The sequence below is a fragment of the Schistocerca nitens genome, chromosome 4 (genome assembly GCF_023898315.1).
Source record: "Schistocerca nitens isolate TAMUIC-IGC-003100 chromosome 4, iqSchNite1.1, whole genome shotgun sequence".
NCBI lineage: Eukaryota > Metazoa > Arthropoda > Insecta > Orthoptera > Acrididae > Schistocerca > Schistocerca nitens.
Window position 1 is genome coordinate 549,970,986 of NC_064617.1, and position 121,896 is coordinate 550,092,881.

At 41.0% G+C, this 121,896-nt stretch overlaps 1 protein-coding gene across 1 annotated transcript; it reads left to right on the forward strand.

Moving 5' to 3' along the window:
* Positions 1-38,588: 38,588 nt before the first annotated feature.
* Positions 38,589-115,682, forward strand: LOC126253588 (aspartate aminotransferase, cytoplasmic-like). Its single transcript, XM_049955021.1, has 8 exons — positions 38,589-39,160; positions 65,912-66,093; positions 79,111-79,219; positions 79,726-79,943; positions 87,001-87,151; positions 101,565-101,730; positions 107,761-107,903; positions 115,197-115,682. The coding sequence occupies exons 1-8, from the start codon at positions 38,779-38,781 to the stop codon at positions 115,361-115,363; spliced, it is 1,518 nt and encodes a 505-aa protein (XP_049810978.1). The 5' UTR covers positions 38,589-38,778; the 3' UTR covers positions 115,364-115,682.
* Positions 115,683-121,896: the final 6,214 nt, after the last annotated feature.

Genomic DNA, 121,896 nt, shown 5'->3' on the forward strand with positions numbered 1-121,896 from the left:
ATTATTTAGGATTGTGAAAATGTGAGTTTGTAATCTTACGGAACACATTAAATATGGAGCCAAGATTGGGAGACTGCATACAACACTGCATTCATAAAATAACACACGAAGAACGTCGAAACATATGCAAGAGGAAATTAACCACAACCAACCGATTCAATTTTCACCCAAAGAAATTACGTTCTTAGCGCAATCCTGTCCGTCATGAAATTACCACACACTGGTATACTAAATTCATACTAACTCTCTGTGAAATCTTCCCGAAAAGAATTGCTGAGGGCTACTTTGATGCTTGCACCACATGCTTCACGTGGTCAACTTGGTTTACACAAAGAGTGTAACTCCACAGTAATTTTGATAATTAAAATAAATTGCATCGAAACGCAATTTACAAAAGATAAACTTCGAACTGGTTACTATCGTCTTACTATTAACCTGATGGGTCAAACAATTGTATAAGCACATGGTACTAGTCTCACAAAGTACATCCCATGTAGGTTGAACATAAAGAAAAGTTGCTATATTGAAAAACATTGTCAAGACGAGACGTTATCATCTCCCGCAATTCGCATTTAAGATTGTTGATCTTAGTTAGAGTTACAGGTCATCAACATGTGGTTCCACTTTACTCACAAAGTAGTGACAAAGCAACTACTGGAAGATATTCTGAACTTCACACTCGAATTACACTGCGTTACAATTTGAGATAACATGAGATATTTTAGATCTAAACCTGAAATAAAGGTGATTAAATTTTCAGTTAGGCTGATCTTAAGAAATCCATTGTCCTACGGACTTACCAGAGACGCGCTTAGCCGGAGATCTTACCACTTCAGACGCTCGCTGCGGACAGGGTCCGTGGGCCCCTACCGAGGTTGCTTCACAGATAAAAAACGGAAGTGACCAGAGAGGCAGCTTCCTATACCAACATGACAAGGGACGGACAGGACCATACCAAGAATAGAAGCCTCTTTGCTTTTAGAAAGCGTATCTACCTGTTCTGACGTTGGTCCTACTGTTCTCTAGCAGACCGGCTTGTCTGCTACCATCGAGCATGCAACTAGAAATACATTTGCTCATTCATCCTTTCACACAGAAGGGAAGGGGGATGACAGTATGTTATCATATACAGTATATAAAAGAAAGCGGATGTAGGTTCCGTATGAGACTGTGTGACATGAATTACATATAAACTGTATTTTAAAGTGTAGTAGTGTGACAGATCGTTCTTGTTTATGTGTAAAAGTAACACGTTCCACTGCTCAGTCTCCTCCCAGATAGAGTCAGAAACACCACAGTAAATTTAGAAGAGGAATTTATGCCGTAAATGACAACAGATTTAAGAAATTAACATGAAAGGAATCCAACAGAGACCGTTCAATGTGTCGTATCATCATACTAACTTTCCAATACCCTCGTCATACGGCAGCTCCTGTGCTTTCCGACAATTTTCTACACCGGACTGCAGCTCGTTGTGGGCACCAAAATGTTTTCTTCATAGCCATGGTTAAGCTCACTAGAGATGAAAATCAGAGAGCCAAGTCCGGGCTGTATGGTGGGTGATCAAACACTTCCCAACGAAAACGCTACAGGAGCGTCCTCATTGCCCCTGCAGTATGCGGCTGAGATTTGCCATGAAGAATAACATGCATGACAGATACATTATGTGGGGTTGCACGAAATCAAGCGGAACCTCTCGACAGGCACCCACACCTGGCGGGAGACACTAATTTCTAAGCATCTTTACTCGCTCCCTGGGGGCTCAGAACTGAGACGAGCGACGTGGCGCTATCTACGGGCATACTAGAGACACTGTCCAACACATCCGTGCAAAGCTTCGTCGGATTTTTCACTATGGTTTCCACTTAGCGACAAATCGTTCCTTACTTTCCGAACAGCCCTCGTACGAGGGTTGATATTAACAACCATTAACACGTGCTGTCAAGATGTGGAGACCAGTAGGGATTTCAAGCAGTACATGTCGCGATCTTACCACATAAAGTGAGGGCCAAGTGTTTTGGATAGTCCTTGGCATAGAGCCCTTTTTTATACCCAAGAGACGGATTGTCTTAGTGTCAATGTACTACAGTACATCTACATCTACATCATACTCCACAAAGCACCTAATGGTGTGTGGCAGAGGGTACCTTCGGTACCACCATCTGACCTCCCCAACTCTGTTCCGCTCTCGAATAGTGCGTGGGAAGAATGATTGTCGGTAAGCCTCTGTATTGGCTCTAATTTCTCAAATTTTCTCCTCGTGTTCAATATGCGAGATGCATGTGGGTCAGAGTATGAATATTTTACTATTCCTCCTGCCAAGGCAAAAGGAACAAATCGATTGGTCCTCTTTGCATTTGATGTGGTCTTTTGCGGACTTGATGAGACTTGTGCAGGGACTATTAGTTCATGCGCGGTTCCTTGGGAAACCCCAAAAAAGATTTTTATACTATATTTTCACAGGCAGCAGCAGACCAAAATTCAGCCGAGACTACGAAGACGACTACGAACAACAAATGGATGAAATTTTTGCGATTTATATCTAACATCCAGATCTCCAGCTTCCTTGAAAACTTTCTTTGTATCTTTATTCCTTTCTAAGATACGAAGGTTCAGAGTTACACTACCTGTATAAGTGAAATACAAACATAAAATTATTAAAGAAACTGATTGATGGTCAATATTCGTGATATTCCCTTCTTTAAATTGACGGGAATACACATGGTGAATGAATGAAAGATACATTTGCGTAAATTTTCCGGGTTCAGTAAGTCAAAATTGTATTACCTCTAGGCCTATAAAATGGTTGAAAACATGATTTTTTGGTACCAAACATGAGGTGCGGACTCCAAGATGACTATACGCAGAAAATGGCTGAACTTTTTACTCTATAGTCTTAAGATCCTGATCTCGAACGACCTTGAAAATTTTCTTGATATCCTTATCCCTTTCCCAGATATAGAAGTTAAAAGTTACCCTATTCCTAAACTTAAAATATGCACGTAAAAATTAAACAAATTGACTGATGACGGATATATCTGTGATAAAACTATGATTTAATTAAACTGTCGAGTATATCTACGACTGAATGATACATGAGTGATTGATGAATTTTTGTAAATTCGTGCTCGGTTCCTGAGGAAACACCCAAAAAAGCGTTTTTCACCATTTTTTTTCGCCGTCAGCAGCGGACCAAATTTCAGTTGCGCGAATGCAAAGACGGCTATGCACAACAAATGGGTATAATTTTTATGGTGTACGAGGTACAATCAAAAGGTATCGGGAATAATTGAATTTCGCTGGCTTTATACATCCATTAAAAAAAGAAAAAAAAAGGTATCTTGTTGGTACACGTGTTACTGGTGTATGTCTGCATTTTCAGCTGTTATGAATATTTAGTTCACTGTTGACAGTTGAAAAGTTTAGACGTGTTTTCAAGTGTTCGTCGAATTTTTACTTTCGAAAAAGAAAGGTCAAATAGTTTGGATAAAATTTTGCTTGAAAAATGGCATAAAAGTGCAGCACCACGTTCGAAATGTTGACTGCGGCTGTTGGTGAGTCTACTATGGGTAATACAACAGTTTACGAGTGGTATAAACGTTTCAAAGAGTGTCGAGAAGACACTGAAGACGATGAGCGCGCTGGACGCCCAAGAAAATCTGTTACTGACCAAAATGTGGAAAAAGTAATTGGTTCTCGAATATCGTGGATTGAACATTAAGAGATTGCTGACAATGTTGGAATATCCCTTGCTGACGCCAAGCAATTTTTTCGGATGCTTTAAGCATAAACATGTACTGTAGCAGAAATGTTCGTTCCGAAATTGTTGAATTTTAGGCAAAAATTGACGTCGCGTAGCCATCGCTCAGGAATTGCTGAATGAAGTCGACAACGATCCAGAACTTCCTGAAGAAGGTTATAACAGGTTACGAAACATGTGTGAAAGGGTGTGACGACAAAACCAAGGACCAATCGTCTCAGTAGAAACTGAAGAACCAAGCCCGAGAAAAATGCAACAAGTTCGATCACATTTGAAGATTCTGTTCACTGTTTTCTTCGATTACAATGGAGCAGTGTATCATGATTTCCTGCCTTACGGTCGTGCGCTCAAAAATGAATACTACGTGGAAGTTACGCGCCGTTTCCGTGAAGGAATACGAATAAAACGACCAGAACTATGGCAAAGCCATTCGTGGAAACTGAATCGCGAGAATGCTCCCGTTCACACCTCAAAGCCTGTTCATGAATTTTTGGCAAAAAACAAAACCGTTACGTTGCCTCAGCGACAGTATTCACCTGGCCCCCTGCGACTTCTTTCTATTCCCGAGACTGAAGAGAACCATGAAAGGCGTCGTTTTGCCACCACTGATGAGATAAAAACAGACCTGCTCAAGGAGCTGAACACTATAATGAAACGGGAGAAACAGAAGTGAATTCAAGATCGTAAAAAGCGCTGGCACATATGTGTTATATCTGAGGGGGATTAATTTGAAGAAGACGAAGTTGATGTTGATGAATAAATAAACATTCTTTAAGAAAATCAAGAGTACCCGTTAATTTGTGACCACATCTCATATTCTCAAGATCCCAGTCTCGAACAACCTTGAAAATTTTCTAGATATCATTATAAAAAAAAAATGGCTCTGAGCAATATGGGACTTAACATCTATGGTCATCAGTCCACAAGAACTTAGAACTACTTAACCCTAACTAACCTAAGGACATCACACAACACCCAGCCATCACGAGGCAGAGAAAATCCCTGACCCCGCCGGGAATCGAACCCGGGAACCCGGGCGTGGGAAGCGAGAACGCTACCGCACCGCCACGAGATGCGGGCTATCATTATCCATTTCCGAGGTACAGAGGTTCGAATTTACCGTACTTTCGCACGCATGTAAAATTCAGTGCGAGGAGGAAAAGCAGTTTATTCACATGCAAAATTGTTGTGCACGTAAAAGCCGGTTGTTGTTGTTGTTGTCTTCAGTCCTGAGACTGGTTTGATGCAGCTCTCCATGCTACTCTATCCTGTGCAAGCTTCTTCATCTCCCAGTACTTACTGCAACCTACATCCTTCTGAATCTGCTTAGTGTATTCATCTCTTGGTCTCCCTCTACGATTTTTAGCTTCCACGCTGCCCTCCAATGCTAAATTTGTGATCCCTTGATGCCTCAGAACATGTCCTACCAACCGGTCCCTCCTTCTTGTCAAGTTGTGCCACAAACTCCTCCTCTCCCCTATTCTATTCAATACCTCCTCATTAGTTATGTGATCTACCCATCTAATCTTCAGCATTCTTCTGTAGCACCACATTTCGAAAGCTTCTATTCTCTTCTTGTCCAAACTATTTATCGTCCATGTTCCACTTCCATACATGGCTACACTCCATACAAATACTTTCAGAAATGACTTCCTGACACTTAAATCTACACTAGATGTTAACAAATTTCTCTTCTTCAGAAACGTTTTCCTTGCCATTGCCAGTCTGCATTTTATATACTCTCTACTTCGACCATCATCAGTTATTTTGCTCCCCAAATAGCGAAACTCCTTTACTACTTTAAGTGTCTCATTTCCTAATCTGATTCCCTCAGCATCACCCGACTCAATTCGCCTACATTCCATTATCCTCGTTTTACTTTTGTTGATGTTCATCTTATATCCTCCTTTCAAGACACTGTCCATTCCGTTCAACTGCTCTTCCAGGTCCTATGCTGTCTCTGACAGAATTACAATGTCATCGGCGAACATCAACGTTTTAATTTCTTCTCCATGGACTTTAATACCTACTCCGAATTTTTCTTTTGTTTCCTTCACTGCTTGCTCAATATACAGATTGAATAACATCGGGGACAGGCTACAACCCTGTCTCACTCCCTTCCCAACCGCTGCTTCCCTTTCATGCCCATCGACTCTTATAACTGCCATCTGGTTTCTGTACAAATTGTAAATAGCCTTTCGCTCCCTGTATTTTACCCCTGCCACCTTTAGAATTTGAAAGAGAGTATTCCAGTCAACATTGTCAAAAGCTTTCTCTAAGTCTACAAATGCTAGAAATGTAGGTTTGCCTTTCCGTAATCTATTTTCTAAGATAAGTCGTTGGGTCAGTATTGGCTCACGTGTTCCAACATTTCTGCGGAATCCAAACTGATCTTCGCCGAGGTTGGCTTCTACCAATTTTTCCATTCGTCTGTAAAGAACTCGCGCTAGTATTTTGCAGCTGTGACTTATTAAACTGATAGTTCGGTAATTTTCACATGTGTCAACACCTGCTTTCTTTGGGATTGGAATTATTATATTCTTCTTAAAGTCTGAGGGAATTTCGCCTGTCTCATACATCTTGCTCACCAGATGGTAGAATTTTGTCAGGACCGGTTCTCCCAAGGCCGTCAGTAGTTCCAATGGAATGTTGTCTATTCCCGGGGCCTTGTTTCGACTCAGGTCTTTCAGTGCTCTGTCAAACTCTTCACGCAGTATCGTATCTCCCATTTCATCTTCATCTACTTCCTCTTCCATTTCCATAATATTGTCCTCAAGTACATCGCCCTTGTATAGACCCTCTATATACTCCTTCCACCTTTCTGCTTTCCCTTCTTTGCTTAGAACTGGGTTTCCATCTGAGCTCTTGATATTCACACAAGATGCTCTCTGTTCTCCAAAGGTCTCTTTAATTTTCCTGTAGGCAGTATCTATCTTACCCCTAGTGAGATAAGCCTCTACATCCTTACATTTGTCCTCTAGCCATCCATGCTTAGCCATTTTGCACTTGCTGTCGATTTCATTTTTGAGACGTTTGTATTCCCTTTTTGCCTGCTTCATTTAATGCGTTTTATATTTTTTTCCTTTCATCAATTAAATTCAATATTTCTTCTGTTACCCAAGGATTTCTACTAGTCCTCGTCTTTTTACCTATTTGATCCTCTGATGCCTTCACTACTTCATCCCTCAAAGCTACCCATTCTTCTTCTACTATATTTCTTTCCCCCATTCCTGTCAATTGTTCCCTTATGCTCTCCCTGAAACTCTGTACAACCTCTGGTTTAGTCAGTTTATCCATGTCCCATCTCCTTAAATTTCCACCCTTTTGCAGTTTCTACAGTTCATAACCAATAGATTGTGGTCAGAGTCCATATCTGCCCCTTGAAATGTCTTACAATTTAAAACCTGGTTCCTAAATCTCTGTCTTACCATTATATAATCTATCTGATACCTTTTAGTATCTCCAGGATTCTTCCATGTATACATCCTTCTTTTATGATTCTTGAACCAAGTGTTAGCTATGATTAAGTTATGCTCTGTGAAAAATTCTACCAGACGGCTTTCTCTTTTATTTCTCTCCCCCAATCCATATTCACCCACTATGTTTCCTTCTCTCCCCTTTCCTACTCTCGAATTCCAGTCAGCCATGACTATTAAATTTTCGTCTCCCTTCACTACCTGAATAATTTCTTTTATCTCACATACATTTCATCAATTTGTTCATCATCTGCAGAGCTAGGTCCATGGTTCATGGGGGTATGAGGCTTAAAATTAGTTTTGCAATATTTCAATTCCACATAAGTAACCTATCAAAATTTTACTGTTGTATATACGAGGGTAATCCCAAAAGTAAGGTCTCCTATTTTTTTATAAGTACATAGACCTGTTTATTTCTACAATGGTTTACGTCACTTTACCGCTTAACATTTAACTATTTTTCGACATTATCACCATTTCTGTCTATGCGTTTTTGTAGACGCTGTGGCAGTTTTTGTATGTTTATGTCATACCAGCTCGCCGCCATGCTGTTTAGGAAGTTATAAACCTCTTCTTTCACCTCGTCGTCGGAGATGAATCGCTGGGACCACAATTAACGCTGACAGGTACTGTAAGACTCTGAAAAAAACTCAAACGGGCAACTCAGAACCGTAGAAGAGGAATGTTGAGCAAGGACGTTCACATTCTCCATGACAACGATCGCCCACACATTGCTCGGCAAACCGTTGCTCTCCTGCAGCAGTTGCAGTGGAACATAATCACCCACCCACCCAATAGTCTTCACTTGGCGCCCAGTGACTATCACCTGATCCCTAGGTTAAAAGAACATTTGGCCGGAAAGCGATTCAGCTCCGACGACGAGGTGAAAGAAGAGGTTCATAACTTCCTAAATAGCATGGCGGCGAGCTGGTGTGACATGGGCATACAAAAACTGCCGCAGCGTCTACAAAAATGCATCGACAGGAATGGTCATTATGTCGAAAAATAGCTAAATGTTCAAGCTGTAGACTGATGTAAACCATTGTAGAAATAAACAGGTCTATGTACTTATAAATAAATAGGAGACTTTACTTTTAGGATTACCCTCGTAGTTCTTTTCACATGAGTGACATGCCGTGCTGTGGCAGGGAAAGAACCAGTAAAAAATGCCCCTTTTGGAGCACAAAAAAAGGCGAATATGCTCCTCCTTCTTTAAATGATACTGATTGAAAAGTGGGGTACCAGCTGCCTCATTCTACCTTCCTCGGTGCCTTTAAAAATTTTTCAGATATATTGGAATGCGAACATATCCGCGATATTTGATGATAAGAGAGGAGAGAGTGGCAGCGGGAAAAGACGGAGAAGTAATAAATACTGGAAGATAGGAGACAGCGGTTGTGCTACAGAAAGAGCAAAGGAGGCAATATGGCAATGTAAGAGAAAGAGAAGGAAACAGTTACTGTGGAACATAGTAGACAGTGAGATAACAGAGCTAGGAAAAGAGTGAAGGAGACAGTACCAGTGGTGGCGGAATAAAGAGGAGGAGAAAGTGGAAGTGGATGAGAGACAGAGTCTATGACAATAATAACTATGAAAAGAGAGGTAGTGACAGTGAGAAGAAACAGCAGCAGTGGGAAGGAATGAATGAGACAGTAGCAGTAAGAGAACAAGTGAGTGACACTGAGAGGAGACAATAGCAGTAGGAGAGAACGAAGCTGTGAGACAGGAGACAGTGAGTTGGGCCGAATGAGTGAGTGAGAATGGGCGATTGGGAGTGGATGAGCATGAGAAACTTACGGTTATGGACTAGTGGGAGCGAGCGAGTTACAGTTAGGACGGCTTGTGGGAGTGAGAGGTTAGTTGCATGCTAAAAAGAGGGCTAATATGTTCGTATGCCAATATTTTTGAGACAGTTTTTAAAGGTGTTGAGGTACGTAGAATGAGGCAGCTAGTGCCTCACTTTTCAGTCAGAGTCTTTTAATAAAGTGGAGCATATTCGCCTTTTTTGTACTGCGATAGTAGCATTTTTCCACTGGTTTTACGACTTGGACGGAACGACAATTCTGGAGGCCGCCATTTTCAGCAGAACGAATGAGTCGTTACGCCTATCTGTCAAGGGCATGCTGCTGCCGCAATGTATTCTTTTTACTCATACTGAGTATCAAGAGGCGATCAATATTTACTTTCTTAGAAGAAGAAAAGCTTCTTAGCCAAGATCGCAATTTGTGTACATAGTAATTTTAACTTTCACTTTCGACGTGCCAACACATTATTCATGTCACGTGTTGTGCATCTGGAGATTTAATGGAAAGATTTTGTGTGCATCTGGCATAAGATGTTTATAATAACCTGTACGAAGATATGATGATGAAACGTAGTTGCCGGCCGGTGTGGCCGTGCGGTTATAGGCGCGTCAGTCTGAAACCGCGTGACCGCTACGGTCGCAGGTTCGAATCCTGCCTCAGGCATGGATGTGTGTGATGTCCTTAGGTTAGTTAGGTTTAAGTAGTTCTAAGTTCTAGGGGACTGATGACCACAGATGTTAAGTCCCATAGTGCTCAGAGCCATTTGAACCATTTGATTGTAACATAGTTTTACCGAAACCGGTCATCGATACAGTGTTTCATTGCGATCTTAGCTAAGAAGCTTTTCTTCTCCTGAGAAAATGAAATCACTCTGTAATGAGCCACCGGAGACCGTACGTCCCTTATAACAAGATGCTCATAAAATATCGCTGAACTACCTGAGGTTTTCGCGAAGAGTAATAAGAGTGATTTGTTCATTGAAATACGGAACCGTCTGCTTCCAGGCACTTGCTCCTATGTATAATGTTATCCACTGAAGGAGCCTGCACGCGTTCAATAATTAGTGACAGTAGTAGTTAATCAAATCTTCAGTACCATCAAGCGACATCACTCCGTCAATAATGTTGCCAAAAACTGTGCTGATAAAGCGATTTCACAGTGTTAAGATGTCGAACATTCAAAAGAAAGTGTGTACCACAGTTGTATTAGCTATAGCTTTCAAGCGACAAAGAAACAACAAAAAACAGGATATTGGCTCGAGAGTGTTTGAAAAACAAAAGAGTATCTGGCCACATAACAATTTACTGACTGAAACAAAAACCACGGACCCGAAAGATTTCATAAACTATTTCCCAATTAGTCCTGCATAATACGACCTATGAGATTTCTGGCGATAGACAGGTCATCCGAATGCTCGAAGTTTATTTTGTAATATCATCACATACACAATTAATAGCGGGCCGGAGTGGCCGTTCGGTTCTAGGCGCTACAGTCTGGAACCGAGCGACCGCTACGGTCGCAGGTTCGAATCCTGCCTCGGGCATGCATGTGTGTGATGTCCTTAGGTTAGTTAGGTTTAAGTAGTTCTAAGCTCTAGGGGACTGATGACCACAGCAGTTGAGTCCCATAGTGCTCAGAGCCATTTGAACCATTTTTTTGATATGAAATTCGCCAGTCTATGTTATATTTTCAAATTAATGCAGTAAGCAGTGTCATAGAAAATTCTCCGTTGCCCATCCCAAAAGTGGTATCTACACTGAAGCGCCAAAGAAAGTGGTCTAGGCATGCGTATTCAAATACAAATGTATGTAAACAAGCAGAATACGGCGCTTCGGTCGGCAACGCCTGTATTGGACAACAAGTGTCTGGCGCAGTTGTTATATCGGTTACTGCTGCTACAATGGCAGTTTATCAAGATTTAAGTGAGTTTGAACGTGGTGTCATAGTCGGTGCTCTAGTGATGAGACACAGCGTCTGCGAAGTAGCGATGAAGTGGGGATTTTCCCGTACAACCATTTCACGAGTGTACCGTGAACATCAGGAATCCGGTAAAACATCAAATCTCCGACATCACTGCGGCTGCGTTAGATTAGATTAGATTAGATTTGTTTTTCGTTCCATAGATCCGTACGGAGGAGATCCTCGTGGATGTGGAACATGTCAATTTTTTTTTGTTTAAGCTGAAATAACAATACTAATAGTATGATTATACACAATACATCATTTTTTAAGCTGAAATAACAGTACTAATGGTATGAGTATATACAATACCTCATTTGTTTCTACTAAAAAATTCGTCAATGGAGTAGAAGGAGTTGGCCACTAGTAAGTCTTTCAGACTCCTTTTAAACTGATCTTTATTTGTAACCAAATGTTTTATGTGTGCTGGCAAATTATTGAAAATGAGTGTTCCTGAGTAGTGGATCCCTTGTTGAACTAAAGTAAGTGCTTTTAAGTCCTTGTGCCGATCATTTTTGGTCATTGTATCGTATGTATGAACTGAGCTGTTTGTTGGAAAAAGAGATATATTATTTAAGACAAATTTCATTAAGGAGTAAATATACTGAGAGGTAGTAGTTAGTATACCCAGTTCTTTGAAGAGGTTTCTACAGGACGTCCGTGAATTTACTCCACAAATAATACGTATTACACGCTTCTGGACTCTGAAAACTTTTGTTTGACTTGTAGAGTTACCCCAAAATATTATACCATATGACATTATGGAATGAGAGTAGGCAAAGTATGCAAGCTTTTTCATTTTTATGTCGCCTATGTCTGCTAACACTCGAATTGCAAATACAGATTTTTCAAGGCGTTTCTGCAGTTCTGTGGTGTGTTCCTCCCAACTGAATTTAGTATCAAGTTGTAATCCCAGGAATTTAAGACAGTCAACCTCTCCTATCTGCTCTTCTTCATACTTTATGCAAATGCTGGGTGGAAACCTCTTACAGGTTCTGAAGTGCATATAGTGAGTCTTTTCGAAGTTTAACGTCAGTGAGTTGGTTTTAAACCATTTATTAATATCCATGAAAATATCATAAGCAGATCTTTCTAGAACTACATTCGACATACTATTTTGCAATACTTGTGTCATCTGCAAACAGAACGAACTCTGCTTCTGGCAGTGTAGCTGATGAGAGATCATTAATGAATACAAGAAAAAGCAATGGCCCTAAGATGGATCCTTGTGGGACACCACATGTAATTTCTTCCCATTCTGATGATGACTGATGACTTAATTCACTAGTCCCTTGCACTGACACCCTTTGTTTCCTGTTAGTGAGGTATGACTAGAACCATTTTGTGGTTCACACAATCAAATGCCTTTGACAAATCACAGAAAATACCTGCTGCTTGTAATTTGTTATTTAATCAATTAAGTGCATTTTCATTGTAGGTGTAAATAGCCTTCTCGTCATCAGAACCCTTCATAAATCCAAACTGTGTTCTTGATAATATGTTATTTGTGGTCAGATGGTTGAGAAGCTGCCTGTACATTACTTTTTCCAAAATTTTTGAGAATGCTGGCAAAAGTGAAATTGGTCTGTATTTTGATGGTATCTCTTTATCCCCTTTCTTGAATAGAGGCTTAACATCCGTATATTTTAGCCAGTCAGGAAATGTCCCAGTTATAAATGACTGGTTACACAAGTAACTTAGAATTGTACTAAACTCTCAAGAGCATGCCTTAATTAACTTTGTTGATATTTCATCATAACCACTAGAATGCCTTTTTTTAAAGATTTTATTGTAGAAGTTATTTCTTTTCGTGAAATGAGTGACATATTCATGTACCTGAAGCTATTTGTAAAGGCTAGTTTCAGATATTCAAGGGCATTATTAACTGATCCTGACAAGCCCATTCTATCAATAACGGATTTGCCACACTATGCCCATCGGTTACTAATGTGTCATCTACCCTTAATGCTTTTTGCTCCTTTTCCTTTCTGGTTCTACTAGTCTCCTCCTTCACTATATCCCATATTGTTTTTATTTTGTTCCCTGACATTGCTATCTTCTTCTCGTAGTGCATTTGTTTAGATGTCTGAATTACGTTTTTTAATATTTTACAGTATTCCTTGTATTTAGCTAAATCATCAACATTGGAACTATTCTTGGTTGACAGATACATTTTCCTTTTTGTCTTACAGGAAATCATTATTCCTTGTGTAATCCATGGTTTTATTATAGACTTCTGTTTAATTTGAGTAACTTTTAGAGGAAAGAAGTTTTCAAACATGGTAGTGACATTGTTCATGAATGTGTTATATTTTTCATTCATGTTATGAGCACTATAAACATCTTTCCAGTTCATATCTTTGAGCAGTTTTCTAAAACTCTCAAATTTGGTTGAATGACTACTCTCCTGTACTCGGATTTAGCAGTCTTGATAATTTGCTTCGAGTTTACATCTAAAACAAGGAGCTGCATGTCATGATCTGATAGTCCATTTATTACAGGTTTTTTTGATATGATTTTGTTCCTTTGACTTGTCTATAAAAATGTTATCAATGGCTGTCCTTGAGGATTTAGTGATCCTAGTTGGAATGTTTACAGTGTGAGTTAGATTGAAAGACAACATTACTAACTGCAGTAAATATTTACTGGAAGATTGCATTAGAAAATATCTACTAAAGTCACCAGCAATTAAAATTTCTTTGTTTCTTCCTGTTAAATAGCCCAAAAGATCTTCTAGATGATTTATGAATACATTATAATTTCCTGCAAGTGCTCAGTAAATAGTTACTATTACATAGGATCTGTTATGGAACTCTACTTCTGTTGCACATGCTTCTAGATGCTGCTCCAAACAAAATTTATTAATGTCAATGTTTTTGAATTTATGCTAGTTTTTAATAAATGTGGCAACTCCTCCTCCATCCATATCTACTCTGCAGAAGTAGGAAGCTAGCTTAAATCCTGAAATGTCTAACATATCTATACCAGTGATCACTTGATGTTCAGAGAGGCAGATTATGTCAATTTGGTGAGATGAATTCATTTCATCAATACAAATGAGTAGTTCATCAACTTTATTTCTGAGTCCCAGAATGTTCTGGTGTAATAAAGGTAACTGATACTGCATACTAATGGGATTATAACTGCTTTGGTGAAGATGAACTGACAGTTTCTGATTACTTTCTGTTAAACATTGTTTAAATGGAGGCTGTATGCTAAAATCTGACTCCTATTCGTTTGTTTTCTCAAACTGAGTGTGTCTGCCAATCTCTCTTAAAACTCGTTTTCTTTCCCCCTTCACTATCCTAAAAAAGGCATCCCTCTGACGCCTGTGACCACTGGTATTTTACCATTTGTGACAGTGTCCCCCCTTAAGTTTTCTGCAATCAACCCAGACAGTTTTCCCTTCCCTTCCCTATTGAGGTGAAGGCCATGCCTAGTGTAGTCCCACCTATCGATAGCATCCACAGGAATCCAACCAATGTGGGACCCTATATCCGTCCTTAGCAGCCACTCCAACTCCAAGTTCACCCTCCCGACGGAAGAGTTCAAATGAGGCCGGTCATGGCGTCTGAACACAGAGACAAATACCACACTCGTATGCTTCGTTGCTGGTGCTATCTTCACCAGATCACTCTCTATGGAATATTCAGAGTCTCTGTCAATGCTATTTCCCGGACCACGCACTATAACAACGGCATCCTCCTTTGTGAAATCCTTGCATAAAGAACCTACATCCTCTGTTACCTGACCTGGAAAAAGATAGTTCAAGAATGGGACCAACGACGACTGAAGAGAATCGTTCAAAGTGACAGAAGTGTAACCCTTCCGTAAATTACTGCAGATTTCAATGCTGGTCCATCAACAAGTGTCAGCTTGTGAACCTTTCAACGAAACATCGCCAATGTGGGCTTTAGGAGCCGAGGGCCCACTCGTCTACCCTTGATGACTGCACGAATCAAAGCTTTACGCCTCGCCTGGGCTGACTGGAAACATGTAGCCTGGTCGGACGATGTCGGAATTGTATCGAGCGGATGAACGTGGACGTGTATGAATACAACCTCATAAATCAATGGACCCAGAATGTCAGTAGGGGACTGTTCAAGCAAGTGGACGCTCTGTAATGGCGTGGGGAGTGCAGTTGGAGTGATGTGGGACCTCTGATACGTCTGGTGATGACTCTGACAGGTGACACGTACGTAAGCATCCTGTTTATCATCTACATCAATTCATGTCACTGTGCATTCCGACGGACTTGGACAATTCAAGCAGGACAATGCGACACCGCACACGTCCAGAACTTCTACAGAGTGGTTCCAGAACACTCTTCTGAGTTTAAAAACTTCTACTAGGCACCAAACTCCCCAGACATGAACATTATTGAGCATATCTGGGATGCCTTGCAACGTGCTGTTCAGAAGAGTTCTCTAACCCCTCGTGCCCTTAAGGATTTATGGACAACCCTGCAGGATTCATGGTGTCAGTTGCCTCTAGCACTACTTCAGACATTAGTCGAGTATATGCTACGTTGTGTTGCGGCACTTCTGCATGCTCGCGGACGCTCTACACGATTTTAGGGAGCTGTACAAGTTTCTTTGGCTCTTCAGTGTATAATGTTTACCTTTGCACAGGCCTTGTAAAATTGTTTCGTGTTAAAGGCTATGTGAAAAATTGAATCTGATGTAATATATGCAGAAAGGCGAAAGGAAAACATCAACGTGCACACTACGCTGTGTGACTAGTTCAAGAAACTCTGTTAAGATCTGCATGTAAATATTGTCAAACTGTCAGTCTCACACAATTACAATACTGAGAATAATTCTGAGGGCCATCGATACTGCTCCTCAATATTTCCTGTACTGACAGTGTATCAATATGTGTCTCCAGACGGTCAATATACTGATGTGAGGGCTCCTTAAGTGTCCTCTGCAATCTCTACAAGTGTGGGACAGGAATTGCGGAACACCCAGTGGATGCCTCAGGAGCTGCCACGTGATTGGGGGTCTATTACACCTGAGCGTGCGATGCTAGCCACGGCTCCCAAACAGCTTACCTTCTCAACAAAGGGATCCTTCTCCACCAGCAAACGACAACAATCCCAGGGATATGTACAGCTGACGCACAGAGGCTTGCAGTTTGGTGCCCTGAGCAGCCAGGCAAGGAACTTCAGTTAAAACTTCTGGTCTGAGAGGCCGTGAGCGACACGTTAAACCAGTCCTGCCCCAACAGCGCTGTGTGAGCACGCGTGCTCTGGCCGCGCTCCTGCCCAGCGCCCCGAGCGCAGCGCACAGAGAGGTTGAGGGGTGAGGGGAGGAGGAAAACCCAGGCTGCGGCCAGACGCCGCCAGAGCAAAGTATTCGCCTCGTCAGGTGTCAAGCAGTTCGCTGACGATACTACTCGCGTTAAATTAGATTTTCGTTCTAAATACTATGGCATCTATGCCCTTGTCAAGAAAAGACAAATCGTTAAACGCTGAATCAAAATTACCCCGTTTTTCTTATCTAAAGACCATTTAAAAGTGCTTAATAAGCCGTCGCACTATCATGAACTAGAAAAATACTCACTGGAACGTCATGACAATAATAACCAGAAAGATGGTACGATGCACTTGTCTTCTGACGAACGACAGTTAATGGTAGATGAACTGAAGGCGGCCGTTAGGGAAAAAGATGAGTTATGGTGAACAGAGCGATGACAAAAGCTTTTATGGCCATCACCAATTATTTGAATTCATTAAGAGACTAAATGCAAGGGAAGAATGGTTTACTAACAGATATGGCGAACAAAACTAATGCTATCAAATAAAACAGTAATCCTCTGGAACTATCAGCTTCAAGTTCACGGCGTGAAACATTTCCTGTATCTGAAGGCAGTCAAGACAGACATGACCGACTACGTTTTAGTTATTGAAACATTACTTCATGAGTTCTCACAGAGATTTCACGACATCGCACAAATGAAGACGGATTTCTATTTATCTGTCAGACCGTTGTCATTTTTGGCTGCTAATGTAGCTCATTACTTCCAATCTGAGGTAACAGACGTGGTGTCGTGTATTCTCCGCCCTGTAAATTTTCCGCCCAGAAAATTTGGAGAAAGGGCCCACTAATCGCGTGGGGACAGGAGCTAGCATGCTCAAGCCGTACGGTACTAGCCATAATGTGTGTTGCATGTAACAATCTCAATGTTTTTTGTTCTGATATGTATTATATTTTTACGTACAGAGTGCTTACTGATAAAAAGTAAAAAAAAAATGATTCTATTAATTCACGCAGAAATTTGGTTTAGAACACATACACAGCGACGTTGCCCAAGTGGAGCAGAAAATAAGTAAATAAATAAACACGTAAATTGCGTTCACGTTTTTGAAGGGCCATTTGTTGGCTGGTTCAATGCTGAAATTTGTTATACACTACTGGCCATTAAAATTGCTACACCTAGAAGAAAACGGGTATTAAAAGCAATGTCTGCGAAATCCTATGGGACTTCACTGCTAAGATCATCAGTCCCTAAGCTCACACACTACTTAACCTAAATCATCCTAAGGACAAACACACACACCCATGCCCGAGGGAGGACTCGAATCTCGACCAGCCGTAAACGGGTATTCATTGGACAAATATATTATACTAGAACTGGCATGTGATCACATTTTCACGCAGTTTGAGTGCATAGACCCTGAGAAATCAATACCCAGAACAACCAACTCTGCCCGTAATAATGGCCTTGATACGCCTGGGCATTGAGTCAAACAGAGCTTGGATGGCGTGTACAGATACAGCTGCCCATGCAGCTTCAACACGATACCACAGTTCATCAAGAGTAGTGACTGGCGTATTGTGACGAGCCAGTTGCTCGGCCACCATTGACCAGACGTTTTCAATTGGTGAGAGATCTGGAGAATGTGCTGGCCAGGGCAGCAGTCGAAAATTTTCTGTATCCAGAAAGACCCGTACAGGACCTGCAACATGCGGTCGTGTATTATCCTCCTGAAATGTGGGGTTCCACAGAGATCGAATGAAGGGTAGAGCCACAGGTCGTAACACATCTGAAATGTAACGTCCACTGTTCAAAGTGCCGTCAATGCGAACAAGAGGTGACCGAGACGTGTAACCAATGGCACCCCATACCATCACGCCGGGTGATACGCCAGTATGGCGATGACGAATACACGCATCCAATATGCATTCACCGCGATGTCCTCAAACACGGATGCGACCATCATGATGCTGTAAACGGAACCTGGATTCATCCGAAAAAATGACGTTTTGCCATTCGTGCACCCAGGTTCGTCGTTGAGTACACTTTCGCATGCGCTCTTGTCTGTGATGCAGCGTCAAGGATAACCGCAGCCATGGTCTCCGAGCTGATAGTCCATGCTGCTGCAAACGTCGTAGAACTGTTGGTGCAGATGGTTGTTTTCTTGCAAACGTCCCTATCTGTTGACCCAGGGATCGAGACGGGGCTGCACGATCCGTTACAGCCATGCGGATAAGATGCTTGTCATCTCGACGGCATCACAACAACGTTTCACCAGGCAACGCTGGTCAACTGCTGTTTGTGTATGAGAAATCGTTTGGAAACTTCCCTCGTGTCAGCACGTTGTAGGTGTCGCCACCGGCGCCAACCTTGTGTGAATGCCCTGAAAAGCTATTCATTTGCATATCACAGCATCCTCTTCCTGTCGGTTAAATTTCGCGTCTGTAGCACGTCATCTTCGTGGTGTAGCAATTTTAATGGCCAGTAGTGTATATTTATACAGGGTGACCCATTGATCGAGACAGTGTAAACTTATCACATTATCCAAGGAAAGCATTTTTAACGTTTTAGTACCGGCAAACATTCTTTTCTCTGTCGTTATTGTACATGTCACTTCATTCAAGATGTACATTTGCGCACACATATTTATAAACACTTCACAGATGTTTTTGTACATGGTGTTGTCAAAGATGAATTTATACGTAGTGCTTAAGATATAACTAGTAAACAATTCACATATGCAAGAAATAACTTTAGAATAGGTCTTTAAAATTACTGAAATAACTATGGCTTGCGAAATCATAGATTCTGTTTATTTGATTTTGTAGAGGTATATCTGCAGTTGTTCTAAAAGAAACCATTGGCTTCGTTATGTAGTATTACCAAATTGTTTTCTAGACTGTTGATGACATGTTTCGTTTCCAACACATGTTGTGCAATGACTGATTTTTCGAAATTCTTGAGCCTGAAAGCATTTACATGTTCTTGAAAACGGGTCTTGAAGTTTCTGCCTGTTTTCCCTACATAGTAGGCAGGACAACTAGGGCATGATACTTTGTAGACTCCGCTGTTGTTGTATGTTGGTGTATTTGATTTTGCGTTGTGGATGACTGGGTTTCCTAACTTATTATTGGTTGAGAATGCAACTGTTACATTTGTTTTTCTGAAAAGGTTGGCGATTTTTTGTACTATCCATTTCACCTCATTCAGGAGAAGAAATAAAACATGTATTAAGACGAATTACACCTGACGATGGACCCACAGGGTCCGAAATGCATCGTGTAGTTAATAAAACACGAAAAAGTTGTGACTGAAGGTGTTGTTTAATTCATACCTACAATATATTTTTTACTTATATACATATTCTGATACATTATTTAGTCTAGTTTTTGAAGGTAGAAGATAGCCTTCAAGCAAGCCCTTATCTCGCAATCCTCGTACTTTTTCAGTGTTTTCTCCAGCCTTTCATCCCGTTTCATGTACACTGTTTTTTTTTTTCATTTACATTCCATACTCAGCTCTGTTCTCACTAACGCGCACGCAGAATTTTCTGCTTCTGTTTTCATGCAAGCAATTACATCACTAAATTTAGGATTTGGTTTGGAAATCATATTATTAATTTTGTTATGCCAGCCCTCTATGGAGTTAGTTGTTCGATGGAGCCGTTTGTAGCAGCTCCAAAGGCTGATAGGGTTTTCTTGATTTTCCAATCATCTCTATACAAAGTAGCCGAAAAAGTCAGAAAGCCTTGGAACATCCGGTGCCTGTGAATGTCTCTCCAGCCAGCCATCACATACATCTTCAGGCCGTAGAAACGCCATCGCAGCACACATACGAATTTGTTGTCTCACTTCTTCATTTTCTTTATATTCGCGAGTGAGTCCAAGATCCTGTACTTCGCTCCAGAGAGACTTTTTCATATGGAAATAGCATTCATGCACTGAGAAAGTTGGTAACATATGTATAATTACAGAAATCGCTGCTGACTCAAAATCTACAGTCACTCTTGCAGGGTTCCATTCTGGAATATTTTCCAGCACATTTCTGAAAAGTCTGATGTATGTCTCGTTTCTTTTATTTGGTAATAACGCAAATACAACTGGGTGGATGTTAATCTCATTTTTATTATTTTCAAAATCTGCATGAATTGTATATATCTGTGAAAACTGTTTGCTACAGCACTTGAACGTACCATACATACAAAAGTCTGTTTACTTCTTAGTGCCGCTCTCCCTGCTCTTCCACAAAAAACTGTTATCCTGTCTCCTGATCTATCGTCACTTAACAGGAAACTGCTGCCATCATTCATAGTTAATAGCTCTGCCTTAAGTTCAATCTCTTCTCTTGTCTCTGGATCCCTCTCACTTCCCTGCGACTTTGCCCTTTGCTTGTATAACGGCCTCTTCGTTGTTTTCTGCTCTGGCATTTCTGTCACAAAGTCGTACCCTCGATTATGCAAGCTACCTAGCTCCTCTGAATAGATTTTGGAAATAAACGTATTTTCCTCTCGTGCCCTCTTCTTTGCCTGGTTCAGAGTCCTCTGTACTTCCAACCTTGCGTCATCCGGAGCTCCACATTGATGCTCGTGCGAAAAGAGCACTGTAGAATCCTTGGTTTTAAGCTTTCCTCGGCAATGCTTTTCTTTCTGTTTTGAACAGCGCCAAATCACAGTCCCATATTCCTTCGTTTTCTTCACTGTGTAAGAATAACCTTCATGGTGGCAACTAGGCTTACCACGAATTGTCGTTGAAACTTCCATATCAGAACTACTAAGATGGTAATATCCAAGTGGCACGATGTGAAGTCTACGAAAAGTAGAGCGATACTAACAGGCAGACGGTACTGTGTGGACGGAGTTCGGCCGAGTCCAGGGAGCAGGTAGCGCAAGGTGATTAGGACCGTCCGGCTGCAGGTAGGACGGGACACAATGGACGCAGGTACGAGGCAGAGAGTTCGCAGATTTCTAGTGGGGCGGAAAGTTCGAAGGGCGGAGAATTCATACCTTCAACAGACGAATATACCTAGCTCAAGGACCTATTTGTCCAATCCAGGGACTCACAACACTTTTATAAAGTGTTACCCCAGGAGCAATATCCTTGACTGCACAGAGAAGCCGCTAATTTCAGTACGTGTATCAACGCCTGTTTGGATGTTTCTTTTCTTCTGCTATGAAATTCACAAAGTTCCAGTGATGTTGGGAGTTTAATAGATTTTAATCTGCATAATTGTTTGATAGTATCACAGACGACAGGACCGTACATACTGCATATTCTAAAATCGAAATGCCTAAAATGTATAAACATGACAACTTAATGTTGAATGTCTGTATGTAAAACTTTTTGTAGTTCTGGTAGCCCTATATTATGTATTTATTTACTAAAGTAATAAAAGTAATTGCTCTGGCAAAAAAATTAATATTAAACACCGGTGATGAAATCCTGTTTATAAAAGTATGCTCCAGTTATCATCCCTCCGAAGTAGTTGCACTGTGTTGCAAACACGCCTTCTTAAGTTTCTCACGCGTGTAGCGTTTGGCATGCAGCCGTCCTACTCACACACCTCTTCGAGATAGCAGATTGGTGGGGGAAGCCGGAGTGGTGAGTATGCCGACACGGTAGCTCAGCGTGTTTTCGGTCCGAGAGCTGGTTGGCCTCTGTGATAAAAAACTGAGTGGCAGGATCAACAAACGAACTTGAACGGGTGTCATGTGCATGTGACGTCCGCAACGAGCAAACACAACGATTTAAATTAAAAAAAAGAAAGGTAGAGTCGGCAGCGCTCCGGGAGCGCAAAGCTTGTACAGACCTGTGTTAAACTGTTCCCTGACGTTTCAACTCCAGTTGTGGGACACATCTTCGGAGGTAAAACAAACGGCAACTGCATTCAAGAGTTCAAAGGACCCCTGAATTTACAAAGCTGTATAGAGGACACCACCATTTGTTTGTGATACTAAACGCTTGATTATCTCTGGCTGGCATCATCATTCTCGAATAAAAGTAACCGATCATCATTCTGTTGGCACCAAACTGACGTACATATTTTATTTATATTAACTCTCAACTCTTTTCTATTGAATTATTATGGTGTTCGTGAATCTCTGTCACCTCTTTATACATCAAGCGTGACCTCTCACTCCGGACGTATTAATTTGGAAGTCTACATTGTCTCAGGCCGAGAACTATTTGGATATATACCTACATATATAATCTGCAAAACAATTTCAAGTGAATGGCAGAGAGTACTTCTCAGTATACCACTTATTAGGGCAGTGATTCCCCATGAGTGTAATAAGGGATTACCTAATACCAAATCCCCAACCACTATCATTATCATCTAACAAAACTTTGCTATGAAAAAGAATTTTCTCTGAAGATTTTCTTTTTTAAAGTAACAGAAGATAACTTTGCATGGCGAGTGCTATTTACAACTCCTGCTCAGAAAAGAAATCTAACTATTCACATTGAAGGTGGACACTTACAAAACATGCTTCCTCTGTCCCTAGCGCATGATTTCCAAAATACTATTCAACGGGAAATGAACGAGTGCTCCGCAAAAACTAGTAATAATGTGCGGTTTTTTTCGACATTTTGACGATACCAATGTTTTAAAAATTTTATGATTTATGTGTTTTTAGTTATGACTTAAATCCGAAGTGATCACTGATTAAAACAAGTTTTTAAATAACCTTTATTAACATTCAAAAGAAACAAGGCGTTCCATCAAAATATCAGGATTCTCAAAGCCTTCCGTCGGAGTAAAAGTTTGGGAACCGCTGCCCTAACGATAACTGCTTCGCTCACACCCTGCACCGCAATTTAAAATCAAACATATTTTAAATGTGTGCACTATACTTCTGCTTGTTATTTGTAAATTTCTAGATTGCTGGACACTTTGCTTCTGCACTGGCAGAAACTGGAAGGCTTCAGGTTGCCCGTACTTTGTGTTTGACCGCTGTCACTAATAATAATAATAATAATAATACGGTATAAGCCCTACAAGAGAATAGTAGCTATTACATAGTTACTGTCATGTTGTGCTGTCAATTAGTTCGTTTACAGTTGCGAAAATGATTCATTATTTTCTAGTCTGTTGTGGAAACTACTTGCAACTCGAAGATAGCATTTTCGTGAGATAGTTAAGCATATGTGATGTATATGCCTCAGTTTTAATATCGCTGATGCGTGGTAAAAAAACACAAAGTATGTGTGTAATGGGCGGACTGTGTGAAGAACACGATCATACATTTGTTTCACAAACGATAACCTCATGCGCAATGTGTTATGCATTAATGTTGGTATCTTAAAGAAAATGTAATTATTAGTAAGTTACGTAATCAGCACTACAATCTTACGAAACAGTGACAATACGACGTTAGACTGAAGTTTCCGACCTCAACGTGAAGATAGGAACACTTGTCAACGAAAGTTGGTGAATTTGTTTTCAAATGACTAGTAAGACACGGATTAAAATTTCAGCTATTTTAGATGCGCAGTTGTTGTTTGACAGTCGGTCTAGTGAGTCGATGCGAACGTTCTTGTGAAAACGGACAAAATCGAATATTGAGCTATCATTACATTTTTGTTTTTGAAAGGCAATACGCGTATGCAAATTAAACACAAGTTGGACGCTGTTTACGGGGACTCTGCACCATCACTCACACCGTGAAACTTTTGACAACTGAGCTTAAACGTGGCTGTAAATGCTCGGGTGACAATGTACAGGTACGTATGGGACGGCCAAAAACGGCAACCACTGGCGATAACATTGCTCAAGTCCACCAAATGTGAGAGAGATAGCCGGGGCTATCATCATATTTAAAGAACGTTTTTGTCACATATTTATTGAGAACTAGGGACGAGGCAGCTCGCCGCTCGCTGGATGCCACGGTTGCTCACTCTGTGCCGTCGTCTCACACCTCAGCAGTTCCCATGGCGAAAATTCTTTTGTATGTATGAATTAGGGTTGCGATATTTACTTTTATTCTTTCCTGTGTTTTTCGTTGCCTTCCACACCGCAAACACTCCGACATTCGAGCCACCGTATCAGCGGTTTCATCCTCGCACAACACACGACTACGTGATCTCTATGGTTGTTGATGCAGCTTCTCATGCCCTGAAGTCCTCCCGCTGATAATTATAAACCGTTCACGTTTAGTCACGCATTAAAAAAGATTCTGGCTAGAACAACATAAGATAATTACCATGTGTGTCTGAGCAGCCGGAGACTATTGCCATGTGTGTATGAGTTTTATTTGTATGATTGTATGAATGTGTGTGTGTGTGCTTTGCTTCCATTCTGAAGAAGGCTTTAGGAAAAAGTTACTTGACCACTTTTTTCCTCGTGCCTGCCTGTTGCTCGGCAAGTGAGTAGCAATCAATCGCTTCGCGTTGTAGTTATTCCCTCGTGAAGTTTACTGTAAACAATCCAATGCACTTCAGCACGAACAGTGATGTACATAATTACAATACGTAAAAATGACAATCATTACGCCACATTAAGGCTGTCTGTAGCACAAACAGGTGTTCAGAATGCTGCAACCAAAAATATTGATCACATACCCAGTAACATAGAATGCCCGACAGACAGCAAAGTAAAATTTGAAATTAAACTGAAAAAGTTTCTCTTTGACAACTTCACCTATTCCACAGAAGACTACCTATTATTGTAATGTGTAATTGGTGATGATTAGTAACTACCGACTAACAGCTGTCTGTCTTTGATTAAAAAACATAAAAACTAACAAATGATCAGCATGGAGGCATAGCGACAAAAAAAATGATGTTAATATAAAATGAATCGTGGAACATGAAACTATCTATTGCTAGAGACTTCTATACTTTGACAATCTCAAAATGAAATTCAAAAGTAAAGCGAAGCAGACGATCAAAGTAGATGTACATTACACCTGTGTGATATGCTTGGTTATTCCTAAAAATTGTAGAAGTTACTTTCGAGAAATGTTCCGGGAAAAAAAGAAAACAGCCTGCAATTGTAAAGGTAGGCCTACGTGTTACACAGGTTAGCCTATTATCTTTTTTTTTTGCCCTGTCTATTACTATTATTGGTCACATACTGAATGACGCATCATAGATAAGATTTCAGAGTGAAAAGATGTGTAAGCTACAGTGAAACTAATGCAATGACAACCTAATAAAGCGAGAACTCTATTCTGGATGGGTTTACACCTCTATGCAGTTCTGTTTCTGTGACATTTTAATAATCGTTCACTTCGTTAACACGCACAAGATATGATGCATACCTTACGTCTTCCCTCGTTGCGCACGTTTATGGGCTAGCAAAAAACGAGTAGGTAATTCTTTTGCAAACGTGAACATTAAAAATGTTGTGCATAGAAGTTGAAAGCTGAAAATGTAACGAACAACAAGGAGTACCTGTAACCAGACAAGCACTGTTTTAGGAGTTTCAGTTTCATTTTCCATCGATACAAATACAGTAAAAGTGGAATTAAATGGATTACGAAAACATGATTTTCACATTAATTCCTTCTCTTCTTGGTAATTCGAAATATATCAACGAAAAACAGACTACATTAAATTGGCCAAATGTGTCGTATTACTACAGCAAAGATGCATTTAAGAACAGAAAAACGTTTGAGATTCCCTTCCTGACAATATGTTATCCATGTAACCACTATAATTTTGGGCATTTAAAACAGTTGTTGCGTGACACAACAGAACTAATGAACAAGAAGCAATCGTAAATAGTGGTGTGGTAATGTTTTGGGCTATTTAAGATGGCGGCAGGCTCCACCCACCCTGGCTTCAAAACGACGGGCAGCGTAAGTCTATAGTGTCCTCTCTCTCCTTTTTTTTACTTCCAAGACAAAAACGTCTACGCTGTGAAGCAAATAATATATATAACCTACGTTTCAATGAGTTGACGATAGTTATTTAAATGCGAACATTTTAGGTTAGGCTTAACCGTGACTGTTACTGATACGGAGCCAAACAACAAGTTTACTGTTACCAGTCAAAAACGTCTACGATATGGAGTCCTGTACAAGTCTCCTTATTCTTCGACGATTTTGCAGTTTTCTGCTCCCCTGCCAGTTCTACAACAGCAACACGTCAGCTGCAATTTACAGTAAAGAGGCTGGAAGACTGGACTGTAAAGTAGATCTCTTGTGTTTTTTACTTACCTGAACTACGTATGTAAAGATTAGGACGTGCTATGAAAACGCGAAATCCTGATAAAAACAGCAAATATAAAAATTAAATAGTGACTCATACAGTGGAATATACAATGCGTAACAAAATTGCAGGATCACTTTTTCGAAATTTCCTAACTGCCTTCCGTTACGACGCATAAGTTTCAAATTTGGCTAAAAAGTGTGAACAATCTTCCTCTACAATGATGCAAAAGCGTGGCGCCCTGAAGTCACATTCGTGGTCGATGACACTTCAGACAGCAAGGTGTCAACGCATAAGAAAGAAAGGTCACAGCTCAGAAGTTCACGTGAGATGTAAAGTTGGTTACTGATGTCACGTTCACACCAGATTTCACCACACTTCTTCCCAACCCCACCGTAGTCGTGTCACACGCTGGGAAGGTCGTCACAGCCCCTCTTACCTACATTTCACTCCTCCTTTTGACGAATCAGCGATGGAACTCGGAACTGCGCCACCCGTTATTGAAATCACGCAGTTCTCTTATGAGCTGCAGAGGAAAACATTCCAGACATACTGCCGCTTAAAAACAGCACGGGAAGGCCTCAGGGGGTGACTTATAGGGAACCAATGAAATCATCCTTTTCCTTGGGGCATTGATTCTTACACATTTCGCGAGCGAAAACGACAGTTCGCAGTGCGAAAAAATGGTTCAAATGGCTCTGAGCAACAGGAAGATGCTCTTAACGATCTTTGCCGCTGATACCCTCGGGCGTTTCAACTCCCCTCTAGAGACATGGTGGAGAAGCATTCCCATTAAACGTGATCGCATCCGTAGAAACATTCAACGAAATTTGAACGTGATCCGGCATAGCAAAGGGCGCTTTGCTTTTCCAGCCCTCCGGTTTTGCGTACTCCTGTGGAGTGATCACGGCGGGGTGCAGCATTCACACATGCGTGAATAAAAGGGTAAAGGGTCCTTCAAAGAGCCCCCAGTTCAGCAGAAGGCCTCGGTGGCACCCGCTCATCGTCATTGAGAATTTTAAAAATGAATTTGTACAGAGACAGCCTGTAAAGTTGCGTTTACAGGCAGGCAATTGGAACGGCAGGGGTGTCAAGAGTGTACCTATCGGCGAGCACCTCGGACTATTTTGCGAGGTGCCGGGGCTAGCAGTGTCTTTAGCACTAAATTCAGCTACAATTTGCATACGGAAATGATGCTCTAAGCCTCCCCCCTTCCTAACTCCGAATTTTACTGTTGTACATGGATTAAAAAGAAACGCAAACTGATTGCAATCGACCCTGCAAGTGGAGCAGAGAAGAGTTTGGCACCTGCAATAATTTAATTTGATAAAAATTAATTTGACAGTGGAAAGTTTAATTAATGTCGTGACAGTTGAAAGGGTTGCTCTACCTAACTACAGAATGAAAGTTCTGTTCAAGATAACAACTGGATTTATTCTGACTAAATTCAAAATGAAAAACACATGAAACATTTACAATACGTCAGTTTGATGCACAGATAATTGCTGTAAAGGTGGAGTTGTCCATAAACTAGCTCGTGACATTTATGACCAAGTGGTATGTGGAGCCAATTACTTGCAACTCAGATCTTAAGAAAAACACCCAGCAAATCCGACATTAGTTGCGCTGCAACAGTAGTGAGAACTCAGACTATGAAAAGGCAGAACCAAGGCAGAAAGAACGGAAACAGGCGTGCTCTGCTGATTATCACGTAGGAAAATTCACTAATCTGCCGGTGCTGCGGACATAAATGACCAGGCTTTCTTCTTCACTGCAAGAACACGATCTAGCGTACTGGAGACGATGGCTGGTTGCTTCTACGTCCCGTCGTGGCGATGATAGTGTCCCGAGTATAGCTCGGTACTAATTATCCTGGCCTGGTTGTTCCAGACTAAAAACTCCCTAGCAGGTCAAATGTGCCTCTGAGGGAGACGAAGAAAGCTCGGCACACAGTCACTGACGGTACAGTGATTGATTTTAACTTGTAGTGCAACGACGTAAGTTTTGTATAAATGATTTTCTTTTGACATATGACCATGTGCAGACTTCGTCACCAACGTCAGTTCCAAAACACTTCAAAATTATTTAAACTCTTTTTAAAGTTGTCTCTGAATGGTTCTTGAACGAAACTGTAATCAATACATCATCCTTTGAGTCGTATGCGCAGAATTACGTCACTCAGTCCAATTGGTTTGTGCAAACTTTTTTCAATTTAGATGTCGTCTGTTTCTTCTCAGAAATTATATTAATGCAAGTTATCTGCTTTAATAATTATTAAAGCCACATGGAATAAACTTTTAAGACTCAAACTCGCGATGAATGTTGTCAAAAATTAATAATCTTGTCAAATAAATCAGTAATCCTTCTTCCTTAATATAATTCTTCATAAATAAATTCTCGGAACACGTATTTAAACTTTTGTAGTATACACTAGTTTATTATTTTCATATATACTACATATAGACGTGAATCTGTGCCTTGACAAGATAGGACTGAACATTTACAACATGATTAAACTTTCTATGACGTCATTGTTGTAGAAACATTACAAATTTTTATTTTTTCAGTTTTTAGAAGCACGACGCAACAACTCGGATTCAGCATCTTCTGTTGCTCTTTGGTTATCGACCCGCGACGTATAGTGGCCAGCAATTTTCTCTCTGGTCCCGGCAGTGAAGATGCTGTCTCCGTTCGTTGCGCCGCCCTCTCCGTACATGAAACATAAAAATAAATACAAAACTTTAGATAATTCACAAACATTACAAATATTACAAAATACATAACCAAAACACTAAATTAAACTTATATTCACCTGCAAACTGGGCTGACACTGGTGGATGGGTGACGCTTCAATTTCGCGTCCCACTACAAACTCCGATACAATCTACTTTAGAGATAACTGCTCAAAACGGACAACATAGGCCGTTTGTACGTAGAACGCTCAATTGCCAACTGTACTCGGAAAGTTACGTTGAAGCCGAAAGCCGGCCGGGGTGGCCGAGCGGTTCCAGGCACTACAGTCTGGAACCGCAAGACCGCTACGGTCGCAGGTTCGAATCCTGCCTAGGGCATGGATATGTGAGATGTCCTTAGGTTAGTTAAGTTTAAGTAGTTCTATGTTCTAGGGGACTGATGACCTGAGAAATTAAGTCCGACAGTGCTCAGAGCCATTTGAATCATTTTTTTGAAGCCGAAACTTCAGCAACTTCGTCAAACAGGTACTATTAAACAAAAGTATATTAGACAGCCAACGGAAGCCAGACTGTCAAGAGCAGCGAGTGCTCAGTCTTGTAACCTACTCGGACTGAAAGGCGACACTAGACTGCCTCACAGAGCACCCATGTAGGCCGAATCCATCACATTACCACCCACACAGTGGCCGTGGTTAAACGTGCCAATCAGCAACTTGATAACAAGTGGAAAATTTCACTCATTTGTCGAAGCACTTCTACTACGCCAATGGAGATACTTGTGCCAATTTCTGCGCCGATTTTGCTACGTCATGAAGCTTTTCCCTGAGTAAGCCATAGGTAATCTTTTACAGAAAACGCGGGAATTTGCTCGTGAAAACTGCCTGGGAACTCATGCCGTTCCCACACCTCGCTAGTAGCTCGCCAGAAGGTGTGTTTACCGAATTTCCGCTTAGAAACGGAATATCCCACCCCAGGCGCTCCCACACAACCCACCGTGGGCGTGTCGTCCCGCTCTTTTGACAATGTCGGCGTCGGGGCAGCATCCAACCCATTCAGCCAGTCCCTCACACCAGCCGGTATAGTCCTTTGTTGACCAACAGAACCCTCCTGCCTTTCCGGGCCACCCAGTCGACGACAGACGCCGCGTGGGAAGGAATAGACACATGCAATTAGAGAGGAAAACATTCATATCTTCCGAGTTCTCAATACTAGCATTGTAATGAGCATTCTCGGCTGCACCTACCCAAATCGAAATACTAAGAGTAAGATGATTGCTGTAAACATGAGAGGGGGCAGGCCACTGTGTGCATCGGAAAGGCATGCCACCTCTCAACTTTACAGTCTGTCTCGGTACATATTCATTTTTAAAATTCTCGGTAAAGGTCTGCGGGTGTCAGCGAGGATTTTGCGGAGCTGAAGGGTTTTAGAGGGATTCTATGCCATTTTATTCATGAATGTGTCTATGCAGTATCCCTCCGTGGTCACACCACAAGAGGACGCTAAACAGGAGGGCTGGAAAATCATAACCATCCTTTGCTGCATTGTATCACGTTCAAATTTCGTCGAATGGTTTTAATAGTCCCTAGTGGTTCCATCATGTACACTGAGAGCAAAAACCGAGGTCGCGCTACACTCCAAACGGGTGCGATAGCGTTTAATGAGTATGCAGCCACACAATGCTCTTAGAGAATGTTGAAACTTCCGAGAGTGTCAGAGTGTAATCGTATTGTCATATCGCTGGCTTAGTTGCGGAGTATCTCTGCGGGCAGCACGTTTGCAGAGTCGAGCAATGGACACGCAACAGTTGTGTTGTGGATAGCTCTGCATGTGAGAGGCATAGTTATTATGGAAGTTCAAGAGTTACTATAAGTGATATTACAGTAAGGTGATGAAATATGGTAGTGATTCAGAGGAAAGTAGGTATTGATGTAATTAAAAATGAGGAGTGCCGCTGATAACGTATTTGTGATCTTCTCGTTGCGTGTCGCACAGCATCAATCATCCGCGCCGTGTTTGGTATCTGAAAATGAACTAACGTGAATCAGTAAAAATTAGTTACCATAAAAGAGTCCAATTAAGTATCAGTGTCTTGTAGCGAGAACGTGCGTTCGGTCATCGCGTTTCCGCATCATCAACAATCAGTCACACCGCGACGGTTACGCGCACACTCGTACAAGTGAGAACTGAAAACTGAAAAACTAACTTTATGAACAGTGTTATATTATTACTAGTGTCAAGGAGGACTGGTGCCAGATATCGGTCTATGCATGACGAGCGTAAGAACTTTCGTTTGATCATTCGGCTTCCGCATCATCAACTCCTGCGTCGTGTCGGTTACGCGTACGCTCGTCAAAGTGATACTGTGGACAGATAATCATCAATAAGTTAATTGGCATGGTCACATATGACTCATAGAGTGTAAACACTGCAACCTGTAATTTTCATATCGTCTCAGAATAAAGATATTCATGCCAGACGTAGGACAGTGTTATGCTTAACGTTGAGAGGATCCCCTAAACCCACTTGCATATTTAAATACATAATTTCAGGCAAGCCAGCAGCAGTGTGGAGCAGAACAATACCACCGCCGCAGGATTATCAGGTATGTGGTGTGGACAGGGCGCACGGTCACGAAACGAGAAGCGAGAACCAATTAGAGAGCGCCCCCCCCCCACCCCCTCCCCACCATTTGCACCCGCATGCGGGTTACAAGCGGTGTCAAAGGTTGCTAAGAAAATGTTCCTGCTGCTCGACCCACAGTGAACTGTTGTTTTCGATCGCGAAGTGTGTGCGAATCAAAGACCCAGGAAAAGGGGTGGTTTCATTGCCCTCTATAAGTCACCTCCTGAGACCTTTTCGTGCCGTTTATGAGCGACAATGTGTCTGAAATGTTTTCCTCGACAACACATAAGAAAATGGTGTGGATTCGACGCTGGGTGTCGCTATTCTGATCTTCACCGCAGAGCGTTTAAAAGAAGTTGTGAAATGCGGGTAACAGGGGCTGTGACTACCTTCCCAGCACGTGACACGTCCACGTTGGCGTTGAGCTGAAGTGCGGTGAAGTTTGGTGTAAACGTGACATCATTAACCCACCTTACACGGCACGTGACAACATAGTCCAGTGCCTGTGCTTCGAATTGTTCCATGAAGAAGTTGGCCGCCACTGGACTGAGAGGACTACCCATGGCCACGCCTTCCAGCTGTTCGTAGAAATCTTCATTCTCGTAACGGGAGCAGGACGAATATGTGAGCCGCAACACCTCAAACGAGAAATGCAACACCTGGAAACTGTCCTGAGGAGTAATGGGCACTCCAAGAATTATATTAGAAGTGTAACAGAGCCAAACACTCGGCGAAGTAAGGAACCAGAAAAAGAAATGTCGGGTACGGCCTTTCTGCCATACATTCCCAGAGTGACGGACAGAATCGGCCGTATATTGCGCAAACATGGCGTAAAGACGATTTTCAAACCGACAAGGAAGATCAAAGAGTGTCTTAGATCGGCGAAGGAGAAAAGAGACCCACTTGCAATGTTGGGAATATACCGTATACCATGCACATGCGGAAAAGTTTATGTCGGAATGACTGGACGATCCATCAACACCAGGATCAACGAGCATAAGCAACATTGTAGGTTGGGGCAGGTGGAGAAATCGGCCGTGGCAGAGCACGCACTCAATGAGACCGACCACGTAATAAAATTCGCCGACACGGAAGTTCTGGCTGTAGAGAAGCACTATCACACGCGCTTGTTCAGAGAAGCTGTAGAAATACAAAAACACGCGAACAGTTTGAACAAGAAAGAGGAAAGCCTTAAGGTCAACGGATCCTGGCTTCCCGTACTGCAGCGAACGACCGTCGCAGGTAGCAAGAGGAGAACCGCACCGGAAATGACCGCGGAGAAGCCCTCGGACGTTGGCGCGCCAGGTACATATAGTCTGCGCCCGCGAGCGACATACAAACGCACAAACTGGGAGCAATTTCAAGATAACGTCGCATCAGAAATTGCTCGCGCCCCGCCTCCAACTGCAAATACGGCAGAACAGGCGCTACAAGACCTCACAAACACGATCCTGCAGGCTGCTGAGGAGGCCACACCCCGACAGCGGGAAGGCCCGCCTCCCCAAATACGACTCCCGGAGCACCTGCTTGCGCAAATTCGGTACAAAAACAGGATCGCAAAGGAGTGGAAAATAACAAGAAACCCAAACACTAGGAGGCTGCTCAACAGACTACAGAGAGAGTTGAAAGCCGCACTCACTGAGCACCGCAACCAGCAATGGTCTGCACGCCTCTCAGCCCTCAAAGTAGACGACAACAGCCTATGGCAAGCGACGAAACAATTTACGAAAAGACGCGCTAGAATGCCGCCGCTGCACGGCCAGCGTGGCATGGTCTACAGCGCAGCTGACAAGGCCAACGCGCTCGCCGACGCATTTGAACAGCAGTTCAAACCAGCGGAAGCACAGGATAGAGACCATGAAAACACAGTCCGTCGACAGCTTGCAGTTTTCCTTGCAGCTGAAGACGACGAAAATGAAGACCCACCACTTTTCGCCCCAGAGGACGTGGCAAAAGTAATCAAGTCTCTCCCCAGCAAAAAGGCCCCAGGCCACGACCGGCTCACGAACCAACTAATAAAACATCTCCCGCCACTGGCAATTACACACATCGCGGACGTCTTCAACGAGGTATCTCGTGCCCGCGAGTTTCCAGCGTGCTGGAAACACGCGGAAGTGGTCGCGATAGCAAAACCAGGTAAAGACCCAGTATTCCCACAGCACCACAGGCCGATAAGCCTCCTACCCACTCTCAGTAAAATTTACGAGCGCCTCCTGCTCATACCCATCGAGCAACATATTTCAAGAGAGCAAATTCTACCAAATTTCCAGGTCGGTTTCAGGCAGAAACACTCAGCCCCGCAACAAATCATGAGAGTGGTCGAAGCAGCAACCGAAGCTTTCAATCGAAGAGGCTACTGTGGGATAGTGCTACTTGACGTAGCCAAAGCCTTCGACACCGTATGGCACACTGGGTTACTATACAAACTATACACACAGGGCTTCCCCGGGACGATAGTCAAACTACTGAAAAGCTATCTCTCGAACAGAACTTTCTCCGTTAGGGTTGACTCTTCACTCTCGACAAGAAGACGCGTGCGCGCTGGAGTGCCCCAGGGCTCGGTGCTAGGGCCCGTCCTGTATAGTCTATACACTGCAGACACGCCCACCGCACCCCTGGTGCACACAGCGCAGTACGCGGACGATACAGCGTTCTTCACACGCAACGCCAACAGGGATCTGGTCACCAGACGACTACAGACAGTCCTAAACGACACGGAACAATGGGCAAAGAAATGGCGCATCACCATCAATAGTGAGAAAACACAGGCGATGCTCATAACCCGCCGACTAGGCAAGCGCGGACCACAAAGAAGACCACCACTACACCTTAGGCTAAATGGCCAGGAGCTACCGTGGAGGCAAACGGCAAAATACCTAGGAGTGACACTTGACAAACGCCTCACATGGAAACCACACATTGAGGACCTAAGACTTAAATCTAGCGCCAGAATGAGCCTCTTGTATCCTGTTCTCAATACAGGAAGCTCGCTGGCTGCAAATATAGGTGTAAGAGTTTACTGTTCACTTATCCGCCCCATCATGGAGTATGCAAGCCCCATCTGGGGTTATGCTGCTAAAACACATATTGCAAAACTCCAGCGTGTACAAAACAGGGCGCTGAGACGAGCGCTACACGTCCCCTCGCAGTTCCCAACGGCCGATCTACACGAAGCGGCAGAAGTCATGCCACTAATAGAAAGATTCCAAGAACTCGCAGAAACCTTCTATGACACAGCATCCAGGTCCACAAACAACCTGATCAACAGGATGGGACAATACGACCCAACAAGAGACAGGCATAAAAGACCGAAATCGATCTTTTATGACTAGCAAACAAACCATCCATTAAATCATCCATCAACCACATCACATCACCATCATCCAAGCCAGCCCCTAATTAGGGCCGTCAAGTAATCCACAAATAAATGCACACCAGAAATAAGACCTACCACAAAGAAAAGCACAAATTAATAAAAAAAAAATCACCCAAACCCAGTTGGAGTAAATGTCTCTAGGACAACAAACTCCATACGCAGCCACCCTCAAGCAGAGGAAGCATTAAAGTGCAGTAGGAGAGAGCTCGGCTCCAGTTCACCACCGGCAATGGAGGGTGAAGCTTTGACAATGCCAGCCACTCGTGCTGGCGAAACGTCAGAAAAATCATTAGATGAACGTCGGCCGAAGAACCCGAGACAGAAGCCAATAGGCACTATGGTCTATGATCAAATATTCAGAAAATTTCTTTGACAATGATCTTTAACGAGGCCATTCGGAGCCCTGTCGTCTTGTGACTGTGCATTCTCGTGACCACCGCTGCCAGCAATCATGAGCTCTGTTACACGAGCTCGTTCAAAGTCAGTGAGGTGATGATAATGGCGTCCTCGTCGTCTTGAAGACATTCTTGACTAACATCAACTCACCACGGCCAATCTCAAAGGTAACTAACGGTCAGGACCGTTAAAACTAGTATTTAAAGCCGTAGAGCCACTCTTATGAGATTGATGCGAAATTTAAATAGACGTCATGTTTCAAACGTAGAAACATTCCTACCAACTTTCGTGTACGTCGCACAACTCATTCTTGGTGTCGCGATTTTCCTCCGTCAATCTGTTATCTTTGCAGTTGAATCACATGTATTATCTTGAAGAGTCGATCTGTGTATCTTTTGGTTTTCTTATTTCCACACTTTGTTTTTCGTTTGCTAAATTATGTTAAACACTTCAATGCTAATCTGGCAACAGTGTCAACAAACGTCAACCTGGTTGTCGTACTGTATCTGTGAAGTTAATACCTATTAACTATGAAGTGTTTCAAATCATTTAGTTAAAGAAAAAACGAAATATGAAAACCAAAATACGACAATATCTCGACGCGGATATGTGTCGAACGTCCATAAGCGTATTGGAAGCGCATCGCCTAAGGCCGGTATTCAACTATCTTATTTCTTTGACAAAGATCTTTGACGTGGCGCAGAAAAGGGGTATTACACTGCCATTATATTTTTCATCAAAGTTCAAGATGTCGGTCAACAAATTTTTACTATGCGCTGCAGGTCCTTGTGCCACACACAACTACATTGTTTGTGCACTTGGAAGAGAAGAGGCTGAAAAAAAGGGGATCATATTTGGGCGAAGCCGTGGGTTTTACGTTGAGATAATAAAAGCATTCAGCAAAATTCGTTACGAGAGCTACAAGTGGAGGACGTCAAGCCTTATACAAATTACTTACGAATGGATGACAGTGAGTTTCAGTGTTTGCTCAGTAAAGTGGTTCCTCACATTAAAAAGCCGAACACTGACTTAAGAAAAGCTATAAGTGCAGACGTGAAGCTCACCATAACACTGCGATTTCTTGCTACAGGAGAGAGCTACTCTAGCCAACAATATAGTACTCGAATGCCACAGTGCACATTAACGAAAATAATTCTATTAGCGTGTGAAGCGATTTAAAAAGCACTGAAAGGGAAATATCTGAAGGTAAATAAATGTATAGCACACTATAAGGTCGTTAAGAACTATTTTTATATTTGAATAAATTAATTATTAGGATGCAACAACCACAAAATTAATAAAAAGTGCGAAACAGACGAGGCACTTTTTAACTAGTGATGCCAAGAAATCAAAATTAGAGATTCGTTTTTTACTTTAGAATGTGCCCTTCTCCTCTATTCTGGCTTGCTGAAAAGCTGCCTGGATATTTGTAGGTGTAGAGGTGGATGACTGTAGCTGTGATTAAGGATCTCAAGTTGCTTGCAACATATCCCACCTGCCTATCAGTGCACGTTACTCAGCTCCCCCCCCCCCCCCCCCCAGGTCGAAACAAGATTATTAAAAAGAGTAGTAGAAGGAATGTAACAACTGAACTATTAAGCCATGTTTACAAACACACTACAGGCGTCAAATAACTGTAGCGACGCCAGTGCTCCAAGCGGTTACATTTCACATTTCAAGGAACAGAAGACGAATGACTTTCATAATCACATTTACAGTAGGGTCCTGGATTTCTTTGACGAAAGGCGAGATTTGACAATGTGCCCTGTTACACTATCAAATTTCTTTGACATATATAGTTGAGATATTACCTTTGACAAATAAATATGATAGTGCAATACCGGCCTAACGTATGACAGATGAGACAAAACGTAAATTTTAACAGAAAAGAAAAATGACTGAAAAATCCACTGAAGATACTTACCATATAAAAGGCAAAACGCATTTGGAAAGCCACAATAAAATGTTTCAATTTCTAAAACGAATATTGAAATATTCATGCTCGACTGCTCGTTTACTGTCTGAAGCTATTCAGTTAAGAATAGTCTACTGTCTGCGTATTTTTGATCTCAAAGGTTTATAGTACCCTATACTTCTATACCCTGAGTCAATGTGGCTGTACTATAATGGCTCAAATGGCTCTGAGCACTATGGGACTCAACTGCTGAGGTCATTAGTCCCCTAGAACTTAGAACTAGTTAAACCTAACTAACCTAAGGACATCACAAATTTCCATGCCCGAGGCAGGATTCGAACCTGCGACCGTAGCGGTCTTGCGGTTCCAGACTGCAGCGCCTTTAACCGCACGGCCACTTCGGCCGGCCGGCTGTACTATAATTTTGAGTTACCCTGTGTACGATCTCCTCTATACTTTAGGAGAGTGGTGGCGATCGCTTAAACAGGAAACGACATAGAAAAAGTTCTGAGGAAGGCGAACCGTAACTGCGTTTTGTTAGATGCAACAAATCTGCGACAGAAATTGCCTTTGTCCTTGCTCTTCTGGAGTACTAGCGCCGTATGGGATCCTTAACCGGGGGACTTCGAAAAAGTTCAGAGAAGATCAGCTCTTTTCAGCATTCACTAAAACAAAGGCGTTTCTCGTTGCGGCGAGATCTTTTCTCGATATTTCAATCATCAACTTCTTCCTTCTAATTCGAAAATATTTTATTGACTCCCACCTACATAGGGAGGAATGGCTATCATAATAAAATAAGAGAAACCAGAGCTCGCACGGAAAGATTAAAATGTTCTTTTTTTTCCACATGCTATCCGAGAGTGGTGCGGTAGATAAATAGGCTGAAAGTGGTGAGATGCCAAGTACTTAAAGTGTGAGTTGCATAATAGATGCAGATCACATGCTGGCAGTACTGCCTCACCGGAAGGATCAGTGTTTCCTTTTAGACACTGGCAGTTGTCTTCCAGGAAGCTTCGCGCCGCTGAAGACAGCTGCAGATCACAACTTCGTCATCGACTCGCGCGTTCTCTCCCTCTGCGCCCGCGGCTGTACCGTCACGAAGTAAGCCGGAAACCCCCGAGCAGCACCGAACGTTGCATGCGGCGCGCGTATAAAGCACCCGTCGTTGGCCGCGAGCGTCGTTTCGCAGCGAGGGAGCGTTTGGAGTGACGTCGGCTACGCATTGTTCCAGTTCCTTATTACAAGGGCCCAGTGAAGATATTTGTCCCACCTGCGACTGCAACACTGTACGACGAAGAAGACAATACATTCACTTCGCAAGGGACTTTTATATCTGACGCTGTACCTGCTACGCCAAGACAGCGCGATGCTGGGCAACACGTTGCGCCAACTGAACCACGAGGTTTTGTTGTCACTGCAGAAACCGCTGCCGCGGGCGTTGACTGTCGATAGTGGCGCCAGGAACGCTCTTGTCGATCGAAGATCAGCGAGAAAGAAGGCAGATGGCTCACCAGTGAGGAGCGCTGGGCAGGCGCAGTGGCGCCAACATTCCTCCGTGGTTCCCTCTGGGGGCCCTAGGAAGCAGCTGGCGCACAACTTCGCTCTCCAGCCGGAACTCTATCCGTCTTCTGCGAGTCCTGTATCCAGGTTTGAAGACGTAGAGTTCGGCACGCCAATCGAAGTACACATCGTGCGAGCCAGCTACAACGCCGACCCTTTCGAGAAGAAGGTCGATCTCGGAGTTGGAGGTTAGTATGTGTGTGTGTGTGTGTGTGTGAGAGAGAGAGAGAGAGAGAGAGAGAGAGAGAGAGAGAGAGAGAGAGAGAGAGGGAGGGGGGGGAGGGAGGGAGAGGGGGCGGGAAATACTACCGTTAGCTGTCTGAATTTTCAGCCAGAACCAGTTTCATCGTTGCTGATCCAACAGCCGCCGCCTTGCTTCTAAAATTAGAATCGCATTTTTCTCCATCTTGGTTACCTTGACAGTGTTTTTGCAACGGTACCGGTCGAATAGCGAGCCGGTAGCAGCAGAAACTTTCAGCGTCAGCAGGCGAATATGATACGCTTTTCCAACTGTCAAATAACGTATTAAGCTTATCCATTATGGATATAGTAGAACCTTGGGCGGTCATACATTTGGTCGTTTACTGGTTTTCGAGCCCTTTTCATGTTCATTTTCAGAACAGACCTGCAGAAGTATCATAAATATGTTTGTAGCGTGATGTTGGGAACTGGAGATTGCTTCTTGCGGTAGTATAGTCGGTATCCACCTGACAGCTTCCATTTTTATTGTCTGTCGGCAACAGATTAACGCATTACTCGTAAGAACATTGAGTGGCACTTGAAATTTATAGCGGAAGTGTTTAATTCTGTTGCCGATAGGCGATGAACTGGATCCAGCGACCGGGTTCCCGGGTTCGATTCCCGGCGGGGTCAGGGATTTTCTCTGCCTCGTGATGACTGGGTGTTGTGTGATGTCCTTAGGTTAGTTAGGTTTAAGTAGTTCTGAGTTCTAGGGGACTGATGACCATAGATGTTAAGTCCCATAGTGCTCAGAGCCATTTGAACCATTTGATCGATGAACTGGAAGCTATCACGTGGATATTAACATCAAGACCTTCCATAACGCCATAAGAAGCAATATCCAGCACCCAGCATCAAGCTACAAACATATTTATGTATTTTCTGCAGGTCTCATCTGAAGGTGAGCACGAAAAGGCTCAAAAACGAGTTAACGAAAAATAAAAAATTGATATTTCGTAAGTGACTGGTGCAGTTATCCGTCTTTAAATTGAGTGAGATGTTTTGTCTTGTCAGGAATGCTAACAGAAAATAGAAAACACTTGTATTAAAAACGCTGTGATTTTATTGCGAACATTTGCATGTCTGCTCGGTTTAACTCCATAACAAAAATTCCGTGGATTTTACGGAATTTGATGTTCGCGCTCATACGTCTAACAAAACGCTTTCATAGGGCGAAGTGGATGACACAATGGCAACAGAAATCGTAGAGGTGTATGCCAGGTACTTCTGTTGAATCACAGTAGAAATACATACGTATACCATTAGTCGCTCTTCCCACTCAGGAAAAACGGATAAATAACTGAACATTTTTACTATTAGGACGAGGGGCTGCAAAAGCAAAAATGCAACCAGGAGAAAGCATGGATGATAGACGTTTAACGCCTGATCGACGACGAGATCATAAGGAACGAAGTCCAAGCTCGGATCGGGGAAGAATAAGGAATCGTACGTGCCCTCCTTCAAATAAACGGTACCCGCATATTACGCCTTAAGCGATTTAGGTAAACCACACAACCGTGAGGGATGTAACGGCAACTGTAACTCTTATATGCCCTTCGGTTGCATTGCCCTTCGTTCAGAGAACTTAAGAACAGTTTAATGCTGATATTCTTGTTAGTGTAGATGTACAATCACTTCAGCTCTTACGAAGTGTGCGAATACTAAGCAAACTAACTGGAGGCCATGGTTTTCGAATTATTCAAGTAAAGCGCGTTTGAAGATCACCTTTGAACGTTCTTCTAGAATAATTCGGGAAGTATGGCCTCTAGTGAAAATATATCTCAGTCAAAATTTAACTGCATTAAATTCCCTACAAAAAGATCCTGTTCGTTTTTGCCGTAGGAATAATAGTCAGCGTTCGCGCGTCATATTTGAAGACGTTACGGCATTACGGGTTGCATGAAACCTATATATGTATATACTTCATTCACTACGCATTTCGGCGGTTACTTAATCACCAAGTACAAAGTATCATTCATACAGCTGTTTTTAGTGACAAGGTCGGCTATTTCTTGTCCCAGTACAATGTGTCATTTGGTTTCAGTGGGAAGTATATGCAATCTTCTGCTTCAGGAGGCAGCTCTCATACTGTTGTTGCCCCTTTTTCAAATCTAAGCTAAGCTCAGCTCTTGGTCACCTCATATATAAGAAATGGTCGATGCTTGCCACTGAGAACAGCCATTTGAAAGAAGTATTCCTCCTAAAGATAACGGTGCAACCGTCGAAATACGTACTGAATGACATAAGGATTTTGTGACACAGAATTATACATATTTTAATAACCGAATAACTATTAACAAATTGCACAGAGAAGTTTCTTTAACATTCAGTCGATTTCATGGTCATTACAGGAAGAACACTCGCTCAGATGGAAAATCATGGGCGCCGAAATCGTGTTGATCCTGACAAGGGAATCATTCTGTCATTCGCCACACGAAGTCACGAATTGGTTTAGGGAAAGCTGGCTAGACGGAGATTTTGACTTTTTTTAAACCCATTGTGTTACCATGTTAGTTTCCATCCTTGGCAAAAGAATGAGGAACAGTATAACTTCTTTTAATTTTAGTGGAGTATACGCTGCCTTGATTTGTGAATAATGAGTGTGCCTGTGCGTGAGCAGCTAAAGTGCGTATATACAGGTTTCATAACTCATCAGCCCCTCACACAGGGAACATATAGATACACCCTTGGAACTAATTGCGGGATACTCATTACAGTGCAGTCCCCTAAAGAAAAGTTCTCAGTAACTTGAGCAGTTGCGTGAAAACAACTTTGTTATACAGACTGTGTTCCTGTGGAAGACGGTAGAGCTGTTCCATCCTTTGACCTAAGCAGTAGCTCATTTATTCGGTCGTCAGAAAACTTACACCTTAACGTGGATTTCGATTCAGTATCATATTTGATGCTAATCACACGCGCTAACGAAGGTGTTCCAGAAGTGGACCATTTCGGGGTTCTAAGAAAAATTTTTGCCGCTTTTTCAGAATCAGCTGCCCAGCTTCCGTTAACCGTCGAGTGGCGAAAGTATACAGGGACTCGAGAGGAACGATCATTCTAACCCATTCGAACAAAATAAATAAATAAATTCAGCAAACGTGGGCTCTGAAATGCATACCTTAACAGCTATGAGCACTTGTTCAGTAGAGGATATGTGTTTCACAGTAGCGAAGATGAAAAAGTGCTCATAGCTTTTAAAGTATTCATTTTAGAACCCATGTTTGCTGGATTTGTTTATTTTGTTCGAATGAGTTCCACTTTAGAGCCCATGTTTACTAGACTTTTGTATTTCAAATGATCGTGCCTGTCATATTGCAGAATACTGAGCGTTCGTTCTGGGACACGGGTGTAACATCTGATAAGCTCTCGCGTAGGATGACTGCGTTGCGGAGGAAGCTTCTTTATATGGGCTTGACGTTCTTGAATGTACTGAATACCTGCGGTCTAAGGAGATGTGTATGTGTTATCTAGTTTCTCTGGTTTTCTTCTTTGAAGAAAATGTTACGTATAAGCTATCTTGTGCGTTATTTTCCTATTTTAACCGACAGTTTTAAGGCTTGAACTTAGATATTGCTACCTCAGCAGATAGTAGAAACTGATTAAAATTATCCAAGACAAGCTTTAGTAGTCGGTACATATTAATACCTTAAACGGGCTCGAAGGTTTGTCAGGGTTTTTCCTATACGAGGCGCAGGTCACGAGTGGCCGAGGGACGTGTGTGTAAAATTTCATCTCGAATCAGGGACCTTCCGACACCACGGGAATACTGTTTGTCGACTAACTACGCTCCTCCAAGTCTACAGAAATCGCATAGTTAAACCCAGCACATCTCAAACTTTGTAACACTCGCAAGTGATGGTAATAAGAGGAAGTTCTGTTACGTGTGGGTTTTCCTGTACAGTAAAAATTCATTGTTAGGACTGCGGGAGAAAATTTAGCTGCAAGAGAAATGTGATGGAGCTACCGAAGGTCGCTACTGAACGGGAAACCATAATTCCCAGGAAGCGTGCCCCAATCTGCGCTAGTCTGGAGTGAAACTAAGGAGTGAGTGATAAAATCTTCTCCAGTCACCAGCCGAGTGGTGGCGACGTCTTGTCGCAACGTTTCGTATCCATCATCTTCAGTCGAAGTCAAGCCACTTCGCTCGAAGATTTTATCATTTCAATACGCCGGAAAAGCCTGCAATTACATATACGGGCAGTGTCGTGTTTAGGGTAATAGCTGCACATAGCCTGTCGTGCAGTTCATTTAAGATTTATGTTTCCTCTCTCTGCCCTTAAATTTGTTACGCAAACAATTCGTGACCAAACAGTTTGGGTTGTTTGAGTACTGGATAGGATTAATAGACCTGAGTGTTGTGAAAACGTGATTAAAAAATATTATTTGATACTTCCAGGAAGATCAAATCTATGTGACGCATAAGGATTCGAACCCAGAACATTGCCTTTAACGGACGATGTTCTTATCGACTGAAGTGCAGTCACTAATCACGACCCGCTCTCACTTTACTTACCGACACATCTTTCCTAAACAGCATACACTATGCTCCAGAGTGAACGATACATTCTCGAATATTATTTGAGATATCTTTGTCTTTAAACTGGGTTCCACAGCCGATGAGAAACAGACAAAATGTTTACAGCCTCGATGGAACCATGGCTTTAACCTTATACGCATGACTGACTCCCATCCGTCAAAAGTTTCTTGTACGGTTACATGGATCGAATGCTTCTTGTGTCACAACCCAAAAACTAATCTTAAGCGGTTTCTAAACCATCAGTAATATTGGGCAATAATATTGTACAATATATTGACGATGATCTGTAGAAGGTGAAGTTATAAAGCGCAACCTTCATGCCAAACCTCGGAGGGGAAAGCATGGCGGATGTGGACGCTAGCTACAATTTGTTCTTCAGGCTGGCTAGAGAAAGAGGAGACAAATGATTGTGGGAATTTACTGAGGATGGACTGTCGCTCATTTAATGTATTTTAGCGGATGGTTGCCCCTATGCTTAAGGAAAAAGGAACACTTATTTGCGAGACACTATCCCAGCAAATTAGTGCCTTCTTGTAATTTGTTCGCGACGAATTTAACTTCTTTATTGATTGAAGTTCATCTACTTACGAATACATTTCTCTGTATTTGGACAACAGCTGATCGCATTGCTCGGTTTTCTTCTAGTGTTTACTATACTCGTTTGATTTTACACAGCGTTTTGAACGTGCGTTTCGTTGATTTCGAAGCCATTTTCACAATTCAGTTTACGCAAGAAAACAAATCGCGCATAGTAAGAAGTCTAGCAAAGATATATAAGTCTAACCAGCTTGCGTAACAGCAATCTAATTTCAATAGGTCCATTAGTGTATTGTACGGTGTGTTGCACAACGTTGAACCTTATCCACAGATGGTCAATAGTATTGCACAACACAAAACATTACACAATATTATTGACAGCCTATAGGCCGCTTTAAGATCGCAGAGGGATGTTTCACTTTGCTGCGGTATGTTGGTTGTTGTCAAAGTTCCTGCCAGATTAAAACTGTGCGCTGGACCGTAAATCGAATACAAAACTTTGCATTTCGCAATCGAAATAGCGTCTCTGAGCTGTGAGGCAGACGGAAGGTTCTGGAAGGCGTGGAGCGTGCATGCTGGCGGCCTTGGAGCCGGCTGCTAGTGCGTTGAACTCCGCATTCGCCGCCAGCCAGACACTTTGCCAGTAGGGGCGGTCGCGGTAAACACTTGCCTGCTGAAGCCTTTGCCTACGCGTTAACTGGAGCCGTAACTCCGAGAGCGGTTTTCAAGGCGCTTTCTCGGGCATACACATTAGCTTAGCATGAGGTACTTTAGTATTTGTGTCTAGTGGATAACTGTAACTGGTGCTTGTATTATTGCGCAGGACTGCTGGAGTCAACCTAGGGCAAAGTGACTTGATATCATTATACAGCCTTGGGGCGCCTTGCCATGGCTCGCACGACTCTACCCGTCGGAGATTCGAGTCCTCACTCGGGCATGGGTGTGTTTGTGTTATCCTTATCATAAGTTAGTTTAAGTTAGGTTAAGTAGTGTGTAAGCCTAGGGGCCGAAGACCTCAGCAGTTTGGTCCCATAGGAAATTACCACAAATTTCCAAAATCGTTATACAATTGACAGATTACTGTAAACATTTACGTATTATGGAAAAACACTTAGTTGACTAATTATTTATTTTTGCAATCTAGGTTTTGTTAGCCCCACTGTCTAGCCCCACTAGCTTTGGGCTGATAACCGGGAACACAGGTCATAAAAAAATGAAACATGTGCCAAATAAGTGTTTCTTTTTTTTTTTTTTTTTCAAATGATAATATCTCAGCAAGAGTCCACAGTGAAATCAATCAAATTTGTATAATGTTTCCAGACAAACATCTACCATCCACTTTTATAATTGTTTCCAGGCGCATTTAAAATGATCTCTCCATCTTCAGCAACGATTGTCTGATGCTTTACATTTCTTGGGACACGATATTGCTAAGTGTGAAGTCCTTTATTTAGGAGATTGCATTTAATGAAAGAAGACGAAATCAAAAGCGAGCGTGTTACAACAAATGATCGTGCATCTGCAACTGCAAATTTCGTATAAATGCACAATAGAAATACACCCAGAACGAATTTTCACTCTGCAGTGGAATGGGCCCCGATACGAAACTTCCTAGCAGTTTAAAACTGTGTGGGGGACCGAGACTCGAACTCGGAATCTTTGCCTTTCGCGGGCAAGTGTTCTGCCAGCTGAGCTACCAAAGCACGATTCACCAGCCCTCCTGACAGCTTTACTTCCACCAGTATCTCATCTTCTAAACTTCACAGAAATGCTGCTGTGAAACTTGCGGAACTAACACTCCTGGACTAGCATTTGCCTGCGAAGGGCGAAGGTCCCGAGTTCGAGTCTCGGTGCGGCACATAGTCTTCATCTGCCAGGAAGTTTCCTGTCAGCACACGTTCAGCTGAAATATCGTAAGTTCTGTTTTATATGCCCCACTGATCGCTTATAATTTTCTACGGAGAAAGTCTGACGTTGCCTTATGATAATAAACCCTCGTCATTTTTTTGTGTAATTATGTTTCAGTTTACCCTCTTTGTTACACAGCAAATAGGTCGATACCGAAGGAAAATATTAGACAAATTTCACTGAAGATAGTGGTAGAGACATAGATCTACGAAATGAGTGTCGAAACAATCAGAAAACTGGTAACGTGTTTGTTACGAAAATAATAAGTAACTATCGACAATCACAGGATTTTAAAATATATTACAGAAACAGGAACCGGAGAGGCTATAAAAATGTCATTTGACTGCACTTCATAACAAACCAGACAGGATTTGAGTCTTAATACATCGGGGCAGAGTTTGATCGTCGGAAGCAGTAGGTCACTAATTCTATCAACACGAACTGCCTCCTATTACCTCGCCGTTGAAATGGAAGTAATTTGTCAAAAGGACTGAGTAGCAGATCGTGAAAAATGAAAGACTACGGCAGTTTACGTAGAGATTTTTATCATGGCAAACGTCTTGCGTTTCACTTAGCCGGCCGCATGGTCTCGCGGTTCTAGACGCTCAGTTCGGAACGGCGCGACTGCTACGGTCGCAGGTTCGAATCCTGCCTCGGGCATGGATGTGTGTGATGTCTTTAGGTTAGATAGGTTTAAGTAGTTCTAAGTTCTAGGGGACTGATGACCACAGATGTTAAGTCCCATAGTGCTCAGAGCCATTTGAACCATTTTTGCGTTTCACTTATACAGGGTGGTCAGAAACAGTCTGAAAAGCCTATACGTGTGTTGTAGTGTAGGTTGCGCTGAGAAATAATTTTTAAGAAAAACATTCTACACTTTGCGGCCTTTAAGAGGTATTTAGCATTGAACTTAACCATTCAAGCCGTAGCGTGCCCAAATTAAAGCGGTACACCAGAAGACGGCGTCGCCAAACATGTTTTCATTTGATTTCCTGACAGAGAACAAGCGAACGATGCAAAAATTGGACATGGGATGGTAGTAAGGATCCAACCCGAGGTAAAGGCTGAGGAATTTCATGCGTTATCACCTACGCTATGAGAACAACTGACTCTAATTGTAACTGGCGGGCCGCTTGAATTTGCGCGGGCAACTGTCTGATTGGCTAACTTCAGTGCTAAGCAACTCGGAAATGGCGCAATGTATCGAAGTTTTTTCCTTACAGTTATTTTTTTAGTACAGCGTACCTCCTAATGCCCTTACAAGCATTCCAAACTCTTTGTGACCAGCCTGTATACGAAGAAAAAATCGTTTTACAACGATTATAGATAAAATGTTATTTTCTGACACAAGACAGCTTCTTCCAGCAGGAGGACGTACAATGTGCTGTGCTTGTGGACTGCCAGTTGCTATGTGCCATGTTTCAACTCAGTGCACTTTATGTTTTAATAAGGTAATATCATTTGGAGAGGCGACAGATTTTACCTTCCTTTCATATTATGAAGAGGTGAGCGTGTAAATGATTTTTGTGTCATGTGGCCTGCAACTGTGCAACTTTTTTCATTGGCAAGCGAGGTGCACTCAGCCCTTGTGAGGCCAGTTGAGGAGCTACCTGATAGAAAAGTAGACGCTCCGGTTGCGAAAACTGACGAGGGCCGGGAAAGCGATGTGCTTTCCAAATGTCTCTCCACATCTGGGCCCAGTGACGCCTATCGGCTGAGGATGACACGATGGCCGGTGGGTACAGCTGGGTCTTCCTAGGCATGTTCGGACGGAGAGGCAGAGGGAGGGAAAGAAAGAGAGTTACTAATGAAACTGTTCTTCTGCTTCCAGTAGAGTAAACATTTGTCTCTAGAGAACACGAATGTTTCTGCACTATCCCGACTACTTGTTATCAAAGTATCGAGATTATAACGGTGATTTTGGAATTATTTTTACGTTAAGTTTACTGAAATACCTATGTGATAACATTTTACCCACCAAGATTCGAGCCGGATGTTTCAGAGGCGAAAGCCCTGAGAAGTACCAAGAAATTCCAGCACTTAGTTTAAGAAATCTGGTAACAACTTCGCTTAAATCTCAGAGTAGATTTTCAGTTCTTATTGATTTTTCATGGCACTTAAGTCACTTTCATCCACGGTAATGCTTCATGTATATGACAAATTCGACCTCGCACAGTCATTTGAGTTAGACATCAAACGGTAGGTGCCCCTCATCTGCCGGAGGGTAGCAATGGCATAAAAAATGGCTCTGAGCACTATGGGACTTAACATCTGTGGTCATCAGTCCCCTAGAACTTAGAACTACTTAAACCTAACTAACCTAAGCACATCACACACATCCATGCCCGAGGCAGGATTCGAACCTGCGACCGTAGCAGTCGCGCGGTTCCGGACTGCGCGCCTAGAACCGCTAGACCAGAGAAATGGCATACTTTGTCGACAGGACCACACCTAGTAAGACACCGTAGTGACGAGTCTATTTAGACACGTTATTTTAAGCACCTTGTGCACGTGGGTCACGACATCCAAAATGTCACCCACTGTCCGTTTTCTTGAGTATCCTATCCAGTAGAATGAGGAGGATTTGTGTGGAGTTAGAAATCGAAAACGGGGCTAAGCGATTGTCGGATTCAGTACATGTAGTTAGGCAAATGCTAAATGCAGGTCTGGAGCATATCAGACTAATCACATTATGTTCGTATTCGCCTCTGTGTGGCATCGCCATCTTGTTGCGTGAAGGAAAGGTGAACGCTTGGAGACAGGTCACTATGCACCACGTTTTCTGACCCGTCTTCTGTTTTAGATACCACCAGCTAAATTCAGATTTTTTTTACTTGAGTTTTCTAAGTACCTGCGTAATGTGAGTGGCAATCCATTCTTCGAGGCAGCTCCGCTGTAAACAGAGAACCTTGCCGTCCTTGAACGGTTTCCTTGAGGCGCATTAGCGAGATCCAACGGCAGCAGAAGAGAGTCACTGCACCTAAAGATTCAACGACGGAACACTGTTTGACGGTCCATTTCAGGTCCATCTTTTCTGGTTTTTTAGTCGAAGAATATCTTGAATTTCCCTAACGGATGTAAACTATATTGGCGTCCTGTTTTATCAGATGACGCTCATAAGTCATTGATCGTGCACTAAGAAACATTATAGATTTTTTCAGCCCATGACGAAGAAAGAAACGAAATCCTAGAAATCTGGGCGGTTAAGTAATCTATCTGTTACGTATTTTGCCTGAGCTGTCGCAACTACATTTTTCTACTCTACCTGCTACATACAGGGTGGTCAGAAATAGTCTGAAAAGCTTATAAGGGAGTTGGATGGCATGTTGTGCTGAGAAATAATTGTCAAGAAAGAAAATTCGATACATTGCGCCCTTTCCGTGTTAATTAGCATTGAAGTCAGCCATACGTCTGTTGCGTGCAAATTCAGGCGGCCTGCCAGAGACGGTGTCGCTAATTGTGTTCTTTGTTTAGTTTCCTAAAACCGAACAACAGAGCGATACAAAAATTGGATATAGGACGATGCTAAGGCTATAACCCAATCTAAATGCTGAGCAGTCTCATGAGCTATCATCTACTCTGTGAGAACAGCCTGGCACTAATTGTACAGTATGTGGTGGGCCTTTTGATTTTGCACGCACAAATGTCTGACTGTCTAACTTGAAAACTAATTAACTCATAAACGGCTCAAGGTACTGATTTTTTTCCTAACAGTATTATTTCTGAGCACAACCAACCCAGCAAGACTATTACCAGCTTTTATGACTGTTTCTGGCCATTCGGTATTTTTTTCCGCTCGGAGTTTTCGTATTTTAGATTTCTATTTGTTAAAAAAGCCACTGGAGCCTACGATATGACACAAGTACACTGCGTGGTTTTCTCTGCAATTTACAAGATTTTAGAGGACCAGGCAATTTCAAGGCAACTGTGCGTAGGCTTCTAAACAGCGCTGGTGGTCAAGTTCTCCAGCTGAATTAGCAAGCCGTTTTCCGCACACAGCTATCGCTATGTGCAATTTATGAAGATTGGCGAATAAATGGATATAATACAATGTCGCTGAGAATTTGCCACTGTAGCGTTTGTTTCGGTGGCGCGATTAAACGAATTAGTTGCGGTCGGAAGCTTGTAGAGGAATATGGCGAAGTCTGCCTAAAATTTCCATCGGTGTCAACGAACACTTGCAACATCATCAAAAAATGGTTCAAATGGCTCTGAGCACTATGCGACTTAACTTCTGAGGTCATTAGTCGCCTAGAACTAATTAAACCTAACTAACCTAAGGACATCACACACATCCATGCCCGAGGCAGGATTCGAACCTGCGACCGTAGCGGTCACGCGGTTCCAGACTGAAGCGCCTTTAACCGCACGGCCACACCGGCCGGCCTGCAACATCATCACGATGTCGAAAGCAGTTTGCTGACGCTAAACGAGACGAATCATGTTCGATCAGAGAGTAATTTAGTTTCCTTCATTTCCTAACGGAGCGTGCTCACTGTTAGCACCATGTCTTTGACGACAGACGAACACAGTGGACTAACTGCATAATTTGAGTCGAATGTAAAAATGTTCTACTTCCAGAGATGTAGGAGCAAGCAGATTAAACGTGCACCAAGAACGTATCTAAGAAACTCTCTACAGTACGAGACAGAAAAGAGTTGTCGCGTCCGATGTTAGTATTGCTGCAAGAGATAACAGCCTGTCGTTCTTCAATTCGGCCATCGGGTCTAAACTGGCTCCCGCGACGTTCTGGAGCGGCGCGGGGTTCGGTGTCCCTGACGTTGCGTTTCTCCATGAGCGGCGTTGCGTAACGATGCCGTGCGTGGTGTGAGTAAACAGGAGGGCGCGGCCCCTCTGCCGTGGCCGCCGGCCAATGGCGTTGCTGCCCTGCCCTGACGTCATGTGGCGTGGTTCGGCCACTCAATGGTCGTGGTCTGCTGCTGCCGCTCACCGGCTCCCAGCGTTGCGCAACTTGTTTTGTCGTTTACCGACAGCGACGAGGCTCAGCCACTTAGGAAAGCGCGTAAAGTTATGCAGTTCTTGTTCGCTGTGATGACAATTGTCCAGGAGCGGAAATATTGCGCATGTTTGCGTGAGATAATCGGGCATATCTATAGTTGCGTGTTCTTGTCTCAGTCGATTTCTTGAAGTAAGAGGGCCTATCGCAGCGCCCCTGGCGTTTTATTCTTGGACTGAGCCTTGTTGCAACGAGTGGTTCTTTTCGTTACATGTCTGCGTCAAAATTGCATGTGTCGTGAGAGCTGGTTGCTGTGCAATTTGGCACTTGAATGGCGAAAATTAATTTATGAGGGACCATCCGTTTTACCAGAAAATCTCAGTATAGTAGTAGAATGATAATAGAACAAGCAACAACAACAGAGTTTATTAATGACCAAAGGAAAATTCGTAGTGCATGTTCTTGACAAAGGTCGTATGGTAAATTCTCCACACATGTGTCGGCCAAACAAAACATCTATATTTATCTGACCAAGAAAAATGTACTCTTACAAACATAACAAACGATATTTAGATGGCTCTAAACAATGGATTTTCACTTTATCTTTTGTTCAAAAATGGTTCAAATGGCTCTGAGTGGTATGGGACTTAACATCTGAGGTCATCAGTTCCCTAGAACTTAGACCTAACTAAGGACATCACACACATCCATGCCCGAGGCAGGATTCGAACTTGCGACCGTAGCGGTCGCGCGGTTCCAGACTGAAGCACTTAGAACCACTCGGCCACAACGGCCGGCCTTTATCTTTTGTGTCTGGATTTCTTTCTAAGTGCCAAAAACAACGAAAATTATTTTTCTCGTGAAATAGATTTGACTTTTTCGCTGTTGAAACAATTTTCATTAAAATGACGTTCATCTATATTCTTATTCATTCTCTGTGCAGGCTTTTTTGTCAGGGCATTTCAAAACATAAATATCTTTCTGTTTTCCGGTATTTCGTCTGTTTTGTGGACGAGAGTAGGAAGAACACCAGGCCCTTTTGCAACCTTTGCAATGCGTCACGGAAGCAAAGTAAACAACAAAAAGAAGGTTAAGAAGATACGTAAACATAGAATCAGTTACTGTAACAAGAGCGAAATCGGCCAAAGTAGGTGAACCTCGATGTTAGGAGACAATGCCACAGTCCGTTGTTTCTGCGCATGCGCAGCCTGCAGCATTCTCAACAGCTCCACGCACAGCACAGGCAATTGATCAATGACGTCAGTCTCCACCACGCGACATACTTGGCGGCTTATTTACATGCTGGCACCCGACGTGCATCCACAACGAGGAGTCGATTTCGTCCAAAAAGTCGCTTGTATAAAACGGGCTTACGGCGCTCAATTGTGCGATCATTAGCGTGCGTCACTGGGTGAACACTATACGAATGGTAAGTGACTTCGTTAAGTGAACATCGAAAAAGCACGTCAAAGTAGGCAACGTTTACAGCTGAACGCATTAGAAATCCCACGACAATTAATTAATATACTGTCCTAAGAACAAGCATTCTAAAAATCGTTTGTAACGATTAGAGTGAAACATATATTACATGGTGTACTGAAAAACGCGCCCAGTGAAAAACGCGCCCAGAAAGGGTCGAGGACGGGTCCGCTAATCCCCTTGCCCGGCAGACAAAAGAGTTGAGGGACGCTACCTGGAGGTTTCCGAGCTGGAGTTTTCAGCCGTCAGACACACACACACACACACACACACACACAGAGAGAGAGAGAGAGAGAGAGAGAGAGAGAGAATTAAGTTTCTACCATACACCACTTTAAACCGCAGTAAATACAAGAGATTACTTTCTTTTGCTTCACTTGCTGTACCATTCAGCTATCATTATCAATATCATTTTCATTATAACAACTGCACTTCTTGAATACTCAGAAATATCAAGTGACTCTATACTTGGCGATTAGTATTGTCACTTAATTTTAACTCTTAATTTATAAAAACTAGCGACCAATTGGGGTGGTGACTCTTGAATGAGAAGTATAATTGTGAAGGGTTGACTCAGAAAAGGGTTCGCTTTTGTTTTGGTGTATTGTAAAACACATATACAGTATTTTAAAAATAATCTGATTTCCATCACACTTTATCCATGCTTTGGACTGGCTAAAGAGCAAAAGTCATTTAGGCGTGTTTAAAATCAGCTTATAAGCATCGTCAATATTTTTAAAAAAATTTTTATTATTTTTTATATAAGTTGCTATTTACATTTGAACACTATTGTATCTATATACACTCCTGGAAATGGAAAAAAGAACACATTGACACCGGTGTGTCAGACCCACCATACTTGCTCCGGACACTGCGAGAGGGCTGTACAAGCAATGATCACACGCACGGCACAGCGGACACACCAGGAACCGCGGTGTTGGCCGTCGAATGGCGCTAGCTGCGCAGCATTTGTTCACCGCCGCCGTCAGTGTCAGCCAGTTTGCCGTGGCATACGGAGCTCCATCGCAGTCTTTAACACTGGTAGCATGCCGCGACAGCGTGGACGTGAACCGTATGTGCAGTTGACGGACTTTGAGCGAGGGCGTATAGTGGGCATGCGGGAGGCCGGGTGGACGTACCGCCGAATTGCTCAACACGTGGGGCGTGAGGTCTCCACAGTACATCGATGTTGTCGCCAGTGGTCGGCGGAAGGTGCACGTGCCCGTCGACCTGGGACCGGACCGCAGCGACGCACGGATGCACGCCAAGACCGTAGGATCCTACGCAGTGCCGTAGGGGACCGCACCGCCACTTCCCAGCAAATTAGGGACACTGTTGCTCTTGGGGTATCGGCGAGGACCATTCGCAACCGTCTCCATGAAGCTGGGCTACGGTCCCGCACACCGCTAGGCCGTCTTCCGCTCACGCCCCAACATCGTGCAGCCCGCCTCCAGTGGTGTCGCGACAGGCGTGAATGGAGGGACGAATGGAGACGTGTCGTCTTCAGCGATGCGAGTCGCTTCTGCCTTGGTGCCAATGATGGTCGTATGCGTGTTTGGCGCCGTGCAGGTGAGCGCCACAATCAGGACTGCATACGACCGAGGCACACAGGGCCAACACCCGGCATCATGGTGTGGGGAGCGATCTCCTACACTGGCCGTACACCACTGGTGATCGTCGAGGGGACACTGAATAGTGCACGGTACATCCAAACCGTCATCGAACCCATCGTTCTACCATTCCTAGACCGGCAAGGGAACTTGCTGTTCCAACAGGACAATGCACGTCCGCATGTATCCCGTGCCACCCAACGTGCTCTAGAAGGTGTAAGTCAACTACCCTGGCCAGCAAGATCTCCGGATCTGTCCCCCATTGAGCATGTTTGGGACTGGATGAAGCGTCGTCTCACGCGGTCTGCACGTCCAGCACGAACGCTGGTCCAACTGAGGCGCCAGGTGGAAATGGCATGGAAAGCCGTTCCACAGGACTACATCCAGCATCTCTACGATCGTCTCCATGGGAGAATAGCAGCCTGCATTGCTGCGAAAGGTGGATATACACTGTACTAGTGCCGACATTGTGCATGCTCTGTTGCCTGTGTCTATGTGCCTGTGGTTCTGTCAGTGTGATCATGTGATGTATCTGACCCCAGGAATGTGTCAATAAAGTTTCCCCTTCCTGGGACAATGAATTCACGGTGTTCTTATTTCAATTTCCAGGAGTGTACATCTTCTGATAAATTCAGTCAAGTTTTTGTAGGTAGGATATGGCTTTCAAGCAATCCTTGATCTCACCATCCTCTTCGTATTCTTTACTATTTTTCCCAACCTTTCATCACGTTTCATGTAAACTGTTTTTTTTCGTTTACCTTCCATGCTCAGTTCTGCCCTCAGTAAGGCCCACGCTGAATTTGCTGCTTCTCTTTTCCAACACTTAATAACGTCATTAATTTTCGGAATTGGTTTAGCAAGCATGTTATTAATTTTGTGGTGCCAAGCTTCTACTGCGTTGATTGTTCGGTGGCGCTGTTTGTAGCAGCTCCAAAGGTTGACAGGGGTTTCTTCATTTTACAACCATCTATCTGCGAAGTAGTCAAAAAGCTCAGAAAGTTTGATGATATCCGGTGCATGTGAATGTATCTCCAGCCAACCATCACATACATCTTCAGGCCGTAGAAATGCCAGCGCAGCACACATGCGAACATGTTGTCTCACTTCTTCGTTTTCTTTATAACCATAGTAAGTCCTAGCTCTTGAACTTTTCTCCAGAGACACTTTTTCATATGGAAATAACATCATTGCACTTCAGCTGTCGGAAATACAACTTTAATTGCTGAAATCGCAGCTGATTCGAAGTCTATGGTCACGTTTGATGGTTTCCATTCTGGAATTTTTGCATCATATTTCGGAAAAGACGGACGTACGTCTCTTTTCTTTGGCAGTAGTGCAAAGGTAACTGGATGGATGTTTTTGTCTCATTATTTGTACTCCCAAAGTCGGCGTGAATGGTGTATATTTGTGAAAACTGTCTGCTGCAGCACTTGAAAGTACCGTCCATAAAAAAAAGTTTTGTTTACTCCTATGAGCCTTTCTTCCTGCCTTTCCGCTAAAAACTATTATCCTCTCTCCTAGTTTGTCGTTGCTTAACAGAAAATTGCTGCCATCGTTCATAGCTAGTAAATCTGCCTTTAGGTCAATTTTTTCTCTTGTCGGTGGATCTCTCTCATTTCCCTGTGATTTTGCCCGCTGGTAGTACAAAGCTCTCTTCGTTGTTTTCTGCTTTGGCATTTCAGTGACAAAATCATAGCCTTGATTATGCAGGCAACCCATCTCCTCTGAATACATTTTTGAAATAGACGTCTCTTGTCCTCTTCTTTGCGTGGTTCAAAGTCTTCCTTACTTCCAACCGAGCAACATCCGGAGGTCCACATTGATGCTCGAATGAAAAAAGCACCGTAGAATCCTTCGTTTTCAGCATTTCTCGGCAGTGGTTTGCTCTCTGTCTTGAACAGTGCCACGTTACTGTTCCATCTTCTTTAGTTCTCTTCACTATGTAAGAATAACCTTCGTAGTAGCAACATGGCTTACCGTGATTAGTGGTTGAAAATTCCATATCTGAACTACTGTGTCAAGAATACACGAATCGCGCGATGTGAACTCTTCCGACGGTGTCCGGACAGTTGCCACGCGGGACATTTGCCACGATTTTACCTGCTCCGAGGGGTTGGGTCCCTTGTCTCCCCTCCTCCTCCTCCTCCTCCTCACTCGCCCGCCCAGTTTGCTTTCGAAGTTCCTAACGTGACCATCAGTATGGAAGTTATTACAACGAACAAGGGCAGGCCTCCTGCTCATTACAAAGGTTACGCGTATCTTAAACAGAGGGAATCTAAAGAAGGTGGTGTTACATGGTTGTGCTTACGCCGAAAAACGGATCATTGCAAGGGAAAGTGGTTTCGAGGAACGGAGAAGTGTTGAACGTATTAGAACATCTCTGTGGACCACCTGACGATGCGGCTCCGAAAGTGAGAAAGCAAGTGGAAAGGGCGAAGAGAAAGTCTCGAGAAGAAACTAAACAGTTATCGGTGATATACGCGGATGAAATGGCAAATCTACATAATAAAGTTTATGACTTTATTACAGTGATGCCTAATTCAGAATCTATGAAGAGAACCATGCGTAGTCGATGGAGTCAAGCGCGGGGGAACCAACAAAAGCCTAATAACTCTTATGAAATTGATCTTCATGAAGACCTATTAAAAATGGGAGATGGCAGTAGCTTTCTTCTGGAAAACGATAGATAAGAGGAGAGAATAATGATTTTCAGTGGAAGCAAAGGAAAAGAAAGTTTAAAAACACGTTCCCATTTTTTAGTGGATGGAACATTTAAGAGCTGATGCAAGCAGTTTGTACAAATCTACACCATACACGTAGAATTAGGAGGCCCGATTAAAGAAACAAACATTCTTCCTATTGTATTTGCAGTGCTCCCTTATAAGAAGAAAGATACATATGTTCGTCTGATAAAATAGGCAGTCCCTGAGTGGTGTCCTAAACAAGTAAAGGTCGACTTTGAGGCAACTGCGATATCGGCCATTCGTCAAGGTTTTCCCACAATTGAAAAAATGTATTCTCCGTTCCTCGAAAGCAGCTTTCCCTTGCAATGATCCGCTTTTTGGCGTAAGCACATCCATGTAACACCACCTTCTTCATATTCCCTCTGTTTAAGCCAGAGGGGCACTAAGGCTTTGTGTATCAGACAGTCGGTGGCTGTGCCTAGTACCGGGGGGAGGGGCGGGGGGCAGGTCCCTGTGTCCGAGGAGTAGGTAGTTTACGGTGATTAGGACGGCCCGGGCGCGGGTAAGCCCGACACAGAGGGAGCAGGTATTGGGCGCGAACCTCACTGGGCGCGATTTTCATAGAGTCATATTACATCAGGTGTCACCCTGAGCACTAATTAATAATATTACATTCAGAAGTGTTAAAACACATGAAAATTTTAAGATAAGTCCAATTGTGACAAGTTCCACGTAGAAATATGAAAACTTATCTACAGGGTGGAGAAAAGGGACCCGATAAGAGGCCACAGAGCAGGGTAGGAGAGTCGAATCGAGCAATATTTTTCTAGTAACCACAGGTCAGAAGTGCACCCTTGCGGCTAAACGGACATAAAACAAGAGTCAATAATACACTCCTGGAAATTGAAATAAGAACACCGTGAATTCATTGTCCCAGGAAGGGGAAACTTTATTGACACATTCCTGGGGTCAGATACATCACATGATCACACTGACAGAACCACAGGCACATAGACACAGGCAACAGAGCATGCACAATGTCGGCACTAGTACAGTGTATATCCACCTTTCGCAGCAATGCAGGCTGCTATTCTCCCATGGAGACGATCGTAGAGATGCTGGATGTAGTCCTGTGGAACGGCTTGCCATGCCATTTCCACCTGGCGCCTCAGTTGGACCAGCGTTCGTGCTGGACGTGCAGACCGCGTGAGACGACGCTTCATCCAGTCCCAAACATGCTCAATGGGGGACAGATCCGGAGATCTTGCTGGCCAGGGTAGCAACAGTGTCCCTAATTTGCTGGGAAGTGGCGGTGCGGTCCCCTACGGCACTGCGTAGGATCCTACGGTCTTGGCGTGCATCCGTGCGTCGCTGCGGTCTGGTCCCAGGTCGACGGGCACGTGCACCTTCCGCCGACCACTGGCGACAACATCGATGTACTGTGGAGACCTCACGCCCCACGTGTTGAGCAATTCGGCGGTACGTCCACCCGGCCTCCCGCATGCCCACTATACGCCCTCGCTCAAAGTCCGTCAACTGCACATACGGTTCACGTCCACGCTGTCGCGGCATGCTACCAGTGTTAAAGACTGCGATGGAGCTCCGTATGCCACGGCAAACTGGCTGACACTGACGGCGGCGGTGCACAAATGCTGCGCAGCTAGCGCCATTCGACGGCCAACACCGCGGTTCCTGGTGTGTCCGCTGTGCCGTGCGTGTGATCATTGCTTGTACAGCCCTCTCGCAGTGTCCGGAGCAAGTATGGTGGGTCTGACACACCGGTGTCAATGTGTTCTTTTTTCCATTTCCAGGAGTGTATAATTACTTGCTCCAGCTAATAACTATTACGCTAAACAGCTCAGCTGTTAATTATATCAGCCGAAGACATTCGTTTCAGTTGAGCAGTCAGACCTGGGAACACTCTGAATTCTAATCCTTGGCTGGTTATGTTGGACACGAAGTTTCTGTGTTAACTGGGTTAAGATTGACTATTAAATCAACTACGCTAAAAGTACGGTAATACTATAATCAAAATATAACACAGCAGCAGCAAAACCACACCGATACTCCCACCTGTACACCTTAGATCGCGAATGGTACCCGGGAAGAATGATTTCTGGTGAGCCTTCGTGTGTGCACGAATGTCTGTGATTTTATCTTCACGGTCTTCTCTGGAGCTGTATGCGAGAGGAAGCAATATACTGGCTGACTCTTCAAGGAATGTACGCTCTTGAAATTTTGATAGGAAGTCTCATCGCAATGTACAACGCCTCTCTTTTACTGTACGTCACGGTAGCTGAATAAGCATTTCTGTGATGCTTTTGTGTTTACTAAATGAATCCTTCAAAAAACGCGCTGCTCCTCTTTGGATCTTCTTTATTTCCTGTATCAGTCTTGCTTGGTTAGGGTCCCAGACTGAGAAAAAATACTCAAGGTTAGGTCTGACGAGGATTTTGCAAGTCCCTCCTCCATGCGTGATACACACTTCCTAAGGTTTCTCCTAAGGAATGCCTGCCATCTGTCTTTCCTATGATTAGTTTTATGTGATCGTTGCACTTTCAGTCGCTCGACAGGCTTGCTCTCAGATATTTAATGAATGTGATCGTTTTCAACGATCCTTCGGAAACGATGTAACATAAAAAATACAAAATAATGAAATGGCGCTTGTCTGGAACAAAGATTTAGCTTTGTTCTGTATTTTATGGTCTCGGTTTTAGCAATAAATAGTTAATAAATTAAAAAAATAGCGTACTACTCCATGCGGAAATGCCCGAAGAGTGATTTCAGAAAGATATCTTTATTGGTGTGCCTGCAGTCCATTCCGTCAGCTTGACGCACGCGGTATTTGTGACTGCGCAGAACTGGAATTGGCTATTGCTTACGGCGAGCCCCAATTGAAGCTGTTTTGTTGAGTGGTGGACTGCGCAGTAAGCTATGTGCGTAGGCGCCAGACGTAGACGAGCCGGAATGCGCGCAGGTCAACAAGTGTCTCTCAATGACGTGGGGTCACCGCTAGCTTGTGGGCCTGCTTGCTTCGTCAAAAACATGCGCCCTCGCACTCTATGTGACGCTTGTTTCGCTCACACAGATCTCGCTCCTTAACGAATCGTTTGCGTCAGTATTTATACGCCTGTACATGTACGCAGCCAGCAACGCTTTGGTGCTGATAGTATAGCAAGTGTACCAGGGAGAAGACACCCTCCAGCTGTCTAGCAGCAACAGCAAGTAGTCTGTACAACTTAAGAACGAGGTAGATAAAGTAACATAATACGCTCTAAGACAAAAAAAGGACACACCACGAAGGAGTTGTGCAAGTTGGTCACAAATTGATAGTCATTAGAAGATCGACGGAAAATGCAAAACTGTAAACTTTGGCTGCCTATGGATGAATGTTTGATGCGCAGCTGGCAAAAGTAGTAAACAGGGGAGATATCCACACGAGGGCATAAAATCTTTGACAGTTTCATTCCGTGTTCTCAGTAGGACAATAACTATGCCTCGCACACAGGCGCGTGAAAAATATACGCAGATGCCAGTATTTGAGACAGGACGTGTAGTTGGGCTCAGAGAAGCCGGTCTGGCTAATCGGTGGACCGCTCGACATTTTAGTAGGAGAGATGCCACTATTCGTTGGAAAGAATGGGTGAACCACGGCCGAACACAAGGGCCGAATGCGGTGTCAAGAAGGAAGCGGTCGACCTAGGGAGACGACGGAACGTGTGGGACGGAGCAATCGTCAAAGAGATACTCAGAGACCCGAAGTCATCATTGTCATCGATCCGACGTGCAACTGGTACGTCATTGACTACAAGGGCTATTAACACGATGCTCACAGAAAGGGCTCCTTGGGCCGACTACCAATGACCTCTGTACACTAAATAGTTCGTCTGCAATGGTGCCGGGCAAATTCGGCCTAGGATCTCACTGACCGAAGTAGAACTGTGTTCAATGATGAGTTCCGCTTTGGACTGAGCCCCGATGACAAGGGATGACCCAGACTGCGGAGGGATACCAACCTCAATGTCGCCCGCCATACTGTCCGACAGTCAGAAGTGATCGTCTCGGGTGCAATTTCATTTCGTATCAGGACCGCTTTGGTTTTCATCCGCTGCACCTTACAGCACAGCGGTACCTCGACGATATTCTACGCCCCATTTTCTTGCGCTTCATTGCAAACCATCCTAGACTTATCTTTCAACAAGATAATGCCCGCCCGCACACGGCGAGAGTATCTACTGCTTAGGATAAGCCAAACTCTAGCATGACCAACAAGTTCGTCGGATCTCTGCCCAGTTGAGAACGTTTGGAGCTTTGTGGTTTGGAGCACTGTGGAGAGGGCCCTCTAACCAGTTCCGGATTTCGACGGACTCACTTGCCAATTGGACAGGATTTACCACGATGTACCTCAGGAGAACATCCAACAACTTTATCAGTCAGTGCCAAGCCGAAGAACTCCTTGTATAATGTACAGAGGTGGACCAATGTGTTACTGATTTGCTCGATTTGTAAAGTCTTTCCTCTTGAATAAATCATCCAATTTTTCCGAAAATGGACTAATGTGTCAGTCTGTACATGTTTATCACCTCTATAGATTTCCGTGTCATTCACTTAATTCCTTCGTAGCGTGGCTTCTTTTCTTTTTTAGATACTATTTAAATAACGTTATTGTGCACGGAAATGAAATAATATTGTCAGAATAAAGCAATTGATTTGGAAATTCTCTCTACATTCCGTTAGGCAATAAGATGAAAAGCATTCTGATCCATCTACATTTACACTCCTGGAAATGGAAAAAAGAACACATTGACACCGGTGTGTCAGACCCACCATACTTGCTCCGGACACTGCGAGAGGGCTGTACAAGCAATGATCACACGCACGGCACAGCGGACACACCAGGAACCGCGGTGTTGGCCGTCGAATGGCGCTAGCTGCGCAGCATTTGTGCACCGCCGCCGTCAGTGTCAGCCAGTTTGCCGTGGCATACGGAGCTCCATCGCAGTCTTTAACACTGGTAGCATGCCGCGACAGCGTGGACGTGAACCGTATGTGCAGTTGACGGACTTTGAGCGAGGGCGTATAGTGGGCATGCGGGAGGCCGGGTGGACGTACCGCCGAATTGCTCAACACGTGGGGCGTGAGGTCTCCACAGTACATCGATGTTGTCGCCAGTGGTCGGCGGAAGGTGCACGTGCCCGTCAACCTGGGACCGGACCGCAGCGACGCACGGATGCACGCAAAGACCGTAGGATCCTACGCAGTGCCGTAGGGGACCGCACCGCCACTTCCCAGCAAATTAGGGACACTGTTGCTCCTGGGGTATCGGCGAGGACCATTCGCAACCGTCTCCATGAAGCTGGGCTACGGTCCCGCACACCGTTAGGCCGTCTTCCGCTCACGCCCCAACATCGTGCAGCCCGCCTCCAGTGGTGTCGCGACAGGCGTGAATGGAGGGACGAATGGAGACGTGTCGTCTTCAGCGATGAGAGTCGCTTCTGCCTTGGTGTCAATGATGGTCGTATGCGTGTTTGGCGCCGTGCAGGTGAGCGCCACAATCAGGACTGCATACGACCGAGGCACACAGGGCCAACACCCGGCATCATGGTGTGGGGAGCGATCTCCTACACTGGCCGTACACCACTGGTGATCGTCGAGGGGACACTGAATAGTGCACGGTACATCCAAACCGTCATCGAACCCATCGTTCTACCATTCCTAGACCGGCAAGGGAACTTGCTGTTCCAACAGGACAATGCACGTCCGCATGTATCCCGTGCCACCCAACGTGCTCTAGAAGGTGTAAGTCAACTACCCTGGCCAGCAGGATCTCCGGATCTGTCCCCCATTGAGCATGTTTGGGACTGGATGAAGCGTCGTCTCACGCGGTCTGCACGTCCAGCACGAACGCTGGTCCAACTGAGGCGCCAGGTGGAAATGGCATGGCAAGCCGTTCCACAGGACTACATCCAGCATCTCTACGATCGTCTCCATGGGAGAATAGCAGCCTGCATTGCTGCGAAAGGTAGATATACACTGTACTAGTGCCGACATTGTGCATGCTCTGTTGCCTGTGTCTATGTGCCTGTGGTTCTGTCAGTGTGATCATGTGATGTATCTGACCCCAGGAATGTGTCAATAAAGTTTCCCCTTCCTGGGACAATGAATTCACGGTGTTCTTATTTCAATTTCCAGGAGTGTATATTCTGCAAACCGCTGTGAATTATATAGCGGAGGATACTTCCACACCATTTGAGAATGGAGCTAGGAAGTTTTTATTGCTTAAACACCTTTGCGTGTTGTAATTAATATCGGCTTCACTGAATCTACGGGAGCGATTCGTAGCGGGTTGTAGTATATCCATAGGTCCCTCACTTAATAATGGTTCTCAGAACTTTGCAGGTAGGCCTTCTCGGGTTAGTTGGCACCAGTTCGGATCTTTCAGCATCTTCGCGACGCTCTACCGGTGGTCAGGCGATCCTACAACGATTCGTCCTGCCCTTCACTGTATAAGGTCAAAATCCCCTGTTAGCAGTACCTGATGTGGATCGCACACTCTTAAGCAGTATTATAGTATGGATCGATGAGTGTTTTGTTAGCAATCTCCTGGGTACTTTCTCGGTATTCTACTACTGAACCAAAGTCAACCACGTGCTTTATCTGCGACTAAGTCTCTTCGGTCATTCCATTTTATTTCCCTACGAGTTGACTCCAGTGGGTCCAATTTTGACTCCTTCATATTGTAGTCAGAAGGTGTTACTGTACATTTTCGCCTCTTCTGCGCAATTTTACATTTCTGAACATTTAACACAACTTGCCAGTATATGCAGCACTTCGAAATCTTATCAAAATCTTACAAATAATTTCTTTAATTTTTAAGATAGTGCTTTATTATAGACAACTACAGAATTAGCAAAAAGTGTCAGGTTACTTTTGATACTGTCTGCCAGATCATTAACATATAACACAAAGAGCAACCGTCTACGAATGAAAGCTTCGCCTCCGTTTGGTTAAACGGAATAACAGCAATTTATTGTTCCGTGGTTAAATCCGGGTCATATGTCATTTCCTCCTGAGTTTGGAGATGATGCGGGCTTTGGGTACGGAAAGGAATGCACTTGTGTCCGGAAAGCCAATTTTTTTGTAGTTTTCCCAGTAGTAAGTTAGGTGACATCAGGTTTTTATAAAATCACCTAGAGGGAGATACTAAGGGTTTTGAGTTGAAATTTGGGTTGGCCGCTAATTGACCTCTTTATTTAAAAATAGAGTTTTAAATATAAATCTGATGATAAAATCTTAAATTTTCTCGTTCTGAAAAAAGGCAATGTTTAAGAATTGAAATCTGGCTTGCAACATTCATTTCATATGAGTGATAGAATGTTAAAGGTCACAAAAAATTATGAAGTTTGGAGTTCATCTGATAAGGCGTTAATTTGTTTGACAAACGAGCAGAATTAAAAAAAAAACCATGACATTCGCCCCAGGGGGAGCCGTAGTGGAGATGAGGTCGCGTCCTTTGCTTATGCAAGACCTGCTCGCGCGTTTGACTCGTTCCGACACAACTGGTTCACCTCTTGTTGTGCAACCCGTACGCAATAGGTTGTCGTGCAGTTGTCGCCCTGTCGTTAGGTGTTCTAGTGAACATAGCTGTTATGGCGTTCATTGTCGCTACCTGAACGTTTGGTCGTTTCCGATATTAACAAGTGTGATATTTTTAATGCAAGATTAATTGTTTGTACTTCTGTGGATAAATAAAGACGGGATACAAAACTAATCATACGAATATTCTAGTCGGTTAATAATTATGTATATATTCCGTGATGTTCCGGAACGGCAGCTGGTTGTCGTTCACTATCACACACGATATTTCATCCGAGAATGTGCAAGTCATCTTCATGTGAGCCGCCAGATGCTGACACGGACTCTGTTTTGTTTTTGTTACTTCAGTTCCCCATTAGTGGGCGGGATGGCAGCAGATAAAACCGATGAAGATCTGCTGAAATCCATCGGAATGTGTGACACTAGGCTTTACTTCATTTCAAATACAAGAAACTACAAAAGAGACATCAATATTACAGCAAAAGTTTTTAAAAATTAATGATTTTACTCTAAACAGAGAATCTGTTATAATGATTATGTGACAAGTTCAGTTTGTGTACTAGACTGGGATTCGATTCTAGATCCTTGCTTTTCGCAGGCAGTGTGCTATGAACTATGCTGTCCCAGTACACCTGAGGATCTGAAACCTACAGCTGTATTTAAAGGTCTCACTTTATCTACTATCGATTTCAGCGCTACAATCCACCATCTTCAGGCCTCTCTATAAGTGTTTAGTCACCATAATATATTTCAATAGAAGCCACAATCAATTCGATGCCTGCAATGATGAATTCCTCCCTTCTTGCTTATGGAACTGACAGTCCAAGTATATCAACAAGCATTATGTTTATGATGGCAGTTGTCTGTGTCCAATTCATCATGGAGGGGCCTAAAGATGGTGCATTACAGTGCCAAAATAGTTAGCAAAAAAGCAATATCTTTAAATACAGGGTAAATTCATGTTCGACGGATCACTTTGCACGATAAGTCGTAATCTTATGGATCGAGCATTTTTGCATTCCCCTTCTGTGAACATGGTTACATGCTGAATATATACTGAGTTAGTGGAGGATTCATTCATACTAAAATAATAGTGGCAGCTGGTGTACCCCATCCTATCTGTAGATGGATGTGCGAAGAACAACTTCAACATGTCCATGAATGAATCTATCTGATGCACAGATTTGCTTCGACAACTTTGTTTTACTTGATACAAGAAAACAACATTTCTGGAACTTATTGTACAAATTACCCTCAGACCCTTTAAAAGTGTGTAATCATACAACACTCTGCTGAGCCGGTAACGCTAACTTGTGATATTTCTACTTTACTGTGGCAGAGCAAGGCACTGGCACTGTTAGCATTAGTTAAGCAGTGTTCTCCCATATTTGCAGCGTACCGGACAGAGGAGGGCCGGCCGTGGGTGATGCCATGGGTGTACACGGTGAGGCAGCAGTTGGCTCACGACCCGACTCTCAACCACGAGTACCTCCCCTTCCTGGGCTGCGAGCGCTTCACCAGGTGTGCCAATGAACTGCTGCTGGGCGACAACAGCCCAGCCATACACCAGGGCAAGGTGCGTATGCATGCAGGATCTACTAGATCTACTAGTGTGACAGTGTAGGCTTTCTTGGGGTAGTAAGTCTTGAAAGTCTCCTCGGGTTCGCTGTCGGATCTTAAAATTAACATGATTCAGTATTTCGGCAATCCGTCTGTCCTCAAAAATGGTTCAAATGGCTCTGAGCACTATGGGACTCAACTGCTGTGGTCATAAGTCCCCTAGAACTTAGAACTACTTAAACCTAACTAACCTAAGGACAGCACACAACACCCAGCCATCACGAGGCAGAGAAAATCCCTGACCCCGCCGGGAATCGAACCCGGGAACACGGGCGTGGGAAGCGAGAACGCTACCGCACGACCACGAGATGCGGGCCGTCTGTCCTCCATCTTCAGGACAACGCTGCTGTTGACTCCCGCTGAAAGCTGATGCCAAGGTTAAAAATCGTTGTCCTGTATAGTCGTCCGCACTGTACGTGTTGCATGCGCCGCCCATCACAGTTGCCACACTCCAAGACTGGACAGGTGGCGCCGACCTTAGTAGAACACTGTAACAGGACTTCAGGTTTCCAATTAAGGTGCTTCAAGAGATAATTACATAATACATTTTCCGTCTGGCCTCATGGACGTGACGCTCTCAACAGGTTTTTGGACCACTCCAGCTGTTCTCATCCTACTATTAAATTTACCGTGGAGAGTGAAAACGATAAGAAGCTTCCATTTTTGGATGTTTTGGTTTATAAAAAACAATATGATACTCTGGGACACAGTGTATATCGAAAGCCGTCACACACCAATCGGTATGTGCATGCTAAGGTTGCCCTCCACCATACCAACGCAGTGGTGTCCTTAGGACTCTCGTATGCAGAGCATTATGCCATTTCCAAAGCGGACAATTTTATCCAAGAACTTGCACATTTGATGGCTGTTTTTAAGGAAAGTGGATACTCTGATAAGCAGATACGTCGGCGTATGGAGCTTGGACCACCTCCAGAAGTGTACGAAGAGGAGCATAGATCTGTGGCCTTTATCCCTTAAGGTGGGGGTATATCGTTTAAAATTGGAAGAATTTAAAAATGTTTTAAGATTGTGTGTGTTCCGTCTACCTTCCAACATTAGGGGTCTGTGAAAAATGATTTCTGGCTTAGGAAGCCTGTCATAAAAAAAATTCCGAGTCTGTGTGGGAAAGCTTACATCGGTCGTTCGATGCGCTCAGTTCAGGACAGATGCGTGGAACATCGCCAACCTACAAGGCTACAACAACCGGAAAAATCGGCAGTAGCAGAGCATTGCCTGACCGTGGGACACAGGATGCAATTTGGTGAGACTGAATTGAAGTCAACGCTTCCGATTTTTGGACAAGTGTTTATAAAGAGGCAATTAAAAATAGTCTGGCAGACATTTTGATCAATAGATATTTTCCTCTTAGCAGGACGTGGAACCTTTTACTGTCCCGCACTAAAACAGAACATTATTCGATGCGGCGAGCTTTGAAAACAGTCTCTCAGTGCGATATATCGTTGCCGTCGGTGTTCGACTAAGGGAGGCACTACAGTTCCAGTCTTGGAGGGCAGCAAAGACCGATGACCTCAGCAGTTTATGGTTCAAATGGCTCTGAGCACTATGGGACTTAACTGCTGAGGTCATCAGTCCCCTAGAACTTAGAACTACTTAAACCTAACTAACCTAAGGACATCACATACATCCATGCCCGAGGCGGGATTCGAACCTGCGACCGTAGCGGTCGCGCGGTTCCAGACTGTAGCGCCTAGAACCGCTCGCTCAGCAGTTTAGCCCCTTGGGAATTCACACACGCAGCAACTGTGATGGGAGGCGCACGAGTAGTGTACGGTACAGAGGCCCATACAGGGTGAGGATTTGCGACCTTGGTAGGAGTTTTCAGCGGGAGACAGCAGCAGCACCGTGCTCCTGAAGATGGTAGACAAATGGATCGCCGAAGTAGTGAATCATGTTGATTTTAGGATCCGGAAGAAAACCCGGGGAGACTTTCAGGATCTACTAGTGATTGCCACACCGATGTTTTTATAACAATGCAGCTAATTTTTCTTGTTCAGTGTTAATAACACTTCTACCAAAGACCACTGACATAAATAAAATGTTTTTGTAAAACACGTACGGTGTGGAAACCGAACAAACAATACAATTCCCTAGTTCTATGTATCAACTGCAAGGTGTTCTTCTCTGTTCCAGCTGTACCTGTGTACACATCAGTGCTTATTAGTTGTGAGGGGGTGGAGCATTTGGTAGAAAGTTCTGTTTAGAAAAAAAAGCTTATGATCACTTTTATTATTACAACTCGCTGGATGATAAAAGAGGGATGCTGTTCAATAGATAAAATAACTTGTAGACAGTGCCTTATGATGATAGTGGGTAAATGTGACAACTTCAAAGACCTGGGACGTCATGCAAATTTCCCTGTGACTACTCTGCTTCAACTTCCATTCATAAATACCAATACCCATTACTTAGACAAACTTCTCAAAGTCCATCCCATATTCTTCCGTTTACTGCCTTTTCTCATAATGTACAACAGTGTGCTCAAGTAAAAAACAGGTATGACCGAGCCTCCTGTCACTAAAATGACTGTGAACTGGCCGAGGTGACTGTGTTAGTCTGATAATGGAAGACGATGCTACCTACTGCCATTGTTCATCTGCGGCCTTGACAAATTTAATACCATGAGCATGTAGCAATTGAAACTTCTATTGACCCCAAACTGAAGTCTGGCAATGACTTCAGATCATCGAAAATAACCAGCTGCTTTTGTTGCTCCACAAAGATTGCCTAAAAGGATTTTAATATGAACCTTTATAACCCAATTTCTTACGGTACTTTATATCTGGGGGTTATAAACAACATAAATTTGGATGCGCAAATAGATTAGTGGATTTGGGATAGGAGTTCTATTACCTTAAATAGGATATTCTATGTTTATCTGAAATGTGTCAACAAAGTGAAATCATTGAAGGTAAAATCTTATAGGTTTCCAGGCTATATCATCTTTCTTCTACATGATCGACCTTTCGACCCATCTGCGGGGTCCATTCGAGGATACTGCAGTGTACACGGTTAGCTGAACACTGTCGTAGTGTTTCTTTCTCTTTTACAAGGGATTTACCAGTGCTTATGCTGAAGAAGTGGCGTTACTGGATACAATTCGAACGGCTACCTATGTGAGCAATTCGTCACTGGATAGGAAAGTTTTCCCGCGCTTATGCTGAACAAGATTTACTGTGTAAAGTTCCTCCGGCGGCTAATGGTGGGCTATGATCATTGAATAGAAGCGAAATGGGCAGAGCTGGACGTTGTCTGCACTGCTCTCGCATCGCGACTGTGTGTTCACTTCCCTGATGGCGGGAAGCTACGATGCCGCAAGCCCGTAGCCGTCTCCTATATCAAAGTTACATTCGCTCTGTGAAATCACTATTACTTCTCGGACTTTTCTTCCATAAATGTTGGTTTGCTTTACCAGTACACGTATGTTGTTGAAATCAATGTCGCGGTTGCAGTTCTGGTGTTCCGCTACTGCATATTTCACACTTTCCTTTAATCGTGTGTGGCATTTCTGTCCTTTAACACATTCTTTTATAGTCCCATCCGTTTTGCCTATGTACACTCTGGCACAGCCACACGTCATTTCATAGATTCAAGCAGAGTGGAGGTAGTTGGGGGCGTGCGTTTTGCGACAGAAAAGGTCTCGTGTTTTATTCCGACTGACAAAAGTGTTCTGTAAACCTTATTTCGCAGAATTCTGCGGATGCGCTCAGTAACCCCAGAAAACAATGAAAAGACGGGCCCGCGTCCTTCTTATTTCGTTCGGAAGCCCTGTCTATGGACAAACCATCGTAGGCGTTGGCCTTCATGTCTTCTTTAAGATGACCAACGCCGATTCTAGGCTGTTATTGTCACTGATACGGAAGGCACGTGAAGACTGTGTATTGACCCCCTATTTGCTTCTATACTGCGTGGGGGTGTGAATTCGTATTTAAATACCTATTTGTGTTAATAGGCTTCTATACATGCTGTGTCCTGGAGTGTTGACAGATCATCTATATATGAACACGTCTAGGCACGGAGACTGATCTCACTCTCTACCTCAAAGGCAAAGTTAACATTGGATTACACCTCAGTTAAGAAATTGTGGAATCCGTGAAGTTCTTCTTTGCTGCGTGCTTTTTAATAAACGTGTCATCCACAAAGCGAACCCAACAAGAAGACTTTAGTGGCGCATCACTTAGCGCCTGTTGTTCAGAACGTTCCGTAAAAATGTCACACGCTATTGGTGACGAGGGTGAACCTGTAGCAACACTACCACATTGCTCATAACATCCTGCTTCATCGGTCACGACAGTGCACGGTACCAGCAAGTTCCAGAAAGCCGCGCGTGAAAATGCGATTTTTCAGGGGATCATATCTTGGTGTCTATTGATCACAGAGGTAAGAAGTGCAATAGATAGCCCTTGGCCAAATGACCACTTGTACACCTGTCAGAAGAACGGGAATGCTGTAGTTATGCTCATAATTCAAACATTACACTTCCTCTATCCCAGGCAACTTGACCAATCGGCTGCTTATTTTGCATTAGGTGTATCTAGGGAGGACATTCAGAGGCTTATAAAAGCACCATGGGTGGTTCCTGAGGAAACCCCGAAAAACCATGATTTTTTGGGTACGAAAAGTACCACTTATGGAGACGACAACTTCTATAAGTTCTATTCATAGCAAATCACCTAAATTTTTACAGTATGTTTTTAAGATGATATTCTCGGAGAATATCATTACCCGTTACCGAGATCCAGAGGTTCAAAGTTGCCGTACTTATGTAGAAAACCGCAAAATCAGTTTTTCCCGCTTTTTCACAGTGGGCTTCAATTAGCTAAATAACTAATGATACCAAATGGCTCAAAATGTAACTGCACATTCTTTAAACATTCACCTACAAAGGCCATTTTCCTGTTTTCGAAAATGTGTATTCGTTATCTAGATAACCCGAAAAACCATGATTTTCATGTACCAGAAGTACCAACTGTGGGGATGGCCACTTCTGTAATCGAATCGCTCATTGTTGAAAGGCACTAAGTCCAACCTTTACAGTTTTGAGAAACGTAAAAAAATCTCTTTCTAATCTTGTAATGTAGTATGAGACACAATTGTTTGTACGTCTAAAGTACGCGCACACACACAAACACAAACACACACTCTCACACACACACACACACACACACACACACACACCATTATAATACAGCCAAAATTGTTCTGCTAAGGATGTTACTAACGATTTTATTGACAAAATACGTAACTGGACTTGGTTCCTTTCAACACGGAACGAACAGAACCTGTAACGGAGCAGTAACATTCATAATCTTTGTTTATCCCTTTATTTCCAAATGAATATCTGCATATGAAGTATGAAATTAAAAGGTAACATAAATGCAATAATTATTATTTTTTCATACAACACACGGAATTGTTTATAATTTTCTTCGGTCGAATACAACCCTATTATTGATAAAACAGCTGCTGCATAGTCATAGGTAGTCAAAACAAAACTGATAGGATAACAAGTCATACTGTTAGGAAAAGTAGGTAATGCATTTTCACTGACAAGGCCATTCTAGTATTTCATCAAAGAATGCTTTACTCGCCTCGGAAGTCGTGACATAACGATGAACCTTCTCGAGACTGAATGTTTCGTTGATTTGACTGGAACTCTTCATTCTTCGTGGGCCCTTCTCAAGTGGTTCATAAGCGGTGCATTTCTTGGTCCAGCCTGAGGCAAATAGAATTTGTGATGGACAACGCTCCCAATGAAGGGACAAGCAACAACTCTCCCAGGATGATCTGCAGAGCAGTGGAACTCGGAGAATGATGCTGGAGCAAACTGCACTTTGGCTCTTCTAGGAATGTTCTTCCCTACTGATTCATCAGTGTTGTTTTTCTGTAATGCTTAGGCCACCAAGTGTCCACATCAATGATATTAGCTCCTTCCACCATTTGTACAATAACATCTCTTTTTGCTTTAGCAATGATTGTACAATAGTATTTTGGAGTGTACATTCTGTCGCAGCACTTAATTTTTTTCTTGAAAACACCAAGACCTCTATAGCAAGGCAGGAAGGAATAACCTCTTATAGGGAAGCGGTGAATAATTTCCTCGAATCGTTTATCTTCGACCAAACCCATGCAGAAACGAATAACTGAATGATTCATATTTTGGCCTGGACACGCATCAGGACACATGTGTGGTTTCTTCGTGCTTGCTTCAATCTCGTTGATGAGGTAGTACAATATGAATGTACACAACTCATTGGCCCCGTTCTTGGCCTGACCCTCATTGATACATGTATACTACGGAACTGTTGTCCTTGAGGTTGTGTATAGTAAATACGTGCACCCATAGCTGTCTTAGGTAGAATATTTCCTGAACAGGTATATGAGGCAGAGGTAAATTTTGCATGAACTCCAAGGCAACACAGACTGTATCACTGGGCTGACATGATTCTGAACATGCTTTCATACAGGAAGAAAATTTGCGACTTTTGCGCATGTCAATATTTAGTTCACTTCCCGCTGCTAATTTAATATTTTGCGATAAGTGCAGAGACTTCTCGTTGACTTGAAGTTCTTCACAGGTGCTGAACATATCTATTTGGGGTCTACTGAATCTGTAGTCAAAGTTATTGTTGAAATAATTAACATAAAATGCATATTTTAATTTAAGATTAGGGTGATCCTCACAAAATAATTCATGCATTTTTTAAAGTTCAGCTTTGCATCCATGTACTTTACTTCTTTTCTCCCATAATTAGATGTTTTAACAAGAAACCTGAAAATATGGTCCCGAATTTCGGGCCAGATTTCATGTAATATAGTAGTTGAAAGTCAACAAAAAAGGCAATTTTTGGACATATTAAAGAGTTTCAACATGTCACCACATATAAACAATTCAACTAGAATAACAAACACCTCCAATAGCCTCATAGATAACATTTTCTCAAATATGTCAGAAACTGACATAGAGGTAACAAACATAGATTTAGGATTGTCTGACCACAATGCTCTCACCATTGAAATCCCTTTAAGGTCAAAGGAAGGTAAAGGTGTAAATAATATTTACAAAAGAAACTTCTCTGTGGACAGCTGTAATCAGTTCATAAGTATCTTAGAAAATGAAAATTGGTTAGATGTTATGAAACAGTCAAGTACAGATGAGGCATATAGTGTATTTGCATCGATTTATATGATGAACTTTGAGATGTGTTTTCCAAAGAAACAGACCAGAATCAAGTCTACTGGATACGTAAAATCAAGTTCTTGGATGACTCTTGGAATTAAGGAATCATGTGAAAACATGAAAAAACTGAATTCAGAGTTGAGGGAGTGTACAAATATTGATTTTATAGAATATGTAAAGAGGTATAGGAAAATATACCACAGAGTAATTGCAAATGCAAAGTTATTAAGTAATAATATGGAAATTAAACAGTCCAGAAATAAAACTAAAATAGCATGGGAAATTGTGAGAAAAGAAACCAGGGTACCTACCAAAGACAAGGAAATTATTCTAAAAGATGAGGAGAATAAAATGGTAGATAAATATGCCATGCCTAATTATATAAATAATTACTTTTTAAATGTACCGCAGACTTTAAGCAGGAATCTTGGGGAGCAGAATAAGATGGAAGCACCCAAGGCAGCCAGCAGTATGATGGCAGTTCCAACAAACGAAAAGGAAGTTTTAAAAGTGATTAAAAGTCTGAAGTCCAAGATGTCAGCTGGAGTAGATGAGGTGCCAATAATATTAGTAAAGAAAACAGCTAATCAGATAGCGAAACCATTAGCGCACATAGCAAACTTGTCAATGGCTGAGGGCGTGTTTCCACAAAAACTGAAAATTTCTAAAGTCATTCCCCTGTTAAAAAAGGGGGATAAACTTAAAATAGAAAACTACAGACCTGTCTCACTCCTCTCAACTTTCTCTAAAGTTTTAGAAATACTAATGAAATATAGAGTCACACATTATCTTAACATGCACAACCTGATAAACAGTAATCAGCATGGATTTCAAGCTGGGAGAAGTACCGAAACAGCTGTACTAGAAAGAAATAATCACTAAATTGGAAGAGGGAAATAGTGTAGTTGGGATAAATCTAGATTTGTCAAAAGCCTTTGACACTGTTGACCACAGCATACTTTTGAAAAAGCTTGAAGCTATAGGTATCAGAGGACCGGTAAAAAAGTGGTTTGAGTCCTATCTGGAAAAGAGGATGCAGGTGGTTGAAATTACAGCACTAAATATTAATCAAAAAATTAAACTAAGATCAGATCCGAGGGAGGTCACAGTAGGAGTACCCCAAGGAAGTGTATTAGGCCCCTTGCTGTTCCTCATTTACATTAATGATATTCAGGTGTCACAGAGAAAAGCTAGAATCATGTTATTTGCTGATGATACTAGTTTAATAGTTAGTGATACGAAGCAGTCATTGCACAGTACTGTGAACCATGCCCTACAAGATATACAAAAATGGTTTAGTGCTAACAAGCTAACACTGAATGCAAAAAAAACTAATTACGTGCAATATGGAAAAATAAGTGAACAGGACGACCTAAATCCCACCATGGAGGGCAAACAACTTGAAAGAGTACAGTGTGCAAAATTCCTGGGTATGCACATTGATGAGAAGATTAATTGGAAGGACCATGTGGTGAACTTAGCACTAAAACTAAATTCAGCATGTTTTGTGCTTAGAATAATTTCAAGAGTTTGTAGTAATGACTGTACCAGATTAGTATATTTTGGCTATTTTCAGTCCATTGCATCCTATGGGATAGTATTCTGGGGAAAAACAAATTGTCATCTAAATGAGATTTTCAAATTACAAAAACGTGCTATTCGGATAATGACCCACAGCCCACCTCAAACACATTGTAGGCCCCTTTTTAAAGCATTGAAAATTTTAACAATTCCATCATTATACATTCTGAAATGTCTGTTGGTGATCAAAAGAAATCAGGACAAAATGAAAACCAATACAGACTTCCATAATTACGATACACGGCAATGTAAAGATCTCCACATACAAGCTGTAACAAGGACCCGAAGCCAGAAACATGTATGTAATCAAGGCATCAAACTTTTTAATGCACTACCAAAACATATCAAAGAGCTGGAAAATGAGGATAAATTTAAAACTGTTCTAAAGAACCACATGCTTGACAAATGCTATTACAGCATAAGCGAATATCTCTGCGCAACTGTATAAAATATATGTTTAAGTTAATGTGACAAATGAAATTACATCAGTGCATAATAAATTATGTTATAAAAACACTTATTAGTTGTATATTGTATTAAACATAAGATAGATTAATATGAATTCAGCACAGATACAAATTTTGTAAAGATATTATATAGTTGTTAAAATGTACCCTGACAAATCCTATATCACAAATGTGATCATTGGGATGATAATAAATAAATAAATAAATGCGCCTTCTTATTAAATCCTCTCTTGTCTACTGGGTCAGCTTAGCAATCCTGAGTACACGCTTCTGCGTTATACTATATAAGCTAATGAATGCATTCCTACATACCTGCAGACGCTCTTGGTGTCTAATTACGTAATATGTTGTGGAAAAATTTCCGCTCCCAGTTTCAATAAAAGATTATTTATTCGTCACATGGCCGATTTCGGGATTGTGCCCACCCTCAGGTGTTTATACATTCATGTAAATGTTTATATTGCTGGAGATCACTGTATAAATACAAACAATTATTTGCTAGTGACTAAATAGATACATGTGGAACAATTGTAAATGACAATGTAGCATTTGTCTAAAATTGTAATAGTGAAATTTGCAGCTAAACTTTATACAACTGAAATATGGACGTGAGAATGATAACAAATGTGCAACTAAGTGGAAAGACTATCACCACAGCATAATTATAATAATGAAGCATCATCTTTATGTAAGTACAGATATATTTTCGACAAATGCTGCTTTCCACTTGTATCTGTTCAGCCACCAGCAAATATTTTTTTTGTATTTATACAGTGATCTTCAGCAATATATGGTAAACATGTACATGAATGTATAAATACCGGAGGATGGGCACAAGCCCGAAATCGGTCATATGACGAATAAATAATCTTTTATTGTGACTGGTAATGGAAATTTTTCTACACCCTAAAAAGGAACAGTCACGGAGTTCAACAGCATCCACTATGGATAAAATTCACTTTACGTAATATGTATATGCAGAGTTACGTACTACTTTCTCTTATTCTCCTTTTTGATTAACGGCCCTCGGTCTTTGCCGTTTAATGGGATGCCATTCAATAAGTCTCTGTAGGTGGATATCTTGTTCATTTTTGGTTTCGTAACCGTAAAAAGTACTAATATCTCCAGCTTCTCTTCTTTTTGCAATTTATTGAAGCATTGCCGGCCGCCGTGGACGAGTGGTTCTAGGCGTTTCAGTCCGGAAGCACGCGGCTGCTACGGTCGCAGGTTCGAATCCTGCCTCGGGCATGGATGTGTGTGATGTCCTTAGGTTAGTTAGGTTTAAGTAGTTCTAAGTCTAGGGGACTGATGATCTCAGATGTTAAGTCCCAAGGTGCTTAGAGCCATTTTTGAAGCATTGTCGTTTGCACCTAACACAAACACATAATTTACCTAGGTAAAATCGTTTCAGACATCAATTAAGTAATCATAACTTCAGCATTAGTAATCACTCGAATCCCTTTTATGGAAGTGGCTCTGAGCACTATGGGACTTAACATCTGTGCTCATCAGTCCCCTAGAACTTAGAACTACTTAAACCTAACTAACCTAAGGACATCACGCACATCCATGCCCGAGGCAGGATTCGAACCTGCGACCGTAGCAGTCGCGCGGTTCCGGACTGCGCGCCTAGAACAGCTAGACCACCGAGGCCGGCTTTTATGGAAGTGATATGGTTGGACAGATAATATTTAGGTGAAAATGATAATTTCTGTCATACCAGCATGGAGATCTGATACTTTTCAGAGGAACTCCATTTCTTGCATAGCCCGTATATGCAGTACCCTTAAACCTTGATCGCTTTACTTTCTTCCAGACATAATTTTCTTCTTTGCGTTGACGTTTCTTTCCTGCCATAACTTCCTTATCCATAATGAAAATACGTTTGTGAACTCAGCAGGAAAACGATATGCACAGCACAACAACGACATACGATATATCATCAACAATACTCAATATCCACGCAAACAAAACAAAAAAGCACGCCAATCTTGACATCTGAAAAATACCAGCTTTTCTGGCGCTGATAGACGTTCCGTGTTGAAACGCACTAACTGCAGGACTAAGCTCCTTTCAACATGGAATGACTAATCTGACGACTGTGTTAAAGGCACTTGCGATGGCAGAACAAGGTTCCTTTCAACACCAGAACATGCATCTTTCTTATTAGAACGCAATATCACGCTAAAATGAATTTGTCAAAAATGTGGACTTAGTGCCTTTCAACAACGAGCGATTCAGTTTCTGTTCATGGAAAATCTTCAAAATTTTTAGCACATGTTCCTTAGATTGTAATGGAAGATTTAACTGAAAAAGTAGGGCAAAAACCAAAGGGCGATCCTTCAGTGTGTATTTTGGGATGTGGCGCCACAAATGGCAGAGGTCATGCTTTTGTAAAGTTTGCCAAGTCCAGCAACGTGTCTGACCCTTCACACAGAAAGAAACATACAGAGAATGGAATACATAAATATCAAACAAATCAAAAAAGTGGCCTCTACTGTATTTTACCAGAGAATAAAGACATTGCACAAGATATGGCAGCCCTAAACCACTTCTGAATTCATCATAGACTTGTAAGAGTCACAATTAAAAACAAATAAATAAAAACATAAAATCCTATTTTGAATGACCTTCTAGAGGTTCTTTGGGACAAACTTCAGTTTGCCAGCTTGCTCTTCTGACATAACTCAATGTGATGGCACCTACCATTCCCACCACTCCGATTACAACTAAGAGCAATAGTCTATGTAAATCACACTCAAACTATAGAGTAATGACATAAGGCGCTAATGTGCTATGATAACCACTTGAATGCTATTGTGTTTGTGTAAAAAATGCACTCTATCTTTTGGGTAGGATATAAATATCAGTAAAGGGAGTGTATGTGAAAGAAGCAAACATGTAACTGCAGCAGGAAATATCCCTGCTCTTAGTGAGATTATATTTTAAATATAAATATGCTAGAATGTTACTAGTATAATAAGCCACTTTAACATATGGATACTGCTCCACATGTGAAGTCTAGACAATTATTCACTCACAGTACCTTGAGACACTCCAAAGGTTACTGCTATGCATAGTGATGAGTGTCCCACACAAATAGTGAACTGCATTCTTTCTCTCTCCCTATCTATCAGACACCAATTGTGCCCATACAATAAAGAGTTTGTAGGAGAGAGGCAAGGCCTGTTGGTATGGACTATGTTTAATATTTTGGAAGACAAATTGTGATTTGTAAGTTGTCATAAAAAAAAGATTCAGTATCAACCCTGTTAAAAATCTGCATAATACTGACTTTTAAATAATTTTCTTGAAAGAAAAACATCTGTCTACACTATTTTTTTCCTTTCCCTAGAAGCAATTGGAGGGAGGGGGGGGGGGCAGAGCTGAGCAGGCCCTCCCTTCCCCTTGCACCTGAAAATGGGTGCCCTTGTCCACCACCACAACCACCTTTAGGTCACAGTGATGTGTCTCTCTCCCTCTCTGTAAAAGAAAATAGATAATCCTCAGTTTATTACTTTATTTGACTGGGCTGACAATGTTTCTGTTGAACAACTTTATAACAGTACTTGACGTCTCTTAAGAACAAGATGGCTAATTGTAGCACCATGTGCACATAAAAACTATCTAAATCATGGACCTGTTAGTGAAATGCTTGATAATAGTTGTTTACCTGTCAGTTGTTTAGATATTACATGGGTAACTTTAATTGCATGAATATTTACAGGTCTTTGGCATTCAGAGTCTGAGTGGAGCAGGCAGTGTTCGAATAGCATTTGAATTTCTCTGCAAAGTAATGAAGTACAAGACTGTGTTCATACCACTTGAGACATGGGGTAGGTGTTACTTATAAGGCTACCTTTATTTATTAATGTAAAAACTGCATTTACATCTATTTTCAAACATCCTTTGCAGAATATGTGCACAAAGAAGAACAAAGTTGTCAAGTTTCTTTAGAATATTTCCTAAAATTTGCAATTCTTCTTGTTGCAGATTGCTTTTATTATTCAACTTTGTGAAAAATGGATATTAATGCTTATTTAATGAGGCAGTGTTGTTCTAGCTTACTTTAAATCTCTCACCAAACAGAAGAAGTGTTGAGTTGTTAGAGTTGTTAACAGACACACACAAAAGAGACCAAAAACTTCTAGCTTTGCCCCTTCATGTATAAGCATGTTTTCATTCTATTCTCTTTTGTACGTGCCTGTTGATGACTCAAAACTTCTGCTATTTGCTTAGTGATGTCTATTCCTAAGTTATTTACATTATGCTACAATTTCCCCCAATATATTAATTTGACATCTGAAAGTAATAATACAGAATTACTGTTTCCATTTTTCAGAGAACCACTACCGGCTTGTTACACATGGTGGATTTTCTGATGTTAGGGAGTATAGGTACTGGAACACACAGACCAGAAAACTCGACTTTGAAGGTCTGATTGAAGATCTTTCAGCTGCACCTGCAGACTCTGTAATTGTGTTGCATCCCTGTGCACACAATCCAACTGGCTGTGACCCATCACATGAGCAGTGGGAAAGGATTGCTGACATTATTGAGGTACATAAATCACAAAACATTTGTACTACATGTATCCCAATGAAACCAGGGACTAAATGTAAAATTAATTTTTTCTTTGAAATACATAAACAAAGCTGAATAGCATAAAGGTATGCTTGCTTGTAACTGCAAAAGGATTTTTTGTTTCTTTTCTAAGTTCAAGTTTCAAGAACACTGTATGTGACTGTAACTCATAGCTAATTGTTTTCAGAGGCTTAGTTTAATAATTTAGCAGCTGAATCTCACATGGTCAACTTTTATTGATTTTTATCATTGTCAGGGATGTGAATGACCTATTTTTATTTATTTATTTAACCTAATCACTTTAGGATCTTCAAATCCTCTCTTACATTAGACCGTGGTTTCACACACACAGTATTTTTTTACATCACAGTTGTCTACAAAATAACACTAATTTTAATACAGCAAATAGTAATAAAATAGCATTAACAGTTAAAAATGTTTTGAATGTTTGTAGAGACAATGTGAATAAATAGTATTGGCTAAGAACTAATGATGTTAATGTCAGTATTTCTCCTGCTGCTGTTGCCTCTAATAGTAATAGTGATAATGATGATAGTGACTGATACAAAAATATTTATAAATGTACAAAATTGATATTTTTTGATAAAGCAGATTCTGAGGGAGAGAAATTTATTTAGTCTGCACCAGCTAGTAGCACCATCAAATGAGAAAAAAATCTAGTTTGAAAGAAGGAAGTAATTAGGTAATGAATGTGTGCAGGACAAAGGTAGACATTATTGAAGCTTCAGTAAATATTTCATTATCTATGTTCTGAAACTGAAGATGTTTTTCAGCTCTCTCATATAATAAGGGAGGTTATTCCAGAGTGATGTTTCTGTTGTTGGAAATGACTCTGAGAGAATGGTTGAGTGATGGAATAGGAGATAAAGGATTTTTCTCTGGAGCAACGAGTGCTTCTTCCATGTAGTTCAGACTAGGGAATTACTGACGAGGGGAGTTATGAGGTACAGTGAACACTGTTAAGGCAGTAGAGGAGTCAGACTACATTCAGCCAGGATAGGTGTGCATGTTGTTGTTGTTGTGGTCTTCAGTCCTGAGACTGGTTTGATGCAGCTCTCCATGCTATTCTATCCTGTGCAAGCTTCTTCATCTCACAGTACCTACTGCAACCTACATTCTTTTGAATCTGCTTAGTGTATTCATCTCTTGGTCTCCCTCTACGATTTTTACCCTCCACGCTGCCCTCCAATACTAAATTTGTGATCCCTTGATGCCTCAGAACATGTCCTACCAACTGATCCCTTCTTCTAGTCAAATTGTGCCACAAACTCCTCTTCTCCCCAATCCTATTCAGTACCTCCTCATTAGTTATGTGATCTACCCATCTAATCTTCAGCATTCTTCTGTAGCACCACATTTCAAAAGCTTCTATTCTCTTCTTGCCCAAACTAGTTATCATCCATGTTTCACTTCCATACATGGCTACACTCCATACAAATACTTTCAGAAATGACTTCCTCACACTTAAATCTATATTCGATGTTAACAAATTTCTCTTCTTCAGAAACGCTTTCCTTGCCATTGCCAGTCTACATTTTATATCCTCTCTACTTCAACCATCATCAGTTATTTTGCTCCCCAAATAGCAACACTCCTTTACTGCTTTAAGTGTCTCATTTCCTAATCTAATTCCCTCAGCATCACCCAACTTAATTCGACTACATTCCATTATCCTCGTTTTGCTTTTGTTGATGTTCATCTTATATCCTCCTTTTAAGACACTGTCCATTCCGTTCAACTGCTCTTCCAAGTCATTCACTGTCTCTGACAGAATTACAATGTCATCGGCGAACCTCAAAGTTTTTATTTCTTCCCCATGGATTTTAATACCTACTCCAAACTTTTCTTTCGTTTCCTTTTCTGCTTGCTCAGTATACAGATTGAATAGCATTGGGGAGAGGCTACAACCCTGTCTCACTCCCTTCCCAACCACTGCTTCCCTTTCATGTCCCACGACTCTTATAACTGCCATGTGGTTTCTGTACAAATTGTAAATAGCCTTTTGCTCCCTGTATTTTACTCCTGCCACCTTCAGAATTTGAAAGAGAGTATTCCAGTCAACATTGTCAAAAGCTTTCTCTAAGTCTACAAATGCTAGAAATGTAGGTTTGCCTTTCCTTAATCTATTTTCTAAGATAAGTCGTAGGGTCAGTATTGCCTCACGTGTTCCAACATTTCTACGGGATCCAAACTGATTTTCGCTGAGGTCGGCTTCTACCAGTTTTTCCATTCGTCTGTAAATAATTCGCGTTAGTATTTTGCAGCTGTGACTTATTAAACTGATAGTTCAGTAATTTTCACATCTGTCAATGCCTGCTTTCTTTGGGATTGGAATTATTATATTCTTCTTGAAGTCTGAGGATATTTCGCCTGTCTCATACATTTTGCTCACCAGATGGTAGAGTTTTGTCAGGACGGGCTCTCCCAAGGCTGTCAGTAGTTCTAATGGAATGTTGTCAACTCCCGAGGCCTTGTTTCGACTCAGGTCTTTCAGTGCTCTGTCAAACTCTTCACGCAGTATCATATCTCCCATGTCATCTTTATCTACATCCTCTTCCATTTCCATAATATTGTCCTCAAGTACATCGCCCTTGTATAGACCCTCTATATACTCTTTCCACCTTTCTGCTTTCCCTTCTTTGCTTAGAACTGGGTTTCCATTGGAGCTCTTGATATTCATACAAGTGGCTCTCTTTTCTCCAAAGGTCTCTTTAATTTTCCTGTAGGCAGTATCTATCTTACCTCTAGTGAGATAAGCCTCTATATGCTTACATTTGTCCTCTAGCCATGCCTGCTTAGCCATTTTGCACTTCCTGTCGTTTGTATTCCTTTTTGCATGGTTCATTTACTGCATTTTTATATTTTCTCCTTTCATCAATTAAATTCAATATTTCCTCTGTCACCCAAGGATTTCTATTAGCCCTCGCATTTTTACCTACTTGATCCTCTGCTGCCTTCACTACTTCATCTCTCAAAGCTACCCATTCTTCTTCTACTGTATTTCTTTCCCCCATTCTTGTCAATTGTTCCCTTAAGCTGTCCCTGAAACTTTGTGCAACCTCTGGTTTAGTCAGTTTATCCAGGTCCCATCTCCTTAAATTCCCACCTTTTAGCAGTTTCTTCAGTTTTAATCTACAGTTCATAACCAATAGATTGTGGTCAGAGTCCACATCTGCCCCTGGAAATGTCTTACAATTTAAAACCTGGTTCCTAAATCTCTGTCTTACCATTATATAATCTATCTGATACCTTCTAGTATCTCCAGGCTTCTTCCAGGTATACAACCTTCTTCGATGATTCTTGAACCAAGTGTTAGCTATGATTAAGTTATGCTCTGTGCAAAATTCTACCACACGCCTTCCTCTTTCATTTCTCTCCCCCAGTCCATGTTCACCTACTATGTTTTCTTGTTTCCCTTTTCCTACTGTAGAATTCCAGTCACCCATGACTATTAAATTTTCGTCTCCCTTCACTATCTGAATAATTTCTTTTATTTCATCATACATTTCTTCAATTTCGTCATCATCTGCAGAGCTAGTTGGCATATAGACTTGTACTACAGTCATAGGCATGGGCTTCGTGTCTATCTTGGCCACAACAATGCGTTCGCTGTGCTGTTTGTAGTAGCTTACCCGCATTCCTATTGTTTTATTCATTATTAAACCTACTCCTGCATTACCCCTATTTGATTATTTATATCCCTGTATTCACCTGACCAAAAGTCTTGTTCCTCCTGCCACCGAACTTCACTAATTCCCACTATATCCAATTTTAACCTACACATTTCCCTTTTTAAATTTTCTAACCTACCTGCCCGATTAAGGGATTTGACATTCCAGGCTCCGATCCGTAGAACGCCAGTTTTCTTTCTCCTGATAACGACGTCCTCCTTAGTAGTCCCCGCCCGGAGATCCGAATGGGGGAATATTTTACCTCCGGAATATTTTACCCAAGAGGACGCCATCATCATTTATCCATACAGTAAAGCTGCATGCCCTTGGGAAAAATTACGGCCGTAGTTCCCCCTTGCTTTCAGCCGTTCGCAGTACCAGCACAGCAAGGCCGTTTTGGTTAGTGCTACAAGGCCAGATCAGTCAATCATCCAGACTGTTGCCCCTGCAACTACTGAAAAGGCTGCTGCCCCTCTTCAGGAACCACACGTTTGTCTGGCCTGTCAACAGATACCCCTCCATTGTGGTTGCACCTACGGTACGGCTATCTGTATCACTGAGGCACGCAAGCCTCCCTACCAACGTCAAGGTCCATGGTTCAGGGGTGGGGGGGTGGGGGTGGGGGTGGGGGGTGGGGGGTGCATATGATGGTGAAATTTGATCAAAGGGTCAAATGTGACAGAAATTTCAAGCCCAGATGTTCCAGGCAATATGAGCTTTTCTGAAAAAGACCTTGCAGGATAACGTTGCTGTAATTGAAAGTATAAGGCCTGTAAAAGTTTCCTTTCCAATTCAAAAGCGAAGAGCTTTATATATATTTCTTTGGGGGTAAGGAGAGATGCTTGTCTATTGTTGCTATATGCTAAATATGCTAAATCCAGTTTAGATTTTCATCTATTATTGATCCCAGACTTTTGCTGAGGGAGAGAAGTTGATATTTGTTCCATTTAGGATTAAATGTGGTATAGATTCCTGACATATTATACTCATGAGCCTAGAATGACCAAACAGGGCTGCTCGAATTTTAGATGGGTTGAATTTTAACCCTATGTTCCGTGTCCACATGCTTAGCACACAGAGGTCAGTACTGAAATTCTCGATGCCATTTTTCAAGTTTATTCATTTTGCACTTAAGATACAATTGCAAGTTATCAGGATACAAATGATATGCACAGGACAAAACTAATGACACATCATTGACATAAATGAAAAGAGTATAGGGCCTAGTACCTAACCCTTGGGGATGTCTGATGCTACCTGTCCCCAATATGATTTTGTAGTTCTGAACAAGATGCAATGCTGGCTAAATGTCAGGTATGAGTGGAACCATTGCACTTGACTTAGTAACAAATTTAGGCTGCTAAGTTTGGCAAGCAAAATGTTGAACATGACAGTGTGAAAGGGGTTTCTGAAGTCTAAGAAGCACATGTCAGTTGCCTCATGTGCATCCATGCCAAGCTTCAGGTCACCTGTTACCTTTATTAAGGCAGATGTTGTGCTGAGATGGTCACGCAAATCTGATTGGTGTTCTTCTACTAGATCATTGGCAGTTAGGTAGTTTTTTAACTGGCCATAGACTAAGGTACTGGACAGTGCCAGAAGAATGGAAATAAACTGACAGTCAAAGGCTTCTGTGGAAATGCAATTTCTAGGCATGCTTGAGGGAAAATATCTGTGGTTAAGAAGTGGTTGATGATAACTGTTGTAGTGGGCAATAGTGGGTCAATAGTACGCTTCAACATCTGAACTATGATGGCACAGTGTCCAACAGATGCTGATCTGATATGCCTGATAGATTTTTTAATGGTTTTGCATGAAACATGCTTTAGACAGAATTTTTGTGATGACCGTTATTAATGCCCATGACGTGATCAATAAGACAAAGTTTCCTTTGTGGTTCAATTGAAATGGTAGGTAGTATGAAGTACTGATTCAGTTCTTCAGCTGGGACAATGGTATCAGCTGCAGCTTTGACTTTACCTATTTCAAGATCATGCAGGTTTTTCCATTGTGCAACTGGTCTCTGTCCGTTGTTGGATAATTTCTTGCACCTCAATTGCAAATTCAGATAAATTAATGTGTTTGAAGCCTCTATGTGTAGTCATTTATGGCTTCTTCCTGGGACATTCTAGTGAATACACCAGGTGCAGATATTGATGAGGCACAAATTATTCTGTTCGAGGATTTCATTGTAATTCTACATATGAGGGTGTGACTACTGGTTGTGTGATGGGCAGACACAAATTCAAATAGTGCTAAAAAAAAAAAAAAAAATGTTTGAAGAAAATAGCAAACAGTTAAATTTCACTCTGGGAGGACTGTTGTATAGAGAATTTATGTTGATGTTACCAGCTGTAATTATATGCTTAAATGTCTGAGACTTGACAAGGAAGTTTTGAATGAGGCAAACCCGCCTATTTTAGGAGGTTGTACAGGACACATATTTGGCACTTTCTGTTAGGGGTTTGTTCTCTATAAATCTTCATTACCTTTGTATGTGTTTAGAAAGGTAGGTGATAAATCAGAGTGTAAGTGTGCACCTACTTCAGCTCTTCATTTGTTACGTCATGCCTTAGAACTAGTGGAAAGTCTTGCTTTGAGCCAGGTCTCCAATGAAATATTACATGGATGGCTGTCTTGGAATATATGATGGTGCTCATAGAGATGAGCTGGCAGATGTTGGACATTTGCATGTACAACATGGAGCTTGGCACATTCAGGTGTAACTCGTGCAAGGACACTGCTGGTGGATACTTCTGATTCAGTCAGTGCTTGCAACATCATGGAGCATAAGGAATGTGTTGATATGGGAGAATTCCAGGAAGCAAAGGAGATTCAGCTAGTTTCTGGTAGAAGGAAGGTTTTGTGGCCAAGGTCAGCAGTGTTTGCATCAGTCATGGGATAACAGAGTGGTGATAGGAAATGGAACTCTTGCTGAAAAGGCCTAGAATAATCTGCAGGTAATAGTATTAAAAGCAAAACAGTCAGAATAAAAAGAGAGTGTACTATTAATAACACTAACAATGAGTGACAGCAGTGATAGAGTAATGGACAAATTAATAAGAAACAATAAAAAAGCAATTGGTACTGAGGTAAGGCACAAATATTAAGAAAAGATAATATTTAATTTACATTATACAAAAAAAAAAAAAACAAAAAAAACCACAATTGTAATGTGGTCTGTCTAGCTTAGAACCTTCTCTTCTGTTGTTGTCTGTTGCAATCTATAGCTTCCATGATCAAGATAGCAGATTTAAGTGTTTGTATTACTTCTGCACATTTTTTGCTGCAGTAACTGTCAAGGCCATGAAATTAATTAGCCACTGAAATTACTTTTCCAGGAACGAAGGCTGTTCCCATTTTTTGACATAGCCTATCAGGGACTAGCTTCTGGAGATATTGATGAAGATGCCTGGGCTGTCAGACGCTTCGCTGAAAGAGGCATTGAATTTTTCTCTGCACAGTCTTTTTCTAAGAACTGTGGGTTATACGGTAAGTTATACCAGTTTCTAACTTTACTGCTGACACATCAGTTTGAAATATTTCTTAGATACAGATATACTGAGCAAAATGCATGTTCTATACTTCCTCATTTATCTGAAGCTGTCAGTGCAATCAGATGAATGAATGAATGAAGGTGAACACACTCATAACAGTTTTTCAGTTTTTACAGTGGTTGCATCTATGCATAAATGAATGCTTAAAAAAATAAAAACTTGACTAATGAAATTATGAAAGCCAATAACAATAGAAAGGTCACAATAAATTACTGTTTCAATTGAACTGAAGTTCAAATTTGTGACTGGTACTTTACGCTTTAGGTACCCGGTAAATCAATACGACACTAGTAGCCCCAGTCTGACCTCATCTTCAAGATGTACACAAATACTGAAAATACAAATTCCCAAAATTATTATTTCTTTTCAGAGCACCATATGTTTATCACTGCATGATTCTGTCATACTAAATAATGATACCTATATTTTTGACACATTTTTCATTCATTTTATGCCTGTTGATTGTCATTCTCTAACTATGTTCTGCCTGAAACCAATCCCTGAGCTTCTCTCACTTGATGACTGTGCAGTATTGTTTAAATTATCTCGGTTGCGGGAGACCCATAAAAGATTTCAGAAGGAGACATGGCTAAGGACAAGCAGTCATTGTACCAATAAGCTGAAGGTTTTGAGGAAGCTTTCAAAGAGGAAAACTGCCCTCCCAATTTTGTCCTCACTGAGTATCAACTGTGGTCTTGCACAGGTGATTGTTGGGCCTAAGAGTGTGCTTGAGCTGGTTCTATGGCTGCCTCTTTTGTGGATGTTGTCTTGCATTGCAGTTATTCATCTAATAAAGAGATTGCTATCTCACATCAGGATGTAAATAAGCAATTTTTGAAAATACAATGTTTGAAATTGTAATGTAGCATTTTGTTCACATCACTATGTGTTACCTGTCATCCTGATCCCATCCTGGCGTAGGACATCACAGTGCTAAAACACATACCTTATGCCCTGAAGAATTTCCCCCTCTGTCTTGCACTACCACTTATGACTGGAGTGATTTAATTGCATTCTCCACCAGCACGTTGACTACCTGTTGCCATATCCTTAAATGAGGAATTTCCCCAACACTGTTCTTCACATCCCTCCCAAAGTGGTGTTTTAGCATCCTCTCAACCAACATAATGTACTTATACATTTCTGTGTCACTCCGGCTCCCACCTCTGACTGACTGGTCATATTCCTGTGGAAGATAGAGACACAAGACCTGTCCCAAACATTTGGAAAATGTTTTCTATTCCAGTCTTATCAAGGGCATTTTATACCTTACAAATGGCAAAATGTGAAAGCAGCTAGATTGTATACCGAGTTGGCAACAACTACTATGCAGTATTCTACACAAACATGACCATGAACAAACTAGCCATCCAGATAAACAGCTGTGACCACATGTGTGTGCAAAAGGCAACTAGAAGACTAAGTTGTAAAGAATGCTGCACAATATAATGTGATTGAGTTGAGTGGCTCCTCAAACCATTAGATTCTAACTTATCTTCCCAACAAAAGCATTTCTGTGCTGTGAAAGTGGGAACTCAAGCTGCAAAATACCCGTTGTTCCCACAAATTGCATGGCCGTAGAGTCCACTAGCCCTTGTCCTTCATTTACCTCCTTCCCCCTCTACCAACACACCACCAACAAAGCCTGATAACTATAATAGCTCCTCACTCCCCCATTATTTTTCTAATCATCCTTAGCCCACTGTTTGCAAACTTTTTGTATCACTTACTTCTACTGGTAACATTTATTTATTTATTTATTTATTTATTAATCCGTGGAACAATAAATATTGTATGGATGTCATCAGATTACAACACATGAGCACACATTTACATTTACAATTAAACAGGTTTCTCATATTTTGTGTAGTTTTTGTAACTAGTCATACACATATTTATAATTACATAATATTTTGGTGATAATGTCATATGTTGCTAATAATCTACATCTATGTTAAATATTCTTTTATAGTATAACAACTTTTACTTACTAAAAAGGTTTTAAGCTTTTGTCTGAAAGTGAGGGGCTCATTTATTTCTTTAATTTTTTGTGGTAATTTGTTGTACAGTTTTATCCCATTGTAAAATATACTTTTTTGCGTTTTTGCCTTGTTCTTTCTATCTAGATGGAGGTGGTGACAAGCTCTTGTTTCATGGTCATGTATTAGGCTGTTTGTGTTGTACATGTTGAGATTTTTGTTAATGAACATTATGTCCTGAAAGATATATTCACAAGAAACAGTTAGAATTCCTAGCTTTCTAAATAATTCTAGACAGTGGGCCCTGTTGTTGCTATTTGTTATTATCCTTATGGCTCTGTTTTGTACTTTGAACACAGTTTGTATGTTACTGGCACTTGTTCCCCAAAACATGATCCCATAGCTGAGGACTGAGTGTAGATATCCGTAATATGTTATTTTAAGACAGGTATTATTGCATACCGGTGCGAGGATTCTAAGAGCATAGCATGCTGTGGATAATTTCTTTGCCAAAATGTTGACATGGTTTGTCCATTTCAGTTGGCTGTCTACATTCATCCCTAAGAATTTGGTACTTGTTACACATTCTAATTCATTATTATTAACTTTTATTCTAGTGGCATTGTGTTTTTTGTTCAATTGGAAGTTAATATAGTTAGTTTTCTTTACATTTAGGGTTACTTTATTTTTTAATGACCAGTTGTGGACATCATTGAGAGCCTCGTTTGCTCTTTCTGACAGTTGTGTTGGATTTTCACCTGTTATTACTATGTTGCTGTCATCAGCAAAAAGTATTTTTTCGCCATGTCTGATACTTTGTGGGAAGTCGTTAATGTATATAAGAAACAATATTGGGCCTAATACACTTCCCTGTGGGACACCTATATTCACATTTTCTGGGTCAGACAGGTGTTTTATAAGGGAATTATTTGAAACTTGTGATATCTCAACTCGTTGAACTCTGTTTTCCAAGTATGATTTGAACCACTTCTTTGTCACACCTCTTATTCCTATTTGCCCTAATTTATGAAGTAAGATTTTGTGGTCAACTGTATCAAAGGCCTTGGAAAAGTCTAAAAAGATACCACTTACATTTTCACCTTTGTCCAGTGCTTCTAAAATTACTTTAGTGAACTGTGCTATAGCATATTGTGTGCCTTTTCCGGACCTAAAACCAAATTGGTCATTGGAAAGAAGATTATATTTATTCAGGTAATTTAGCAGTCTCTTTTTGACTAGTATTTCTATTATTTTAGAAATGATAGACAGTATAGAGATCGGCCTGTAGTTCTCTACATTTTCCACATCTCCGTTTTTAAGGATAGATATAACTTTTGCTCGTTTTAGGTACTCTGGAAAGTACCCAGATTCGAAAGATTCATTAATTATGTCTGTTAATGGGCCCTTTATGGAGTCTATACAATCTTTAATTATGCATACTGGGATTTCATCAAGTCATACTGAAGTTCTATTTTTTAGTTGGTGTACTACTAGTGCTACTTCCCTTTCTGTAGTTGGCAAGAGCACCATTGAGTTTGTTGGCTGGTTCTGAGTAGGTAAATCATATGTATCTGAAAATTTCTGCTGTAATTTTTTTGCAATACTACTGAAATATGAGTTTACAAAATCAGCTAATTTTTTTAGGGTTACCTACTGGTACATCTTTGTTTTTAATATGTGAATTGAGGTCCTTTTTAGCAGAGTTAGATGTTTCCTGTTTGACGATGACCCAGGCTGCTTTGCTCTTGTTTTCAGCTTCAAGTAATATTTTGTTGTTTGAAAGTTTTTTTGTGACTAGCAACACCTTTCTGTAAATTTTCCTGTACTTTTTGTAGGATTGCAGAACTTCTGGGTTAGATTGATTATTTTTTATGGAGTTGAGATATCTAAGAGTTTTTGAGGATTTTTTGATACCTGATTTCTCTTTGTAGTTTTAATTCGATAAAGAGTTTTGGGAAACATCTCTTCAAATCTGAGTTTAAAAATTGACATGAACTTGATAAATTTCTGATTTGCATTGGTTTCTGCATAGACTTCCTTCCAATCTTCATATTCTAGCTGGGATTTAAACTGATGCAGGACTGATTTGGAAAACATTTTTTTGTATGTACAAAGTTTAGGAGGAGTTTCTACATGAATGTTAGTTTTTAAGATATGGCAGAGGTGGTCTGCTAGGCCCAGGTTTTGGACAACAATATGACATTTTTTACTATCAATATCTGTAGCTACATGATCTATAGATGAGGAGGATTCTTTCGTTATTCTAGTTGGACAATTAACAAGGGAGGATATTCCATAACAGCTTAGAATATTCACATATATGTTGCTAGCCTTATCAGGCTTCATCATATTAATGTTTAAGTCATCACAGATAATTACATTTGCTTTTGGTCCAGAAACCTTGTCTAAGCTTTGATTCAGTTTTGAGAAGAATATATCAATGTCTCCACTGGGAGAGCGGTACACACAAAATATGACTAATTTTTTTGCTATGCCAGGTCCTATTATTTCAATAGCGGAAAGTTCGAAATGTTTGTCCTCACCTAGATCTAAAAGATCATATCTTACTTTAAATGACATACCTTTTTTTACATAGATACATGAACCTCCACCATTCATTGAGATTCTGCTATAGTAACATGCAAGGTCAAACGAGGCTAATGCAATGTGTTCAATTTGCTTCCCTTTGCACCAGTGTTCAGTGATACACACAATTTGGCTATCAAATTTTTCCAATTCTACTTCTAGCTGTTGTGCTTTGTTCTTTATGGCTTGAATGTTTTGGTGAAACGCTGTTAGGCATTTGTTTTCACTTATCTTGGTGGCGCCTTTCCCTTTAGACGTGATGCTAAAAAATCCTTTAGATGAGCTCGTGGCATGGTTATTCTTCTGTTGATGACAGTGGAGGTGAGTCTGTTGCCGGTTTGACTTGGAAGTTGGTGTATCTGAAGGTATCTGCCTTATGTTAGTCTTGTAACTGAGGCCGGGTACCAAAAATCCTGCAGAGTTGAAAGTTTCCTGGTTCTTGTGCTTCTTCTGTTTGCTTCTGTTACTGCTGATGATGGTGAAGCTGGTGAAAAGTCTTTCACTGTTGGAGACTGAGGAGCGGCCAATACTGATAAAAGGTCATTGCCTGTTGGCACATCAGGCATTTTTTTCTTGTTAATGATGCAGTTGCGTAGTATGTAGCTGCTTCTGCTGAAGCTGCTTTGGAAACTTCTGTCCTAGTTGAATCATTTATCTCAGCTGTTTTTGAAGAAAGTGGAGATTCTAGTGCTGGACCTGTTGTCAGTGATTCAGTTTCATTTTCTTGTTGGAAATTTTCAGTTGCTGTGTTTGCTGGTGGAATTGGTATGGTCGTGCTATTCTTGTCCTTAACTGCCTTCACTGCATTAAGGATTTCTCGACTAATGAATGATTTTCCGAGTTTATTTCCGTGAAGCCCATGCCTTGTAAAATGACTTCTCTCTGCGGCTGGTACGTACGTCCACATATGTGGCATTTGGGAGGCTTCGGCAGATTTTCTCAAATTTCCTATTAGTAACTGTGATTTCTTTGTTGACACAGGATTCTTCTATAAGATCATGTCTTTGTTGGATACTGGCAATGAAGAAATTAACATCTGTAATTTTCTGTAATGTACTTCTTAGAGCTCTTGTGGCGAGTTTGCCCTCGTTCCTATAAACATCATTAGCACCTCCTATTATTAGACAGTTGCTTCCCAGTTTCAAAGAATGTTCACAGTCTTTTAAAACTTCGCGCAAAGGGGCACCCGGTTTCGTTATTCCACTAACCTTGAATATAGTTTGCATGTTACACAAAATGTCTGAAAGTATGAAAATATCTTCTTTTTTCTTCTTACCTGTATTGGTAGATATCTTGTTTGCATGATAAGTATGTTCCATGTATTTTCTGGTATTTCCTTTCTTGTTATTACAGGACTTCGTAGGCCTACTGAAATGATTTGTGGTCGCTGCATTTGATGAAAGTACTTCCTTTCTTTGGCTCTTTTCACATATTTCATATTCATCACACGTTAAAAATTCAAACTTATTTACTTGTGGGAGATGAAAGATGTATTCGTTACGATTAACACGACAAAACTTTTTAGGCCTAATAAAGTTACCGTTTTGTTCGTTTACAACCGTTTCACTACCCTTGGAATGGTCTATCACTTCTTCCAGCTTCTGTACACTATCTATCACTGATTCAAGCTTCTCTACATATAGTTTAGCTAACATAAGATCATATTTTAATGAAGAAGTCGTGCATTCTTCTTCGCATTCCGTTTGTAAACACACGATATGACGATAGTTACAGTGCACATTTCCACAGTCACAGGTCATGTTTTTTTCCTCTAAGACATTTAAACATTGACGATGGATCCATTTCTGTGACCACGAGCATAATTTAACACCATATTTCACCTTCTTACTGCATTTTACACACACAGGATTTAAAAACTCGTAATTTTCCGCGGATCGGTTTATTAGTACATCTACACGCGCTGCCATTTTCCCATACTCCCACATTTTGTGTTCTTCCCATATTCTCCCTTTTTCTTTCTTTATTCCTGTCTTAGAGAAGTACTAACCTGCATATTATATCCCATCTTGAAATTTCCATCCATGAATAGGTAGTTTTGCATTTTTTTTAGTGAGGGTGCAATGTATACTTCAGGTTTAATAGCATAAGCTTCTTCAGATTTGCCAAAAAAAGTGAAAAGTTGTTATTTCACGAGTGATTTGCACTCTTGTACCTTGTTAATGTTTTCACTTTACATAGAATCTCAAGTAACTGACATCATGATGGCACCATCATACCAATCATGAATAAATCGAGCACTGTTAGGCAAAACTTTAACTGTGCCATAAAAATGAAACACAAACACAATAAAGAGTAACAGCCCACACACAATACATCCGACACTCTCCCTCCATAGCAACAGCATCTGTCAGCTAACAAATCTGATAACTACTCCGACTTACTAACTTAGGTAAAGATGTGGTGAAATAAATCTCCATTTGCATCCAAATCAACTTCCAGACTTTGCAAAGCACTAAAATTGCAGTGTCATGTATCAGAGTTAGTTTGCATTCTGTTCATGTATGTTGCACAGGAATGCATTCAAGCATATTATCTCTTCAGTCCCTTTACAAGTGACACACAGGTGATTGTAGGAATTATTAGAGTCATCACTGATTCTTGAAACTTTGTAAGTAGGTTTTCATAGAATAATTGGTGTCCATCTCAGTGTCTGCCATTTCAAGTTTCTCATCATTTCCAAGCCTTCCTACAAAGAGTGAAACCTATGACTATTTGTGCTGCCCTTCTTATTATACATTCAATATCACCTTTTAGTCATATTTAGTAAGAGTTTCACACACTGCATTTTCCCAGTATACAGCCTGTGATCTGAGTTTAGCTACAAGCTTTACCTACACTTGAGCCTAAGTGATTGTTCTTGTTCACTTTCCCACAAATTGTTACACCCAAGTATTCACATGTGTATGCTGATTTCAGGTATGTCTCACTGATAATATAGTTGTAGGCCACTACTTTTCTGCATTTTGTGAAATGCATAGTGTTACATTTCTGAACATACGAATCAAATTTACAAGTTTTACTCAACTTTTAAAACTTAATGTCAGAACACACTTTCCTGTCAATAACATGCTGCAACCTTCCTACCAAGACATCCTCCGTCCCATGAAAAATTTTATAACAATGAAAATAATCAATTATTGATAGTATAATGTAACTGGAAAGATAAAAAAAAATATCTACTCACCAAGCAATGGCAGGGGAACACACACAAAAAAGGATTTAACTTTTACAATTGGCTCCTTATTCTGTAGAATAGTTGGAGGGGAAGTATGAGGGTTGAAGGGATGTCAAAAATGTTTGTAAGTGGTGTAAAGAGTTTGCAACTGGTAGGACCGAAATTCACGATGAACAAAGGAGCAAGACACCGCCAATTTCTGAGGAGACAGTGTTGGAGGTTGAGCAAAGCATGCATGAAGATTGGTGGATCACCCTCGATGATCTCTGCATGTTGGTTCCTGAGGTTTTCTGAAGCACTGCTCACAGAATTTTATCGGAAACATTGAACTACCGGAAGGTGTGCACAAAATGGGGGCCATGCATGCTGACTAAGGACCACATGTGGCAATGATTTGATGCTTCCCGCGCATTTCTTCACCGCCTTGCAGCCGAACAGGACAACTTTCTGGACTCACTTGTCATGGGTGACAAAACCTGTGCATACCACTTTACATCTGAGAAAGAAGAGGTTCATAACTTTCTGAACAGCATGGCGGTGAGCTGGTATGAGATGAGCATACAAAAACTGCCACAGCATCTAAAAAAATGCATCAGCAGAAATGGTGATTATGTCAAAAAATAGCTAAATGTTCAAGCTGTAAACTGATGTAAACCATTGTAGAAATAAACAGATCTATCTACTTATAAAAAAATAGGAGCCTTACTTTTGAGATTACCCTCATATGTTTGCCTACTCTTTTCCCTAGAAACTAAAAATTAATTATTTCCAACTTACTAAAGCAACTTAAAACTGATGTAGATTTTCATCTAAGACAGCTCCCTTGAGAAATCTTGCTCTGTGTTGATGTAAAATGAAAGCACACTGTTAAACATCAAGAGGATGAATGCACTGTTAATCATACTCTTCTAGCCAATGACAGATCTCAATAATACTGAAGCTTTTGCAACAAATGATAGACAATGAGTGTTAACGTGTATCACATTTTTTGTTGCTTCTGAAATTATGGACAGTTTACATGTGCAAGGAAGAAGATAAGTAAACATAAAGTGTAATTCTAACAAACAGAAAGAAATCAGAAGTTATAGGAAACTTAGGAAAGGGTGAATGTGCAGTACAACTTTCTCAAGGTTATGGGAGTGAATACGAACACAGAAAGACGTAAGGGGGGGGGGGGGGGAGGGAAATAAAATAAAATAAAATAAAATGCTCTTAAATATTGCAACAAAAGCTGATAGCCAAGCCAGATTGTCACAGTGTAAGTGGCTGAAAACTTCAGTTTGTATGAAACCTATTGAAACACTGAACTTGTGGTTACAGTTGAAGAGAGTACAAGAAGTTTCCATATCGTGCTCAATGTTAATAGACTTCGCACGAGATTTATATGAAACATGGAAGTTCAAGGAAAGTTTAGTGCTTGTTAAGGGTGGCAGACAGGACTTAAAATATCACTATGAGATTTGAGAAATTGTTCTTTGGGGAGGAAAACTACATGCTAACAAAAATTCACCTGATACCATTTGCAATGAATTCTTCCATAATATTGAACGAAAGAACTTTCTCTTGGAACCGATTGACAACACTGATGAAACTGGACTGTTTTGGATGAGCAAGCCCACAAAAAATTTAGCCTCTCAGACTGAAGTGCAGGCTGATTATGAATTATACCTGCAGTCTCAGTTCCACACTGACCTGGATTACTGGGAGCTTCCTGTGTGGAGTTTACAACTGAGGATAGAACAGATTATGTTTCTTGGGGCACTTGGTTTTAAAAAACACACAGTATTTCATGACCTATGCACACATTGTGATATGATCAGTGAAAGATAACACATAAAAGACTCAAGCAACCTGTTTGAATTTAAAATAAAATGTCAAACTTAAATTTTTGAAGCAAATTTATCTAACATGCATGATCTCTCTCAAATCAAAACTTGGCTTATATAAGTAAACAATTATGTGAAATAAATGGGTTATACACTTAGCTGGTTTTGTGACAACTTTGAAACAAATATCTTAAATATTAATACCTTAGCAGCAGTTTATCCACATAAAAGCAATAGAAATCATGGAACACCAACAGATCATATCTCCTACTTGTGGTGGCTAATGATACAAAATCTAGTGCATGATGTAACAGAACATAAGATAAAAGCAAAATAAACTGAATTAGCTATTAGAAATCTTCGTACATCACCAAATGATGTAGATGCATGCTCACTGATATGTTTTTGGTGTTGCCAGATATGTCAAAGGCTCCTTTTTTAATTGATAAAAACATTCTCTTCACATGCCTCCCTCCCTTCCTCTTCTTTTTCCCTGTTCCTGATGTAACTATGATAGTTGCCTATCTTACTCCAGGCATAACTGGTAGCATCAGGCTCCGTACTTTGTGAAAGCAGATTGCAGTATAGATCTTTGTCACTATTACCAGTGAAATCTCCAGTGAGTACCACCTGTGCAGTTTTCTGCTAGTCATTTAGCTCCTGTGGCATAAATTGGAAACATTTTTCCTGATTGCACACTGCTTTTGGAATCATGGTGTGAACAATGGCCTTGTTAATCTCCAAATCTTCTGATATTAATCCCAGAGACAATCATCAACTTTATACTAGCCTTTGTCATGTATGATTGGTATTATCTGTTAGAGTTTGTTGACATTTGACTTCAATATTATTCATAATTAACAGTTTCCTTTTTTGCTATTGAAGCATTTGAACAAACCACAGATACCTTTTTTACTTGCAGAAACTGTTGTATCCATGCACCATTATTGCGTGGATTCTATTGCTACTTTAATAACTTTTTATTCGACTTTAAGATTTATGCAAATGAAAGTAGAGTTCACAAATACATTTGTCAAGCTGTAATAGACAAAGGCACTTCAATTTAGTGTAGTGAATACAATATGGCTCTCGACCGATGCTGGTGGTTATGGGGTAGGTCCAGCCCTAGTACAAATTCAGAAAGGTACTGAATATGTGATAGCTTATGCTTTCAGTGTATTTTTCAAGTCTGAGATGAATTACTGTACCACAGAGAAAGCTTGCCTTGCAGTTTCTGTTTCTGTCTGTGTTTATCCAGTAAACCATTACAGTTGTGATGGACCACCATCCTCTATGCTTTCTGACAATCCTGAATGCTCCATAAGCTGAACTGATGAAAAGGGCACTGAAACTTCAGTAGTATGACACCACAGTGGAAAAAAGATGCAAATACATGAATATCAACTGCCATTCAAGTAATCCCTTAGCATAACACTGCAGCACTATGAAATTTCAGCCACTGCTCCATTAAATGATATTGCTGCTGAACAGAAAGGAGATCCAGCACTACTGAAAGCCATAGAAGTCTTGAAGAAAGAAGAACAAAATGAAGGAGAATTCCAGTTAATAAATGGAACACTGAGTAAGAGGATATATGTCCTGATGGGTCTGCAATGGTTACTTGTCATTCAAGCTCATCTATGGCCAGTTTTCCCAAAGATTGTCCATGATGCTCCAACATCTGATCACCTGGGATTTAGAAGGTTTTAAATAGAATCAGACACAGGGAACAATGGCCACATCACTACTGGTCCATTAAGACAATATGTGAGCCACTGTAATGAATGGCAGTGGTGGAAACATTTTGTGCAGTTACCTCTAGGGCATCTGGTACCATTTCCACCTGTTGCAGTACCATTCCACTGAACTGGAATTTACCTCTTGGGCATGCTCCTGATAGTGACAAAACAGAAAGTGATGGATAGTATTCTACACTTTACTACTACATCACTAGCTGCACTGACTGCTATAGTCCTGGAAATAGCAAAGTTCTCTAAACATAATTTTGAAACATGTAGAACACTATGTGTTGGTCTCGGACTGTAGAAAAGTTTTACAGAGGTTAGTACAGAGATAATTTCCCAGTTTGACACCATGTACAGGATCACAGCTATCTGCCACACCCAGATGCATGAACTCACAAAATGTTTTAATAAGATATTGATAGATATCTCTCAACATATGCTGAATCAAACAAGGAGACTGGGGTAACATTTACATATAACACCATGAAGAATGATTCTACAAGCTTCACACTGTTCTCTCTGCTCCGCAGTCATGAGGCCGCTATGGCAGTTGATACACTGTTCCTATTTGAACTGCATGATACTCAGGATCAGTACCTGAAACTCCTCATTATAGTGACAAGAAAATACAGATGGCTCATATATGGACCCTTGACACCTAGGAAAAGAACTGAGGATGCTATAATCTGAGTACTGGGCAGTGAGACACAGCCCAGGAGATTTGTTATGGATTTCTACACCTATGCAAAAAGTGGGATTATCAGAAACTTTACTGAAGTGGTACTTCTGCACATATTATATTGTGCTTGTTGGACATTACATATGAAGTTGAAGATTATGACCATTCATCAAGAAGGTAAAAGTGCAGAGATGTTGTCCATGTCTTTCTTATGAAGATATACTAAAATCCTGAGATGCAGATCAGAGATGGAGGACTTGTTATTCAAGGAAACTGAAGACCCACTTGACAGTCACAAAGCTTTGGTGGAGGACCTTCAATGCTCACAGCAGTGAAGAGAGTGACAACATGAGCAGAATGCAAGGGTATACCAGTGCTGCCATATAGAGGACCATCAACAACATCTAGATCCAGAATGATATAGGCAGCACCTTTGAGAAATTCTGAAACAGTGGGTCACTATTTCTCAACGAGAGTGAGCAATGCCACAAACTATGTTGCATGCCTTATGGAGTGGTGGTTAGTGTCACAGGCTGGTGAGCTACAGGGCACCATTTCAAAACCTACCAGCAGCAATTGGTATCTATTGTTTCTGAAATCTTCTCAAAAGTTCTTATGTTTGTGATGTTTGTATCTTCTGCAATATTTGACATTCATATGAAGAGCAGAACTCTCCATTCAGGAGTTCAGTTCTGTTCTGTCTGCACAATGATATTTGTAATAAACATGATTTCAGTGCAATGTGTTGTACTTCGTTGAATACCTTGCTATCGGATTTATGATGTGACAATACTGTGTAAAGCAGATTACCACACATAGTGCATAATCTTTTTTAAGTATCTTGGAATTGTTGCACTCACTTCCCAATATGCTTACTCCTTTGTGGTTTATGGTGTTGACAATAGAAATCAGCTCCAGATGAACTATGATATACACAATCACAACACAACCTCCTTCTACAGAGTTCAAAATGAAGTTATGCACTCTAGTGGGAAGATATGCAACACACTCCCATCCAACATAAAGTAAGAAATTGGAAATATGTACCAATTCAAAAGAAAATTAAGCACATTCCTCATTAACCACTCTTTTTACACATTATCTTCGTATCTAGATTTAGGTACTGAAATGTTCTGTTAATACATGGCAAGTGTCAGTAAAGCTGCATGTACTGCAAATAGGACTCAGTGTTTGTAGTAGCAGGAAAATATTTTCTTTGAAAAATACCACTGTAATCAAGTAAATCTTAAGCCACTAACAGCAGATAAACAGTAGCTGTATAGTATAACTGAAAAGGCAGCAGCTTTCCTTCTAAGTTATTCAGCTAAAATACAATGGGTTCTGATTAAAGGGTAGTGTGGGCAGGGGCTGGGAGCTTCATGTACAGTGTAACATGAAAACTGAGAATCTCCAAATTGGCAAAATTACAAGATATGTTTAACACAGGATGCTTTCTAGTTGCTTCCAAGCAGACTTGAGCATGTGGTTGAGGTTGTGGCTTGAATGCCTGCATGGAACATTCCTGCTAGGTAAAGGCACCAATTCTCAGGCTTGACAGTACCTGCTGTCAGCAAGATATCAGACACAGCTCAAGAGTTCAGAGGTATTACCAGAAAACTACAGGATGGAAACTGAAGACACTCCACTAAAAAAAAAAAAAAAAAAAAAAAAAAAAAAAAAAAAAAAAAAAAAAAAAAAAAAACTACACAAAAATAGTTGGAAGAACACTGAAATAAACAGCCCTGCTCCCATTTAGGATAAAATTATTTTGGGTATTGGGCCACGCCACTGTAAAAGGAAGACATTCACTAGTATACAGCAGTGAACTGCTCTGAAGAGGACCACAGGGAATCAGTCAAAACATCAGGAGTTTAGTTGTTTTAGTAATATACAATGACTTGGCCCAATACACAAAATTATTTTACCCACAACGACACAAGCTGTAGAAGCCTACAAAATTAACAGTATTGCACTCAGTTTATGAACTATGACCACCCCCAGAATCAAACCTTGGATTTGAAACCAAATGTAGAGGTGTAAGTGTGAATAGCACTAAGCAGTTTAGTGACATTTTATTGTTAACATAGAATACAAATTAAGTTTCTATGATCTTCTTTTCTTTTTTAAATGTATTTGTTGACTTTCTCATATCTCTGACAACACCTCTCCTTGAATAGACGTAGAGAACACAATGAATGAATGACTGAATGAACATGCACACATTTTTTAAATATACTGTTTAGATATCAGTCAACTCACCAAACTTTTTAGATGCACATTGTAAACTCAAAGTTTTTGACATTTTTAGAAGACATGAATACATTTTCTTCTCCACAGGTGAACGCACAGGGAACCTGGCTGTGATGCTAAACAACCCAGACAAGATTGAGAAAGTGAAATCTCAGTTTATTGTTATCGCACGATCAATATACTGTAGTCCGCCTAGTCAAGGTGCTCGTATAGTAACTACCATGCTAGAAGATCCTAAACTGAAGGAAGAGTGGTAAGTAAAATATTAATTAAAGTGCATAAAAAGCTCTTGGCATTGATAAATGCTATAATTAATACATGTAAACAAGATATTTTATTTTAGTTTGATTTTCCATTTTTGAAATATAAATTTATTTGAATTAATAACAAAATGCAATATAAAGCTTCCATTTTGGTATGGTTTTTCTAATTAGACAGAAATATTGGGGATATCATTAAATAATCAGGATGCATTCTTATGACAAATTATGTGGACAGCAACAAAGGAAAGTGAATTAATTAAATTGACTCAGGAACACAAGTAAATAGATAATCCCATGGAGGATATAGAATTACTAACTTCCATGAGAGTATTAGTCAAAAATATTATAATAAAAAAAAACACATTATGACATTATGCTTCTTCTTTTGCAAACTGAGGGTTTAGGCCTTATGGCCTGTTCTGGCCTCACCATTGTTACCTTGGCCTTCCCAAACTCCTCTTTCCAATGATACTGTATTTCATCACTTGTTAAGTGATTCTGTGAGGTGACCTGCTCTTTCAAAACATGCTTCTATTGGATTACTTTTTCTGTTAATAGCTGTACTCCCCATGTATTTCCTTATTTCTTCATTTCTTATTTTGAATATCTTTTGTGCAACTTTCACAGATCTAAGGAATTTAATTTCTAATGTTTCAAGATGTCTTACCTCTCTTGATCTTAATGTCCAACTTTCTGCTCCATTTACTACTGTGGTTAGTGCCATAACTCTATGAAACTTCACTTGGTTTTGTCTTTTAGTTTTACCCTTTAATGTTATTCTTATATATGTTGATAGATGTTAATTTTCTTGCTTGCATCTCCCTGTTCTTCAAAAGTTGTGTCCTAGATATTGGAAATAGGACACAAGTCTATTATTACATTACTAATGGTTATATAAGTTCTTATGGGGTGTTAACATTGTGTATAGAACATTTATTTAACAGTTTTAAATATTGGCAATGGGAATGCCACTTCATGGGATTTGTTATTGTTCATGAGCCTCTTGGTCTATAGACATTCTGCACAGAACTATCATTAAGTACAATGTTTACTTAGAGAGCTCTGATAATTGAAGATGTCATTTGCCTCAAGGAATAATTTTATAATTTTTTTCAGATGGTTGTAACATGCATTATGATATAGGGCATTAGCTCCTAAGTGTTCTTTCTTGGTCCTACTAATATCCAATGCCTGAAAAAAATGCCTGATATTACATTAGTATATCCTTCCCTGAAAATCAAGTTAGCATAACACTGATAAACGATGCTGTTAATTAAAAATTGCTAATTTTAATTGATGGTAACTTTGATTATATTATAACAACTCGGTTAGTTAAATATAAATGAAAAGCAATTTTTGTTAGGAATTAAGTTCTTTCTGTATGTAATTGAAATAGTGAAACAAATTCATGAATGTCAGCATTGTGTCACAACTACTGTTACACAGAGCAACAGAGAAAAAATGCATCCTGCAGTATAGGCAGTGATGCCAAGAGCATGAAATAAACATTTGTTAATGCCAAATAGCCATTAAGTAGAGATAATTGTGATCCCTGCCTCACGTGCTCAATATACTTAAATTAGACAGATTTAACACAGTTTACTCAGAGAAACAATTGAAATTCATTTGTCAACAGGAAGATAAGTAATATTCATGTTGTTGTTGTTGTTGTTGTTGTTGTTGTCTTCAGTCCTGAGACTGGTTTGATGCAGCTCTCCATGCTACTCTGTCACGTGCAAGCTTCTTCATCTCACAGTACTTACTGCAACCTACATCCTTATGAATCTGCTTAGTGTATTCATCTCTTGGTCTCCCTCTACGATTTTTACCCTCCACGCTGCCCTCCAATACTAAATTGGTGATCCCTTGATGCCTCAGAATATGTCCTACCAACCGGTCCCGTCTTCTAGTCAAGTTGTGCCACAAACTTCTCTTCTCCCCAATCATATTCAGTACTTCCTCATTAGTTATGTGATCTACCCATCTAATCTTCAGCATTCTTCTGTAGCACCACATTTCGAAAGCTTCTATTCTCTTCTTGTCCAAACTAGTTATCGTCCATGTTTCACTTCCATACATCGATACACTCCATACAAATACTTTCAGAAATGACTTCCTCACACTTAAATCTATATTCGATGTTAACAAATTTCTCTTCTTCAGAAACGCTTTCCTTGCCATTGCCAGTCTACATTTTATATCCTCTCTACTTCGACCATCATCAGTTATTTTGCTCCCCAAATAGCAAAACTACTTTACTACTTTAAGTGTCTCATTTCCTAATCTAATTCCCACAGCATCACTCGACTCAATTCGACTACATTCCATTATCCTCGTTTTACTTTTGTTGATGTTCATCTTATATCCTCCTTTCAAGACACTGTCCATTCCGTTCCAGGTCCTTTACTGTCTCTGACAGAATTACAATGTCATCGGCGAACATCAACTTTTTTATTTCTTCTCCATGGACTTTAATACCTACTCTGAATTTTTCTTTGGTTTCCTTTACTGCTTGCTCAATATACAGATTGAATAACATCGGGGAGAGGCTACAACCCTGTCTCACTCCCTTCCCAACCGCTGCTTCCCTTTCATGCCCCTCGACTCTTATAACTGCCATCTGGTTTTTGTACAAATTGTAAATAGCCTTTCGCTCCCTGTATTTTACCCATGCCACCTTCAGAATTTGAAAGAGAGTATTCCAGTCAACATTGTCAAATCTTTCTCTAAGTCTACAAATGCTAGAAATGTAGGTTTGCCTTTCCTTAATCTATTTTCTAAGATAAGTCGTAGGGTCAGTATTGCCTCACGTGTTCCAACATTTCTATGGAATCCAAACTGATCTTCGCTGAGGTCGGCTTCTACCAGTTTTTCCATTCATCTGTAAAGAATTCGCGTTAGTATTTTGCAGCTGTGACCTATTAAACTGATAGTTCGGTAATTTTGACATCTGTCAATACCTGCTTTCTTTGGGATTGGAATTATTATATTCTTCTTGAAGTCTGAGGGTATTTCGCCTGTCTCATACATTTTGCTCACCAGATGGTAGAGTTTTGTCAGGACTGGCTCTCCCAAGGCTGTCAGTAGTTCTAATGGAATGTTGTCTACTCCCGAGGCCTTGTTTCGACTCAGGTCTTTCAGTGCTCTGTCAAGCTCTTCACGCTGTATCATATCTCCCATGTCATCTTTATCTACTTCCTCTACCATTTCCATAATATTGTCCTCAAGTACATCGCCCTTGTATAGACCCTCTATATACTCTTTCCACCTTTCTGCTTTCCCTTCTTTGCTTAGAACTGGGTTTCCATTGGAGCTCTTGATATTCATACAAGTGGCTCTCTTTTCTCCAAAGGTCTCTTTAATTTTCCTGTAGGCAGTATCTATCTTACCTCTAGTGAGATAAGCCTCTATTTCCTTACATTTGTCCTCTAGCCATGCCTGCTTAGCCATTTGGCACTTCCTGTCGATCTCATTTTTGAGACGTTTGTATTCCTTTTTGCCTGATTCATTTACTGCATTTTTATATTTTCTCCTTTCGTCAATTAAATTCAATATTTCCTCACCCAAGGATTTCTATTAGCCCTCGTATTTTTATCTACTTGATCCTCTGCTGCCTTCACTACTTCATCCCTCAAAGCTACCCATTCATCTTCTACTGTATTTCTTTCCCCCATTCCTGTCAATTGTTCCCTTATGCTCTCCCTGAAACTCTGTACAACCTCTGGTTTAGTCAGTTTATCCAGGTCCCATCTCCTTAAATTCCCACCTTTTAGCAGTTTCTTCAGTTTTAATCTACAGTTCATAACCAATAGATTGTGGTCAGAGTCCACATCTGCCCCTGGAAATGTCTTACAATTTAAAACCTGGTTCCTAAATCTCTGTCTTACCATTATATAATCTATCTGATACCTTCTTGTATCTCCAGGATTCTTGCATGTATACAACCTTCTTCGACGATTCTTGAACCAAGTGTTAGCTATGATGTTTTCTTCTCTCCCTTTTCCTACTGTCGAATTCCAGTCACCCATGACTATTAAATTTTCGTCTCCCTTCACTACCTGAATATTCATACCTTTAACTATTCTCATCATATCTATTAGCAAATTAAAATTCTTGTTTGTGTTACATACTTTAATGTCATGCTTAGGGGTGAATTTCAGGGGCAGAGCAGCAAAAACCTGTTATAATTCTGCAAGAAAGAAAATTTTTAATGTTGTATAAAATAAATGATTAAACATCAAACAGAAAACAATTAAAGAATCTTGGTATTGTTACTAATGTTCATCTACATTTTACCCTCAAGCTATGTTTTATTACTCTGTTTCATTTTCTTCTTTAAGTTTTGTTATGTTATAACTGATTCTTTAACAGTGAGTCACTGATGCTGATGTACAATTGAATAAAAATAACATACAAAATAAATGCTAACAAAGAGATAGAGGGGCTGGCCAGTACTTACCTCAGCTCAGTACAGCCGATAGATACACAAAAAATAGAACCGAAAATTTACGTTCCTAGCTTTCGGAACAAATGTTCCTTCATCAGGGAGGAGAGAGGGGAAAGAACAGAAAGAAGGGAAAGTGGATTCAGTTAAATACAACCCAGATTATGAAGCAACAGGGAAAGGAAAACAGGGAGGGTAGCAAGGATGGAGGCATGGTTGTCAGAGGGAAGCCAAAGATATTCTACTGTAAGTACTGTGCCAGCTTCAAACCAAAGAGGATGCATACAGAAGTAAAGAGGTATATAGTATAAAGATAAACACATCCTTTCATCCCGCCATCTCCCTGGACTGAACCTACGTTAAACAACCTCACTCCCATTTACTCTTCAGTCTTCTCCTCTTTCCCTTTCCTCTTTAGCCATTCACGCATCTTTTCATCCTACATAGTTGTGTTTATCTTTATACTATATACCTCTTTACTTCTGTATGCATCCTCTTTGGTTTGAAGCTGGCACAGTACTTACAGTAGAATATCTTTGGCTTCCCTCTGACAACCATGCCTCCATCCTTGCTACCCTCCCTGTTTTCCTTTCCCTGTTGCTTCATATCCTGGGTTGTGAGTAACAGAATCCACTTTCCCTTCTGTCCTTTCTTTCCCCTCTCTCCTCCCTGATGAAGGAACATTTGTTCCGAAAGCTAGGAACGTAAATTTTCGGTTCTATTTTTCGTGTATCTATCGGCTGTATTGAGCTGAGGTAAGTACTGGCCAGCCCCTCTATCTCTTTGTTAGTATTTGTTTCACATCTTTATATGAGATTTTCCATTAATCATACAAAATAAATGAATAGATAAAGCATATTACTGCTTTTTACACTCTCTAACTAACCCTAAAAAATTGAAACCTGTGATTACGAACACTTGTGTATACTGTATGTTTTAATAGTCCCAGAAGAAAGGTCTTTTCTGCATACAAATATTGTTATCTACAAGTATTCACATATTGGAACTTACCTAAATGTGAAGTGTGAACTATTAGATAAACAGCTATTGAGTAATATAAATGAGAAAGCATTGACAACTTTTTAATTTTCATTTTTTAACTGGTTTATACATCTTTTTTGGATGATGCATCTTCTCTGAAAATTGTAAAAGATGTTAATTTAAAACATCTTTATACTAAAATACAGCAGTGCAGATTTTCTTTAAAAATACTTGGTTGTTCAACAACTTACAGTAGTGTCTTTTTCACTGTGTCTTCTGCGTGATAATTTGTGTCCCTACTTTTAAGTTAACAAATCAATCAACAAAAATAAACACTATTTATATACTGTTTATGAACTAGAAGCAGAAAATTCTCATTCTTATATTGCTTATTAGACTACTGATATGCAATCAGTCCTTACATTTATATTAAAACTTAAACTTACAGTAATGGATTTTATGCAAACACATCTTGAATGTGTGGTTCACTTCAAGTAAAGAAAGTGCTTCATTTAGTCTATACATTCCCCAAAATTTTCATTCAGTGCATTAACAACTCAACACTTATTGACTATTTATGCAATTCTTATTTCAGGAAAACATGTTTGCGAGAGATGACAAACCGCATCAAAGATATGAGGAAGGGCCTAAAAGAGCGCTTGGATGCATTGGGAACACCTGGCTCATGGGACCACATCACTCAGCAAGTGGGCTTCTTTTCATTTACAGGACTGTCTGGTAAGCTTCACGTATGTTAAGCATATCTCCAATAGTTTTCCAACGAACATAAATTGAAGAGTTCTCTGCAGCCATTCACACAGGAGAGCTGAGATCAGTTTCTAATTTTTTAAATACTGGTAAAGGAATTATTGATACATAAATCAGCCAGTGGTTTTCAAAACACTTATAAACAATACTTAAGACTAATAACCAGTAAAACTATGACAGGGCCTATGACAAAGTCAGGATATATGGAAGATTTCTAACCTTTCCTCCATTAAGACATTAGGAAATTTGTCAGTTATACAAAGCCAAATCTACAAGAAACAAACACTATAAAGTACCTGGTTCAGTGAAATATCAGGCAAGATTATGAAAATCAATGCAGTACATATTAGTGTTGCCCTGTCAACATTATACAATGTTTTTATGTGCAGTCAGTTTGCAAATGGACTAAAACATTTGTTGCTTCATAAAATGGGTAGAGAGGTAACATTGACTAATACAGCCCAATTTCCTTTTTAACACTGTTTTTCTGAAGGCTTTTTATAATGTGATTTCTAAGCTTTCCTGGCATCATTTTGAAATGTTCTTGGGTATTCAGGAATATGGCATCATCAAAATGGTGCAATATTTTGGCAAGCTGACTTGTCATCTCCAGGCAATCATAATAACTGTCTTTTGCTGAGTGATGTTTGATATATTTCCTCCCTACTGCAGTTGATCATGCGTCTGTGGTACCCAGGTACACCTGTACTGATGTGGTGTAAGGAGAAGTGTGTACCGGGATGTCGGCTGCGACCTACAGTTCCTGATGTGTAGGAAATGGGTCTATGTGATGTGGTCTCAGTTCTTCAATTGGCATGACATGAATGGATCTTGAGCACACTCAATGCTAAGGCCCAAGTCTTATTTAGTTGGAAACCACTTTATGCATTTTTCATTTCATCGTGCAGTTGGACCCTATGAGACTATTTTAAAACAAAGTTCCAGAACATTTTGGTCTGTTTTAAGGACTTGGCAATATGACAGTTCGTATTATGTCCTTCAGTAGGTGTCAGTAAGCCATTTTGTGACATATAGCCATATCATACACCACTCTCTCAAACACCTTTGAGAACATTGCCAGCAAAGGGATGGGCTGATATTGCCCCACTTTTGTGGTTAGGCATCACTATTGCATGTTTCAGTCTATCCTGAAATGTCCCAGTTCTCACTGACTGATTACATAAATAGCATAATATGTGACCGATTAAGTCTGCCCATGATTTTAAAATCCTATTTGATTTCCATCACATCCAGAAGATCCAGAACTTTTAAATAATTTTAAAATTTTGTCCAATTTCTTTAGGAGTTGTGCTTTTGAAATGAAGTGTTATATTTGGTGTGATTTGCATGTGATTAAGTAGCTCTATAGCTTCTGTAAGAAAATGTTTATTATGGTTCCCTGTTCTCTTACTTACAGTGAGAAAAAAGTTATTCAAATATGGGGCTGCAACTTTTTGATATTTTTGTCCTGACCAAGGACAGTGGAGTCCCTGCTTGTCCAGATTTTAGGTTCCTATTTGCCTCACTTTTTGTGATATTCAGTATAGTTTTTACTTTATTTTTTGACTTCCTAATTTTTTCAGTGTAATGCATTTCTGTGGCCTTTCTGATGACATATATTTGAATTTTACAGTACTTTTTTGTCATGTAGTTTCACTGCTAATTTTGTTCTAGCCCTTTGTTCTATATACAGGTCTCTCTCTTTAGCACTTGATAGTTTGATGTAAGCTGTTTTCCTCTCTTTCCTTTCACAACAGGTTCATTTCATTTTAACCTGTCTTTGTGGGAAGCAGGCTTCAAAATGTTTGAGAAATAATTCCAGAAATAAACTTAACTTCTCACTCATTGTATCTGCCAGGTACACTTCCCCCCATTGTTCATGTTGTAAACTGATTCTAAACAAGCTAATACGTCCCATATTTATTGTTCTAACATGTGAAACCTGAGTATGACCATTTACCACTTTTCTACTGATGAGTTTTAAGGCTGTCAACTGACCATCATGACCATACAGACCACTTATTGTGGCTTGCGTTTTTATGTCATTGTAATTTGTGGGGTCCAGGAACTGATTATCAATCAAGGCCTTGCTGTACCCATGTACTCTTGTTGGGAGTGAAAGCATCAGAAGTAGGTTGAAAGTTGACAATGACGATTGCAACTGCTTGTGACTGTTACTGTTTGAAATAAAATTAATGTTAAAATTGCCAATACTGTGATCTGACAGTTATTCCATAAAGTTGTGTAAGAACTAATTCTAGCTGAGAGAAGAATTTTTTAATGTTCCCCACAGGTGCCCTATAAACTGCAATTATTATGAGGAACTGAGAGGGAGAACATACCTGATAATGTGACTCAGAAAAAAATGAGAGTCCGTATAGAAGACATGGCGGATGCAGTATTAGAGCCAGAGTTTACTAGAGCTTTGGAAGTGCTGCAATCAAATAAGGCAGAAATCAATGGGGCGAGTGTCAGTTAGGAAATTATTAAAGTTGGTGTGTAGGTTATAAAACTAGAGACAGGCTGTCAGACTTTCAGGAAAGTGTCATCCACACAGTCTTGAAGTAGCAATGGCAAATAAGTGTGATGACTATCACACAATCAGGTTAATGGCTCATGCATCCAAATTGCTGATAAGAATAATATACAGAAAATTTGGAAAGAAAATTGACTATCTGTTAGACAATGATCAGTTGGGATTTCAAAGGGAAAAGGCACCAGATAGCCCTGACACTGTGATTGGTAATGGAAGCAAGACTTAAGAAAAATAAAAACTCATTTGTAGGATTTGTTGACCTGCAAAAGTGTTCAGTAATGTATAATGGTGCAATATGTTTGAAATTATGAGCAAAATAGGAGCAAGCTACAGGGAAAGATGGATAATGTAAAATATGTACAGGACACTGGAGGAAATAATAACAATGGGATAAAGAAAAAATTGGAAAAAAAAGGCTGTGTAATCTACAGATCAAGGAAGCAAAGTGGTATAAAATTCAGTATGGAAGAATATCAGTGATAAGATTTGTTGATGACACTGCTACCTTCAGTGAAAGTGAAGAAGAATTAAAGACATGTTGAGTGGAACGAACAGCCTAATGAGCACAGAATTTGGACTGAGAGTAAACTGAAGAAAGACAGAAGTAATGAGGAGTAGCAGAAATGAGATTATCAGTAAAATTAGCATCAAAATTGGGAAATGCAAAGAAGATGAAGTTAAGGAATTCAGCTATCTTGGAAGCAAAATAGCTGCCAATGGATGGAGCAAGAAGGACTAAATAGGAAATTAAAATTGCTAAAGAGGGCATTTAACTTCAAGAGAAATATTGGCCTTAATCTGAGAAAGATATTTTTGGGAACATATTTTTGGAGTACAGCATTGCAGGGTGATGAATTGTGGACTGTGAGAAAATCAGAAAAGAAGGACAAAGCCTTTGAGATGAGATGCTATAGAGGAATGTTGAAAAATAAGTGGACGATAAGACAAGAAATGAGGAGGTTCTCCAGAGCACCTGTGAAGACAAAAAGACATTGGAAACACTGACAAGGAGAAGAAACAGAATTAGGGAACTTCTGTTAAGACATCGGGAAATAACTCCCATTGTACTAGAGAGGGAGGGTAAAAACTTTAGAGGAAGACAGAGACTGGAATACTTCTAACTAAACACTGGACTCGCATTCGGGAGGACGACGGTTCAATCCCGTCTCCGGCCATCCTGATTTAGGTTTTCCATGATTTCCCTAAATCGTTTCAGGCAAATGCCGGGATGGTTCCTTTGAAAGGGCACGGCCGATTTCCTTCCCCATCCTTCCCTAACCCGAGCTTGCGTTCCGTCTCTAATGACCTCGTTGTCGATGGGACGCTAAAAAACAATAACCTAACCTAACTTCTAACTAAATAAATGTGGACATAGAGTGCAAGTGCTACCCCACAAGAGAGGATTTCATGACAGGCTGCTTTGGACCAAATAGGAGACTGATGACTCAAAAATTAGAAACATGCCTCTGTACACATAATTTGTTCTCAGATTAGCAGTTTGGATTCAGAAAGCTGCAACAAGTAAGTGTGTGTTTGTGGGGAGGTGGGGATTGGGTGCATGCAATAAAATACTGAGATTACTATTTCTGATTAAGATTCCTTATAAAAGAAGTAACAGTTTCCTTCACAAGATCATCACATTATCACTGAAATCAAACATTCTACATGTTTAGTACTGAAGATAATGTCACTGACAGTGAAATGTGAAGACAAGTCTACTTTGCATATTTTGACTGTAGTATGTCCTAATATACATGTAGCAATACTGTAAATGGGCACTTCTCACAGGAACGCCCAGGTTTCAGAGAATGTATAATATGGTATCACATTTTGGGGCACAGTGCTATACGCATTAGCTTTCTTGCCTTATGGTGGATGGCACATTGGCAATGAAACAATGTTTCCCTGAGGTAGAGGGCACAGGATCATCATCAGTGCCTTAATCTATGATCTATATAATAAAACAAAGGGAGTGGGATATTAAAAAACCAATGTTGTAAAAATGTGATAAAATAATGAGTTACTCCAGGTTGTTCCTTAAACACAAAAAACTTTCAATGTGTTGAAGCTTCTCTGCAAGGTATTTATCAGACATGTCTTCTGAGGCAGTTATCCCACTCTTGTAAAACACATGTTACATCTGCTCTTTCTTCACTACAAAACAAAAACTTCCTGCTTAAGTTCTCGATGATGAACTATAGTTTATGTAGCCATCCAACTGATGGACCGATACTTGAAAATTATTGTTTTTTTAATGACTGAAGTCCTCTTCACTGATTTTAAATTATGCTGATAAAGATATTTGAACTGTTCACATTTGTAGAGGATGAAAAAATAAAATTATGTACATGCAGAATAATACATACTGTTTAACTTCTCACTGTTGGGGTTACCAGTCATGTAAAACTTTGTAAATGACATATCCATATTTTACTGTAAAAGTTATCTACTTGCACTGCTGTACATTTGACCATTATTAAGTGGTATAACTGTGCTTTAGCACATGTCTAAAATCTACCAATCTTTTTACATGTATACAAGTATACATCATCATTGTATCTGTGTGCTACACCTTTTAATATTGTTAACACCTTTAATATGATTCATAGCAAATAACTATAAGTGTACAATCACATCTACACATGTCAGAACAGTTTTAGATTTTGTCATGTGCTCAAGCACAGTTATATTACTTGATAATGGCCACATGGCTACAACTATAATAGTGTAAATAAATAATTTTTACATGCAAAGGGAATTTGATGTCATTTATAACATGTGTATTGTGAAATATGTCTCATAGATATTCTACCGTATAACAAGCTTTTCTATTATTATTATTATTATTATTATTATTGTTATTATTAATATTATTATTATTATTATTATTATTATTACTATTACCTTTTAAATTTTGTGAAAAGCTATTTAGCAAACAGTCATTAGATCCACATTACTTTATCGACAGAGTTACATGAAGTGCCAAGATCCACATTATTTTATCGACAGAGTTACAAGAAGTGCCAAAGAAACTGGTATAGGCAAATGTATTCAAATACAGAGATATGTAAATAGACAGAATACGGTGCTGCGGTCGGCAACCCCACTATAACACAACTAGTATCTGGTGCAATTGTTAGATCAGTTACTGCTGCTACAAAGGCAGGTTTTCAAGATTTGAGTGAGTCTGAATGTAGTGTTATAGTCAGTGCATGATTTATGTGACACAGCAGCTCTGAGGTAGCAATGAAATGGGGATTTTCCCATATGACCATTTCACGAGTGTACTATGAATATTAGGAATCCAGTAAAACATCAAATCTCCAACATTGCTACAGCAGAAAAAAGAACCTCAAGAAAGAGACCAATGATGACTGAAGAGAACTGTTTAGCGTGGCAGAAGTGCAACCCTTCCATGAATTAATGCAGATTTCAATGCTCGGCCATCAACAAGTGTGAGCAAGTGAACCATTCAATGAAACATCATCAATATGGACTTTTGGAGCCAAAGGCCCACTTGTGTACCCTTGAAGACTGTATGACACAAAGATTTATGCCCTGCCTGGGCCTGTCAACAGTGACACTGGACTGTTGATGACTGGAAACATGTTGCCTGATCAGACGAGTCTCATTTCAAATTGCATTCAGTGGATGGATGTGTATGGGTATGGAGACAACCTCATGAATCCATGGGTCCTGCATGTCAGCAGGGGCCGGCCGAAGTGGCCGTGCGGTTAAAGGCGCTGCAGTCTGGAACCGCGAGACCGCTACGGTTGCAGGTTCGAATCCTGCCTCGGGCATGGATGTTTGTGATGTCCTTAGGTTAGTTAGGTTTAACTAGTTCTAAGTTCTAGGGGACTAATGACCTCAGCAGTTGAGTCCCATAGTGCTCAGAGCCATTTGAACCATTTTTTTGTCAGCAGGGGGCTGTTGAAGCTGGTGGAGGCTCTGTAATCATGTGAGCCTTGTGCAGTTGGGGTGATATGGGACCCCTGATATGTCTTAAGTATGACTCTGACAGGTGACACATATGCAAGCATCTTGTCTGATCACCTGCATCTATTCACATCAATTGTGCTTTCTGACAAACTTGGGAAATTCCAGCAAGACAATGCAACACCCTACACATCAAGAATTGCCACAGAATGGCTCCAGGAACACTCTGCTGATTTTAAACATTTCTGTTGGCCACTAAACTCCCCAGACATGAACATTATTGAGCATATCTGGAATGGCTTGCAACATGCTGTTCAGAAGAGATCTTTGCTGCCCACCCCCTCCTTGTATCCTTACAGATTTATGGACAGCCGTGCAAGATTCATGGTGTCAGTTCCCTTCAGCATTACTTCAGACATTAGTCGAGTCCATGCCACTTCATGTTGCGGCACCTCTGTGTTCTTGTGGGGCCCTACATGATATTAGGCAGGTGTACCGGCGCTCTTGAGCGTAGATTTCGAGTTATTTTATTGCTTGAAGAACTATCAGCGCTAAGTGCCTACCCAATTCCTTTTACAGTATACATGTTTACCATTTTTACAGTGTACACAGGTGTATAAGGCACTATTTTATCTTTAATGCCGTTATATAACAAGTGACAGAACAGAGAAGTCTCTATGCATTTGTTTGGCTTACAATTTATTTTCCATAAAGCAGTTAGTCATACGAAAGTAAGAATTTTTTGAAATACATTTCAAATCTGGTATTTATATGGTACTTTTAAATTACAGAACGTCAAGTACAACTTCTGAGAGAAAAGTATCATGTCTACATGCTGAGCAATGGACGTGCCAACATGTGTGGTCTGAACACAAAGAATCTCGATTATACTGCAAATGCCATTCATGATATTGTGACAAGATTGCCAGAAGAGGACAAAAATCCTTTGCGTGCCTAAAACTACAAGTTTTATTCGTTCCTGAGGGGTCACCATAATGGTGGCCTCTGAGATTGGCACCTGATTTCTACTTTCCATATTTTTATTTTTATTTATTTGGTACAGAGTGTACTAGTTTTGAAACTTACAGTACAAGTCCTTTAGTTAGACGGTAGATAAGGAAATGAGTGAAGTTATTTCATTTATGAAGCAATGACCCAGAACATAAGTATTAAAGCTGATTATTTTCTTCCTTATTAAAAAGTAAGACTGTTGCTTAATATTGTATTGTATTTTTGTATGATTTTTATATGTTAAATAAAATTGTATTGCAGCTTTATACAGATTGTCTATCTGTTTTTACCTCCAATGAGTATAGACTGACTCTCAATACTACAAAGATTTTTTCCATGCACTTCCTGGTCAATTATGAGTTCATTAAAATTAAGCACATTCAAATGTGATTTTTCTACAGAGCACATAGCTAATAGGCCTTCACTCAGTATCTCTTCTTTCATTATGTTTCTAACGAAAGTCTTAATTCTTGTCAGTCTGGAAAAACCTCTCGCTTTCCGGCGTTTGTTTATTTATTTATTATCATCCCAATGATCACATTTGTGATATAGGATTTGTCAGGGTACATTTTAACAACTATATAATATCTTTACAAAATTTTTATCTGTGCTGTATTCATATGAATCTATCTTATGTTTAATACAATATACAACTAATAAGTGTTTTTATAACATAATTTCTTATTTGCTTGACAGACATATTCACTGACATAATTTCATTTGTCACATTAACTTAAACATATATTCTTATACAGTTGCACAGAGATATTCACTTGTGCTGTAATAACATTTGTCAAGCATGTGGTTCTTTATATTCTAATACAGCTGAGCATTGAAATTCACTTACACTGTAATAAAATTTGTCAAGCATGTGATTCTTTATAACAGTTTTAAATTTATCCTCATTTTCCAGCTCTTTGATATGTTTTGCTAGTGCATTAAAAAGTTTGATGCCTTGATTAAATACATGTTTCTGACTTCGAATCCTTGTTACAGCTTGTATGTGGAGATCTTTACATTGCCGTGTATCGTAATCATGGTAGTCTGTATTGGTTTTCATTTTGTCCTGATTTCTTTTGATCACCAACAGACATTTCAGAATGTATAATTGTGGAATTGTTAAAATTTTCAGTGCTTTAGAAAGGGGCCTTCAATGTGTTTGAGGTGGGCTGTGGGTCATTATCCGAATAGCGCGTTTTTGTAATTTGAAAATCCCATTTAGACGATAATTTATTTTTCCCCATAATACTATCCCATAGGATGCAATGGACTGAAAATAGCCAAAATATACTAATCTGGTACAGTCATTACTACAAACTCTTGAAATTATTCCAAGTACAAAACATGCTGAATTTAGTTTCAGTGCTAAGCTCACCACATGGTCCTTCTACTTAATCTTCTCATCAATGTGTATACCCAGGAATTTTGGAAACTGTACTCTTTCAAGTTGTGTGTCCTCCATGGTGGGATTTAGGTCGTCATGTTAACTTATTTTTCCATGTTGCACTTAATTAGTTTTTTTTTTTTTTTTTTTTTTTTTTTTTTTTTTTTTTTTTTGCATTCAGTGTTAGCTTGTTAGCACCAAACCATTTTTGTATATCATGTAGGATGTGGTCCACAGTGCTGTGCAATGACTGCTTCATATCACTAACTATTAAACTTGTATCATCAGCAAATAACATGATTCTAGCTTTTCTCTCTGGCACCTGAATATCATTAATGTAAATGAGGAACAGCAAGGGGCCCAATACACTTCCTAGGGGTACTCCTACTGTGACCTCCCTTGGATCTGATCTTAGTTTAATTTTTTGATTAATATTTGGTGCTGCAATTTCAACCACCTGCATCCTCTTTTCCAGATAAGACTCAAACCACTTTTTTACCCGTCCTGTGATACCTATAGCTTCAAGCTTTTCCAAAGGTATGCTGTGGTCAACAGTGTCAAAGGCTTTTGACAAATCTAGATTTATCCCAACTACACTTTTTCCCTCTTCCAATTGAGTGATTATTTCTTTTGTGTATTCCAGTACAGCTGTTTCGGTAGTTCTCCAAGGCTTGAAATCCATGCTGATTACTGTTTATCAGATTGTGGATATTAAGATAATGTATGACTCTATGTTTCAGTAGTATCTCTAAAACCTTAGAGAAAGTTGGGAGAAGTGAGACAGGTCTGTAGTTCTCTATTTTAAGCTTATCACCCTTTTTCAACAGGGGAACGACTTTGTCATTGTCATTGGTATTGTACAAACAATTCGTAATAGTTACACTGATTCCATTAAAACAGTCTCTAAATTATTCTCGTAGATACAATTCACAACTGCTGAAGCTCCATTTGCAGTTTGGAAATCATTGCTACTGTATATGACTGTCAATTCCTGTCGTAGTCCGTTTTCGTTCAGGCCAAATAATTTAACTGTCTGAAATTGTTTGTAGGGGAATAACAGCTTGTGTTTTGTAAACAAACTGGGCTGGGATAATTTAGCTGCTGACAAGTGATTGCTAAATGCGAAACGCGCGTCAGTGTTGCTCATAACAAGGTCACAGAAATCCTTTAAAAAAGTTATTCGTGACTGACTGAGTGTAGAATATGGACACTTTTGGGCCAGCAATCACTTAGTCCATTCCCGTTACCCCTGTAATGATCGAGACCAAGAAAATTTCTCGTCAGCTGGATTGCTGACTTGAAATCAGTGACATTCTTAAGAGCTATCACCACGGAGGTAAAATAAGACTGGAGATGGCAGTATGCTGTATGTTGTTTTGAAGCCAGAGTGGGCAGGGCCTGACGCCATTTTAAGTACTAAAACATTAGCAGACTACTGTTTACAATTGCTTCTTGTGCATTACTTCTATCGTGTGCATGTACAACTGTCGTAAATACTAAAAATTACAGTGCTTACATGAATAATATAGTGTCAGGAGGGCAATTTCAACGTTTTTCTGTTGTTAAATGGGTGTTTGCCCTAGTAATACAACAGATTTGGTCTCGTTATTGTAGCTCGTTTTTGTTGATATATTTCGAATAACCAAGAAGTGAAGAATTTGTTGTGACAATGGTACTTTCGTAACACATTTTATTCCACTTTTACTACATTTGTATCAATAGCAAATGAAGCTGAAACTATGAAACTAATGCATATTTGCTTACTGGTAATGCTTCTTGTTACTCAAAGTTTCAGCTTTCGACTTGTATGCACAACATTTTAAATATTCATGTTTGTAAAATACTAACTTACATCTTCTTTGTTATCCAGCAAACGTGTATCGATTACCCAAATGTGAAAGAAACAGAACAGCATAGAGCTATACCTTGTAGAATTTGGGTAACAAACACTATGTTCATGATGTGTAATGACTCTCAACGTTACCGATTCATATACACAATATTTTATTTATACACCTTATAGGGACAGATACAACTTAAACATTTGGCATCTAAGAGCACACTCCCCAGGGTCCCTAGATACTGTTTTTGCAGCAATATTCTTGGGGACAGAAGTCCATAGACACTGTGTCTCCACAGGGTTCCCCCCCCCCCCCCTCCCGCCCCTCCAGGTCCCCTTCCCCTCACCCCCGAAATGCATGGATTGCTGAAGTTGTGCTGTGGTGTGGTGCAGTTCGTCTCTGGAGATGCTGTCTAGCTTGTTCTCGTCTAGACGGTGAGCATAACAGTCAGCCTGTTCATGACCTTGGTACTGGCTGAGTAGTTGGTGCTTTAGGTGCCATCGTTAGGTCATCCACCAGTGGTTGTATGTGATCCTGTGGTGACGGTGTAGGTTTATCCTGTGTCTGGTTTTCTGTGTTGTGGTCTGGGGCTGGCACATGTAGGATGCCATCCCTAGATAGCATAGATAACAGTGCAGCTGTATCGACTGACTGGTATTGGTGTGGAGTGGTATAATGATTGCGACACCATGCTGCTGCCGATCTGTCGGTTTTAATATGTGGCAGATACCATGATCATTGTGTCATGCAGAGACACTGTGATATCTTCTGGAAGGTAGTGCTTGACATCGACGGTGATGTAAAAGGAGGTTGTGTTGTGATGTGCAGTCAAAGGGACAGTATTGTTCCCTGATTTCTTCACCAAAGTCCATCCTGGCTTCAGTCTATTGACAGACACAGTAGTGGGTTTGCTGGCTAGCATGATTTTGAATGTGTTGGGGCCCCATCTTAGTACTTTCTATGCTCCACTGTACACTGGGTTCAGGTCTGGCTTGATGGCAACTGTATGTAGCATTGCGTGGGTGCAAGTCTGTAGGTTTTTGTGCACAAATACAATAGGTGTTTTTTGGTGCGACGTCAGTGGGACTCTGATGCTGTGTATCCACTCTCTGACCTGTCATATGAGGTCAGGGAGGTGCTTGTTGCCTTCGTCTGTTGTCTGTGTGACTTATTCCACTAGGGGGCTAATCGTTTCGCCATAGAGGATCTCCGCTAGCAAGGCTTCAAGGTCCCTCTTTGTGGGCCGTTCTGATACCCAGCAGCACTCAGGGTAGGACCTCTGACCATTTGTTGTTGTGGCAAACCAGTGCTTTCTTCAGCTTGTGGTGCCACCGTTCCACTAGGCTGTTTGACTGTGGATGATAGGCTGTGGTATGAAATCAGAGGCAGCCACAGAGGTGGCACTGTTCAGTAAACTGGGTCGATTCGAATTGTCTGTCCTAATTGGTTGTTAGCGACTCAGGGAGCCAAATCTTGCTCTCCATAGGTTGGTGAACGATCTCGCCACTGTCTCTGCTGATATGTTCCTGAGCAGAGTGGCCTCCACCCATCAAGTCATTCGGTCGATGACTGATAGGATATAACGAAATCCATTACATTCAGATAGTGGCCCCACTAAATCTTTATGTGCATGGCAAAAACAGCCCTTTGGGGTCATCCTATCTTCACCCTCTGGCAAGGAATGCACCCTCGTGTCCAAGTGGCACAATCCCTCTTCATACTGGGCAACACATAATATTCCGAAACTAGTTTCATCATTTGGCATATTCCTGGGTGAGCTAAGTTATGGAACAAGTCGAATATTGTTCGGTGATAGTTGGCTGGGATGAAAAGTCGTTGTCTCCAGATGATGCATTGCAGCAAACTAGTTTGTTGGTTCCAGGCACTGGTCATTGTTGTAGTTGCAATTCCATGTCACTGTCTGACAAGAATCGTTCCAGGTCCATATCTGTTGCCTGTGCATCCATGAGGTTATCGAAATCCAGTTCAGTGGTCAAGGCTGCCAGGTGGGACAGGTAGTCCGCAACCATATTGTCTGCTCTGCGCACGTGATGAATGTGTGTTGTGAACTCTGAGATGTGGTCCAAGTGCCTAAACCTGCATGGTGTGGCGTTGGCAGGCAGATTCTTTACTGCATCAGCTAATGTTCAGTGATAGATAGTAAGTGGTCTCCCTTCAATACCATCGTGGAAGTAGCGCACTGCTTCATGCATGACCAGTAGCTCGTGGTCAAAAGTTGACTTCTTCCTTTGAGAGTCTGTCAGTTTCCTTCAGAAAAAACGCAAAGGTTGTGTCATCAAAAATGGTTCAAATGGCTCTGAGCACTATGGGACTCAACTGCTGTGGTCATAAGTCCCCTAGAACTTAGAACTACTTAAACCTAACTAACCTAAGGACATCACACACATCCATGCCCAAGGCAGGATTCGAACCTGCGACCGTAGCAGTCGCATGGTTCCGGACTGCGCGCCTAGAACCGCGATACCACTGCGGCCGTCTTGGGTCATCCCTGGCACTTTCTTGTGTAATGCAGCACCTGTCACTAGGTTGTGCACATATTATGTAATGATGTCAGTATCCAGTAAAGGTAGTGTGAGTGTGATGGTGTGGGCTAGTTGAGCTTTAATGTTGTTGAATGCAGTCTGCATCTTGGCTGTCCATTTCAGCTTCCTTTTCCCCAATGTATTTTCCCCCCATAGAGCTTCTATGATGAGAAGTAGGGTTTCAGCTGCATGGGGTAGGTGTCGTCGGCCATCTTGCATTTGTGGGGGGCTAGGCAGTGGGGTTATGGGCGGTACCGAGGTCATATTAATTCTGTGGATGGTGCTGTCCATAACTATGCTAACTGTTTTGTTTGGTAGGGGTGGTCCTGGGGGTAGATTCTTGTGGTCTGATCTGTCGGCAGGGGGGTAACCTTGTGGGTGGATAGCCTGCTCACAAGAGCAGAAATGCTGTCACTATTTGATGTGCTAGCGAGAGTGTAAACACCGTCACTGTTCAACCCGCTCGTGAGAGCTGTGTCACCAAGTGTATCAGGCACTGTACTAAATTCTGTATCTGTGCTAGTGGTTGTGCCATTGTCCTGTGCCTCTCGGGTGCACTGGGCCATCTGTAGTTGCTGCCAGATTTGTTACAGTTGGCTGTCCAGTTCGTGATGGTGGCTGCGTAGCTGCGTATTCTCTGTACAAGTTTTGTTGTTCTCTTTGCAGATGTTCTCATAGGCCATGATCTCTTCATGGAGTTCATTGCACATTG

Excerpts from the sequence above, each read along its gene's own strand:
- LOC126253588 (XM_049955021.1), top strand. The coding sequence starts at position 38,779 with ATGCTGGGCAACACGTTGCGCCAACTGAACCACGAGGTTTTGTTGTCA. Across the intron at positions 79,220-79,725 it reads CATACCACTTGAGACATGGG|AGAACCACTACCGGCTTGTT; the intron begins GTAGGTGTTACT and ends TCCATTTTTCAG. Across the intron at positions 107,904-115,196 it reads TTCATTTACAGGACTGTCTG|AACGTCAAGTACAACTTCTG; the intron begins GTAAGCTTCACG and ends TTTAAATTACAG.